Source organism: Oncorhynchus keta, chromosome 27 (assembly GCF_023373465.1).
Source record: "Oncorhynchus keta strain PuntledgeMale-10-30-2019 chromosome 27, Oket_V2, whole genome shotgun sequence".
Lineage (NCBI taxonomy): Eukaryota > Metazoa > Chordata > Actinopteri > Salmoniformes > Salmonidae > Oncorhynchus > Oncorhynchus keta.
The window spans coordinates 31,068,658-31,212,836 of NC_068447.1; the positions used below are offsets into that span (position 1 = coordinate 31,068,658).

At 42.2% G+C, this 144,179-nt stretch overlaps 3 protein-coding genes and 1 long non-coding RNA gene across 11 annotated transcripts; 3 read left to right on the forward strand and 1 right to left on the reverse strand.

The window, feature by feature from the left end:
- Positions 1-8,281: 8,281 nt before the first annotated feature.
- On the reverse strand, positions 8,282-54,268 carry cfap74 (cilia and flagella associated protein 74). 4 transcript variants are annotated; one of them, XM_052482156.1, is made up of 39 exons: positions 54,140-54,268; positions 53,819-53,926; positions 53,426-53,516; positions 52,949-53,098; positions 52,433-52,531; positions 51,987-52,091; positions 51,346-51,519; positions 50,649-50,759; positions 50,326-50,428; positions 49,640-49,797; positions 49,292-49,508; positions 48,862-49,011; positions 47,562-47,726; positions 47,321-47,439; positions 42,530-42,596; positions 42,344-42,433; positions 41,898-42,095; positions 41,540-41,675; positions 41,067-41,221; positions 38,606-38,728; positions 37,910-38,031; positions 30,038-30,166; positions 24,930-25,017; positions 21,462-21,635; positions 20,898-21,031; positions 20,515-20,791; positions 20,119-20,280; positions 19,642-19,802; positions 18,479-18,613; positions 18,177-18,289; positions 17,811-17,866; positions 16,783-16,902; positions 16,544-16,699; positions 16,177-16,318; positions 15,811-15,965; positions 14,545-14,677; positions 12,957-13,087; positions 12,248-12,382; positions 8,282-11,326 (listed from the first exon to the last, which is right to left on the reverse strand). In XM_052482156.1, the coding sequence occupies exons 2-39, from the start codon at positions 53,919-53,921 to the stop codon at positions 11,204-11,206; spliced, it is 5,160 nt and encodes a 1,719-aa protein (XP_052338116.1). In that variant the 5' UTR covers positions 53,922-53,926; positions 54,140-54,268; the 3' UTR covers positions 8,282-11,203. The 4 variants fall into 4 exon arrangements, with proteins under 4 accessions (XP_052338116.1, XP_052338115.1, XP_052338114.1 ...); XM_052482155.1 differs by having other exon boundaries at positions 48,862-49,008; positions 51,987-52,112; XM_052482154.1 differs by having other exon boundaries at positions 18,177-18,286; positions 51,987-52,112.
- On the forward strand, positions 53,658-71,728 carry gabrd (gamma-aminobutyric acid type A receptor subunit delta). 5 transcript variants are annotated; one of them, XM_035738573.2, is made up of 10 exons: positions 53,658-53,727; positions 53,843-53,911; positions 63,469-63,584; positions 65,001-65,068; positions 65,884-66,104; positions 66,441-66,523; positions 68,414-68,551; positions 69,012-69,167; positions 70,073-70,284; positions 70,571-71,728. In XM_035738573.2, the coding sequence occupies exons 3-10, from the start codon at positions 63,473-63,475 to the stop codon at positions 70,895-70,897; spliced, it is 1,317 nt and encodes a 438-aa protein (XP_035594466.1). In that variant the 5' UTR covers positions 53,658-53,727; positions 53,843-53,911; positions 63,469-63,472; the 3' UTR covers positions 70,898-71,728. The 5 variants fall into 5 exon arrangements, with proteins under 5 accessions (XP_035594466.1, XP_052338124.1, XP_035594465.1 ...); XM_052482164.1 differs by lacking the exon at positions 53,658-53,727 and having other exon boundaries at positions 53,768-53,911; XM_035738572.2 differs by lacking the exons at positions 53,658-53,727; positions 53,843-53,911 and adding an exon at positions 57,844-58,217.
- A 3,952-nt stretch (positions 71,729-75,680) lies between these two features.
- Positions 75,681-80,005, forward strand: LOC118360302 (transmembrane protein 26). The gene is made up of 4 exons (XM_052482583.1): positions 75,681-75,874; positions 77,430-77,577; positions 78,037-78,750; positions 79,997-80,005. Exons 1-4 carry the CDS (start codon positions 75,681-75,683, stop codon positions 80,003-80,005), a joined length of 1,065 nt encoding a protein of 354 aa, XP_052338543.1.
- A 523-nt stretch (positions 80,006-80,528) lies between these two features.
- LOC118359447 (uncharacterized) lies at positions 80,529-84,377 on the forward strand. The gene is made up of 3 exons (XR_004820666.1): positions 80,529-80,925; positions 81,020-81,202; positions 84,221-84,377. It is a non-coding gene; the product is annotated as an uncharacterized LOC118359447 (long non-coding RNA).
- The last annotated feature ends 59,802 nt before the right edge of the window (positions 84,378-144,179 follow it).

The window sequence follows — 144,179 nt, forward strand, 5'->3', positions numbered from 1 at the left end:
GTAATGAATAGGCAATCATGATAGATAATATACAGAGTTCACATACACTGTTGTTACTCTGTATATGTTAGAGTGTGAAAGCGTGTCCGTGTGTGAATGTGTGACGTCAATATGCGTATGTGTTTTGTGTGTGTATGTGTGTCAGTGTAAGTATGTGTGAGTAGAGCCCAGTGAGTGTGCATTGAGCCGGTGCAAGAGAGTCAGAAAAACATGAATACATAGGGGGGTCAATGCAAATAGTCAGGGCAGCTATTTGATTAACTGTTCAGCAGTCTTATGGCTCGGGGGTAGAAGCATTTTAGTCCTAGACTTGGCGCTCCGTTACTGCTTGCCGTGCGATAGCAGAGAGAACAGTCTATGACTTGGGTGGCTGGAATATTTGGCCATTTTTAGGGCCTTCCTCTGACTATGCCTAATTTAGAGGTCCTGGATGGCAGGGAGGTCGGCCCCAGTGATGTAATGGGCCGTACACGCTACCCTCTGTAGTGCCTTACGGTCAGATGCCAAGCAGTTGCCATACCAAGCAGTGATGCAGCCAGTCAAGATCTTCTCAATGGTGCAGCTGTAGAACCTTTTGAGGATCTGAGGGCCAATGCTAAATCTTTTCAGCCTCCTGAGGGGAAGCGGCATTATCGTGCCCTCTTCACGACTTTATTAGTGTGTTTGGACCATGATAGATCCTTAGGGATGTGGCCACTGGGTTGGTTCCCCTCCCCCTTGGGTTGTGCCGTGGCGGAGTTCTTTGTGGGCTATACTCGGCCTTGTCTCAGGATGGTAAGTTGGTGGTTGAAGATATCCCTCTAGTGGTGTGGGGGCTGTGCTTTGGCAAAGTGGGTGGGGTTATATCCTGCCTTTTTGGCCCTGTCCGGGGGTATCATCAGATGGGGCCACAGTGTCTCTTGACCCCTCCTGTCTCAGCCTCCAGTTTTTATGCTGCAGTAGTTTGTGTGTCGGGGTGCTAGGAGGGTTAATCTGTTATATCTTGAGTATTTCTCCTGTCTTTTCCGGTGTCCTGTGTGAATTTAAGTATGCTCTCTAATTCTCTTTTTCTCTCTTTCTTTCTCTCTCTCTCGGAGGACCTGAGCCCTAGGACCATGCCTCGTGACTACCTGGCATGATGACTCCTTGCTGTCCCCAGTCCATCTGGCTGTGCTGCTGCTCCAGTTTCAACTGTTCTGCCTGCGGCTATGGAACCCTGACCTGTTCACCGGACGTGCTACCTGTCCCAGACCTGCTGTTTTCAACTCTCTAGGGACAGCAGGAGCGGTAGAGATACTCTCAATGATCAGCTATGAAAAGCCAACTGACATTTACTCCTGAGGTGCTAACTTGTTGCACCCTCGACAACTACTGTGATTATTATTATTTGACCATGCTGGTCATTTATGAACATTTGAACATCTTGGCCATGTTCTGTTATAATCTCCACCCGGCACAGCCAGAAGAGGTCACCCCTCATAGCCTGGTTCCTCTCTAGGTTTCTTCCTAGGTTTTGGCCTTTCCAGGGAGTATTTCCTAGACACCGTGCTTCCACACCTGCATTTCTTGTTGTTTGGGTTTTTAGGCTGGGTTTCTGTACAGCACTTTGATATACCAGCTGATGTAAGAAGGGCTATATAAATACATTTGATTGATTGATTTGATGACACAGAGGAAGCTCACAAACCCGCTCCACTACAGCCCTGTCGATGTGAATGGGGGCCTGCTCGACCCTCCATTTTCTTTAGTCCACAATCAGCTCCTTTACCTTGCTGATGTTGAGGGAGAGGTTGTTGTCCTGGCACCACACTGCCAGGTCTCTGACCTCCTCCCTATAGGCCGTCTCATCTTCGTCAGTGATCAGGCGTACCCCCTTCTTGTCTTCTGCAAACTTAATGAAGGTGTTGGAGTCATGTGCAGCCACACAGTCGTGGGTGAACAGGTAGTACAGGAGGGGACTAAGCACGCACCCCTGAACGGCCCCTGTGCTGAGGGTCAGCGTGGCAGATGTGTTGTTGCCTACCCTCACCATATGGAGGCTGCCCGTCAGGAAGTCCAGGATCCAGTTGCAGAGGGAGGTGTTCAGTCCCAGGGTCCTTAGCTTAAGTATGAGCTTGGAGGGCACTATGGTGTTGAACGCTGAGCTGTAGTCAATGAACAGCATTCTCATGTAGGTGTTCCTTATGTCCAGTTGGGGCAGTGTGGGTTGCATAATTTGTGGATCTGTTGGGGTGGTATGAGAATTGGAGGGGGTCCAGGGTGTCTGTGTTGATGTGAGCCATGACCATTCTTTCAAAGCATTTCATGGATACAGATGTGAGTGCTAAAGGGATAGTCATTTAGACAGGTTACATTGGTGTTCTTTGGCACAGGGACCATGGTCGTCTGCTTGAAACATGTAGGTATTACAGACTGGGTCAGGGAGAGATTGAAAATGTCAGTGAATACACTTTCCAACTGGTCAGCGCATGCTCTGAGTATGCATCTGAGTAATCAGTCTGAATGTTAAACTGTTTAAAGATCTTACTCACATCGGCTATGGAGAGAGTGATTACACAGCTGTCCAGAACAGCTAGTAATCTCATGCATGGTTCTGTTTTGCGAGCCTCAAAACAAGAATAGAAGGCATTTACCTCATCTTGGGTCACTGGGTAGCTCGTGGCTGGGTTTCTGGTTCTAATCCGGGATAGTTTGTAAGCCCTGCCACATCTAACAAGGGTCAGAGCCTGTGTAGTAAGATTCGATCTTAGTCCTGTATTGACGCTTTGCCTGTTTGATGGTTCGTCAGAGGGCATAGCAGGATTTGTTATAAGTGTCCAGATTAGTTTCCTGCTCCTTGAAAGTGGCAGCTCTAGCCTTTATCTTAGTGAGGATGTTGCCTGTAATCCATGGCTTCTAGAGGTTTTTAGTTGCATAGGTGACCTACTGGTAGAAATGAGGTAAAACGGATTTCAGTTCTGCTGCATTAAAATCACTGCCACTAGGAGTGCCGACTCTTTGTGAATATTTTCTTGTTTGCTTCTGGCCCTATACAGCTTTTTGAGTGTGGTCTTAGTGCCAGCATTGTTTTGTGGTGGTAAATAGACAGCTTCGAAAAATATAGATGAAAACTCTCTTGGTAAATAATATAGTCTTATCATGAGGTTATCATGAGGTATTCTAACACAGGCGAGCAGAGCCTTGAAACTTCGCACATCAGCTGTTGCTCTGATGTTCAGAACCTCTTTTCGGTGATATGAAGAAGAAAAAACACAAAATAGCACAATGACACCTGCACACTGACCTCTCTACTATCACAGGGGCCACTAATGGTATTTACGGACATATTCAATCTCTCAATCAGTATATTGTCCCCACTTGCTTCAAAATATCCACAATTGTTCCTGTACCCAAGAAAGCAAAAATATCTGAACTAAATGACTATCTACCCATAGGACACTCTTCTTTCATCATGAAGTGCTTTGAGAGGCTAGTTAAGGATCATATCACCTCCACCAACACCCTAGATCCACTACAATTTGCATAACGCCCCAACAGATCCACAGATGACGCAACACCAGTGCCCTCCAAACTCATCACTAAGCTCAGGGCCCTGTGTCTGAACCCCTCCCTGTGCAACTGGGTCCTAGACTTCCTGACGGGCTGACCCCAAGTGATGAAGGTAGGCAACAACATCTCCGCCACGCTGATCCTCAACACAGGGGCCCCACAGAGGTGCGTGCTCAGTCTCCTACTGTACTCCCTGTTCACCCATGACTACGTGGCCACGCACGTCTCCAACTCAATCATCAAGTTTGCTGACGACAACAGTGGTAGGCCTGATTCCTAACAACGACGAGACCGCCTACAGGGAGAAGGTGAGAGCCCTGGCGGAGTGGTGCCAGGAAAATAACCTCTCTCTCAATGTCAACAAAACTAAGGAGCTGATCATGGCCTGTAGGAGACAGCAAAGAGAGCACGCCCCCATCCACATTGACAGGGATGCAGTGGAGAGAGTCAAAAGATTAAAGTTCGTCAGGGTGTACATCACTGAGGACCTCAAATGGTCCCATTGCACTGACAGCGTGGTGAAGCGCCTCTTCAACCTCAGGAGGCTGAAATTCGGATTGGCTCCTGGATCCATGGCCTGTTCCCCCCACTACCATCTACAAGGTAGAGACAGTACCGGTGTATCAAAGCTGGGACTGTGAGACTGAATAACATCTATCTACAGGTCATCAGACTGTTAAACAGTCACGACTAACCGGCCGCCGCCCAGTACCCTGCCCTAAAGTTCAGACACTGTCAATAGCCGTCCACCATCCGGTACTCTACCATGCACCTTAGCGTCTGCAGCCATATGTACATAGAGCCATTGAACAAGGGTCACTTTTATAATGTTTACATACTGTTTTATCCACTTTATATGTATATACTGTATTCTAGTCATGGCTTATCCTATATAACTACTGCTATACACACCTTTTCTATTCACATACTGTCTATACACACCATTCACAAATACAGTACTAGTCAAAAGTTTGGACACACCTACTCAGGGTTTTTCAGGGTTTTCCCTCATTTGTACTATTTTCTACATTGTAGAATAATAGTGAGACATCAAAACTATGAAATAACACATATGGAATCATGTAGTAACCAAAAAAGTGTGAGACAAATCACAATATATTTTATATTTGAGATTCTTCAAAGTAGCCACTCTTTGCCTTGATGACAGATTTGCACACTCTTGGCATTCTATCAACCAGCTTCATGAAGAATGCTTTTCCAACAGTCTTGAAGGAGTTCCCACATATGCTGAGCACCTTTGGCTGCTTTTCCTTCACTCTGCTGTCAAACTCATCCCAAACCATCTCAATTGGGTTGAGGTCAGGTGATTTTGGAAGTCAGGTCATCTGATGCATCACTCCATCACTCTCCTTCTTGGTCAAGTAGCCCTTACACAGCTTGGAGGTGTGTTTTGGGGGATTGTCCTGTTGAAAAACAAATGATAGTCCCACTAAGTGCAAATCGGATGGGATGGCATGTTGCTGCAGAATGCTGTGGTAGCCATGATGGATAAGTGTGCCTTGGATTTTAAATAAATCCCAGGCAGTGTAACCAGCAAAGCACCATTACACCACCTCCTCCATGCTTCACGGTGGGAACCACACATGTGGAGATCATCCGTTCACATACTCTGTGTCTTACAAAGACACAGCAGTTGGAACCAAAAATCTCAAATTTGGACTCAATCAGACCAAAAAACAGATTTCCAACCGGGCTAATGTCCATTGCTCATGTTTCTTGGCTCTTCTTTTTATTGGTGTCCCTTAGTAGTGGTTTCTTTGCAGAAATTCAACCATGAAGGCCTGATTCATGCAGTCTCCTCTGAACAGTTGATGTTGAGATGTGTCTGTTACTTGAACTCTGTGAAGCATTTATTAGGGCTGCAAATCTGAGGTGCAGTTAACTCTAATGAACTTATCCTCTGCAGCAGAGGTAACTCTTGGTCTTCCTTTCCTGTGGCAGTCCTCATGAGAGCCAGTTTCATTATAGTGCTTGATGGTTTTTGCAACTGCATTTGAAGAAACTTTCAAAGTTCTTGAAATGTTCCATATGACTGACCTTCATGTCTTAAAGTAGTGACGGACTGTCGTTTCTCTGTGCTTATTTGAGGTCTTGCCATAATATGGACTTGGTCTTTTACCAAATACGGCTATCTTCTGTATACCACCCCTTCCTTGCCACAACACAACTGATGGCTCAAAAAATTTAAGGAAAGAAATTCCACAAATGAACTTTTAAGGCATTCCTGTTAATTGAAATGAATTTCAGGTGACTACCTCATGAAGCTGGTTTAGAGAATGCCAAAAGTGTGCAAAGCTGTCATCAAGGCAAAGGGTGGCTACTTTGAAGAATCTCAAATATAAATATATTTGGATTTGTTTACCACTTTTTTGGTTACTACATGATTCCATATGTGTTATTTCATAGTTTCGATGTCTTTACTATTATTCTACAATGTAAAAAATAGTAAAAATAAAGAAAAACCCTGGAATGAGTAGGCGTCAACTTTTGACGGGTACTGTATATTTATATTCCGGACTCTGGTCCGCAAGCAACTGTCCTGCAATTCTATCCATTTTGCCATGGGGTTTTGTACTGTGTATTTATACTGGATTTTTGACATAGCTCACTGTAATATACTGCTGTACATATCATTCTTAGTATATCTTGTGTAAATTCAACTGGTGTATATACGTGTAGATTGCATTTGGGTTACTGTTACAGTGCTATTTGTGTTGTTAATTGGATTCGTTCCAACATTTGTTGATTATTTGTCTTTTTTTGGGGGGGGCCCTGGTTTGACATTATACTGCATTGTTAGGAACAAGTAACGTAAGGTGGGTGCAAAAAAAGTGCTTAACAAGGCTCTCCAACCCTGTTCCTGGAGAGCTACCTTCCTGTAGGTTTACCCTCCAACCCTAATCTAGCACACCTAATACTAGTAATTAGTTGGTTGATAAGCTGAACCAGGTTAGTTACAACTGGGGGTTGGAGTGAAAACCTACAGGATGGTAGCTCTCTAGGAACAGGGTTGGAGAGCCCTGTGCTATAACATCTGCAAAACTGTGTATGCGACCTATGAACTTTTGGTAATGTGACAAAATATCACTCAATGAGCTGCATTCCTCATGCTTGAAAAACTACAATATGTGCATTTTGCAATGATAGATGGGTAACAATAATGCCTCTATGATATACACATACTATTGTATTAGTCAATCTTTGGATTTACAAAAATCTATATGTGTGCGCATGTGTATGTATTGCAGACATTTGAATGGATACTTCTGTAAAAAAAAAAACACCTCGGAGTGTGTGTAGAGCAGGGGTAGGCAACCCTGTTCCTGAAGTCCTGTACTGCAGGATTTTGTTCGAACTAGTCACCCACCACACCGACCAACTGAGCTAATTGATCAGTTCAGTGATTGCCTAAACTTTACACACCTGGTCTTCCAGGTCGGTTAAATCAAAAACATGAAGTGCCTGTGGCACTCCAGGATCAGGGTTGCCTACCCCTGGTGTAAAGACTGCTATCTATAAAGCCAACACCTCTGAGTTAAGTTGGTGGCTGGTTTCATAGGGACCCATCTGCACAGCCCAGCCCCATTTCAGCTAGACCTGAGCGCTGGTGAGATTTAGTTGCCTTGGATACACTAGGTCTGCATTCATGTGTTGTGAAGCTAATGCCATGTGCCCCAGGGAACCTTTTCCAAGATTGTCAAAGGAAGGCTCAAGTCAGACAATAGGCTGTAAGAGAAAGCCCCAGTGTAATATCTATCCATTGTTTAGGAAAACACCAGTCTCAACATCAACAGTGAAGAGGCGACTCCAGGATGCTGTCCTTCTAGGCAGAGTTAAAAAGAAAAAGCGACATTTCTGGCCAATATAAGATTAAGATGGGCAAAAGAACACAGACATTGGACTGAGGAACTCTGCCTAGAAGGCCAGCATCCCGGAGTCGCCTCTTCACTGTTGATGTTGAGACTGGTGTTTTGCGGGTACTATTTAATGAAGCTGCCAGTTGAGGAATTGTGAGGCGTCTGTTTCTCAAACTAGACACTCTAATGTACTTGTCCTCTTGCTCAGTTTTGCACCGGGGCCTCCCACTCTTTCTATTCTGGTTAGCGCCAGTTTGCGCGGTTCTGTGAAGGAAGTAGTATAAAGTGTTGTATGAGCTCTTCAGTTTCTTGGCAATTTATTGCATGGAATAGCCTTAATTTCTAAGAACAAGAATAGACTGACGAGTTTCAGAAGAAAGTTCTTTGTTTCTGGCCCTTTTGAGCCTGTAATTGAACCCACAAATGCTGATGCTCCAGATACTCAACTAGTCTAAAGGCCAGTTTTATTGCTTCTTTAAATCAGCACGTTTCAGAATAATGGAGGCCAATTCCCTCTCTCACACACACAGTCTTGCACAGCTAACCTTGTGGGGACATACAATTCAGTCCCATTCAAATTCCTATTTTCCCTAACCCGTACTCTTAACCTAACCCTAGCTCCTAAACCCCCTAGAAATAGCATTTGACCTTGTCGGGACTAACAAAATGTCCCCAGTTGGTTTGTTTACTATTCTTGTGGGGATTCTGTTCCCCACAAGAATAATTCAACATGTCCACACCAACAAACCACCACCACCACACACATACACTAACTCTCACAACTCCACTGATCAGAGAAAACAAGTAGTATCATATGGTATTAGTGGAGATCAGACAACAAATCAGATTAGAAAAAGGCAAAATGGCAACACAAATATGATCTCATACATTTAATAAAACGGGTGACATTACATTAAACTAAGCTCATAATGACCTTGCTTTTTATAGCCAGGTTGGGATGCACTAATCCGATCTAGTGTAATCTGTTTCAATCTCTGATAAATGCTTACCACATGCATCTCTCTGAACGGATGGTTCCTATTGGCCCATCCATAGCATCAGCTATTCCTATAAAGAGCTTCACCACATGATTAAACTGAGCACTTCGTTCTCATTCTCCTTGTTTTGTTTTGTAGCTGCGCAGTCCAGGATGTAATGACAGAATGCATGTTAAATTGTAAATTCACGAATAGGAATATATCCTGATCATTACGTTTTCAAAGTCTTGTTATAAGTAACTTAGCAAATTTTTAAAATTCTTATATTACAATTGACATGGAATTATTATCAGAGATACACTGAGTATACAAAACATTAAGAACACCTGCTCTTTCCATGACATAGACTGATCAGGTGAAAGCTATGATCCCTTATTGATGTCACTTGTTAAATCCACTTAAATCTGTGTAGGTGAAGGGGAGGAGACAGGTTAAAGAAGGATTTTTAAGCCTTGAAACAATTGAGACATGGATTGAGTATGTGTGCCATTCAGAGGGTGAATGGACAAGACAAAATATTGAAATGCCTTTGAACGGGGTATAGTAGTAGATGCCAGGCTCAACACTGCTGGGTTTTTTAACACTCAACAGTTTCCCGTGTGTATCAAGAATGGTCCAACACCCGAAGGACATCCAGCCAACTTGACAACTGTGGGAAGCATTGGCGTCAACATGGGCCAGCATCCCTATGGAACGCTTTCGACACCTTGTATAGTCCATACCCTGACGAATTGAGGCTGTTCTGAGGGGGGGTGCAACTCAATATTAGGAAGGTGTTCCTAATGTTTGGTATACCCAGTGTATACACTATTCTAATTGAGTAGATATACTGGATCTTGTAACAGTGATGGAACTGATCAGAGAGTAGGCATACGTTGACAACAATACAGTATGTGACAGGCAGGGAGGGATGTGAACTTGCAGTGGTCTGGACTTATTCTCCAAATAAATTATACCCCATGCACTTTTTGACACTTACAGTTGAAGTCGGAACTTTACATACACCTTAGCCAAGTACATTTAAACTCAGTTTTTCACAATTCCTGACATTTAATCCTAGTAAAAACTCCCTGTCTTAGATCAGTTAGGATCACCACTTTATTTTAAGAATGTGAAATGTTAGAATAATAGTAGATAAAATTATTTCTTTCAGCTTTTATTTCTTTCATCACATTCCCAGTGGGTCAGAAGTTTACATACACTCAATTAGTATTTGGTAGCATTGCCTTTACATTGTTTAACTTGGGTCAAGCGTTTCAGGTAGCCTTCCACAAGCTTCCCACAATAAGTTGGGTGAATTTTGGCCCATTCCTCCTGACAGAGCTGGTGTAACTGAGTCAGGTTTGTAGGCCTCCTTGCTCACACACGCTTTTTCAGTTCTGCCCACAAATTTCTATAGGATTGAGGTCAGGGCTTTGTGATGGCCACTCCAATTCCTTGACTCTGTTTGTTGTCCTTAAGCCTATTTTCCACAACTTTGGAAGTATGCTTAGGGTCATTGTCCATTTGGAAGACCCATTTGTGACCAAGCTTTAACTTAACCTGACTGATGTCTTGAGATGTTGCTTCAATATATCCATGTAATTTCCCCTTCTCATGATTCCATCTATTTTGCGAAGTGCACCAGTCCCTCCTGCAGCAAAGCACCCCCACAACATGATGCTGCCACCCCAGTGCTTCGCGGTTCTTCGGCTTGCAAGCCTCCCCCTTTTTCCTACAAACATAACAATGGTCATTACGGCCAAACAGTTATATTTTTGTTTCATCAGACCAGAGGACATTTCTCCAAAAAGTACGATCTTTGTCCCCATGTGCAGTTGCAAACCGTAGTCTGACTTTTTTTATGGCGGTTTTGGAGCAGTGGCTTCTTCCTTGCTGAGCTGCCTTTCAGGTTGTCTATATAGGACTTGTTTTACTGTGGATATAGATACCTTTGTACCTGTTTCCTCCAGCATCTTCATAAGTTCCTTTGCTGTTTTTCTGGGATTGATTTGCACTTTTCACACCAAAGTATGTTAATCTCTAGGAGACAGAACGCGTCTTCCTAATGAGCATTATGACAGCTGCGTGGTCCCATGGTGTTTATACTTGCAAACTATTGTTTGTACAGATGAATATGGTACCTACCTTCAGGCATTTGGAAATTTTCCCAAGGATGAACCAGACTGAGGTCTTGGCTGATTTTCCAAGCTGTTTAAAGGCACAGTCAACTTAGTGTATGTAAACCTCTGACCCAATGGAATTGTGATACAGTGAATTTTTAAGTGAAATAATCTGTCTGTAAACAATTGTTGGAAAATGTACCTGTGTCATGCACAAGGTAGATGTCCTAACCGACTACCCAAACTTTAGTTTGTTAATTAACAACATTGGTGTATTCTGCCCCCTGGTGGTGAAACCAGCCTAGAACAGGGGCTATCGTCTAATTTGAGTTTGAGATAGTCCCCCAATAATGATCAAAGGCTGATTATGTGATTATGCCCATAGGTATTTATTGAAATGCATTGTTGTCAATGTTTTTAAATATTCTTTCCACAATATTTCTGCTTATAAAATAACCCATATCCATATAACTTGTCCACAAAGTGCCTTAAAAATTATGCTTTAAAACATTTCATATTATTTCCAATAAGTACCATGACAAGGGACATTTTGTCCACACTCGTATATTACACTGAAGTATTTAAACAATATTTAAACATATAACAATGAGTTAATTTTCCTCCAGTCCCATCTGAAGTGTTCTGTATCTTTGGATATTGGTTACTGTGTGAAGTGTTCTATATGTTTGCATATTGGTTAGTTTGTGTGTGAAGGGTCTTGACTAGCTCTGGAAGCCAAGGCCAGCAGGGTGACACTGTATACCTCTGTCTCGTCTCCTCTCAGGGTGAGGGGCGCACACACCTGCACCACCTCATTCGGCTAAAATCACACATACAGACACACGCACGCACGCACCGACACAGACACACACAATCAGAATTAAATCAACAATCAGTGGAGGATGTACAGTACATGTGCAAATACGAGGAAAATATATGTTTAGTAATGTAGAAAGCCACATGAAGGAACAGGAAGTGTAGTTTGTACGTTCTCTTCACACTGAGACTTTGTAATACATATGGACTCTTTTTTTGTATGCAGTTATGGCTTCACTTGATTTGCACATTTTCTTTGGTAACTGAAATATGTCAAAACAAAAACTACCATCCTATGCAGATCTAAGGGAGTGAAATAACTAAAACTATATTATACAGTTTTCCCTTCACGTGGAACCACCTGGGACGAATAACTTGACAGCTTGCTGTGTCTAGTACAGGGCTCTCCACCCTGGACGTGGAGCGCTACTGTACTGCATGTTTTCACTCCACCCCTAACCAAGCACACCTGATTCTAATAATTAGCTTTAACTACCCTGATTGATCATTTATCTGAATAGGTGGTGAACGTTACACCATAGTGCACAACAGAGCAGTGTTTCTCGGGGGACCACTAGAGTGTGCACATTTCTGTTATAACCCAGAGCTAACACACCTGATTCAACTAATCAAGGGCTTGGTGATGTGTTCATAAATTGAGTCTGATGTGGTATTGCTGCTGGGCTAGAACAAAAATGTGGCCACCTTGAGAAACACTGTGTTAAAGTACAGTTCATGGTATGGTTACACACTATTCTAGAAGAATTGAGAAATGAATGGCAATTAAATTCATGAACTGAAAAACTTTCAGCCACGTTTTACTTATGAGATTATTTTCAATAGATGAATTGAACTGAATTGACCCCAAAGCCCAACCCCATGTATACGGTGTATTCATGTTGAGGCTTTTAGACGGCAGTCGCACCTTAAGGCCACAAGGAGGAGTCCAGATCACAGTGATGGTGCGTCTGTGGCCGGCGTCCACCGTGCCCCTGGTCGGCTCCACGGTGAAGCCCCTCTGTTGCAGTGCCTGAAGCCCCTCCCAGCTGAACTCCACGTTCTGCACATGGACAGGAGAGGGCAAAGTTCGCAACATAGGTAAGGTCAACACAGGAGGAGAGGAAGGGGGAAGTCATGTGTTGTGGTCAAGTGGTCCGATTGTTTACTCTTCTCCCCTAACTGTGCAGTTGCTCACTCCATCTCATGGAATAAACAGCATGGGATCTTTTCAGAAATGTGGTGGAAACTAACTCCCTAGCCTATGCTTACACTAATTCACAGATTTTGAATCCATGAGAGAGAGAGTAAATAAGGGGGAGTGGTACACTGCAGCCAATGTTAGGATCTCCAAATGAATCTGAATTCATCCTAATGACATTATTTAAACTAGATTTCAAGCTGTTTTTAATTATGTTATTTCAACCAGATTTCAACCTGTTTTGTAATGACGGTATTTCAACCTGTTTGTAAGGCTGCTGCTGCTGGAACCAGTGAGCTAGCAGTGACCCTGGTCGTGGTCATGTGCGTGTTTACTTTATTTAAAGATAGGATGTTCTAACCAAAAGTCTCCAGAAGAAGTCTAACCCCTTGTTTTTTAATTGTAATCAACAACAACAGTATAAGTATTAGCCTACCTTTTTGGCCATAGGCTGTGTGGAGCAGATGCAGCCCACCTCCAGCTCTCTGACCGCTGGGCTCATGGCCCCCTCTCTGTAGACGCCTCTAAGGGTGAGCAGCACAGGGAGTGGGGGCTTCTCACAGTCTACTACACAAGGAGAAGAGAACAAGCAAAACAGGCTTACAGTCACAAATCAAAAATGGAATACATTTGTATTTGTCACATGCTTCGTAAACAACAGACTGTAGACTGACAGTGAAATGCTGTCGGTCCTTCTGTAGCACAGTTGGTAGAGCATGGCGCTTGTAACGCCAGGGTAGTGGGTTCGATTCCCGGGACCACCCATACGTAGAATGTATGCACACATGACTGTAAGTCGCTTTGGATAAAAGCGTCTGCTAAATGGCATATATTATTATTATTATATATTACTTACGTTTCCTTTCCAAAGATTAGTGACACGAGGAATAAATACCAGTGAATAACAAATAACAAGTAAAAATAACATGGCTATATACAAGGAGTACCAGTACGGAGTCGATGTGCAGGTACTTGAGATAGTTATGTACATATAAGGGGTAAAGTGACTAGGCAACAGGATAGATAATAGACAGGTAGCAGCAGCATATGTGGTGAGCGTGAAAGTGTGTGTGTGTGTCAGTATGTGAGTGAGTGGGTAGAGTCCATTATGTGTGCATAGAATCAGTGCAAGAGAGTTAGTGCCAAAAAGGTCAATGCAGGTAGTCTGGGTAGCCATTTGATTAACTATTTATCAGTCTTGTTTAGCAGTCTTATGGCTTGGGGGTAGAAGATGTTCAGGGTCCTGTTCGTTCCAGAACGTGTGGTAGCATTTCATGGCTATTGGTGAATGCTACGGGGAGATAGTAATTTAGACAGGTTACCTTGGCGTTCTTGGGCACGGGGACTATAGTAGTCTGCTTAAAACAAGTTAGTATTACAGACCGGGTCAGGGATAGGTTGAAAATGTCAGTGATAACACTGGCCAGCTGGTCAGCGCATGCACCAAGTATGCGTCCTTGTATTCCGTCTGGCCCCGCGGCCTTGTGAATGTTAACCTGTTTAAAGGTCTTACACACATTGGCTACGAAGAGCAGGATCACCCAGTAGTCTGGAACAGCTGGTGTTCTCATGCATGGTTTAGTGTTGCTTACCTAGAAGCAAGCATAGAAGGCATTTAGCTCGTCTAGTAGGCTTGCATTGCTGGGCAGCCAATGGCTGGGTTTCTCTTTGCAATCTGTGATAGCTTGCAAGCCCTGCCACATCTGTCGAGCGCCAAAGCCGGCATAGTAGGATTCGATCTTAGTCCTGTATTGACTCTTTGCCCATTTGATGGCTCGCCGGAGGGCATAGTAGGATTCCTTATATGCGTCTGGATTATTGTCCCGCTCCTTGAAAGCTACAGCTCTAGCCTTTAGTTCAGTGCAGATGTTGCCTGTAATCCATGGCTTCTGGTTGGGGTATGTCCATACGGTCACTGTGGGGACGATGTCATTGATGCACTTATTAATGAAGCCGGGGACTGGTGTAGTAAGGAGAAAGAGAGAGAGCACCAGAGAGAGAAAAAGAGCGCGAGAGAGGGATACCTGTGTGCTCAGAGTCCCCGGAGGCTGGCAGAGGGTGAACGGCATCCGTGGGCACTGCCAGTGGGTCTCCTCCACACAGGTACATGATGTGAGAGCGAGCTGCACCCTTCAGCACCATGACACACACTGTGCTCTAAGGGAAGGAGCGGCATGGTGTTAGAGCAGCTTATGTCCTCTACATACAATCTAAAATGACATAATAGTGGTCAGTTTATCTTTAAAAACACTTTACAGTCTGAGATGGTGATTCAAATCGGAAACATCCTGTGTCAGTAAATCTATCTAGTTCCACTGAACTCCTGCATTAGATACCTTCTCACTCAGTGCCAACCTAATATAACAGCCTTTATCAGGAAACTGGTTCATACATTGCTCTATATTCAGCTGTGTGTGTACGTGTGTGTGTGTGTGTGATGAGTGGCTTAGTAAAGTTTAATTTCTTTTTTAGGCCTCACTCTCACATTCACACTGACTGCATCATCTCTTAGGACCACCACTGGGTGGTGGTAAGGTTTCATTTGAACAACGCTAAATAAACATAAAAAAATAGGCAGAGGCTGCGGATCCGAAAGTGACTACTCCATCCCGTCCCCCTGGAAGCCTCTTCCACAGAACTGAAGTTCCGAATCACGCATGCGTTTCTTTACCTCTACTTTATGCAAACATTTTTGTAGTCACCCTCCCTTCACATTTCTCACTGTCATTCGTGAATGATAACTATTCAAGTACCGGTGAAACGTCCATGCAGCATCTGCATAACAACCATTTGATCTCAATCAGTTTAATGAGAATATGCATTTAGATCTTCTTGAGTTATAAAGTGTTGTTTCGAGGTAGACTAAAGTGTTGTTTTGAATTATGTACAGTGAATTTCATTTTAGAACAGATGGTGTTAAACTGTAGCATACCTTTGTTTTGTTTCATCCAAAGCACATATTTTGCCTAGTGGTGCGCGCTGTTGAGCTTTTGCAGCATGAGAGAAAAATATGACCATTCGCATAATCACCCTAAAATCTCATAAGAAATTAGGTGGTGTGTTTTGTTTCATTAAAAGGAGCACCATTTATTAATCAATGAAATTCGCCAGAGTAGCCAGTTGTCTGGGCAGTCGAACGAGTAGAGTAGAGATAGCGTTAAGTAGAGAATCATGCGCATTAGCTATAGTGCACCACTTTTGTAGTAGCACTATGTATGGAATATAGAGGCAGAAGGGTGCCATTTCAGGTGCAGCCACTATGTCAGGCGAGCTGGATGATTCTGTGGTACCTTGTTCATGAGCTCCACCTTCAGTATGTCCGAGTAGTGGAGGCTCTCGTGGTCTGGCAGGAAGGTCACAGTGATGTCCTGGCTCTTTCCTGGGGCGATGGTGCCCTCTATGGGCGTCACATTGAACACGCTCTGACCACTGTAGTTCTGGGTCCCTGGCCACGGGGAGGTAGAAGAAACCAATATTATTAATTCATTTAACAACAATGTTAGCTTCAGAAACAATTGAACATAATTAGATTTAATATAATGCTGCACCAGAAAACGCTAGATTTTTTAATTCAACAAATGATAGCAACAGCTCATGGTATTAGCCCTTAGTTCTCAGTGAGAGATGTGGACCTAGATCGGATGGACTGGTCTTACCCACAGTGGAGTGTGTCTGTTCCTCTGGGCCTGGGCTGAGGAGGGCAGGGAAAGCGTCTGCTCCACTCAGGGCTTTACACCCCAGCGACAGGCTGTGCAGCAGCACAGAGAAACGCACCGCCAGAGATGACGTGTTCTGCAGCTGAAGACAGAGGACACAACTTTCAATATCACAACTTCATTGACATGGTATTGGGTGCAGTACAGGCTAAGTAGCCTGCTGCTGTAGAAGTACACAAAGTAAGCTTAGTTCGAACCAGAATGACCCATAGGAAAAGATCCTCTCTCCTGTTTCTGTAGCTTGAGGCAGCTTGATCTACAAGTACACCCCCCTGGACAAGATACTAGTTGATGCTGGCTAACTGACCTTAAAGACCTGGGAGGCTCTCTCCTTCTCCAACATGTAGCCAAAGTCCATGAGGCCACCCTGGTGGGAGGAGGTGAGAAGAGGATCCACTCCCACCCCGCATAGCGTGATCTCCATGGTCATGTTTGGGCTGTGGATCTCCACAGTCTCGCGGTACTGTGAAAGTAGCCACAGCATCAGCTATAGGGAAGACAGCAACGTGTGTTTGTTTTCAGGTCCATTAAGTGCGATTGACCCACCCTTTTTCCCAGTGCGGGTGTGAAGGCCAGTAACAATGTGTGTGTGGCTCCAGGACCCAGCCGTCTCAGAGCATTTAGGAGAGAGAACGGACCACTCAGGTCCAGCACTGAGGACCTCAGCTTGGTAAGTGTTAAGGAAGAGTAGTCAGGTAACAGCAATATTTCAATCCTACCGTCAAAGGGACCTGTTCAGGAGGGTGCAATGGGTGAAAGATACGCTTGTGTGGGTGTTTTCTCAGATCAAGTGTAAAATGTAATTTTTTGCGTCATCCCCAAAGCCAATTTTAAAAAGTAATAGTTTGACTTACTATGACTGTCATATGTGGTTGTCGTAGCTACCTTAAGATGAATGCACTAACTGTAAATCACGCTGGATAAGAGCATCGGCTAAATTAATCAAATGTACATGTTCAAGTCACTATTGTCTTTCAAAGTTAGAAGACAATCAAACTTGCAATTATGCTATTTTTTCAACCAGTGGATCTGTGGAACAGATATGATTGTCAGCATGTAGACCAGGGAATCATGTCAGTTCTATTCATAACTTTTGTATCTGTTTCACCTCACTGAATAACCTCTGGTTTCTAGGTCTGATGTGTCTAGATTAGCCTTAAAGCTATACAATACTAGCTATATATAATGTGTGTATCAATGACACAAATAGGCCATGCGATGTTATTTATTTCTTAAATATAGGCTACATCGGCACCTTTCAACCAGCACATAGAGAAAGACTGAGGCTTCTTTTTTATTTCAATTAATCAACCACTTTATGTTGAAAACCAATTAAATAATGAATCAAGTGGATTGATGCATGCATCATACTCAGAATGTCAACATGTTATTAGAACTGAAATAGTTTTTTATTCTGAGCACCAGCATTTTTTGTCTTAGAAAAACAGGTGGTAGAAATTGTGCAGAGGTAAAGATTCATGAATAAACCCCACTGACTTTTCTCACATAACCACAGATCATCACACTCTGGCGATCTAGGTCGTTTGTGCATGTTGTGACCCAGAAAAGGATACCTCCAAGGATTCCTGAGAAATATTCTGAACAGTGAGCTTTTTGACCACTTTCTGTCCTAAGTGAACAAAAGAAACACAGAATTGACACAAGTATCAACATATTCACAGGCAAGGGAAAATAGGGAATAAACTTCCAATGTCAGAATCAGACCTGGGTTCAAATACTATTTGAAATCATTTCAAATAATTTATCTGTCCTTGATTGAAATCAAAATATTAATGAACCAATAGAATTGTCCCAAAACCACAAACTCTGTCCATTAGGCACTCTGTCCACTTGCTTAAGCAAACACTCAAAGTTTCAAAAGATTTCAAATAGTATTTGATTGCAGCTCTGGTCAGAAGAATACATTTGAATGGACTGACCCACAGCTACCTGGTGGTAGTTGATGGTGGTCTGGCCATTACTGGATGCGACCACCAGGGGGGGCCTAACAGCTGGGCAATGCAGCTCCAGGTACAGCGTGTTGAGGGGGCTGCTGGGACAGAGTTACAATAACAGAGGCAGTGGGAGAAACACTTCAACCTGTTCTCTCCACATTATCCCCACTAAATGAATGTGTGTAATTGATTCATGTAAATGAAAATGGGGGGCACAGACAAATGAATATAAGGTTGGCATTGTAAATAGGATCTACATGGGAGTTGTAGTGTGTATAGTATACTACCTGCAGGATGGCTGGGCCTGGGGGTCACTCTGCGGTGGCTCTCCGTCAGACACGAAGCAAGGGATGACGTATCGACTGTAGTGCTCAGGGAAGGAGTGCAGGAGGGAGGCCCTGCCTACAGCGTACTCCTCTGATCTGCGAACCAAACAACACAAACATCACTAACTATTGACCTAATCCTAAACCTATCTTGATTGCCTCCCGAGTGGCGCAGTGGTCTATGCCACTAGAGATTCTGGGTTCGAGTCCAGGCTCTGTCGCAGCCGGGCCGCGACCGGGAGACCCATGGGGCGGTGCACAATTGGCCCAGCGTTGTTAGGGGAAGGTTTGGCCGACAGGGATGTCCTTGTCCCATAGTGCACTAGCGACTCCTGTGGTGGGCCGGGCGCAGTGCACGCTGACACGGTCACCAGGTGTATTGTGTTTCCTCCGACACATTGGTGCGGCTGGCTTCCGGGGTAAAGTGGGCATTGTGTCAAGAAGCAGTGTGGCTTGGTTGGGTTGTGTTTCGGAGGATGCACGGCTCTCGACCTTGGCCTCTCCCAAGTCCGTACAGGAGTTGCAGCGATGAGACAAGACTAACTACCAATTGGATACCACGAAAACTGTGGAGAAAAAGGAGGGTTACAGTTTTTTTTTTTTTAAATAAACATATCTTGATTACATATTTCCTGACAAATCCCATTGACATAAATGCATAATTTGTGCAAAAATAAGTTGTCTTCGAATGTGCGTAGTTTAGGATTCCGCCCAATGCCTTTAACAGTCATTATTTCATAGAGAAGACAAAATACATTACTCACTAAACGCTAAAAAGTAAACGCACTAAACACAGTGCAAGGTCTGAAGCAGATGGTTAAATGTAATGATGTCAGCATGCAATTAACCTCTGCCTAAGTTACTTACGTTTTAACATAAAAAAGCTTTTAGGAGGAAGTTTACCTCAGAATTAAGTAAACATTTACGGTACATTTTTGATTTGTCACTGAAATATGTAAGGGATAATCAACGAGGGGCTATGCGTTCTATGGAAAATAATAATGTACGCTCTATAATGCCCTTCAAGCCAATCAGAAAAAAGTACTCAACAATGATGCCATTGTATAAAATGTATGTATGCATGGTATCTAAGTGATAGTTGTGGTGGTATAGATGAGCCATACCCTGACTGTATGTCGGCTGGGTTGGGGGCTCTGAAGGGGCTGTCTGTTTTGGGGCTGATGGACACTTTGCTGATCTTCTCCTTCAGGGCCTGCTTCGCCTGGGGCCGGGTGGGGGGTGGCTTCTTGCCTTTCTGGGGGGCCGTAGGGGCCTCCCTTTTACACTGAGTTAGCACACACATACAGTACACATGAACAATAATGTGCACATACGTACACACACACATGGTCAAAGTCAAACACATTGTATGGCAGCAAGACAACATTAAAAGGATAGTTTGGGATTTTTGATGTTTTACCATTTTTATGTCTTTGTGTGCAGTTTTAAGGAAGTTGCTATCTAACGTTAGCGCAATTGCTAACTAGCATTAGCGCAATGACTTCCAGTCTTTGTGCTATGCAGACAATACTGACCATGCAGACACATTCAACTTTTATTAGGAGGATGAAGTGACTCCAAGAACTGAAGCTGAAGCTTACCAGCCCCTCCTGCTCCCCTCCCTTCCTGTTCCCCTCAGCCTTGGTAACCCTCTCTAGCTCGTGGAGGCGCAGCTCTTCGGAGCGACACAGCAGCCGCACCGCTTCTTCCCTTATGGCCTGGTCACACAACCTGGGCCTGAATGTCACCTGCACCAGGCACCTCTGGGAACACAGTAACAAACCAGTCAATGACCTAATGACGTGACCAGTTAGGTTGTTATTGCAAAATAAAACGTGTTCTCAATGGTTAAATAAAAGGTAACATAAATAAACAATGCAGTCATCAGAACAGAGTATACACTGGAATGGAGTAGAATAGAGAAACTACATAATATGCTAGGCCTCATCACAAATTGTTCAAGTAAAGTGGAAGCACACTGCTTGTTGGTAGAGTACCTGTCCAGGTAAGACCTTGCCTGTCCTGGGGGTGAGGCTAATCTCTGAGTTTTCGGGGGGAGTGAAGGCGAACAGCCGGGGGCCCACCGGGGCAACAGGGTCCCGGCCAATGCGGGGCACGGGGTGTGTGAACTCGTTGAGGCTGGTGTGTGCGTTGACCACGTGCAGCACGGCTGTGGAACAGTCACCAACCGCCGTGGCTCCGAACTGGACCAGAGAGTGAGACAGCTCTAGCGGAGGGTGCACCCCGACTGCACGACATGACAGGGGGAAGTCTCTATAGCAACCATTGGGGAAAACACAAAAGTAATGCAGTGAAATATACTTGATAGCACTCTATTTTGTGACAGGATAAGGTGTAGGAAGGAACAAAACCTTGATACCTGTTAATTCCAGATTTGCAGTTGAGCTGAAAGCTGTACTCTCCTGCCTTCTTGGCGCTAAAGATCAAATCCACCTCCAAGGTTTCCAATGGGAGGAGAGTGCCGAAGCCGTCGTTGGGCTGGACCTGCACAAACTAGGAGGAGAAAAACACTGCTCAACTGCTCAGTGCTCAGGCGATTCAAACACGGTTTTGTCCTTAGTCCTGACTGACTGAAAGCAGAAAATCTCCATAGGGCCGGATTAGCTATTCAGGACAGGTTTAGGTGAGATCATGAAGGTCTAAAGCCACAGATATAACAGCAGAAACAGAGTCAAATACATAGAGATATAATTCATTCTAATTCAATTGTCAGATATCTCCTGCTGGAGAGTATAGCATAGGCCAAATTGGCATATCAGAGTAAAACCAGTCCAAATTAATAAACAGAAGTGTTTCCTACTGATGTTTTATGATGACGACTTCATTTAGCCAAGGTGGAATAGTGGATTATAGAGATGCAAACAGCAGGAAATTAGGTCAAAGGCCATAGGGATGCAGTCCGTCAGGCAGATGGAGGCCGTACCTGAGGTATGCTCAGAAAGCCAAAGTCCTGGGGCAGGAGGGTTAGGTTTGTGAGGTGCACGCTGGTCTTCACTGATTCGTAGATGGAGCAGTGGCCAAAGTCCACCTCTGTCCGGTCAAAGCACAGGTCAGAGGAGGTGATGACTGCATGGACCGTGAATGGAACAGGCCGGACCTGAAAGCCCAGTGAAAGAGTATTTCTGCCTTATTTCTGTTCTGTTTTGTAATATCCTATGCGGTCAATGTCTTTTATTTGCAAAAAAAACTCTTGATGTACGCAAAAATTGTGCATAACTCATATTTGGAACTTCAACTTCTATCTAGAGGTTCTTTACGATGCTTATTAATTTAAGCAGTCATGGGACCTAGAAATAGAATTATATGGGTATATATGTACAATACCAGTCAGAAGTTTTGACTCCTACTCATTCAAGTTTTTTTTTTACATTGTAGTGACAACATCAAAACTATGAAATAACACGTATGGAATCATCTAGTAACCAAAAAAAAGTGTAAAACAAATCAAAATATATTTTATATTATTCAAAGTAGCCACCCTTTGCACACTTTTGGCATTTTCTCAACCAGCTTCATGAGGTAGTCACCTGGAATGCATTTCAATGAACACGTGTGCATTGTTAAGTTAATTTGTGGAATGTCTTTCCTTCTTAATGCGTTTGAGCCAATCAGTTGTGTTGTGACAGGGTAGGGGTGGTATACAGAAGATAGCCAGCCCTATTTGGTAAAAGAACAAGTCCATATTATGGCAAGAACAGTTCAAATAAGCAAAGAGAAATGACAGCCCATCATTACTTTAAGACATGAAGGTCACTCAATCCAGAAAATGTCAAGAACTTTGAAAGTTTCTTCAAGTGCAGTCGCAAAAACCATCAAGCGCTATGATGAAACTGGCTCTCATGAGGACCGTCACAGGAAAGGAAGACCCAGAGTTACCTCTGCTGCAGAGAACAAGTTCAAAAGAGTTACCAGCCTCTGGTAACCAGCCTGCTTCAGAGTTCAACAGACACATCTCAACATCAACTGTTCAGAGGAGACTGAGTGAATCAGTCCCTCATGGTCAAATTGCTGCAAAGAAACCACTACTAAAGGACACCAATAAAAAGAAACACGAGTAATAGACATTAGACCGGTGGAAATCTATCCTTTGGTCTGATGAGTCCAAATTTGAGATTTTTGGTTCCAACCACCGTTTCTTTATGAGAAGCAGAGCAGGTGGTGCTTTGCTGGTGACAATGTCAGTGATTTATTATTCTACAATGTAGAAACTAGTAAAAATAAAGAAAAACCAAGGAATGAGTAGGTGTGTCCAAACTTTTGACAAGTACTGTATATGTTTCAATCCCAACTTGATTTAGCTAGCCTGGCACGATTAAAACAACAAAATAGTCCAAAAAGTGAAAACCCTGCCCACAAAGCCCACAGGGAAACCTAAATCAAGTGCACCTAAAGTAATAGTAATGGAGAATTATTATTTTTTTTGGACCCAGGTGGAACAATCTGTTGTCAAGAAAAAGGAGATGAGTGTGGACTACAGGAAAAGAAGGACCGAGCACGCCCCCATTCTTGTCGACAGGGCTGGAGTGGAGCAGGTTGAGAGCTTCAAGTTCCTTGGTGTCCACATTACCAACAAACTATCGTGGTCCAAACACACCAAGACAGTTGTGAAGAGACAAAGCCTATTCCTCTAATCTCTGTTTATTATCTATGCATAGTCACTTTAACTCTACATACATGTACACATTATCTCAATTACCTCGACTAACCGGTGCCCCCGCACATTAACTCTGTACAGATACCCCCTGTATGTAGCCTCGCAACTGTTATTTTACTGCTGCTCTTTAATTATTATTATTTATATTTTTACTGATCTATTTTTTACTTAACACTTATGTTTCTTAACTGCATTGTTGGTTAAGGACTTGTAAATAAGCATTTTATTGGTCTACTACACCTGTTGTATTCGGCGCATGTGACAAATACAATTTGATGTCCTGAGAGCAGCGTTCCTACCTATGTATTAATGTCCTCCTCAGCCGTATCTGGGTGCGGCAGCTTTCCTTGTTTACCCGTTCACGCTTTCAGCACCGGACAGAGAGGGCCTGGTGGCCAGAGAGGGAGGCCTGGAAGGAAGCCAGGGTTAAGGGTTCAAGAATGGGGGCACAGCTTTGGGTCTCTGCAGGAACATCCTGCTGGCCTGCTTTTGGCTCCGTGAAAACATACTGCCTCCAAATCCTCTACGCTCCTCCCAGGTATAGGGGTGTGGGTTTGGGAGGTGGGCGAAGGGGCATGGGGGGGCAGGGAGGGTAAGGTGATGATTTGGCTGAAGGAGTGTGACTGCTGGCCAGTTTGGGGGATTTGATGACTGGGTAACACAGCACAAATGCGGCACGAGTGTTGGGTTGGAGCCTGTTTTGTGTGTTGGATTTGAGTCTGCTGTTGAGTCTGTGTGTGTGTCTGTGTGTGTGTGTGTGTGTGTGTGTGTGTGTGTCTGTGTGTGTGTGTGTGTGAGTCTGTGTGTGTGTGTCTGTGTGTGTGGGTGTGTGTGTGTGTGTGTGTGTGTGTTTGTGTGTCTGTGTTTGCACGTCAAAAGGAATTTAACAATCCCTGATGTACTTACTTAATACTTCACTTGGATAACTATACATTGATAAAAAAACTTTTGACATAAATCAATAGGTGGTGGGATATCCAGAATAATCCCTGGAGCATCACGAATCAGTGCCTAAAACTGGAAGATAATCCCTTTATGATTTCCAGTTGTATTACCTGATCAGCAGTTTACGTGCCAAACACCCTGAATGTAACAGTTTCACAACTGAAAGCTGAATATAAATAATATCATTCTGTGAGATAAAATCTTTTTAATCTATTTTGAATCTATTTAAAAGAGCTCAAATGGAGTGGAAACAACACAAAAAACAAATAATCCAAATGATATTATGGAGACCTTTTCAGTAAAACAACGTGGAATAACCTTTATGCTTGGCTCATTAGCACTCATGGAACAGTGCAGGCCTTGGGGTGGTGGATCATTTTTAGCTTGCTACCATTAAAATGGGTTAATTTACAACCTTCAGTGCTTCTGCCCTTCATGGGGACCTGCAGAAGGTTTGCTACTTATGAATAAGTACTCAACGCTTCCCTGTGGATTGAGAGGGGCTGTTGTATTGTATGATACTTCATACTGTAGACTGCGTCCAGAATTCAATAGTCACATATTGACACTTTCCACAATGGTATCTCTCGAAGGCTGTTTGTGCAGTATTTCAGGAAAACTCATCTCCCAAATTGCTTCCTTCTGCATCCCTAGCTGTGTCCCCTTTGTGGACATTTTCAACTGATAGTATCAGTGTTAGTTGACTGATACAGATTGTTTACTTTTTGTGCACTTTGAAATAACACAATTGAATTCTTGCCTGTAAGTTTAGATCTTAACAGTGCAACAAACCTGATCAGCCACTTGCACTGTCAAGGGGACTTCCAGCACTCCTGTTTCACTGTCAAAAAACTTTTTTGCATCCTCGAACAAGGAACGTCTAGGGGGGACAGGGTAGTGGGTATAAGAATACAGGAAATCATTATACTGTACATTAACTCAGCAATATGACACCATCATGCACAGCGCGGGAACTTCCTGCTCATGAACAACCACAATCTGTCAAGGCTGCTACTATTGGGAAGAGCCAATGCTAGCAGTCTTGTTAGATTAGAATTTTGTTGTTGACTTCTGTAAGTCGCCCCACCGTGTATGTCATATTTCAGAGTTTACCTTCAAACATTACATCAGCAAATATGTCCCAGCCCTCAACAACTGGGAAAATTCTCAGTGCGAGGGATAGAGAGAGCCCATGGAGGAAAACCTTCAGCGTTTCACTGTAAACCAACACGACTATCCCCCGTTTAGATCTGTAGAACCACCAGGGAAGGCAAGAGAGCACGCCTCCACACTACTGTGGGCTGTAGCCATGGTGATGTTCGGCATAAGAACACATCAAAGAGGGCTTGCAGTCATACACAGAGCTTATGTAAAGCACTAGCTCAATCAATACCCTAGGTGGAGAGCTGCTCTCGTGAGAACTGCCACCTCTCTACTACTACGCAGCCAATACTTGATTAGCATGAAAACAACAGTCAGATGCCAATCCACAGTGGATCCACAGTGAGCAGCACAAACCCAGCCCACTCCTGACTCCTCTCTCTCCCTGTTTGGTAATGCTGGCTCTATGAAGGCATGAGAGCTAATGCTGCCAGTGTCAGAGGGTTTAAAGCAATTTAAGAGGGATTTCCAGATGTCAGAGGTTTTCCAAATGAATACAAAGCTCTGGAAGTGACGCCCAATGCTTCCAACAAATCTGTCAGAGCCTAGGGAAAAGGCGTGTTTCATAATTACGATCTTACAGCAAATCAGTGTTGTATTTCAACCAGCTTGGATGTACAGATGTTGGATCTTAAATTTACCAGTTTCTCACAGCAGGAAAATAATCCTGCAGCAACAGGAAATGTGAATTATAATGTTGAATTCTAATTAATGTACACATTTTTACGGGTTAAAACACATTTTTTGTTAGGGGAAATTAAGTCTGACATATTAAAGTGGAAATTCCAAACTTTAGAAGACTTTTTAAACCTTGAATACACTACACCTCTGCATTTCCTGCTGTGCAAGACATTTCCTGCAACACAAGGGGGATCAAATTATGATCCTTCATCTGTACTGTATGACATTTACAACAAAACAGAGAAGCGAACATGTCCCAATTGTATCTCAATCCCTCAATGACAGAAGGGGGAATTATTATTGGGAGTTGTTTGGAAGCCCTTGTGTTCTCTGCTAATAGAATCTCTGCTGGAGAGTCACTCTTGAACTAGCTTGGCAGGGTAGAGTGAAAAAGCCTGGCGGGATGTCGCCAGACCCATATGCTGCTGAGGGGAAATGTGCGGTTGGATGAGATTTTCAAGTTTTTGGCATCCCGCAATTTTACCTCATGCTGCACTCGGCAACCAGTTTATCCACCATTTCTCTCCTCCAAATCTTACCCAAATAACACTATGCACATGTAGTCTTCAACAAGATAATGAATTATAAGAGAACTTAAAAGGTAACTTCTAAAATAAAGGAAAGACCAACATAAAGTGTCTTAAAAGCGCGTTGGGCCACCGCGAGCCACCAGGACAGTTTCAATGCACCTCGGCATAAATTCTACAAGTGTCTGGAATGCCACTGGAAGGATTTGACGCATTCTTCCAACAGAATATCCATCATTTGGTGTTCTGTTGATGGTGGTGGAAAACGCAGTCTCAGGCACCACTCCAGAATCTCCCATAAGTGTTCAATTGTGTTGAGATCTGGTAACACACACACCCTTTAAAACCCCTATGCTCCTTTGAGACCCCTCTTTCAAAGTCACTGAGATCTCTTCTTCTTGCCATGGTAGCCAAAATAATGGGCAACTGGGCATTTTTAAACATGACCCCAAGCATGATGGGATGTTAATTGCTTAATTAACTCAGGAACCACATCTGTGTGGAAGCACCTGCTTTCAATATACCTTGTATCCCTCTTTCACTCAAGTGTTTCCTTTATTTTGGCAGTTACCTGTAGACCTACACAGGTATAGTTGTACCTGTGGTGCTTAGAAAGCAATGCTTGTGTATAAATCAATGACATTATTCATTATATTATCCTCACATAAGCAGTCAAAGACCAAGGTGGCATCTCAGCAAACATTTCATTGGCATCTGCCTGAGTCACAACACAAGTGGCAGAAAGATCCTGTTGGAGTCATTTTGTGTCACTGCTTAAAACTTGGAAAGTCTAAAACGCAATAAGCTGTGGACCACCTATAATCCTGACAGTGGAAGGCTCAGCAGACTGACACGAGAGTGAGAGTGTGAGCGAGCGAGAGAGAGAAAGTCAGAGATCCATCAGTCTCTGTCAGCGGAATACTGTCTAACTTTGGGACAACGTTCGTGCTATACAGTGGTTTAAACTTTAGGCTACCTGAGAAAAGGCAGCAGAGTATGTTTAAAAAAATATATCCCTATTCAAAATGGGCTCCTGCTTGGCTTTCACTTTCACATTAAACAGTGATTATGAACAAGGATTACAAAATGGATTTAAGAAGATTAGGGAATTTCTCATCATCACATTTAGAAAAAGGAGGAAAAACAGCCTTGACAACTGACATCCCCCCTCAAAAAATATTATTGAAAATATATATTTTTCCTTCCCTGTAACTCATGTACAGTAACATTTATGTATGTTAGTGATGTAGACCAGTAAATGATGCACTGCTTGGTGAAAGCAGCAGCTCTGTTAATTGTAATCTGGGTAAATCAAGAGTAATCTCCCTTTTACCAGCCTGAGCTGACTAGTTGACCGGACGAGCTGGGCAACATCTCCCACAGATTAGACCTAAAGCATTTATGATCCAGAACAGGTCCCTCCCTGTTCAATCAAATCTGCTGACCATGCCCATATTCACAAAGCTCATCACAGTAGTTGTGCTGATGTAGGATCAGATCCCCCCTGTTAATATGATCATTTTCATTATCTAGCTAAAAGGAAAAAACGATCGTAGTATATTGAGTACATAAAAAACTGGATTTAGCTATCAATATCTGCCCTAATACTATAAAAAAAGGATATTTATCCCCACAATGAACTGCTATAAGAGATGATCTACTGCTATGTATATTTTGGTCTGGATATGTACTTTAAAGACAAAGAGAGATGATAGAGAGAGACAAAGAAAGAGAGCGAGACAGACAAAGCGAGAAAGAGACATTTCTAGGACTGTGGAGGATTCCGAACTCTCTGTAGCCTGAGGGCGATCCATCCGTGGTTCAGGAGTGTACACTACATGTACACTCACAGTCAGAATCTATTGGAGAAGAGGCAGAGATAAACAGCCGTCTGAAGAATATGTAACAAATGACTTATCTAGCAGTAAGATGAAACAGCCCTGCCTGCCTTCCTGCCTTTGTGTGTGGTGAGGCCAAACTACGGAATCTTCTCACACGGAACCTACTGCCACGGTTCTAGCAGTACCAGAGCTGCCAGTTTGGATGTCGCATAGTCACGAACGGCTTAAGACAAAAGAAACACACACACACAGACGCATAGAATCTAGAAATAATACCGCAAATCAAAATTGGAGCTGATGCATCATACAACCCCCACCCACCAGTTGCAGACTGTTGCTGTGCTAGTCGTGACAGCCAGAGTATGTGCTTGAGAGAAGGTATGTTTTTGTTAACACCAGAGATCATGTGATATTTACCAAACATTTTGTACCCGGCTGGATTTCCTGTCTGCTGAGGCTCTCTTTAGGAGTTTAGAGCATGTTAAGGATTACAGTGTTCTCCAAGAGACCTCAGAATGGGGCTTTGTGTGTCGGCCCGGACTGTTATGTAACTAAGCACTGTACTGGATACGCAATCAGGTCTTCTACTGCTGGATGGGTGGATGGAGGAATAAGGTCAGAGAGAGAGAAAGTGAGAGAGAAAAACAGAGAAAGTAGGGGGGAGAGTGAGTGATCAGAGTGAAAAAGAGAGAGATGTTGAGAGACAGAAGGAGAGGAGGGGCATGCCTCCCGCCACAGCATGGCAGCAGTAATGCTCTCTCCCCTTAATCCTGGTTTTAAACCTCTCTCTGATTCACTAAGGCAGATTATTGTCATTTCCCACTTCCCCTCCAGCCCTCCGGAGTCGTGGCATCCGATATGCCATTAACTTTTGTCATGTAAAACCTCCCTCATCTTCCACTGTCATCAGTAGACCTGAAATCTTCTTAGCTATGAACATGCCAAAAAAACAAGGTAGGCGTGAACGCCCCCTCTCCGCAGCGTTCTCTACTCCTCTCATCCATGTACTGAAGGTCGTCTTCCCTGTTCCCCTGGTGCTCAAACTGCAGCTCAACTCAGCCTCACCGTCCTAAAAATAGCCCACCCATCCTTCCAGAAATTACCATGTCCTTCAAAGTCATTAAAAAACATTATCAGAAGCCTTCACGGCACTCCATTTCTGTGTTGGGAGCGATTTGCACTTCGCAGTGCGCTGTTTAATTGGTGAAGATGATGGAGGACATGTTTCATAATTGTAACTGCTGGCAGTGACAAGATTTTTTGGTCATTAGTGTTTCCATTAAACTGAAGTTCAATTCCATTACTTAAAGAAACCGGTCCACCACATAAAATTACCAGGTAAACTGCCTTCAGTTTCAGAATAAGAGAAACAGTAAAACAAAGATAAGGCAGGCTAAATTGAATCTGGTCTGAAATATTCACACCATGATTTTAGAGTACGGTAAAGCATTCTGAACATACATATATAAACCCTTCACATACAGTATAACACACTTTCAGCATGCTGTATGACAATCCAATCTATTATCATTGTATTAACTAGGCACCAAACGGAAGAAAACGGACAAACAGGGAGGGACGACCTAAAGTTGTCCAGTAAGAAATTCTTTCTGTTTTTCGTTGCAAAGCATTTTGCTAGATTTTGCTATTGTGTGTACTATGATTCTGGTGTTAGTATCTGTGTGGTAACCTGGGCAGGAACTTAAGCTTCGCGTTGAAGCTGGACCTGGCCTGGATGTAGCCGGTCTTAGGCAGGATCTCCATGTGGTTCCTCAGCTCCGGACACACCTTGAATGTCAGCCGAAGAGCTGTGCTCGCTCTGCAATACAACAGACAACAGCACTGTTTGGTTAGTTAGTTAGTTAGGGCTGCTAACTCAACGGAGAGCCTATTTAATAAGTTAGGGCGGTGTTATGTCTATTACACAACAGGTTTCACCAAGCTACTGCTCAAGATGGCATCCATCAGTTTGTGATTTGTTGTATAGATTTTACATGCTTCGACACTAAATTAAGAGGACACTCATGAAGCAAATTTAAAGGAGAGTGTACTTTACACAGACTCCCAGGATGTCCCCTTGTTACAATGTAGATATTTGACGAGGAAGTCGGAGAGGGGATCATGAGTGTGTGAGGGACATGAACACAAATTGTCTGGTAGGTACTGCTGCAATGTACTCATGTCCTCGTCTCCCAGCCGATAATTTAGGTGACCCAATTTCAGGGGGATCCAACAGATGGTTGTGTCGGTGGTGAGAATCCTCCCTCTGTAGCTGTGGTGATATAAATGGATCACTACCCAGGGAATTCTCCACGCACGGCCAACGACACACACACACACACACACACACACACACACACACACACACACACACACACACACACACACACACACACACACACACACACACACACACACACACACACACACACACACACACACACACACACACACACACACACACACACACGAGCTCCCCTCAACAGCTACACTCAATGACTCACGCTCGGTGGAAGCGCTGTGCAGTCAGTTTTTTCCATCACATCCAGTATACAGAAGTGAGACCACTGAATGGTGGAAGTGTTGAACCCCCAAAGAAATGGATTCAATAGAGGTGCCGATTGGGTGCGCTCATTCCTTTTCCCGACGCTTAAATTAAGTGATCCACTTTGAATAGGGGGTCAAACAGATGGCTCTTCTCCCGGAGGCAAGGACACTCAGGGGTGTCGGAGTGGCCGTCTTTACCTGAGCAAAACAACAACCTTTAAACTGCTGTCCCAGGAATTCAGAGACATATAATCAATTAAGGCCATTTGTTGGATATGAATTGGATAGGGCAGTCTAGTGAACTCATCATTTGCGGGTAAAAGCAGAGATCTCTACAGTGCCTTCAGAAAGCCTTCAGAAAGTATTCACACCCCTTGACCTTTTCCTCATTTTGTTGTGTTACAGCCTGAATTTAAAATGTATTACATTTAGATGTTTTGTTCAGTGGCCTACATAAAATACCCCATAATGTTAAAGTGGAATGATGTTTTTTGAATTGTTTTACAAATGAATTAAAAATCAAAAGCTAAAATGTCTTGAGTCAATAAGTATTCAACCCCTTTGTTATGGCATGCCTAAATAAGTTCAGGAGTATACATGTGCTTAACAAGTCACATAATAAGTTGCATGGACTCACTCTGTGTGCAATAATAGTGTCTAACATGATTTGTATGACTACCTCATCTCTGTACCCCACACATACAATTATCAATCTGTAAGCTCCCTCAGTCGAGCAGTGAAATTCAAACACAACATTTCACCACAAAGACCAGGGAGGTTTTCCAAAGCCTTGCAAAGAAGGGCACCTATTGGTGGAACAAAAAAAGCAGACATCGAATATGCCCTTGTGCATGGTTAAGTTATTAATTACACTTTTGGTGGTGTATTAATACATCCAGTCACTACAAAGATACAGGTGTAATTTCTAACTCAGTTGCCGGAGAGGAAGGAAACCGCTCATGGATTTCAACACGAGGCCAATGGTGACTTTAAAACAGTTACAGAGTTTAATGGCTGTAATAGGAGAAAACTGAGGATGGATCAACAACATTGTAGTTACTCTACAATACTAACCTAAATGACAGAGTGAAAAGAAGGAAGCCTGTACAGAATAAAAATATTCCAAAACATGCATCCTGTTTGCAAAAAGGCATTAAAGTAGAACTGCAAGAAAATGTGGCAAAGATGTCCTGAATACAAAGTGTTATGTTTGGGGTAAATCCAAAACAACACATAACTGAGTACCACTCTAATATTTGAAGCATGGTGGTGGCTGCATCATGTTATTGGTATGCTTGACATCGGCATGGACTAAGGAGTTTTTTTTAGGATAAAAATAAACAGAATAGAGCTAAGCAGAGGAAAAATCCCAAAGGAAAACCTGGTTCAGTCTGCTTTCAAACAGACACTGGGAGACAAATTAACTTTACAGCAGGACAACAACCTACAACATAAGGCCAAATATACACTGGAGTTGCTTAACAACACGACACTGAATGTTCCTGAGTGGCCTAGTTACAATTTTGACTGAAATCGGCCTCAGGCAGCCATAGACTAATTAGACACCCCACAAAACCCCAAGACAAAAAACACACCACAATAACCCATGTCACACCCTGGCCTGACCAAATAAATAAATAAAACACAAAATACTAAGACCAAGGCGTGACAGTGTGTAGATGGATGAGAGAAAAAAAATATTGAATTCAGGCTCTAACACAACAAAATGTGTAATTAATACTTTCTGAAGGCACTGCATGTACAGTGCATCCGGAAAGTGTTCAGATCCCTTCACCTTTTCTACATTTTGTTTATTATAATTTATTAACTTAATTGTTTTCCTCATCAATCGACACACAATACCCCGTAATGACAAAGTGAAAACAGGTTTTTAGATTTTTTGGGGCAAATTTGGCAAAAAAAACTAAGTATTCAGACCCTTTGCTATGAGACTCAAAATTGAGCGCTGGTGCATCCTGTTTCCATTGATAATCCTTGAGATGTTTCTACAACTTTATTGGAGTCCACCTGTGATATATTCAATTGATTGGACATGATTTGGAAAGGCACACATCTGTCTATATAAGATCCCACAGTTGACAGTCACAGCAAAAACCAAGCCATGAGGTCGAAGGAATTGTCCGTAGAGCTCCGAGACAGGATTGTGTCGTGTCACAGATCTGGGGAAAGGTACCAAAGAATTTCTGCAGTATTAAAGGTCCCCAAGAACACAGTGGCCTCCATAATTCTTAAATGGAAGAAGTTTGGAACCACCAAGACACTGACTAGAGCTGGCCGCCCAGACAAACTAAGCAATCGAGGGAGAAGGGCCTTGGTCAGGGAGGTGACCCAAGAACCCAATGGTCACTCTGACAGAGCTCTAGAGTTCCTCTGTGGAGATGGGAGAACCTTCCAGAAGGATAACCATCTCTGCAGCACTCCACCAATCAGGCCTTTATGGTGGAATGGCCAGATGAAAGCCACTCCTCAGTAAAAAGGCACATGACAGCCCATTTGGACTTTTCCAAAAGGCACCTAAAGGACTCTCAGACCATGAGAAACAAGAGTCTCTGGAAGCCAAACGTCACATCTGGAACTAACCAGGCACCGCTCATCACCTGGCCAATACCATCCCTACGGTGAAGCATGGTAGTGGCAGCATCATGCAGCGGGGATGTTTTTCAGCGACAGGGACTGGGAGACTAGTCAGGATGGAGGGAAAGATGAACGGAGCAAAGTACAGAGAGATCTTGATGGAAACCTGCTCCAGAGCGCTCAGGACCTTGCAGGAGTGGCTTTGGCACAAGTCTCTGAATATCCTTGAGTGCCCAGCAAGAGCCCGAACTTGAACCCGATCGAACATCTCTGAAGTGAACCTGAAAATAGCTGTGCAGTGACCCTCACCATCCAACTTGACAGAGCTTAAGAGGATCTTCAGCGAAGAATGGGAGAAGCTCCCCAAATACAGGTGTGCCAAGCTCGTAGTTTCATATCCAAGAAGACTCGAGGTTGTAATCGCTGCCAAAGGTGCTTCAACAAAGTACAGGGTCTGAGAGAGTAAAGGGTCTGAATACTTATGTAAATATGATTTTTCACTGTCTAAAAACCTGTTTTGATTTGTCATTATGTGTAGATTGATGAGGAGGAAAAAAACAATCAATTTTAGAATAAGGCTGTAATGTAACAAAATGTGAAGTGAAGGGGTCTGAATACTTTCCCGAATGCACTGTATACTGAACAAAAATATAAACGCAACATGCAACAACTTCAATGATTTAACTGCGTTACAGTTCGTATAAGGAAATCAGTCAATTGAAATACATAGATTTGGGCCTAAATGATGTATTTCACATGACTGGGCAGGGGTGCAGCCATGTGTGGGTCTGGGAGGGCACCCACTGGGGAGCCAGGCCACAAAAGGACTTTATTACAGACAGAAATTTTCCTCAACTTCATCAGTTGTCCGGGTGGTTGGTCTAAAGATGATCCTGCAGGTTAAGGAGCCAGATGTGGAGGTCCTGGGCTGGCGTGGATACACGTGTGAGGCCGGTTGGACGTACTGCCAAATTATCTAAAACAATGTTGAAGGCGGCTTATGTTAGAGAAATGAACATTCAATTCTCTGGCAACAGTTCTGGTGAACATTCCTGCAGTCAGTATGCCAATTGCAAGCTCCCTCAAAATTTGTCACACAATGCCACAGATGTTCCAAAACTGCACATTTTAGAGTGGCCTTTTATCATCCCTAGCACAAGGTGCACCTGTGTAATGATCATGCTGTTTAATCAACTTCTTGATATGCCACACCTGTCAGGTAGATGGATTATCCTGGCAAAAGGAAACATTTTCACTAACAAGGATTTAAACAAATTTGAGCACAATTTGAGAGAAATATGCTTTTGTGCATATGGAAGAATTCTGGGATATTTGATTTCAGCTCATGAAACATGGGAGCAACACGTTACATGTTGCGTTTATATTTTTGTTCAGTACTATGACTCTGGGTAAAAATATGACTGGTTACTTACTGTATGTTCTCTAATCATGACGAAAGACTCTCCATAGAACTAACATTGTAGCTCTCTAACGTTCAACAGTCATACTTCATGTTCTCCTGCAGTGCCAATGCTTTCCACCGGTTATGGTTTTGAACTGACACCCATCGTTCATCACTGGATAAGAGCGTGATCTAATGATTATCAAAAGGGTATTACACGGGTATTATATTCTAATACGCTTGACCAGATAGGGTTTAGTGATAAGGCCTATGGCTGGTGGAGGTTTAATGCTTTCAGTTATACTAGTTAAAATCCTAAGCCCCATATATCCAGGAGGCTTATAGCTGTGGAGCTGATAGACTTCCTTACACTGTCATCTGGTCATCTAACTAGTCATCTGACTGACTAGTGCGCTCACACCCATTGCATGCTTAGTGCCCTTGATGGGGGAAGGTTTAGTCAAAGACAGTACAGTTAGAAGATGGGCTAAAACTGCTTCTCCAATAGAAATCCCTGATCACACCTGTAGGCGTTGGCTAGCTAAGCACATTTGCAGAAAAAGTTATTGATCTAAATGTCATCTCGCGCCAAATTGTCCATGTGCAGGCCATCAAATTAAACCACACCTTTGATATAAAGTCGTTTTTGACAAAAATGACAACATCTCAGTTTGTCATTTTCACAAGGTTGGAGTAATTGCATTTTCAACTACTCAAGACATTGGCTCGAATCTATGTCGTGCCTTTAGATTTTGATTAAATTAACAACTAAGGAAGAATTTTTCCCTTCTCTCATTGACTCCTCAAACCCCAAACCGTGGCCTGGTCTGCTTGGTCTGTTTCGCAAGTGTTCCTGGAAGTCTTGCAATGTTCCGCCTCTGGGTTTAGAAACTGTGGTTTAGTGCTAGAGTTGCTCATGGATAGACTGGGTATCAGTCTGGTTGTGCCATTATGCCACTCCTCGTCATGCCAAACATATAGCCTGGGACAAGGCTAGCCCATAACAATAATAATTCTTAACATTCATGACTTGTTAAGGCTAAGGCCTCTACTAATATACGTCACTAGTCAAGGTGCCCATGGCTATACTGTAGCGGTGCCACTTTCCATCCCCTGCACGTCCAGATGGCACACTTGGTAAAAACCCACGTGGCCCAAGGCCTGATGGGATACTCAACACCTCAGAGGGAGTCTGAGTAATTACCCCACCACCACCAACACCACAGCGATGTCTCACCTCTCCTGGCAACGTCAAAAGATAAACCCCAAATCAACCAACTCAGGAGACTACTGGAGAAATGCCTAGGCACCCGTTCCTTTATGCTCTATTTTTAGGAATCTTCCATTCAAAAGCGAGGCAACGGAGAGAACAACTATTGTTTCTGTAGGAAGAGGAGCGGCGTCAGAAACAAAAGACATTAATCAACTCAGCCTCATTCCTCGGGGTGAGAGGAGGACGGTTGTGCATACAGGACGTATTGTTATAAATAAGTGAGGGAAGAAAGAGGGCAGGAGGTGGTTTTAGGAAAAGCAGATTGTCGTCTGCTTTGTCATCTTCTTTGACTCCCCAGCAGGTGTCAGTGGAAATGGTTTTAAATGTTTGGCTTCGATTTGACTGGGTGTAGGCGATGAAACTTGCTGTCACATGAAATATGCTAAAAGTGGATAAATCATTGACTCAAAAGCCAAGTTGACATTTTGTGTGATGCTGGTTGGTGCTGCTCTCACTGTTTCCCCCAAATATGTCAACTGCTTTATACAACCATAACTATAAAGCAGTTCTATGTACAACACAGTATATTATTTTATACCATTGGTAAAAGAGCAAACATAACATTGTATGATGCTAGTTGATGTCTATTTTTGGGGACTTTTGGGGGGGGTTAAAAAGCTGCCGTTCTCGGCGTCACTGTCGCGGTCATTGTCACATGCATTTGTGTGCTCCAGCTTCCAGATGGCAGCTGCCACAAATCCCTTCTCGCACTGTGACGTGTGACAAAAAGATGTACGTGTGGAGTGACATGCCTGTAAACGTTATGGCCTGCAGCACTTTCTTAACTCCTCGGCATAATGTATAACATTCATAATCAAAAAGGATTTGCTATTGCTCAATCCCACCTAAAGAAGAGGGGATTGAGATCTTAAATGGCACCTTATCCGGGGTCCTTGGACCCCATTCGATACAGTAGTCCCAGGGTTTGGTGGGTGTAAGTGAAGTCTAATACATTTCCCTGCTTTTGGTCGTGTTATTAAATATTATGAACGGTATATTCAAAATTGTCCCCATTTGCTGAGTTATATCTCAGAAAAGCTTGAGTAAGCTGTCCATGTGATTGCAAGGTATTTTCTTGAGCAGTTTTTCTGTAAAAACAGAATTTAGCACATGCTAAATGGGACGGTGTTAGACTAGCACTCAGAATATGCAACAGCAGCTAGAAACAAGTTATATAAACGTGTCAAGTATAAACAGCAAGAAAAGTGCTATTACACTGCATTTGTTTTTTAAGAATGTGTTGTCTTCTAGAGGGGGATATAGGTATGGAGGGAGACAGGCATGGAGGGACACAGAGAGGAAGTGTCACGAACGTTGTTGTAATGATGGTCGGACCAAAGTGCAGTGTGGTATGGTTCCATCATCTTTTATTAGAAGTGAAACACACAGAAAACCATAAAGCGCAAAGTGAAACGTGAAGCTAATATAGTGCTCGCAGGCAACTATACATAGACACGATCCCACAAAGCACAATGGGGAAACAATAAAATAACAATAAACAACTGCCTCTGATTGGGAACCATACCAGGCCAACATAGAACTAGACAACCTAGATAGGAACACCCCGACCAAACCAAAATAGAGAGTAAAAAAGGCTCTCTATGGTCAGAGCGTGACAGGAAGGGTAGAGGTGGGATTTGTAACCCAGTTGGCAGCACTACCACTAGATCAGACTCCTGCCCGATCCAAGGTCTACTGTACATCACGTAAATTAATTACCGTCTCTACCCAATTGACGGACTCACCTGCTTTGGACCACGATACTGTCTTGATAGAGGCGATCGAACATGCAGATCTTCAGGACAATGCTTGGCTGGGCCACCCACACAGGCACGCACACAGCCATCCCTCGGACCCCAATGGATATCTGTAAATAGACAAGGTCCCTGTCAATCAAAACTAGTGCTTGGATGATTCCGGGATATGCCAGAAGGACATTAATCTCATTAGCCTTCACACATTATATATTATTATAAACTGGGTGGTTCGAGCCCTGAATGGGCCTGATTGGCTGAAAGTCGTGATATATCAGACATTATACCATGGGTATGACAAAACGTATATTTTTACAGCTCTAATTACGTTGGCTTCCAGTTTACAATAGAAATAAGGCGCCTCGGGGGTTGGTGATATATGGCCAACATACCACGGCAAGGGCTGTGTCTGAGCACTCCGCGTTGCGCATAACAGCCCTTAGCCGTGGTATATTGGCCATATACCACACTCTCTCGGGCCTCATTGCTTAATTATATAGTATATTGTAAATATTGAGTAAATATAATTTTATTGACTACATCGCTCCTATCACACATTCTCATGAGAGGAAAGCTGTTTTTGTCATACATAAGTTAACGCCTGGCTATTGGCTTTGGCTGAATAGACTTTTGCTGTAGTTTTAGTTCACTCAGGTAATGATGATGACATCATGAGTAAAATCTTACTGGTTCACAGGTTGGGTCGGAGAACTTGATGTGGAAGTCCAACTTAGCCTCCCCTGGTACGGTGGGTGTGAATACAATCTCCAACTTGACACTTTCAAACGGGCCCACCTCCCCCTCTCTGACCTAGGCATGGGAGGAAGTCTTGAGGGAACATGTCACAACAAGTCACATCATCAAAGGCAGGATCAGCGGTATTCATTAGTGCATAGCGTAGCAAAACATTCTGCAACGGAAAACATTTTGCAATGAAAACTAGTTTCATATTGGACAAATTCAGGTAGGTCCCTCCCCATTTTGGCCCATTTGCTTCTGTTTGGTTCCCAGTGAATACACTCCAGGTGAAATCTTTTTAGGGCTGATTTTAATATAGTACCCTACATCTCATGATAGCGATACAGATGTAAAACTTCTGTCATATAAAATCTAACTACAGTCAATGCTGGGTGTCATCCTCTGCACCATAACACAGGGATTTCAATAATAAGTTGTGGAAAGAAGAACACTTCAGTGTGGCACCTCACTCCAGGAAAGTTTCAATTCTCTGGGAGCACAATGTGTGTAAATGCGTAAAATGGTGGACACACACACACGAAAGGAAACGGGAGAAGCAATGCACCATTACCCCCAAGCCAGGAGTAATGAGCCCAGAATGAGCCAACAACTAGACAGGTAGAGACCGCAGGACACATGACATTAGTGCACAAACCCACCATGGAGAGAGACAGAGAGAGATGACAGACTATCACTACAGAACTAGTGTGGATGTGTGTGTGTGTGTGTGTGCTGTAATTTTTTATGCATTTGGTCATGTCTGATAATTCACAATTTTACGCATTCACACACAAAGACCAAGGCAGAGATCTATCAATACAGAACTATACAGAGAAGTGGGGATGAAGAAAAGTTGTATCATATTAACAACAAAGGGCCCGATTTACATAGCAGCTCTTATTTTCAGTTACTTACGTTCTTAACCTACAGTTGAAGTTGGAAGTTTACATACACCTTAGCCAAATATATTTAAACTATTTTTCACAATTCCTGACATTTAATCCTAGTATAAATTCCCTGTCTTAGGTCAGTTAGGATCATCACTTTATTTTCTGACATTCTGTTAAATGTCATTCTGTTAAATGTCAGAACAACAGTAGAAAGCTTTTATTTCTTTCATCACATTCCCAGTGGGTCAGAAGTTTACATACACTCAATTAGTATTTGGTAGCATTGTCTTTACATTGTTTAACTTGGGTAGCCTTCCACAAGCTTCCCACAATAAGTTGGGTGAATTTTGGCCCATTCCTCCTGACAGAGCTGGTGTAATTGAGTCAGGTTTGTAGGCCTCTTTGCTCGCACACGCCTTTTCAGTTCTGCCCACAAATATTCTATGGGATTGAGGTCAGGGCTTTGTGATGGCTACTTCAATACCTTGACTTTGTTCTCCGTAAGCCATTTTGCCACTTAGGAAAGTATGCTTGGGGTCATTGCCCATTTGGAAGACCCATTTGCGACCAAGCTTTAACTTCCTGACTGATGTCTTGAGATGTTGCTTCAATGTATCCACATAATTTTCCCTTCTCATGATGCCATCTATTTTGTGAAGTGAACCAGTCCCTCCTGCAGCAAAAGCACCCCTACAACATGATGCTGCCACCCCAGTGCTTCACAGTTGGGATGGTGTTCTTCAGCTTGCACGCCTCCTACTTTTTCCTCCAAACATAACGATGGTCATTATGGCCAAACAGTTCTATTTTTGTTTCATCAGACCAGAGGACATTTCTCCAAAAAGTACGATCTTTGTCCGCATGTGCAGTTGCAAACTGTAGTCTAGCTTTGGAGCAGTGGTTTCTTCCTTACTGAGCGGCCTTTCAGGTTATGTCGATATAGGCCTGAACGCGTCTCCTTCCTGAGCGGTATGATGGCTGCGTGGTCCCGTGGTGTTTATACTTGCATACTATTGTTTGTACAGATGAACGTGGAACCTTCAGGCATTTAGAAATTGCTCCCAAAAATGAACCAGACTTGTGGAGGTCTACAATTATTTTTCTGAGGTCTTGGCTGATTTCTTTTGACTTTCTCATGATGTCAAGCAAAGAGGCACTAAGTTTGAAGGTAGGCCTTGAAATACATCCAGGGGTACACCTCCAATTGACTCAAATGATGTAAATTAGCCTATCAGAAGCTTTTAGAGCCATGACATCATTTTCTGCAATTTTCCAAGCTGTTTAAAGGCACAGTCAACTTAGTTATGTAAACTGTGAGTGGTTGAACAAGGAGTTTTAATGACTCCAACCTAAGTGTATGTAAACTTCCAACTTCAACTGTATGAACTAAAAATTGGACTAAACTTTTGTTCTTCATTCAACATTCCAGTCTCTTCTACAAAGAACTGGTGTTGTACCGTAGTAATTATTTTCCAGTGTTGATATAGCAACACTATAGCAGTTACTCAAAGGTGCTGTACCTCTCCGATGGTGATGTCACTGCTGCTGTCTGAGGGCTCTTCCGTGCTGGCCTTGAGGGCCGGGCCTCCCTCCTGCTGCTCTGAGGCCAGGCTGCGTCTTCCTGAGGCAGCCTCCACACCCCCCAGGGTCTCTGACACAGCAGGTGTCTGGGCCCCTAATACCACACACACACACACACACACACACACACACACACACACACACACACACACACACACACACACACACACACACACACACACACACACACACACACACACACACACACACACACACACACACAAACACGCATCCACACACACCCACTCGCCAATATTTGCCATTGAAACCTTCCTTCCTCCTTTCCTGGAGGTGATCACTGATCTGACAAACATTACTGACGACTGATAACATGAGCTTTGATATAATTATCAAAGCATCTATTAATCAGATTTTAAAAAACATGCTGAGTAGAGATGTGTGCATCATTTACCTGATTGTTTGGAGTCTGAGACTAGCAAGGGTTCCTGACTCTTCCTCTCTGATTTGAGTTCTCCTGAGTCCCGTGATGCAGGGCTCTCCTGGCTGTCAGAGGCTGCTGCTATTGAAGTGCTCCTTTCCTGTGAAAGCTACACACACAAACACTTACAAAACCCCTATACCACTGTCCAGCACTGGTCAGAGCTGTGTCTATTGTATATATTCAAATTACAATGGACGCCGCTAACAAGACAACTGAACACAGGAATCAATTGCTCATGGTAAAAAAGTTTATATTAATGTAATGTTTCTATAAACCTGATATGGAACAGAGACATGTATGTGACTGGGATCAAGGGTCAGGGTCTCACCTCGGTGCTGGCGGAGGAGGCCTCAGACAAGGCATGAGCCTGGGCTTGGAGCTGGGACTGCGCTAGGCTAGGGCAGGGGGAGGAGACCAGGGTAAAGCATGTCCCCAGGGCCCCCTTGTTGGTCAGGGTGATAGCCCGGGAAATGGTCTGGCCCACCACGTGGGTACCAAAGACAATGAGGTCGATGTCCACAGACAGCTAGGAGTCATGAGACACAATGAAAAGGTGCATAAGTACTAAGAAAGCACATGGATGAGGTACACAGTATTTGAGAGGGTACATTTGTAGAGATGAATATCCCAAGATTGTAAATGCAATACTATACATAAGGAATAGAAGAATTGAGGGCCGTGTGCAGCCATTTTAGGAAATATGCAGATGACGGCAGGTAGTAGGATATTAAGATAAATGGGCACTCCTCAGACGAGGTCCTTCTTAGTACTTACATCACATTTCTTAATGGTACATCTGATGGGCACAGAGAAGGGGCCAGCTGCTGACACAAACTGGACCTCTCCCTTCAAATCCTTATTCATCTAGAAGGACATCAATGGTGATAATATGATAGGAAGGTAAATAACTCTTGGAGACAGATGGGTATGCTTGCCTGTCTGTTTGTCTGACTGACTCACCATTGGTTGAAAAATGACCTGCATGTCACAGGCCATCCCAGCTGATATTGGACCAGGAGGCTCAAAGCTGAAACGGAAGATACAACCTAATTCAAACGAATGCATCTCACACACAGTGGGATATACAGTGCATTCGGAAAGTATTCAGACTCCTTGGCTTTTTCCACATTTTGTTTCGTTACAGACTTATTCTAAAATGATTATATTGTTTTTTTCCCCTCATCAATCTACACATAATACCCCATAATGACAAATCAAAAACAGGTTTTTAGACAGTGAAACATCACGTTTACATAAGTATTCAGACCCTTTACTAAGTACAATCTCCCCCGATTGCTCAGTTTGGCCGGGCGGCCAGCTCTAGGAAGAGTCTTGGGGGTTCCAAACTTCTTCCATTTAAGAATGATGGAGGCCACGGTGTTCATGGGGGCCTTCAATGCTGCAGACATTTTATGGTACCCTTCCCCAGAAGGGCGGCAGGTAGCCTAGTGTTTAGAGTGTTGGGCTCGTAACCGAAAGGTTGCTAGATCGAATTCCCGAGCTGACAAGGTAAAAATCTGTCGTTCAGCCCCTGAACAAGGCAGTCATTGTAAATAAGAATTTGATCTTAACTGACTTGCCTACTAGTTAAATAAAAATCTGTGTCTCGACACAATCCTGTCTCGGAGCTCTACGGACAATTTCTTCGACCTCATGACTTGGTTTTTGCCCTGATATGCACTGTCAACAGTGGGACCTTATATAGTGTGTGTGCCTTTCCAAATCATGTCCAATCAATTTAATTTACCAATCAAGTTGTAGAAACACCTTAAGGATGATCAATGGAAACAGGATGCACCCGATCTCAATTTCGAGTCTCATAGCAAAGTTTTTTTTATTTGTAATATATTTCTAAAAACCTGTTTTCACTTTATCTTTATGGGTCATTGTGTGAACATTGACGAGGGAAAAAAATATTTCAGTGAATTTAGAATAAGGCTGTAATGTAACAAAATATGGAAAAAGTCAAGGGGTCTGAATACTTTCCGAATGCACTGTAAAAGAACAGTTTACAAGAAAACATTTTATGATCTGCACCAGCCATTCATACTGCAGACAGACATTTCAAAGCCATTGAGACAACACAGCATGATATTCTCCATACTCAGTGGAATTATATTGCAGATCCATTTACACAACGGTTGTGAAAATTTGGCCAGATCATGTTAAACATTATGGATGCATTTGAGGCAGATTGAAATGGCAACACAGTGTGTGTGTGTGCGTGCGCTAATTGCTATGTTCCACGTGCTAAGTTCTGTGTAAAAAGCAAACAAGTAAAACAAGTTCAAAATGAATAACAGCAACATTCTACAAAAAAAGCATCCAGAACTATTTCAATACTAAAGGATGTTGTGTCTGCCGGGAAAAGAAAAGGAATATAATTGAAAACAGGGGGTCAAAAGTTGACATTAAGCTGTTATTCAGATATATGATCAGCACAACATAACAGGAGCAAAGGTTAGCATTCAATTCTTAAAGCTACTGATGTAAGAAACAGTATTCAGACATTCCTAATCAATTAGGAAACATATGTCTGATATTGTATAGCCTACTAGCGCATACTGATGACCACATTTTAAAAAATGATCGAGGAAAAAGCCAGTATCCCAAATGTACAATTGCAACATGGGTATCTGTTGACACATGCCAGACAGAGCCAAGAGATTGCCCTGGAGCACTCCAAATGTTCCAGCCTCCAAAAGATATAAAAGGCTACCCAATCGATACGGTGGAGCCAAAAGGCCGCAGGAGAATTTCACAAAATTCAATAGATAAACAATGAGTTGGAAAAAACAACCATAAGCACAACAGTAAAGGAGACTGTAGAGCACAAGCTGGGAATCAGTATCAAACTATTGTGTGATTATGGCTTAATGATTCCAATTATTAGACAGTATATTGCTCTCATGTCACTTAGACTTGAGCTGAAACCCATTTTGAGTCTGACACAACCAGGCTCAACCAATTTGACTAGACTAGTTTTGGAGTGACCTCTTTTTCCAATGACAAGGGAGTGTTTTTGATCTGGACAGTCCTCTGGCAGAGAGGCTAGGAGAGGTGGGCTGAAATGCTCCCTGGATCCCATTCCTTACCCCTCTCCAAATAGGACATACTGTAGATCAGGGTTCCCCAATACGTGGTCCTCTGGGGATTTTATTTGGTTTTCTAACAAATATATTTGTATTATTATTATTTATGTTGTTGTTGGACATAAAAGACTGTAACATCACCAGGAAATCAACTCAAAATTATATTAATTTTCGAAATTTGATCTGATTTTGGGCCTGTCAATCACACCTATACATACCCTATATTATGTCTTAATTTACATACTTACATCAAAATCCATTAAAATACTAGTGAGAGAAATCACATGTCATATCATGCTATTTCAAATAGATAGAAATCAGATTGACTTTCAGTAGTTCCAAAGACAGTCGACAGTAGCCTGCTGTGCCCTGGAAATGAATGAAAGAGGCCAAAATGGGCACGCTCACAGAACACAACCAACATCTGTTGTCTCAATAAGAGGAGTCACACTTTAACAAAGTATGTACTATCTACTGTATCTACCTTTACCAGGGTTCCCCAATAGGAGGCCCGCGGGCCAAATTCGGCCGGGAGTGATTTTATTTTTGGGGATATACATTTATTTTTTTGATGTTGGACATAAAATACTGTAAAATCACTAGGAAATCAGCTCAAAGTGATAATTTAGGAAATCTGTTCCCAAGTATTCCCACATGTAAATAGAGAGGCATATGTGATCGTATCCCAATGTAATCAAGGTTTGTCAAATACTATATCTGTTTGGGATTATTGCAGTCAATTTGCAGTGTGCAAATTATTTATAACTGTTCCGTCCCCGACCATCCACTCAAGGAAAATTCGATCCCACGGCTGAATGTAATTGGGGACCCATGACCTACGATATTTGACAGTCTGCTTTCTAAATGCCATATGAAGGCATGGAGGGAGGCAGTCTTTCTAGGTTCAAAATAAATGTTTTCAAAGAAAAAAGAGAACAGTTCACTAGGGATTGAGTGTTGAGTGAGACTATGTTGAAGACATGTGGTGAACAGTACAGCAAATCAGGCCATATTTACAGTTAGACTAAAAATATATGGCAGGAGCCCATAGGTACAGTATGACTGCCTGGCATATACATTATCAAACCCTCCTGGGTGACACCGATCCTATAACAAATCAATTAGCACTAGGTAGTTCATCAACATTGTTAACACCAAAACATGCCTGATGGCTACATATGGTGCTGTGCCAAAACATGAGTCCTGTCACATTAACCAGAAGCGAGGAGCCATATGACAGATTCTGAGTCAGGTGTCCATTTTGGAACACTCTGGCTTAGTCTTAGGCATTAAAAGCACTGAACGATGTAAGTAAGCCAAATTGTTTATTAAAAAAAAATGTTTAAGCTGTAAAAGTGCTGCATTTTAATGTGTATAACGCCTCAGTAACGTTTGGCAGAGCCTGGGCAGACCACCTAGCAGAGTCCCAGCAGTAAGGCTAAGACATGGCAGAGAGAATCAGCCCTGGCACACACACAGCTATGCTGGGGGGGAAGAGAGTTGGGGAGCCATTTTTAGAATTTCAGGGGGCGTCGAAAGAACGATGGACGGGCAGCGTGTAAAAATCAGAGCATGTTCTTGGTTAACGTTTGTCTACCGCTGAGCAAATGTTGATTTCAGATACTTAAGCCCTGAACATAATGGTCATTTAAGGCCTTTTAAATAACATTTTAAAAGAATAATCCTCCAAAACAAAATACTAAAATCCACATTACAGATGACATAACAGTCCCCAATTTATTTTTATCAATCACAACAACCATATTGCTTGCATTATAGTACATTATAGCAATCCATCCCCATTTTCACCAGAAAATCTATTGGGTACAGATCTTTCGGGTACTTAAAACAACATTCCATTAAGGCATTCAAATCTACCTTTTCAAAAGTGATACTACAGCGTACTATATACCCAATGAAGGATCCTCCTCCTCTGGGTCACAGTACTGGTGGATGATAGGCTGTGGCACTGGCACCTCAGAGTAATGGGTGAGCTGAGCTGAACGGCTCACTGAGAAGTAGAGTGTGTGTGTGTGTGTGTGTGTGTGTGTGTGTGTGTGTGTGTGTGTGTGTGTGTGTGTGTGTGTGTGTGTGTGTGTGTGTGTGGAGTCGATGTGTGCAGACAGGTCCTGCCAAGGCTCCAACCAACCCAACCACGAGACACTGACTGAGCTCTGAGCAAGCAGCAGCCTGGGAGGACGAGGTCTTAGTTCACTCACCGAGGCAGAAAGAGCAGAGGCCCACGTAACTGCATAAAGTCAGAGTTATCTCACTATCTCTCTGGAAAGGGATAGAGTGAGTGGTGTGGGACCCATGTGTAACACTCATCCCTCCTTTGTTTTGTGGGTGGGAGGGATGGAGGCTCAGGACAAAGAAACGCATTACCAAAACTGAGCTAGTGTGTAGGCTTTGCGAGGGGGTGGATGCTCGAGGAGAAGTTGTGCGGACCCAACCAAACATCTAGGATCAAATTACCCAACCTTAAATTGTTCTTTTGAAGGATTGTAAAACAATTTGACCCTAGAGCCATACATTAACTGTTCCCTGTTATTCTGAGCATACGAGAAATGAGTAACAGGTTTTGATCGCTTAGCAAGACAGTTGTTTTCCACTTCTGTTCCAATTCAACCTACCATGGAACTGAGGCTATAACGCTCACCTTATAGAAATGAAATCCATCAGATCCATGGTGACACCAAGTAACTTGCAATAATTGGTTGTGTAGCTGACATTAGTCAAGGTGACCTTCTTCTTGTACACCTGTCCCACATCAAAATCCTGCAACAGTATTTGGATTTGTGAAATACGTGCATGTCATTTTGTCTGAAATGACTGCACAGTATGAAATAACTGCATGTTCTGCAATACAATAAATAGTTACACAATGCAGAACAATGTACCTTGAAGAGGATGATTTCTGGCTTGCTGATGAAAGGTGAGCCTTTAAATTCCTTCCCCTGTATAACTCTTTTACCAGCCACTGGAGGTTTCCCCACCGGCAGCAAAGACATATCTCGTCTCTCTGCTCGCGTCTGTAATGATTTAGCATCTTCATTTGGAGTGCTCTGGAAAATCAGGGGGGAAATGAACACCAATTCAGGTCATATTTCAAAGTTGAAAAATATCTATATATTGATATACTACAGCTTGAATTTTAAACAAACAGATATAACATTTTGGCATATTTTTCTTTCAAAGCCATATTGGCACAAGAGGGCATGGCCAATGCAACCAACACCATGCCATGGAACAAATGAAATAAACAATATGTTAACAATTATTTAGAGGCAGCAGCTCTAAATTCACAAGTACACAACAGTAGATAAACTCTACAAACAAAACATTAATAGTGTATGATTGTATTTAGTAGTTGCATAATATGTAGTGTACTGTAGAGACTGTAGTTATTGTATACCAGTGGAGACCATTCTGAATTCTCATAGACAGGCCATTCATGTCCTGCTCAGTTAATCAAGGCATGCAAGGCAGCATCCAGACACAAACAAGACAAGACATCAGCCTTTGAGGGAAAGCGCAAATGTAATATGAATTTAGGAAAATTGCAGTGATTTCAGTCTCACCCTCAAGAGTTAAGGAGCTGAGTAATTTTGGCCTATGGTCCTTTTCTCATTACAACTCAGCTCCCAATCCAAACCCAACCCAATGTGTCGTGATGTTATGAGGACATCATTTGCAGAAGTGCATGTGAAAAGTAAAAACCTTTCCGCATGACTTCTCGCACACAGGACTATCTGGCCTGAATGACTGTCATGTTCCGTTGGAGGCTTCCAAGGCACCAGCAAATGAGAAGTGATGTCTGTCGCCATGGATCTCAAGAGTGGGAGAGAGGCAGTAGAGGCAACCCACTGCTGCTGGCTGGGGAGTATTAGAGCAGTTCTAAAGTCGTCCGTTGTCCTGTTCTATAGAATGTGACCGAGAGGTACCAGTCCCAGTTTAACATTTATTTCTCACTTACTATTTCATAATTCTCAATTGTCAATTGTGTTTCCAGATTTACCACAAGCATGTATAAGGCTTGATTGACTACACTATAAAACAAATGACTTATGTTTACTATACTTATGGATATACATTTATTTTGAGATGGAACACAAAAAGGAAATAGAGTTGAGTATCATGTCTAATCTCAATATGATTGTATTTGTGAGTTGATGATGATGTGTGTCATTAAAATGGTACCTGGTGAACTTGACGTGTCTGGTCCCAGAGGCCAGTGAACTCAGGCTGCGCCAGGCTGTCAGTGAGGCCCTGCTCCTCCTCCAGGTCCCTGCTCTCCTCCTGGTCAGAAAGCTCTGATGAAGAGCTGCTGTCACTAAACACTGTGTCCTGCTGGGAAGGAATGTGAGGGGATGTGTGGATGCTCATGGTCGAAAACAGACACATCAAGCTGTCACAACGTGCCTTCAGAGTGAGATGTGCAAAACTCTCTGCCCACATACATACGCACATGCACACGCATACACACACGAAGAGAGGGTATTAGGTACCCTATTACTGCTGTGAAAAATAGCCAACTATTTATGGAGTTTTCATGTCATGTGTACCAATTTGTTTTATTTGACTCTTGTTTCAGCAGTCTAAATTCTTCATCTGTGATATTTCCACTCACTCGTTTTCTTTCCTCTTCCTTTGTTTTTGCCGGCTGTGGATCAAGGCTCTGAAGGAGCTTCTCTGGAGATCTCTCCTGCCCTGCCAACCTCTCCAACCTCTGGGTGGGAGGGAACAGGAGAGCATGGTGCCTCTTACGTCTCTCTAACAACTCCTCTTCCAGCAGTAACTTGGAGACAATTTCCACCCGTTTGGATTTCTGCTTCTCCTGAAATTCTCTGAAAAATGACAACAACAACAAGCCATTGTGAGCAAAATAGGATCATATTTCTCCTTGGCGTGTTATTGTGAGAAGAAAACACCCACTCGTTGAGTGGGAGAGAGAAGTAGATTGATCAGAAGAACACACTCTTTCTTTCGGTGGAATTCCTGGAGCTTTTTCTGTTGGTACATGTACTTGGTGCTGTTGATACCCTGTGTCTGTAGGGACTCTCTCAGCTGTCTCTCCTCCTCCTCTTGTCTCCAAGCCTGGGCTCTGGCCCTCGTCTGTTGGGCTCGCAGGCTCTCCTGGAAACAACACAAATGTAGAGCGAACAAGGTCAAGGAGGGATGACACTTTCCCTTCGTTCCTGAGGACAAAACACAAACTAGGCTTTCAGTAAGAATAATACTGACGCTTCTTTAAGCAGGGAATATACTGTGTGATTTGAGAACAATGATGCAATGATTGTAGTAATCAATTAGAAATTAAATTCTGCAGTGAGGGCTTCATCACACTGTGTTCACTCCACTAATACAGTAGCAATTGGTCAAGATTATTAAACTACTAAATCGTACAAAGAGGTCCAAAATGTATTCCCAGCTTAATACAGTAAATCAGAACAAATGTCCGTCCATTAGAAGGCAGAAGTAATTGTGTCACCTTGTGTTCATGACAATGTGACGATGCCCATTGCTATTTTCCATTATACTGGACCCTCAGAAACACGAGCTAGGAGCTGAGGACCAGCGCTATTATCTTAACTCTACTCAATGCTTAAACAATAGCCTCGGGCCGTTTCATGTTCAACCTGAAAAAAAGTGTCCACTGCTTACTTGGGTGCATGCAATGTTGGCCTTCAATGACAGGACTGCCTGCATCCTTTTCTGCCTCAGCCCTCGACTCTGCTGCTCGTTCTCTGCCTCTTCCCGATGCATCCTGGACACAAAAGGGACGTAGCGATCACTCAAGAGTGAAGGAGGGTGCATACATTCATTTGATATGATGTTAATTATAAACTTCTACGGGATATCTGGTTATCAACTCTCTTACGAGTTCATAGCTAAGTTCAATACATTCTATATGCTCATTTTATAGGTTACCTGTTGATAGGTTGAACACAGCTGTTACCTGTTGATAGGTTGAACACAGCCGTTACCTGTTGATAGTCTCTTTTAGATACAGCGCTGCTTTCTGGCGGCTAGCCTGCGCCAGCTCTGTGGTCCTCTGATAGTCAGTCTCCTCTTCCTTCTGTGTGGCCGCCTGCCTCCTGTTAACAGACAGACAACATCACGTTCAAACGGAAGGAATCTTTACGAATGACAAATGAATTATCTCAGTAACATTAGACTAGGCTACTGTGTAGCATTTTTTTGTATGTCTATACAGTTAGATTAACCTGGGTCATGACAATATTATGGAAATTTTTTATCATAACTACCATGCATGGCACTCTGTATGTAGTCTTTTGTGACAGACATAACGATTAAAATGTAAACGTGATATCTTGTATTGGTATTTATTATGGATCCCATTAGCAGCTACTCTTACTGGTGTCCAGCAAAAATTAAGGCAGTAATACACATTATAATAAAGAAAATGTATGCATTAAAATACATTTTACAACATTTTCACAATACATTAACTGTGTGCCCTCTGGCCACTACTCTAGTACAACACACAATCCAGGTGTACGAGTGTGTATGTTATGTATGTTTGTATGTGTGTGTTTGTACAACGTTTCTGGGTGTCGAGATGACTTTGTATGTGACATTAGTATTGTCTAGTTTGTGTGCAATAAAGTTATGTTGCTCACAAAAAAACAAACAAAAATCAAAAGGAGTGAGCTGCTTTACGCTTTGAGGCACTGTGTCTGGAGCTGCAGGCTCTGGGTGGAGGTGTACTCCTTCTGCAGCCTGGCCTCCCCTCTCTGGGCCTGCAGTGCCTGGTAGGCCTGCTCCTCCTCCTGCACCTCCACACGGAGGAGGGAGAAACGACCCATTTCCACCTCCACCTGACACATTTCCAGTCTGCAGAGAAAGGGGGAGTGGGAATGGAGAGGAAGGGGAGGGGAGAAAGGGGAGAGAGAAAGGGTGAATGGGGAGGGAGGGAGAGGAGAGCAGAGCAGAGAGCGAGAAAGAGGGGGGGGCAGGGAAGGTCAAGGATGAGAGTGGTGCTAAAGCTAGTAGTCAATGTGCAGCACTATGAAATTCCAGCTGGGAACTGAAGAACTCAAGTCTGCAAGGAAAATGGTTTGTTCTAATGGGAGCTTGTGGCAATTGAATCAAATTGCTCTTGAAAAAGCATATTGGATGCAACAATAAACATCTGTTTGAAGAAAGAAATATAATTGCAAGTAGCAGAAGTATTGTAGCTATTTGCCCAACTGGAATAGCACTCAAAGGGTGAATATCTCTTTAGGATAGATAAACTTGGCAGTCACTTTGAAGCCATGTAATGGGGCCTAAATCATGCTGCTGCAGTAGTGCAGACTCACTCATGTTCCCTCAGAGTGGTGGCCACATGTGACTCCAGCTCCTCCTCTTGCTGTAATTCCTGACACAGGCGCTTGTGCTGGGCTCGGAGGCGAAACACGGCCGCACTGCATGAAAACAAATGGGCGCTAAGAGACATTGTATCTGTTACCTAAGTGTTGTATAGAAGAAGATCATTATCATCTAATTGTTTTATTTGGATCAAGTCAAAAACAATCCCATTAACATGGGGATAAAGAGGTCATCTGCTGGGGCCATAAATATCAAGCGTCTCAGAGTAGAAGTGCTGACTTAGGACCAGTTTTGCATTTTAGATCACAATTAATAAGATTACATGGACAGGGGGAGGGGATCTGATCCTAGATCATCACTCCTACTCTTAGTCACTTGATACAGTACATACGCCCCCTGACCTGGCTATATCTGGGTTTGCTTTGTTTGTGCCTACCTGTTGTCATCCTCTTTCTGTTGCTCTATCTCCTCTTCCACTCGAGCTCTCTGCCTCTCCAGCTCAGAAATATGCAGACGGCAAACTTTGAGCTCCTCTCTGGAAACCAAGAAGTAAAGGCAAAACACTGCACTAAATCTACAACAAACTACAATGTGAAAAGCTCTCATTATGACAGTCACAAGAACATTCAGAGACTGTTAGCAAGCTCATTGGGTGCTTAATGGCTTTCTGTAACACAAAACAACAAATGTAGACACATTATCGGAAATGCTTCCTCTTTGGCTGAAATTATTTTTCTTTTAATAGTCAAATCAATGAATAACAGAAACGGTCCCTTGGTTTAGGGCAGGACTAAAAAGGGGGCATTGGAATGTCTTTGGGCAGAACAAATCTTTGATTTGTGTTAAGGTGGCATACAAAGGTCTGATCCTTGCCAAACACAGGCCATGTCCCAAATTAAACTCTATTTCCTTTATAGTGCACTACAAAAGTATTTTGGATGCAAACACAGACCTGGCTTTCAGCACGTTGTGCTCCTTCTGTCGGTGGAAGCAGTCCAGCTGGTCCAGGTTTCTTCTCAGCTTGAACATCCGTGCTGTCTCAGCATAACTCTTCTTTCCACTATGTCCGCCATCCTCCCCAAGGTCGTCATCATTATCCGCACTTTACAGATTAAAGAGACATTGGCTAAGGTTTGGTGAATGGTCAAGAATGGATCATTATTAATAACATGGAGTAATCTAACAATATAAAGCACACCACTATTAATGTAAAATAATTTCTTGATAATCCTTCATCTCATTCCCAGACACTTGCGCAATAGTCTTGGAATGAGTTTAGATAATCCTAGATAAAATATTATTATAAGTAAAAAGTTTATCATAAGCCAAAAGCGGTATGTTGTATAATAAAGTGGAATATTTAAAGCCGAATTAAAACAGATTTTTCAATTATCAAATCATCTGTCCTCAAAGCAGCAGAGACACCCACCAGTTAGTAGCATCTAACTCTAAAGACAACTCTGCTGCATCCGTTGGTTGTGCTGGGTCCTCTCTGAAGGTCTCCGCTCTTGTGCCGTCATCTGAATTTGTGGGAATACAACTTTATAATGGCTACCTAGCTAGGCCACCGTATGTTTGCATTTGCATGCATTTGTGATTAAGGCCCTACAAGACACATACAGAACAACAAATGTTAGACCCTGATGAAGTCAGCTTGTCTGTCGAAACGTTGGATATTGGGTTATTCAATTATTGCATCTGAGCTCCTAGAGTGTGAGGCTCTCCTTAAATGTAAGTGTTCTACTCCGCTAGCCAGCACCACGCCTAACAGGTGTGCGTTTCTTTCGCGTCCAAAACAAATGTTAGACCTAGAGTTAGCTACCTCCTGTTTCCTCATCTTTCCAAGTGTCGTCTGGAGGATATTCAGAATGAAAGGATGAGATGGAGACTTCCTCTGAAGGACTATCCCTGGCAGGTACGTCCATAAGACCTAAATTGAACAACATTGGTCAACAGAAATAACTTGAAATGACAAAGAGCTCCCAGACCTATGAAACATGTTCAGGTAGATAGGCGTTTGCAACAGCCAACCCCGCTAGCTAGCATTGTACAAACTAACTTGCTAGCGAGCTAACCTGAGTTGAACAAGTAGTGTGCATGTGGCTACTTTAAAATGTTATCTTATCTTGATTGACTGTGTTACCTGGAGATCTTTCTGCAACTTCGAAGTCGCTAAATGTGTAACTTGCAGGCTAGCTACTGTCTTCTCTTGTTTGAACCGTCAAGCCACTGAACAGCCAGCTACTCAACATGTGTGTTAGTAGTGTTTCCATGGACACCAGAGAGGGGCGGAAGCTATACCGTGAGATGTGTGTGTGGGTTCTTCTCCCCATTTCCCTTTTTTCAAGCCCATGTGATGCAATATGAATTTGCTTTCATCAGAGGAAAGGTACAGTAGCTAGTGTGTTAGACTGTCCATATCCTCTATCTGGTATTCTCTCCCTCTCCCTCTTCTCCCCTCATCTTCCCCCAGGAGAGTGGGAGAGCAACACTACAGTAGATCGGTGGGTGAGTGACAGAGACAACTAGAAGAAAGGCTTCTGAGTCATTAAACATGGCCATTTTTCTGTAAATCAGCAGATCCATTAGTTATAAATACAGGTAAATGCCAAAATAAAGGAAACACTTGGGTAAATAAAGAATACAAACTTGGGTAAGTGTACCTATTAAGCCGACCAATCTAAGTTGAGATATTCCCAATGTATATACAGCCCTAATTTTCATAGGAAAAGTGGAGATCAAATTAAAGATTGATATCTCATGTGAAGTTTTATGACTTTACTTACACCATTTTTTAAAAATGTGAGCTAAAAAATATTTGATAAAATATGTGAGAAGTCTGGCCTGGGCTTAGCTGGGTACCAAATGTTCCCTTTAAGCCCATGGGTGTTCCAAATAAGCCCACCTCTTAAATAATCAACTTTAATTCATTTCCATATGTAAAAACTTACAAACGGACATTTCTTATGTAAACTTAAATTATAATAATCTCCCCTAAAGTTATTAAAATAAATGTATCATTACTATTCATCATGTAAGTAGCATTCATAACAGGGGGTGTCCAATCATATCCACAGAGATCAATTTGGGCCCAGGCTTTTGTTCTTGCCAACCAATACACACCTGGTTCAACTAACAATAAACTTCAATCAAGACTTGATTAGTTGAATCAGGTGTGTTACTGCTTGGTTAGAACACAAACCTGCACCCGGATCAGCCTTCAGTGGATAAGATGCCATACATAAACAACTTTTAATTAATTATCTGAAAGCTGGTTCACATTTGCTGTACTCCTATTCTTGTTAATTAGTTAAACGTGTCTTCCTGAAGCCTGTCTGAAGACTGTTTCAAATCTCCCTCTCTACTGTATTACAAAGGTACATGTAGTGAAAAAAAATGGAAACACCTGGATGAATGCGGGACAACAATATGACAATTGCCCGGCCCTAACTGCACGAGAATTGTCCAATAGTCACCTTCTTGTCCCTCATTTGTTTAATACTTGTAGGTCTTTTATTCCTTCAACCCTGATCTTAGTCTCCTCTCTCTGCATCAATGACTACCTGTCCACTCCAAACGTCTTGGAGAGAGTACAAAGGCTTTTAATTGTTCCTAATTGTTTTTAATCTTGGTAAAGGCACCATGGATAGATGCATAATATGCATAGCTGTAGTTTTTGAGTATTTTAATCAACTTACATCTGATGAAAAAAAAACATTTTATGCTCAGATTTATTGAATATTATGGATATCAACAAACAATCCCCATGTGTTTCAATGCAAATTGGGCTTAATTGGAATTGGAACAGAAATTATTTATGGTAAAAAAAAAAGCAGAATAGCAAAGTTTATTAGGAAACCAATGGTCTGGGGTATAAATGTACACAATATATTACAATATTATACAAAGTTAGTATTGATAATATTGAACAATATTTATTCCATTTGCTACTGTACCCCTTAAAGGTAGACTCAGCTAATTGACTTTGCAACGAGCAGCGAGATATTGAGATGAGCGAGTATCTACACATGTGCATGGGTTTGCTTCACACTGTTCACAGCATGGTAGCCAGAGTAGCAAAAGAGCAGAGGAGTTGAGCCTCGCACTTCAATGATCTTAGTTGTTGTGGAAATTAACCCACTATGCTGTTTATTTTCTGCATCTACCTCATAAGGCTGAGTCTACTTTTCAATAAATATCCTAATTCCAAGTTACTTGCCCTCTACGGAGAGGTGCATTACTAGGATTTTGAATTTTCTTTGTGTATCTTTGTTTAAAAGAATGAATAATGAAATTCATGTTATTGAAACATATGATGTTTATGTTACCATTGTAATAATACAACTGTATAATTTAAGTAGACTGTACTTGGGACTTGTATTGAAATAAGTAGGCGAACATACAAGTATAATAGCTAGGATGCTTATGAGCATATTATGTGAGTGTATTGTCAACAATTTCATGAGTGTCTTGACATTGACATCCAAATGCCTGCCTACAAAAATGTACTACACCCCGCAGTTAAGAGTTAACTTGAGGGAGAGTATAGCCTGAGTCATAAAATCAACTTATATAATTTTGACCTACATGCAATCCACCTCAATCATGACTTCTTTGGGCAGCTCTGAGCGGCTTATGCAAGATCATTATTTGAATTTCATCTTTAGGTTTAATGGACTGTGAATCATTGGTGTGAGACTCTTCACCCATTTTGTTTTTAAATGCATTGATTATCTAAATTTAACTGACTAAACGTGTTAGTTAGAAGATTGCCTTCTGTGTCATAGGACCTTGACCAAAACAAAAAGGGAGGCTGAGGCGTTAAATTCTGATGTAAATGTTCACTCACTGAAGAATTTATTATGTTACTTTTGAAAGATTATAATGAACATCTTACATGTATTTTTTCTGGACTGATAAAAATCAACACCAGCTCAGCAGAATTTTTGTTCAGGGTTTGAAGTGCAAGCTGGAAGAAAAAGAAAGATAACATCTTGGGGTTTATGTAGATTTGGTAGCCTATGCAGGAAGCCATTTTTAGTCTGTATAGGCATACAAACAATTTCTACAATGCAATAACTCCTGATTTTGATCCTAATCTATGTCACTATGCACAAAGGCCCAAAAGAAACAGATTTGCTGACACATGAGGGAAAAGGCAAGGCATGTGACCTTAGAGGGGCAAAGCAGACCCTTTACAAGAGTAGATTATGCCACCAGGAGAGGAGCGAGAGAGAATATCCATCCAATCTACTGTATTGTGTAGCATACTGTAGGCCTATAGCTTAATAGTAAGTGTTGCAACAATCCATGTTGAAAATCCTCAGGGAAGCAAACAGTGTTTTTATTTCTGAATCACTTCCTGCTTCCCTTGGGTGGAGCAAATGAAACCAGGGCAGGTGCATTGTTATGAAAATACTTTCGTCACAAAATGGGGGAAATGTGATATCTGAAAATGTAATTGTTTATTTACCACACATTATTTACTACATAAAAATGTTAGCATAAAAATACATAACTTTTTTTAGCCTACATAATAAAGGTATATGTTGAATAGACTGGAGTGCACATACTTGGTTCTTACCACATAGTAAAAACAGATTTCTAAAGGCATTTTCTAGGCCAAAATATGAGTACAGTGACTATTGTTGGATGCGTAATATTAATGAATATATTGTTAGTTTTGATTGAACAAAACGAATAGGCTTGTGCAGATGACAATAATACTGAAAGTTTATAAAATCGATTATATCTGTTGTATATTTTTCTTGCCTCGAGTTTACAGTGGAGACGCGTTTTCATGCGTGGACGATTTAATCTGACGTTGCTCAGCGAGCAGGCAACGCAGTGAGAGACAGTTTAGTGTGGTCCTCTCTCTCGAGCAAGTGCTGCAAAGGGGGAGCGCAAGAGTACGCTCCAGTTAACTAGACTGCTGTTGTCGTCTGAGCAAAGAGTTGACTCCGTGCGTTCTGTACGCTGGGCTGGGACAGGGACAAGAAGAGGCGCGCGTGTGTGAGCAGATCATGAGTCATCACAACAGTTTACTTAATCATGATCTTCCTCCACATTATGGGACCGTAGGAACACAGTTTGTGCGATCCCCTTCGGTTATTTGATCGTTTCTTGTTGTGGGAACTTTGGCCAGCTGTCTAAATGGACATGATAACTTTCATGTTGGCGAGCCTTGCCCTCCTGAATATCAGGGACAACATTTTCACCAGGTAAGATAACCCTATTATAGGCTACGGCTCTTTTGACTAGGGTTACGGAGGAGACTTTCCCAGAAGCTTCACTAAGGATTTAATAGAATTTTGTTATTTTGGAATAGCCTATATTATTAAATTAGGGACATTTTTTTTTAAATAATAGCCTTCTTTGCCCTTATTTTGTAGGTCAGCTGTTGCTATGTTCTGATTTATCCTAACATATATAGCCTACTGACCGTTTAGATGACTCTCAAAGCTTTTAGGCAATTTCTGTAAGTGTTTTCAGATTTTGAATTATATTTACAACACAATAAGCACATTGAGGCTATAACATATGTTTCTGATGTAGCCTAGATAATGTTTTGATGGAAACTAATTCCTAACCTACCTTTTTTTTATTTGTCCAATTTGCGTGAAATGAGCTGATCACAAATTAATTCTAAAACCTGATGACTTCTCTGCAATAGCAGAGGAATAGCCTACTCAATGCCCACGTACTGTGTGTAGCATTTGAGCAGTGAGTTACAGCTTAAGTGCTGTGGGGCCCATCATCAACATAGACACCCATGCTGATCATACGTTCATAGTAAAGATAACGAGATAGAGGCAATCGGAAGTGGATATGTGGTAAATAATGTTACATTCTATCATGTGTGACATATTTGTGTACAATGTCACACCATAACTTAAAATTCGTTGTTACTAGTAATGAGATGATTATAACAACAGCATGTTGTTACGTAGTCATTTTATAATTGATTTTTCATAGCATTGTAATGAAATTGAGTGGTCTTTGTTACAACACAAGTGGAATGAGGAACACCTCCACAGGGTTATTGTAATAGTCCGTATACATCCATTTTTGCAAGTTGCCTCTTGACATCAGAATGACACACATCCTGGTAGTGTCATTGCAACAGTCTCTAAACTTTAAACCGTTGAGGTATGTTCAGTTACACAAGTGTTGCAAACTGTCCCAGTTCAAAAGGTTGTACAAGGTTGTGAATCCTGGTAGCGTCCTGCCACTCCTGACAACACATACCAGCAGAGGGTGTAATTGTTATTAGAATGTGATCTTTCGCAGGTTTTTCTGAGATGTGTGTGTCAAATTGAAGATATATTATCCTCGCTTCGTGAACTTGATGCATTAGCATTTTTATTTGCCACTATACGATCCCCCACATTTTAATTTGTGAGTGTTTTGGAGTAGCAATCTGACAGTGCCTTATCTCTCATTTCCAAAAATGTTAGAAACAAAATTCAAAACATTTTCTTGAACATGGCTACTTGACGATGTGTTTAAAAAATAATAATAATTTAAAGTCAGAATCGGGTCTGGCATAATATTTCAACTTTGGTGTCAGTCACAGCTGTCCTTAAATGGATTCAGGTGACATGCACCATACCCTTGGTTGTGATAATCCTTAGAAGTTACTCCTCTTCTGGATAAATCCTCTTCAATGTAAAGCTGCATATACACGTCATTGAAAATAAGAATTTGTTCTTATCTGACTTGCCTTGTTAAAATAAAGGTTAAAAAAAATTGGTCTAAAGACCAATTAGAGGAAAACGATTGGAATAGGCTACCTGTGTTAACACAGCCTATTGAGGGCAAATGTTTAAATGACAGACAGTTTTCACTGCAATGTGATCTCACTTTTTTTGTGACATTTTTGTCATTGAAAAATATTTAACATTTAGGATTAATGTTTCATATAGTGTGTCCTGTAGTGCAGTTTATTTTACTCACACAAGTCCTAGACCTAGTACAATTTAAGCCTTTTATTTCTATTTTTTTTAAAACTTTATTTAAATAGGCAAGTCAGTTAAGAACAACTTCTTATTTACAATGACGGCCTAGGAACAGTTGGTTAACTGCCTTGTTCAGGGGCAGACCGACAGATCTTTACCTTGTCAGCTCGGGGAGCCCAACGCTCTAACCACTAGGCTACCTGCCGCCCCATTATTAAATATCTGCATTTAAAAGAAAACTGGTGGTTGTTGCAGTACTACTGGAAGTAGTCCAGAAATGCAAAGTTGAAAGCGGTTCAAAGAAAAACATCACAAATATTCAAATGTGAGAATTAATTCATTCTTGTTGGTTTACTGGAGTAGCAGTGGAATAGTTAGTGACCTTTTGCCTTGTCTTGGCAGTCTCTTATGCCCTACTGGAAGACATGGTGGCACCATAGGCTACATACCCTTAGTATGTCCTTAATAGATGCTCCATATGTGCAAATCAGGCAGATGCTATCGCTGAGGGGTCCAGATATGCTCTAGCCAAATGGCTGCGGGATCAGCAGTGGAACAAAGCACAGTTACACTACATTGGGTTTGTGGTGGAAAGGCCACAGTACTTAGAGAGAGCTTTCAGCTTAGAGAAGCTATAGAATGAATTTGGCTAATCAAGGTTGGAAATGACAGAGCTTGAATGTGCCATATCTATGCAATGCCACCATTTCATGTCTGTACAGTTTCTCTAATGATTGGCATTCAAAAGGTTGCAGATTTAATTAGCCAACTTTACATGCTGTCAACATTCAGGATTTACAACATAAACAAAAAATGCAAGGATGACTAGTGCAAATCTCCCTCTCTGTTCTCAGGTACAAATTGATGTCATTGTATGAAGCAAATTAAGCTTGTTACTGCTGGGGCTACATTACAAGGATTTTATATTTCTATCCGAGGCAAGAAAGTCTGTTTCTTTTGTGTTTAGTCTTCTTCACCTCAGCTCTCAGTGGCTGTATCTGAAATGGCACCCTATTCTCTTTCTTGTGCACTAACAATGTCAAAAAGTAGTGCACTATATTATAGGGAATAGGCTGCCATTTCGGACATACACAGTTTGTTATAGCTGGTAAACAGATGGTTAGCGAAGCAGGGCCTCGGGAGATCCTGCTAATGAACTGAAATTAAAGACTAAGAGGAACAACATCGACGGGAAATTGACTTTGAACTGTTTGAACAGAGAGTGGAGGGGTGAGAGAGCGGGCCTTGCACGTTTACAGAAACCCCCTCGAGACTAATCAAATGCTCAGTTCCATTAGCATTTCATGACATCACATTTCCTTTGCTGAGGGCATAATGTAGCCTGTGGTGTGGTGCTATACACTGCACTGAAGTTACTATAGGTAGACCTACAAGAGGAAGTCAGTATGTAGCCATTAGCCGAGACAGCAACACTTTAAACAGGTTCCATCACTTTATCAGTTAGGTTATTAAGTTAGAACAACGAGTTGTCAAAGAGGAAGGCCACAAATGGAGGCACCTATGGGATATTCCAATATCAATAGCATACCAGTTAGAATGAAGAAATGTATTGGGCATGACCTCTAAATAAGTGGTATACTACTGTGGATATTGGACTTAGTCAGGCTGTTTTTATTTTTGCTCATTTGCCTATATCTTTACAGGACCAACAAAACCAAAATCCGGAGTATTGTAACAAACTTTGTTAAACTCTTTGGATTTTGTTTAGGTGGCATATGTTTTGCACAGTCACATTTCTATTTGACCTCACAGGTTCAGCACATTGGGAGTTTCTGAAGATATGATTTCAATCACTTTCTAACTGCACCCCTTTTTGATTTGAACAAAACCTTCCATACATGTTTGCCCATGGTAGAAGTGGTCAGAAAGTTACTTTTTGGACCTGAATGCCAAAACATTCAGGAGATAGAAATGCTCAAAGTTGACCCATTTTTGCATACCCCACTCTACCATGAGACATCCATGTGTTCATCACTGAAAAAGATAAACGGTTGAGTTTGATATAATGTGAAAGCTTACAAACAGGGATGTCAAAAAAATGGTCCTTTTTTAAAAAGTTTTAATGTAAATTATTCAAGAGTATATTGTGTCTCAACTGTGTCACAACCGATGACGGGCACAACACAAACATCTCAGATCATGTAAAATAGCTACAGCATTTATGAAAAATTGCACAAAAGAATTTGCTAAAAAAATATGCAAAATTAGTGAACTTAGAGGTGCTCAATCTGAACGTTTTGGCATTCAGGTCCAAAAAGTTACTTTCTGACCACTTCCATCATTGGCAAATATGTATGGAAGGCTTCGTTCAAATCAAAAGGGGTGCTGTCAGAAATGGATTGAAATCATATGGAACGACTCAACAGCTACCTCTGAATATAGAAGCTGCTAATTAGGCTAGTGATAGACTACATCTGTCGATCACATGGAGACAGTTCATTTGATGTATTAATTCAGTCAATGTTCTCATCTATTTATGTCATAGGATGTGATTAAAACCCCAGAATACAAGCGCAAAAAAACAGTCCATGGTTTTAAAAGACAAAATTTAAAAAATGTCTGGTACATTTTAGGAGTATGTTTTAGCTACTACGTAACGACTATAAACAAAGGGGTAACATGTCAAAAGGGCTTTATTCGTTTGAATATTGTCCGGGGAAACACCTCGCATGTCCTGAGTGCTGTCTGTCCTCTTACGATACTCTCTCTTGTCCCTTTTGAAACCAGTGGTCTGTTCAGGAGGGTGCAATGTTACTAAACTTTATTCAACTAGACATGCATTTAGAACATATCACTATGATTGTCAGTCAGGTAGAATAAGGAATTTCTATCTGCAGCGGTTTGAACATTTTACATCACTAAATACAACACATAGTAAGTTAGATCAGAGTCAGAGTAAGACAATTGGCCCTTTGTCTCATCCAAGAGTCCACAGAGTGAGCCCTCATAGTAGCTAACACTGCCTTCTGGTGGTCAGTTTCTGTGTGCACTGTGTCCAGTCAGAAGCAGCACATATAAGATTGGGGTCAGGAGTGCTGATCTATTATCAGTTTAGCCTTTATATTATAATTCATAATATTTCATAGACAAGACGAGATTACATAGATAGGGAATGATCCCAGATCTGCACTACTACTCTGAGACGCTTAATGAGTATGTGTCTTGAAGCTGAGAACACAAGTCAAGGGTTTATGAACTGCAACTTAGCCCAGAAATGTGTGGAATATAAAGCTCTCAAGTGAGATAGTTTTGTCCATTATTCCAAAATCCCTAATGGATAATAGGCACTTTGTAATAATGTATTACTGTAATAAGTTTGCTCTTTTCTTTCATATCCTCGAAGGAGAATTGCATGCCCACCGATCTTGATCGCAAATCTATGTTCAACATGAAAATGCTAATACTGTCTTTGCCTCCCTAGCTTTCTTCCTTCAGGGCTTCTCTAGTGCTGTGGATGCAGAGTGCTCAAGTGTGCTGTGTTTGTTCCCTATAGGGCCATGCTGAGTGACATTGGGGACTATATAGGTTCAGACATACAAATTTCCTGGTTGCCTAATCTGGATGAGTTAATGAAGGGCTATGCGCGAAATTTTCGCCCTGGGATAGGAGGTGAGTATGAGATCTACTGCTCGTGGCATTGGGTTGCATTTCACCCCCTCACATTTACAGTCATTCTTAGCATAGCAAGAACCAGGTATATAGGACCTAAGCGTTTTGAAAATCACACTCAAATTATTTTGACTCCTCTCAAAATCAATCATATTAAATTCCCCTGCCCCCATTTTGTCATTTTTAGATCCTATTTGAAATAAATATTTACCCCTATGTAAATAAGAGGTTTGAATCTATTAAAAGCATTTGTGTTTGAACGTGACGCAAAAGATTACAAACTAAAGCAATTAAGCGTTGGAATGAGTTTGCAGAAGGGATTATTTAAATGATGCTTTGGAAATGGAAGACGTGCGTAGTGTTGCGAGAGAAAAGAAAGGAGCGTTGCTGGAGAATGCCTGCCAAATGTGAAACATCCAATGTCCACAGCATTAGATTTCTCAACCTCACAGCTTAACTCAGCTAAGCAGAGGTGAAAAAACTTTGTCGATATAAGAATCACCACAATGTCAGGCCTTGTGAACCAGCAACAAGGCCACTACACACCTGTAGCTCAACATTATGCTCAACAATGATCAATAGTCCCACTCTCTCCTTACTTCCTCTCATAAATAAGATGAGATAACATCTCCCTCATATATTATTTAAGTGCTTAGACAGCTACCATAAAGCCCTACTGATGGGCTATTTAAGGCCATTGAAGAATCATGCACATCAGTTGGTGCAGTCTTACTCTGTCTATTCAATTCTCATCCCTTCACCATTTCAAATTAGAAGGAAAGTGGTGCTATGATAGGTGTCTAGAATCTAAACAAAGAAGTGTAACACTGAGCCTCTCCCAAAGGGTCACTAGTCAAAATGAGCTAGGTTTTAGTGACAGGCTAAGGGATTATGGATTACAATTAGTTTTAAAATCCTCCAAAATGAGTTTCATTGACTTTGACTGTCCTCCCACTTGTCAATGCTGATGCCTGCTATCTCTATGGTGGGTAGGATAATGGCTATAGAATACAATTTGACGTAAATGGTTATGGGATAAGTGCTGAATGGTGGAGAATGGTAATGTATGATTCCTTAATGTTTGGAATAAATAGCCTTTCAGTTCTGCTTCGGTGATCCTGATCTCCCTCCCTTTAGATTTCCTTCAAGTGTCCAGGATCTCAGCAGCACAAATCATGCTTATCATCGAGCAAACTACAAAAGAATGCTAGCTATGTATGCGCTTCTAAATACAACACCACTGCACAAGCCCATGAGACCCCCAATGTCATGTGTATGAATGTACATAGTGCTATGTCACTTCCAGTAGAGAAATGTTAAGTGGGGTGGCCATGGATCCTTATCTAGGGGTGTCTTTGGGGTGGAGGGAGGGAGGGAGGGAGCGATTGTTTTCTTTTCTCACTTCTTTTCCCACAGGCCCACCCGTGAATGTTGCCATGGCTATTGAAGTAGCCAGTATTGACCACATCTCTGAAGCCAACATGGTAATGTATAAATTCACCTGCAGGCCTTTATACAAAATGGTTGCCATATTTCACTGCTACTGTTCTGTTGCAGTAAAACTAAATGTGAAACTACCACTTATTTGTCATCCACATCAGCCAATAGGGATTCAGACAGAGCATGCATCTTATGAAAAGTATCCTTCCTTCCTCCCTTGAGGTATTCAACAGATTGAACCAGGTTGGATTGGTGAAAAGCAATAGTCTTGTAACCTATATTTCTCTTAACTAATAGCGTTCAGATCAGTGATTACCCTAGGGAAACTATTAAAGGAGACATTTGAAAGGTATTGAAACAGGCCTTCATTCATCTCCTATTCTCCTAGCTACAGTACTGCCCTATGTCTCAACGTGATCCACCACTCAGTCTCGTACCAGAGTTGGCAATGCCCTTGGCTCAGCTTTGTCCCTGTCTGTGTCTGTGTCTGTGTCTGTGTCTGTGTCTGTGTCTCTGTCTGTCTGTCTGTCTGTCTGTCTGTCTGTCTGTCTGTCTGTCTGTCTGTCTGTCTGTCTGTCTGTCTGTCTGTCTGTCTGTCTGTCTGTCTGTCTGTCTGTCTGTCTGTCTGTCTGTCTGTCTGTCTGTCTGTCTGTCTGTCTGTCTGTCTGTCTGTCTGTCTGTCTGTCTGTCTGTCTGTCTGTCTGTCTGTCTGTCTGTCTGTCTGTCTGTCTGTCTGTCTGTCTGTCTGTCTGTCTGTCTGTCTGTCTGTCTGTCTGTCTGTCTGTCTGTCTGTCTGTGCATGTGTCTGCGCGTATGTGTATGCCTACTCTTGTTGTTACCGTGTGTGACTGCTTGGCAGGAGTACACCATGACCATTTTCCTGCGTCAGAGCTGGCGGGATGACCGCCTGTCCTACAACCACACCAACAAGACCCTGGGGCTGGATAGCCGCTTCGTGGATAAACTCTGGCTGCCAGACACCTTCATTGTCAACGCCAAGTCCGCCTGGTTCCATGACGTCACCGTGGAGAACAAGCTGATTCGCCTGCAGCCTGATGGGGTCATCCTTTACAGCAGCCGGTGAGAAGTGGGAGAGTGGGGAGGAGAGAGGAATGAGGGGAATGGGGAGGAGAGATGTGGATATAATGTGTGAGGAGTAGGAGCTTAGATCGAGTAGGAAAGAAGGAGGAGAAGGAGGAAAGGAGTAGGAGAGATGGACGGCATGGGAGGAGGGAGAAAAGAAAAGGGTGTGGGCTGGAGAGACCCTTTAACGATTGATTTGCTGTGGCCTGAAGTTAAGGCTATATAATGCCTAATGATAATGTCAAAGTGAGAATGACTAGGGCCTACCGTTACGGGTCAAGTTACTATTGTGGTTGAAGTGAGTGTTTACTAAATGACTTGTTCTCGTCTCAGGATCACCTCGACTGTGGCGTGTGACATGGACCTGACCAAATACCCCATGGATGAGCAGGAGTGTATGCTGGACTTAGAAAGCTGTGGGTTGACTTATATTACTTACATAGACTTGTATCTCTTTATATGATCTCAATACCGGTAGTCTGTCATGCTCCCTACCACTCTTAATGGACCATTACGATCACATACTTGTGATCATTGTTGAGTGGTCCCTGCAGCGTACCGTCGCAAATATGTGACTGGAACAGTAGCAACAGAACGTATGATGCAACAAATGCGTCTAAAGAGCATTGTTGTCTGAAAAGCATCTAAACAATGTGTTGTACCGATGGGTAATAAAGGTCCACACAACTTTATTCCTCCTGTAAAAGATAAATGCAAACTTCCTTATCCAAACATCACACGGAACACATCCATCGCCAAACTCTTTCCATAACAGCTAGACTTGTTTACGATGTACCACATCTCTGGTGAGCACTAACGGATAAATGTAATATTGTTTAGAAAAGAGATGCGTGTCAGCTAAGCTAACAGCAGCTAAATTCTATATAATGGCAGCCATGTATGTTTATGTTAACTCCTTAATCCTAGAATGCCATTCACTATAGAACGCAAATGAACAAAGTCAAAGCTAAGATTTAGATGCACTATTGTAAGTGGCTGTTCCACTCGATGTCATAAGGTGAATGCACCAATTTGTAAGTCGCTCTGGATAAGAGCGTCTGCTAAATGACTTAAATGTAATGTAAATGTAAAAAGATGGCTGAGCCCATTGCCTGAAAAATATGAACTTAGTTTGGCCACTTTTAAGCATATTACACATATTTGATGTACTTGTTACAGTGTATACAATAACCGGAGCACATTATTTGACAAGTTGTTTACCGTTTTTGACAGATCACAAAGCAAATCAAATGTTATCACCCCAAATACAAGCCTACTGTCTAGCTTCATGATTTGGCCTCGTATTTTTACGAGTTCCCTGTTGTCTTAAAAGTTGTTAGAAAATAAAAGTTGTTAGAAAATGATTTGAAATTGACAAGTTGAAACATAGCCTATAGATAATTAGCAGGCAGCATGCCTTGGTTTGAGGGCAGCGTGGGTTAACTGTCCTGTGAGTGCATTCTGACATCACAGCATAAAAAAACTCAGGCTGGTGTGACCTTTAGAGATATTTGGAACTCAACAAGTGAAAAGGTTAATGGATGTCTCTCAATAGGCTACAGCAGGGGTGTCAAACATACAAATCATCCCGCTAGGGGTCTAATCCAGGCCGTGGGTGGTTGGAGTTTTTCACTTTTTTAGAATTTTTTGTTAGAATAGTTTTATTTTGGGCGGGGGGTGGGAGACTCAAATCGAAACGGTGTAGATATGATAATGGACCTACATTCGTACAGTTTCTTGACTGTCCATCTGGCTAATAATCACCAAAATAAAGCTAGACAGTCAGGGAGAATTGTAAATTCCCAAAACGATGGATAGAGGATCACCGAGGAAATATAACCCATTTTCAGTACGGCCCTCCAGAAGGTCGATTGCGGCCCCCGGGTCAAAGTGAGTTCCCCTGCTTTACAACATGACTATTGATTTCCCAATTCAAAGTAAAGGTGGTTTTATTTTCTTCCTGGTACAGTAGTTCATTGATCAATTCATCTCATTGATTGGACAGATAAATCCCACACCTGAAAGTCTCTTATTAAACTTAAGGGATCAACCTGCCGGCTCTACTGAGAATACAGAAGAGGGCAGGAAAACACTTTAGACTACTCCCAGTGTCTGTAGAGCTGCATGTAGGCCATAATATAAAGGGAAATTGTGTACCACGAGTACCAGAAGCAAGGCTAGGGTCAACGCCTTACACATACATTTAATATTCCAATGATGCTCCATTGTTGTTGGGACGAATATTGGTTGACTGCTTGTTTGTTGACTGTTTGTTTGTTGACTGCTTGTTTGTTTGACTGTTCCAGATGGCTACTCCTCAGAGGACATTGTGTACCACTGGTCTGAGAGTCAGATACACATCCATGGACTGGACAAACTGGAGCTCTCCCAGTTCACCATCATCGACTACAAATTTGTCACGGAGACGCTGAACTTCAAATCCGGTGAGCTTCCCCCACGTATCCTCATTTCGCTATCACCATGGTTACTCTACTTAACAGCCAGTGGGATGTTCATGAAATTTCTCTTCATTTCTATACAGAGCACTTCTTTCACTTCTTTCACCTCTTTCACTGTACACAACTCTCCATTTTGAGTCATGCTTTTGAACGTTGTCTTACCATGCCTCTTGTGTAAGAGAGACCCTAGGTCTTTTTAACTAATATGTTTTGAACTCAGACACCTCTGTGGGCATGTTCTATGCACAGACAGAATGGCTCATGTTATTCAGAGAGGATTCCTCTAAAGATGTATTCCTTCTTGGGACATTTTCCTTGTAATTTGCTCTTTGGGGTCTTGGTTGGGTTACTGTAGGACTTTGTGACAATTGTTAATATAAAAAGCGCTTTATAAATCATTTTGACTGATTGAAAAGCTAATGCTGGTCTACTTTTTCACGCCAAGCCGGACGTTTCCCGCGGCTCAGCCTTCGCTTCCAGCTGAGACGTAACCGAGGCGTCTACATCATTCAGTCCTACATGCCCTCCATCCTATTGGTTGCCATGTCCTGGGTGTCCTTCTGGATCAGCCAAACAGCAGTCCCGGCTCGGGTATCCCTGGGTTAGTATCATGTTAAGAGTATTCTGTTAGTGATATTGGGGGCGTAGTCTGCAATCTAGTCGCCCTGGAATGCGGCTATTAGCTTGCTGTGAGTATGTTAGTAGAGAAATGACAGGGAAAACACAGATTCAATGAGACAGCAAGAATTCAAAGTGAACTGAATGTGTCTACTTGTACATTGACCTAGAATTTGAAGAAAATAAAGTGCATTATCATTGAGAAGTATATTCATAGTTATGTGATATGCATGATGACAAATTCTATTTGATTAATGAAAAAGGTGAAACCCTCATCACAGTTCAAGTTGTAGATTATTATCTTAGGTTGTTTGTGTTGTGTAAACCAAAAACAATCCTTAATAAATATAAAATAAATAGAGGAAGAAAATGTTTTCCATCTTAAAGGTGCAATCAGCAGTTGCTACATCAGTTTTTGGACTTATAAAATAATAATATGTACCAATTGATTATTGAATAATATAACTTATACATGCCTCATGAGCTTAGTTCAACTGTCGTACCCCATCAGAACCCGAAATAAAAAGTTTGTTTCACGCCAATGTTTGTGAACAATGTAAATGTAAACAAACACTCTATGGCCTCAAAACATGGTTAAAACTATACTTTTGATATCATAGATGGTCAGTCCTTGCATCCATAGCACTGTCTATGTCATTTTTCCAGGCCTGTACCTCAGCTTTTTACTGAAATAGGGAGGGGATTACAATGATTATTTCTACTGCTGATTGCTGCTTTAAACAAGATATCATTTTTTTCACATTCACTTTTAATTTATTTCACTTTCACTTTTTTTATTTAACTTTATTTCACATCAACGATTGAGTGTGGACCTTCCTCTTTTCTATTCAAAACAAATATGTAATTTCCATATATATTTTGGTAAAGGGATCACCACTGTGCTCACCATGACGACTCTGATGGTGAGCGCCCGCTCATCTCTCCCTCGAGCCTCGGCCATCAAAGCGCTGGATGTCTACTTCTGGATCTGCTATGTGTTTGTGTTCGCCGCGCTCATAGAGTATGCCTTCGCTCACTACAATGCCGACTACAGGCTCAAAGAGAAGGCCAAGAGCAAGGCCAACAAGATGAGCTCCGAGGTAAGAAGGGAGGACAAAACTTGCCCAACTGTGGTGTTCCCCAAGGTTTAGTGGTAGGCCCGTTCCTCATTTGACCCATTTATACTACAACATTCATTCAATGTTCACATAGTGTTCAAGGGACATTGGGTTGACACAATAGGTGCAAACAATGTGAGTAGGAACCTACAAGCACTTGCATTTTGAACTTGCACAATTTCCTTTGGGTTCCTTTGGTGTGAGGTAAAGATACTTCACAAAGGAATTGACTGCTGTAGCCTTTCTCTATCTCTCTCTGCTTCTCCAGTCAGTCGTAAAGAATGGGAAACAGGCCATGGTGCTCTTCTCCCTGTCCGTGGCTGGAATGAACCAGGGCCTGATGGTGTCCAGCCGCCGTCCGCAGCGCTCCGGCGCCGAGACCGCCGAGGAGGAGGACGTGGAGCCCAGGAGGGTGCGGGGGACCACAGCGTCAGAGGAGAGAGAAGAGGATAAGAAGTGCTGTAGTTGTTGTTCCAAGTGCTGTTGCGCTTGCAAGCCCCTCCAAGCTGACACCATAGATGTCTACGCCAGGGCTGTGTTCCCCGCCACCTTCGCCATTGTCAATGTGATCTACTGGGTGGCGTACACCATGTGAGTTGGGAGGACTAATGATGGACAGGCACCACCAAGGACGGGAGTACTGTACATAGAGGAAAATCATGCCGCTTTGAATCCTGGGACTTATATAGGGGCACCGATGTAAACAAGGCTTCCTTAAGAAGAACTGGATTTACGTATAATATGGTGAAGTAGGGACCTGGTAAATAGCAGATAAAGTACAGTGAATGGACGAACAAAATCAGATCAGGTATATGGATATGTTCTGAAGTACAAGTTATGTACAAGGGAGCCTTGAGGGGTATTCGATGTCTTATCCTCAGTGAGGCTCACTGTATGATAGTCCAGCTGCTGACTTTTATCTCCAAAAACCTTCACTCGCCACCCAAACTCTACTGCTGCAATCCCCTTAGAAACTGATTGCTGCCCACTAAGCCATATCAATGGACTGACGTTCAGCTATGTCCTTTTACTGTACATGTATGAACTCTGCTCACACCAGCAACATACACAGCACACTAATGTGTCATTGCTGAAAACTAATGTGCACAACAATTGTTGTTCGCTTAACTCACAAACACATCTCATGTGATGGACTAACTGTTGAAAACAAAAACATGTCCAGACTTCATGATGATAAGATGTGGTGTAGTCTATTTTGCTGCAGGGCTTATTCTCCCCACCGCCCCTCTTCCCCTCCACCATCCCACTGCCTTCCCCCACTCCTCTTTTTTCTCCTATAATTCCTCCACCCGTTTTTCCTCTCCAGTTTGATTTGGGCTTCAGAGCATCTTATCTCCTCCTGCCAGGTCTTCCTGTTTCCTGTTTCCTGATTATTATTATTATTATTAAAGGACTTCCTCCACTACCTGTGTATCTCCACACTGGAAAGGTTCACTTTGGAGTTTTAATGCTTCGGCTTAAAGTTTTGGAACAGTTGTTTCTCATGATTGTCTCTAGAATATCTGCCTTATTCTCGAAAATCCAAATGTCCAAATAGCCTCATTGCAGGCGTTATGGATTCACTAAGAGCATCAAGAAGCTTCCACGTCTATTTTTTTTTAGCTACAATACATTTCATATTCAGTGATCCCCTTTATGAAATCAACTCAAGTTTGAGGAATAGACTAATTTGAGGCATGGTGAATAATTTAATCCGATATCCAGATTATGCACTTTGAAATATGTGCAGTATTTATAATTCAGATGATCTCAGGCAGCATGTCCCTTTGTGTATGTAACAGTAGAACTGGAACCTCATGGGGGTTTAACATACTGGTTATAAAATAATGAACACTGTGGTCCCCTAGAAGTCATTGCAGAATCAGGTGTGCATGATGTACATGTATATACATGATGAAGTAAATACTAAGTTGCATCTCTAACCAGGAATACGATAGTGGTTTATTTGCAGTACGGTTATTACTGCTTATGACCTGTTATTACTGCTTACTAGTACTTCTACTGGTTGTTGTCTGTATGGTTAGAAAGTACCATACAAACTATTGTAACCTCCTAGCTATATTCCCTTAGTGATCAAATCAAATTACATTTATTTATAAAGCCCTTTTTACATCAGCAGATAAATAAAGTGCTTATATAGAAACCCAGCCTATAAACCTAAACCACAAGCAATGCTGATGTACAAGCATGGTGGCTAGGAAAAACTCCCTAGAAAGGCAGGAGCCTCGGAGGAAACCTAGAGACGAACCAGGCTCTGATATCTCGGGAGTCTGTTTTTGGTCCACGTTTTCTCTGTGTGGAGGCTGGCTGGGGGGCGTGAGTAAGGCTGTTATCAGGCCCAGCAGTGCTGAACCGACCAGGGGCCACCCCTGGGTGGGAAAGGGCAGGGCTGGGTGCCCATGGCAGGCTGTCTCCTCCAGTGTAGATAACTTTGTTCTGGGCTCAGAGAGATGACATCATGAAGGATGGCAATGAAGATGTCGGTGCAGAGATGGGAAGTGTTATCTGCTGCCCTTCACTAACAATACCATCTAGTGGGGACACACACACACACACACACACACACACACACACACACACACACACACACACACACACACACACACACACACACACACACACACACACACACACACACACACACACACACACACACACTAGGCCTTACATAGTATTTACGATTGGTGCTCCAGGCCAGAACTCATGGTGAACTGCAGATCCATTTTCTCCCAGATGTTGTCAATAAAAAGTTATTCCATAAGACAATTCCAAGAGCTGTTTACCCAGTGTCATTCTGCCAAATTAAGATATCTAATAATATTGGATGAATGATACTGCAACACTCATGAAGGTGTTATGACAGGTTTTATAAAGATGTTAGGAATGCCCCATTTTGAAGTCAAATGTTACCCAGAGATTTAGTGATCTCTTATCTCCTGTGCCGACTCATCCAGAGATTTAGTGATCTCTTATCTCCCGTGCCGACTCATCCAGAGATTTAGTGATCTCTTATCTCCTGTGCCGACTCATCCAGAGATTTAGTGATCTCTTATCTCCTGTGCCGACTCATCCAGTGAGGCTACCTATGTCAGACATGGTCTGTGTTGGGAGCCAGGGGGGGTGGTGGTGGTGTGTGTATTTAGGGTGGGAGGTGTTTAAAAAGCAGACACAGTGGCACAACTTAGCCATGTCATATAGAAGTGAGGGACTGCACACTATAGGCGTGTATCTACACACGAAAACAAAAGCCTCTTAGACTTGAAGAAATATTGGAGCTACATTTAAACCACTCTCAAGAAAGATTTCATTTCATCTGGACTTTTCACTCTGTAAGTATGACCATATAGAGTATACATGTATATTGTATGAAGAAAATAGACTGACAACACATTTTGATCATCACAATAATAGTTTTGTAGTTTTTGTACAAAAGTTAGACGTTTAGTTAGTTAGCTACTTATAGTTTAGTTAGTTAGTTATTTAAGTATTCTAAGTATTATAGTTGCTTTAGTACTCAAAAGATGCAACAATTGACTTGCATTGATATTCAGTGACGAGCACATTTTCAGTTTGAATTGAACCAGTTGAGCTGACAGCCGTTTTGTACTGTTTCGCTATGATTTTACTCATCAATCTAGCAAGAGGGCAATATTTTATTAATGTAGTAGTGTTCACTCCCCCTTTAGAAAGCGTTGACCTTTGGCTTTCACCTGGAATTGTTTATTTATGTCTGAGGAAAAAAAACACTTGTCAACCCATATGATTTACTACACAATAAAAGTATAATAAAACATATACAAATATGATGGTCTGAATGAATAAGCCTTTTCATACTTTATAATACACTGTACATATATAATCCATTTTAGGAACATCTACCCAAATATTTCACCTTCTTTATTACTTTACCAAACATATCATGACATTAGTGATAGTCAAAATTATTTGTGAATGTTTAAATCAACATTTGGGCCATTTAAACAGTGTGCGTCTCTCCTATAGGGGAGAAGGACTATGTAAAGGGCTCGATTTTGTAGTTCTTAGCACATGCAATTTATCTGCCTCTGATGTAAAACAAATGTTTGACTTTCACACAATTACTTTACTTCTTTTAGGTTTAAAGAAGTGTGTAGATCACATTTTTTATCGTAGAGCTGTGAAAGTTATGTATTTAGATCTGCCTGCTTGAGATAAATTCAGTGATTGTTTTGCCATGTCTGTGCAGTGAAGCAGTCGAGCTGGATAAATGTTTTTCTACGGACCGCCCCTTTGACATAACGTTGCTGTGAAGTGATATAAATGGATGTAATGATGCAGCCGGCCACCATAGGGAGGCAAATACATGTTTATTCGACAGAGGATGTTGACATGGTCCTAGGGAAGGTCTGAATGGTTGTCTTCTGACTAATAAAACGGTGGGAAATCAATAAAATAAGTTATGTAAACATATACATCTTTTTTTAAAGTAATTTTAGTGCCCGATTTCGGGGACTGTCAGCTTAAGAGGTTTTAACCAGCTGAAATTGTAACCAACAGTAGATGTGACAAACATGGACAGTGCATTGGCCAGGGACCACTCCTTGTCATCACGATCATACAGCAGATGATCCTAAATGATCCAATATAAAATTATTCACCTTAAAAACATGATTTTTTTTTTATGTCTCCATGCAGTCCTTTGAAGTTGACTGGCGGAGATCAGTTGACAGTTTTGTAATACACACTCACTTATCGCTCTCAAAGTCACACTTTGGCTCCTCGCACAGTTCTTAATCAGTGTTGGCTTGTTTCATCCTACAGACTAGTATCTGGCTGACCTAGATCAGCTATGGAGGCTACTCATTGTCTAATGCCAATTCAACTGTTTGGTTTGGTCACAGATGGGCTAATACTGAATGTATGGGTTGATAAAGCTATTAGCCATACAGTATGGTATGGTAACCTAATTCATCAAGAGTCAGTCCGAGCTGACTTGGTTAAAGTGCGATGATGACTCAAATATAAGAGGCTTTTAGACTCAGTTCTTTGCAAAAATGTTTAAAAAAATATTCGTACTATTATATCTGCCACTGACACTCACTAACCTCCTGGGTGATACCACACATACTGTCGTAGAGCACTGGTGAGGTTCCAGATAGAACAGCTCTAGGATGAGGTTACCTCCTTCATTGTCTGGCTCCATCTGTTTATGTTTTAGCCAACTCCTCTGACTATTCATGTATGACATGACAATAATAATCGGACACCTCATTTGATCCTAACCTTAACCATTAGGGCCAAACTGACCTTAGGTCAGTGTCTTAACGGACACTTCATCCTCCTCAACTGGGGCTTGTGGGACTCCTCTCTCAGACAGGATGTGTCGCATCATCAACTTCCTGCTGGCTCTGCTGAGCCGTTTCCTGTTTGCTGTGCATGGGGTGGTGACCGTGTGGCGTGTGGTCGCCGTCAAAGGGGAGCCCCTCTATTGGCTGCTGCTGATGGGCGTGGCTCTGCTGGGGGTGGAGATGGCAGTCACCATCAAGTGTACCCGCAATGCAGAGTGGAAATGGTAACGTCTATATAACATCTATAGCCTTACAGTGCCTTCTACAGCAATGACACAAAGCTAATAATGATAATCATTACCTATCATACACAATTAAGTCTTATAATGACTGCATTAAAATGCATTATTCCTGTTGGCAAAGAAAAGTATTAGCCAAACTGTTTCTGGTACCAATGTTATGTAAGAATGAACACATATGAATTTGCCAGTGCTTCCTCCTTTTGCCCTGTATAAAGCCATAAGGCAGTAACTTGTCCCGCTAACATCAGCCACTCATACTACACTTACTTCCAATTCATATACACACTCACATCATCAACTTATTTAGAAACCCTCTGCTCCATTATAGTGCATGATCTCGATAAAGCGTCCTCCTCAATCTATTCTCCATAATTTTCACAGTGCACACACGCACACCCACATGCACACACCCACACGCACACCCACACGCACACCCACACCCACACACACACCCACACCCACACACACAATACACAATGTAAGACTTACAGTGGCACATCCATTTTTGCACAATCTTTATTATCTATTCCTGTCTCGGAAGTCGTAGCCCAAGTGGAAAACCTAATGAAAAACAATCAAACAGCCCCAGGGTTACACAGCAATTGTAATAATGATTAACCACACAAATGAACTCATTAATTTCATGCAAGGGAAAAAAAAATCCTCTCCTGTTCATGTTGCGATAAATGGAAATGTTAGATAGAAAGACATTAGCAAATAAACCCGTTGGCCTGGCTGTCTTCACAGTCTACATAGCTCTGCCTGTTGTTGTTTTTACAGGGGTGGAATTGGGATTGAAGGGTTGTAGTTGTCTCCACATGAGCCTTTTTCTATTGGGATATTGACCTCACCACTGTACTGGTGGAACTCTTTTACGAGGTGGTGAGCTGTAGCTATAGTGAGCCACTTATTGTATGCATCCAAAATATCTTTCCCCTCTCTCTCTCTCTCTCTCTCTATGTATAGCTCTCCATCTCTATGTATACAGTATATCTCCCTAAAAATATGACATGTCCTTCAACAACACTCTAACTATCTCGCTTGCTGGATTAACTGTCATTTTCCATGAAAAGCCAGTCTATTTATGCGACTCTTACTCCTTTTCAAACCGTCGTCTCCTGTATGGCTCAGGGCCCTGAACTGACTGAACATAAACACTGGATGACCTCTGCTCCACACCCTTCAAAGGGATGACAGGAAATTATGCCATTGCCGATTCTAACTCAACAGGGGAATGATTCCTCCATCGATCCTAATGATACTGCAGAAGCCAGCCTTCATATTTCCTCCATGTGCGGAGGGGCATGCTGAGACGATAACTTACTCCAGGCCCCTCTCTCCCTCTCACTTTGAAGTTCTTTCCTCATGGAGAAGGCTTTGCACTGTCAAGTGGGATTTGCATACATGATGAGAATAATTGGCCGTCTGAAATGGGACACTTCTGTAAGGCTTACTTCTTATACTGACTGGCCAAAAGAAACGTGTGTGTGTTGCTAAAAATAGCTTCCCCCTTCCCTCCTCGTCGCTTTGCTTTTAGGTTCTCCCCCATGGTTTTCCTCTACCTCAGTACCGTCATCCCCTCCATTTGGTTCCTGGAGCTCAGCCTGCTGCAGTACAAGCTCCCTGTCAACATCTCCTCTGGACCCGAGCTAGAAGAGCTGCTGGCTCACATCCCCATCTCAGCAGTAGGTATCACACTACAATCCCTCCCCACAGCAATAATTAACTGATACCTGATCACAGATAAGATGTGAATCTCTAGGGAATAATACATTATAAGGGAGGACGAGGGAAATGGAATTGACACATTGATTGAGATGTGATTGATTGAGAAGTCTGGATTAGACTCACTTGAAGATACTCTCAGATATTTCTGTGATGATAATTTTGGGGCTATTTCTATTTTATGGGATTTTTTGGGTGGAAATTTTTGCCTCATGGCTACTTTTGAAGTTTGGGGAAGGAATTTATTTGAATCTTGGAGCACAAGATAATGACAATTGAGTCAGGATAAATTCCCTCTTCAAGGCTCTAATGTGTACATTTTATCTTCTGGTTAAGGAGCATTTTTAAAGATACATAGTAACTTTCTTAGAAGACAAAGTATCATCTCATTTCATTGTGTGTTGTGTTGACTGACGCAGGACATCTTGCAGCTGGACCCAGAGAACTGGGCGGCAGGGCTGGAGCAGACCATGCTCATCGTACTGGTGCTGGGCCGCTGGCTTATGCCCAAAGGAGACATGTCCCGCGACCAGCTCTCCCAGCTCCTCATGGTCTACGTGGGCCTGGGCGCTGACATCCTGGACATCTTTGACACCTTCAAGGAGCCCGAGGTCAAGACCAACCGGGCCGTTATCATTATGGGCCTTGCCCTCTTTTCCTGGGCCCTCATGCAGTTCCCCTTGGTTCTGACCCAGACCAGTCCCCCCAAGGCCCATCTCCAGCCCTGTTTGTCCCAGCCCGGCTTCCCTCAGGAGGGAAGCGTGGCTGTAGTGGAGGGACTGCCTGGAGCTCCCCCCTCCTGCTATACACCGTGCTGCTCCAGTGAAGTGTGGAGTCTGCTGTTGACTGTGGGGCTCCAGGACGGGCCATTCCTCATCTACCGCCTCTACCTCATGATCAGGGAGAACGTTCTCAACCAGCTAATGATCTTCTTCACCTGTAAAAACATCCTTGTCGTCCTGCTGGAGTTCTACAGGATCTTTGTGGTGCAGTGTGAGCAGCAGGGGGAGGGCTGCCTAGGGGGGCTGGAGAGGTGTGCAATGCCCTGGTGCCAACAAGCCCAGGAGGAGGAGGTGGAGGGAAGACGACAGGATAGTGGAGAACAGAACTGCCAGAGAGAGGAGGGGAGGGAGGTGGTGGAGGGGGATGGGGAGAGGGAGGGGGAGGGGAAGCGGGAGGGTAGCGGGGAAGGGGAGGAGGATGAGGGAGGAAAGGAAAGTGGAGAACAGAGCTGCCAGACAGAGGTGGAGGTGGAGGGGGAGAGACAAAGAATCAGATCAGAGGGGTTGCCAGGTGTAGAGCCTACGATGCCATGATACATGACTCGACCCTTAGGCAGAATCTCCTTCACACACCAAGAGCCTGCCAACTCTATAACCTCCAGTTAAAAAGTATATTATGAATAGACTCTGGTCTCTGGAGGCCAAGGAGTAGGGTAGTAGACACTGAGCAAGTGGAGTCCCTGAAAATGTTATCATATATATTATGTAATTCCCATGATAAATCTATGATAAGAGAGGGAGAGAGATGTACTTTCCATGAACACTATCACGCGACATACAACCAAGATGACTACAACCCAAGTCACATCTGTGAATCTCTCTGTGACTCTCTTCATATAGTACAAAATGCGATGTGTATTATAGGTAACTAACTAATGCAGTGTTTCCCAAACTCGGTCCTGGGGTCCCCGCTGGCTGCATATTTTGTTTTCTGCCTTAGCACTACACAGCTGATTCAAATAATCAACGCTTGATTATGAGTTGATTATTTGAATCAGCTGTGTAGTGTTAGGGCAGGAAACAAAATGTGCACCCAGGGGGACCCCAGGACCGAGTTTGGGAAACCCTAAAGTAACATGCATTACTTAGCTAACACCAGATCAGTCCGTAGCAATGTATTATTGTGCCTTTGATTTTGTGTATTCTTAGGAAACATCTGATTTTGTATGTCTTATTTGGAAATGTTATCATTTTGTAACATTATACATTGAGACATAGCTTAGTGTGATCTTTTGGTTTGGATCGTAATGAGGATGATGATGTTGATTGTGGTGACGGTAATGATTTGAGAGATCTGTGTCTGTTTTGAAAATCGACATTGTTTCAGAAAATGCTTTTAAGCTTTCTCTATTGAAAAATACATGAAAAAAAGCTCTTGGTTGGTTGTCCTTTCATTTTCTACCATGTGATGGCAGTGTTACCAAGTCAAACAAACCACAGCTCAGCTGTTTATCAAATTAAAAGATACATACCAATGAGACAGAGCATTCCAAGCACAACGTTCCCTTCAAAGTAACACGATTCACAATATTAACAATATTCACAGTGGTGGTGTACTTGACCATTTCCATTATTTGACATGCTCTCCCTTCCACAGATCTTATGATGAGATTGGACTGTGTCATTAAGCAATTCAAATGTTAATGCCGTTAATAGTTTGCTTGAGCACCCCCCTCTCTGATATATTGGATTTGGTGATGTGCCTATTATATAGTTACTTTTACAGTAGGATTAACTTGGGGCCATTGTCAGACATTACAGCTTTTGGATTCATCTGCGGAAATGTGTAGTTTATAACACAGTTTCGGGAAGAGAGCTTTAAGTTTCAGAGGACACATTTAATCCACAGCATGAACTCCATATATGGACACTGTCTTCCGTATTGGAATGCAGCCTTAGAGCAGGAACTCTATATATGGTCCCAGACACCTATATTGGAATGTGACTTATTAGCAAGGAACTCCATATGGACATAGAGCTGTGACCATGCCAATCTGTTCACCCACATCCAATCTTCATTAGCCACAAGCCTTCTTCACTCACCTGAATACCCTTGCTTAATCAATCACCCTCATAGTATTTAAACGGCATCCATCTTCACTCCTTTGTACAGCGTCGGGATAGGAAAGAGGAAGGAAGATGGTGGACGAACAAGAAGAGGAATATTGGGACAGGTACACAGAAACATGGATTTCTGAGGAGGAATGGAAGTGTAAGAAGAGGTCGAAGTGAATGATGAAACCAGAGGGTGGAGTTGAATTTGAGGAAGATGGCGAAAAAAATTGAGATGGTGTCAAAGAAGATTGATGTCAAGTGCAAACAGAGTGAGCCGTGCACCAGACGGAGTTCTGGAGGTGAAATGGAATTGAACGGGGGCAAGTTAAGTGAGGTGGAAGGTGTGGTGAAGAGTTCGGAGCCCGATCCTGACATCGATGGACATGATAAAGAAGAGGCTGGTCCAGTAGGAGTGACATTTTTGGGGAAACTGGATCCTTTCCTTTTGGCAAATCCATTTGTGGTTTCAGGGTGGGTGAGAAAGCAGTTGGGTGCTGTTGAATCAGTGAAAGTAACCTGTAGTGGACTTTGATATATGATATTTGTTTGTTTCTTCTGCCCATAGGGAGTGGGCGCTCCGTGTCATGCAACTTGGGTCAAGATCTGTTTCTTGCTTTGCTCTTAGGAATCGGGCACGATTTGTAAGGAGTCATTTCTGGGGTAGCGTTAAGTGTGGAGGTGGAGCAATTGAAGTTGAAAATTCCTGGTGTTTGAGACGCCCGCTGTTTGGTTCGACGTAGACCCAGTGGTGAGTGTGGTGAAACAGAGGAGTCACTGTCAGTCCTTTTGAGTTTTTACCTGACAAAATCTTGGTAGGATATGTCAGTTATCCTGTTAGAGTTTTTGTACCGAATCCACTGTGCTGTTTCAGGTGCAACGTTTATGGTCATGTTGCAGCAGTATGGAGGAGGGAGATTGAAATATGTGGGAAGTGTGCAGGAGGGCATGGGACAGAGGATTGTGTAGTTTCAGTTGATAAAATTATGTGTTAACTGTAGGGGTACCAATGTTGCTCTGAAGACAGTTTGAGGTGGCCAGAGTCAGGGTACTGCAGAGGGTGTTGTACAGTATGTTTAGGCAGTGAAGAAATTAGAGGAGGATGTGTCAAAGGTGAGTGATCTGGAGAGGATCCCTGTGAGTAGTAGATCTGAACCAGCACAGAGTGATTGGCCAACGAGTGATATATCCTTCAGCAAGGTTTGATTCTTAGTGTTCATACTTAGCAATCACATAAAACACATCTCATCCTGTGTTCTTGGAATCTGGCAGCTGCAGAGAAGTATTTGGGTATATGAGTTTTGACATCAGAAGAATTACAGGGCGTGTTGAGTCGTGGTGTCCCTTCCTAATAGGTCGTTGGGATGGTACAGGAGCAGAGGGTCAAAGTAGTGGAATGGGGTAGTGTGTTTTTAATGTGTAGGGTTAATTGGAAGTTTTTTTAAATGAATATTATTAGATTTTTTTTTTTTGTATCATAAATGTAACGTGATTGACGACACGCTACCGCGCAGTAGGTGGAGGCATGCACAAACAAAATGTGCTTAACAGGCCGTACTGCAAGTTTGTTCACAACTCACCTTGCCGGGAGGCCAGTCATCATCTCCGATGCCGAACTCGTGAAAGTGATATTATTATAATAATTATTTTGATTTACACATATAAAGCTAAATGCTGAATTGTTGTGTACATAGACTGAAATAATCCAACAACAGTACTCAAAGGAAAACAACGAAATATTTGGGATGTGGCTACTCCTGGGGCTTGGGTGAGGATCTTGCAGGTGGCAGCTCACTTCGCTCTGCTGGGCTCAATTCACACAGTCTCAACTGTCAACGGTCTCTCTGCTCTCAAGGAATGATGAATCGTTCTCATAAAAGGAAACAAAATGAAACCCAGCAAAAACGATGTAAAACAACTTGTATGGCAATCCTTGAAACTCCTAAATGTCTTTCTCATTCTATGAGAACCAAGCCTTTGCATTGACACCAAATCTAACTCCTTATCAACCTAGCCTCAGGGCAATTTGGATAATATGTAATGTTACGTTACAAATTAAATTGCATTTGTACAATATCATATGAATTGGAGGACGTATAGTAGCAGAACACCATAGCAGTGGCGGTCAGTGCCATTTAAGATGAGGGAGGACGTTTATGTTTTAATGAGCATGGCCTTATTTCTATTACAGCATATTGGATGACTGTCATTAATTTTTTACATTCACACAGTTCACTGTAACAGCGATAGGTTTAGGCTACTACATGATACTCAAATTTTCCCTATACCCATCATGAGTTTGCTACAACCTAACCTATGAATGAAAGTTTACAACGTAGGTGCACACAGGTGGAGAGGAACATTTTGAGGTGACAGACAGTGACACATGTACAGACATTGACACATTCAACACTGTCTTGCACACTCTTGCCAACATTTGCAAAGGAGAGTTTCTATGGGACAAATTCAGGTATGTTTATCCCCATTTCGTTCCATTTGCTTCTGTTTAAGAAACATTTTTAACATAATCGACAGAATGAATACACCAATGATCACGCGTAAACACAATTCACTTTCATAGCAGCCACATTGTATTCCTTCTCGCATCTATGCGCTCTCCTCCTCTCACCTTTTCCATTCGCTTGTGGACTTCAATCCACAACACATCAGCTGTATGTGAACAGGCAAAAACAACTTTCCAAGCCAAACCATATCATAAGTGCTACACACAGCCAACATCGTTGTTACTATATTAGTTAAAGTAACTCCATAGTCAACATAACTAATAGAACTAACGCGTATGCATTAGTAAACCCACTACAATCATGCAGTAATGTTACAGTGTACAGTCAGTAAGCAGTTTAGCACTAACACTGGCGGCCCCTGGTGGCAATACATTTGTAAAACCAAAAGCTTACCTTGACTTGGAAGAGTTCCAGTGTTATGTTGGATAGTCATAGCCAGCTAGCTAACATAGCCTCCCTCTGTTTTTCGCAGGGTGTTTGAGTAGGCTAAACTAGCTAGCTGCATTTGCTAGCTAAGTAAGTGAAACTGAAAGTGAAACAAAAATGACTCTTCATCTCTCTCTTGCTTGTCCTTCATTTAGGAAGAAATACATTTGTTCAAAACTGTTCAACTATTGTCTTTCTCTCTCTTTGAGTCAACTACATTTTATGAATTACAGTGCTAGCTAGCTGCAACTTATGCTTTCAGCACTAGATTAATTCTCTGATCCTTTGATTGGGTGGACAACAAATCAGATCATGCGGCAAGAGCTCTGATAGGTTGGAGGATGTCCTCCGGAAGTTGTCATAATTACTGCGTAAGTCTATGGAAGGGGGTGAGATTGTATTGTTTTGTATTGTATTGAAGTCAATGTACAGTGCCTTCCGAAAGTATTCAGACCCCTTGAATCTTTCCACATTTTGTTATGTTACAGCCTTATTCTACAAAGTGAAAACAGGTTTTTAGAATTTTTTGCAAATAAAAAACAGATATACCTTATTTACACAAGGTTTGACTATTTGGAAATTTGGTTACCATGATGACATAATCTTGTGGTTGAAATTTTACCCTCACAACAACAGATTACTTTTTTCCCACGTAGATTCGACGTCACAATACGTTGATAAATTATGTTGAAACAACATTCATTTAACCAGTTTGTGCCCTGCGAGCTGTCTCTTTCTGTCCATCTCTCGGTCTCTCTCTCATTACCCCTCTCCTTGTCTGCCTCTCTCTCTATCTTGTTATCTTTCCACCGATTCAGGCAGCTTACTGGAACCAAAACACTGCCTTCTAGTGCAGGCAGAGGATGTTGCTCTCCTCCGCTGTACTTGACGGCCAACAGACACAGAGGGCTGTAATAGGAGTGAATTGAACTCAAATCCCTTGTTAAGAACACCTGCTGCTCATCTCCTGCCACTGTTTTACAGCACTTTAAGATTTAAACACGAGAAAGGGCTTCAAGGGGCTACATATATTTGGTCACCAATTTGAACCATGTCAGTATAAGCGACCTGACCACATTTAACAGACATAGGCTTTGGGAAGTATTAAATTGAGATTTTTTTTGTCACTGGCCTACAATACCGTCAAAGTGGAATTATGTTTTTTTAAAACATTTTTACAAATTAATAAAAAATGAAAAGCTGAGTCAATAAGTCAATAAGTCTTGAGTCAATAAGAATTCAACCCCTTTGTTATGGCATACCTAAAGTGAAAACATGTTCTTAGAAATGTTTGCAGATATATTGAAAATTAAATACAGAAATATCTCATTTACATAAGTATTTACACCCCTGAGTCAATACATGTTAGAATCACATTTGGCAGCAATTACAGATGGGTGTCTAATATTTGCCCATTGTTCTTTTAAAAATTCTTCAAGCTCTGTCAAGTTGATTGTTGATCATTGCTAGACAGCCATTTTCAAGTCTTGCTATAGATTTTCAAGCCGATTTAAGTCAAACCTGTAACTAGGCCACTCAGGAGCATTCCATGCCATCTTGGTAAGCAACTCTACCAGTGGAGGCTCCTGAGAGGAGGAAGGAGAGGACCATCCTTCTCAGTGAATTTCCTTTTTTTTTTTTGTAAAACATTGAAAAAGTTTTCCTTTTTAGATAAAACTATCCTAAATATATTTCCATGCCACCAAATAATTGGTGTAGCTGGAGAACAGCTTGGTACAGTGCCTTCGGAAAGTATTCAGACCCCTTGACTTTTTCAACATTTTGTGAGGTTACGTCCTTATTCTATAATTGATTAAAATAAATAAATTCTTGGTCACCTCCCTGTCCATGGCCCTTCTCCCGATTGCTCAGTTTGGCCGGGGGGGCATCTCTAGGAAGAGTCTTGGTGGTTCCAAACTTCTTCCATTTAAGAATGAAGGAGACCACTGTGTTCTTGGACCTTCAATACTGCAGACATTTTTTGGTACCCTTCCACAGATCTGTGCCTCGACACAATCCTGTCTCGGAGCTCCATGGACAATTCCTTTGAACTCATGGCTTGGTTTTTGCTCTGACATACACTGTCAACGGTGGGACCTTATATAGACAGGTGTGTGCCTTTCCAAATCATGTCCAATCAATTGAATTTACCACAGGTGGATTCCAATCAAGTTGTAGAAACATCTCAAGGATGATCAATGGAAACAGGATGCACCTGAGCTTAATTTCGAGTCTCATAGCAAAGGGTCTGAATACTTATGTAAAACATGTTGGTCAGATCTTCAATGTTATAGCCACTATCAGAGAAAAACAACAACAAACATTTTTGATGTTGTATTGCCACATTCACCAGCTATGATATTTGTCACTGACTATGAGCAATGTGCTATCGTGAGAATGATTGTTGAGAGATCTCCACTTAAAAATGAAATACGTTCACTGTACCTATTGAAGTCATTCCAAAGGTTAGGTTTAACAGAGCAAATTAAATATGACCATACTTTACCACTCATATATCATCAATGATGCTACTTTATTTAGGCCTATATAGCATTTGCAAAGTCATCAAGAGCTATAAACACTTATCTCCCTCACTAGCTTTAAGCACCAGCTGTCAGAGCAGCTCACAGATTACTGCACCTGTACATAGCCCACCTATAATTTAGCCCAAACAACTACCTCTTTCCCTACTGTATTTATTTATTTTATTTATTTATTTATTTTGCTCCTTTGCACCCCATTATTTTTATTTCTACTTTGCACATTCTTCCACTGCAAATCTACCATTCCAGTGTTTTACTTGCTATATTGTATTTACTTTGCCACCATGGCCTTTTTTTGCCTTTACCTCCCTTATCTCACCTCATTTGGTCATTTCGTATATATACTTGTTTCTACTGTATTATTGACTATGTTTGTTTTACTCCATGTGTAACTCTGTGTCGTTGTATGTGTCGAACTGCTATGCTTTATCTTGTCCAGGTCTCAATTGTAAATGAGAACTTGTTCTCAACTTGCCTACCTGGTTAAATAAAGGTGAAATAAAATAAAAAATAAAAATATTGTTTCAATATAACCCAGAATTCAACTAAACCTAGATAATACAATAGGCCAAGGGTTTGAATTCAAATGTAAGGATATTTATTAACATTGAATTGTGTTTGGTAGTCAACGCAACCAAACACAATTCCAGTTTGTCTACAAATTAATCATTGATATCTAGGATTCACGTCTTCACCTCAACCAAAAATCTATGTTAAAGTGCATTTCAAGTTTTATTTTATGATCTATTTAACTTAGATTTTTGGCTGAGATGGAGATGTGAATCCAACATATACATGTCCATAGTCCATCTGTAAATAGCCCACCCAATTTACCTACCTTATTTACTTTTCTGCTCTTTTGCACACCAGTATCTCTACTTGCACATAATCAACTGATCATTTATCAGTCCAGTGTTAATCTGCTAAATTGTAATTATTCGCCTACCTCCTCATGCCTTTTGCTCACAATGTATATAGACTCTTTTTTTCCCTACTGTGTTATTGACTTGTTTATTGCTTACTCCATGTGTAACTCTGTGTTGTTGTCTGTTCACACTGCTATGCTTTATCTTGGCCAGGTCGCAGTTGTAAATGAGAACTTGTTCTCAACTAGCCTACCTGGTTAAATAAAGGTGAAATAAAAAGTAAAAAATAAAATATGAATTATTCATTTGTAGACAAAATGGAATTAAAGCCAGACTAAGTCAGTGGAACTATCCGAGCAGATGGAACTATCCAAGCAGAATATAATTCTCATTCATTGATATTTGGATGCATTGTCAACCGAACACAACTCAATATTAATTCATAGTAAATAGCCTAAAGTTAACTAATGCAACATTCAACCTTAAAATTAGTATCACATCCATGGCCACATTTTGAGGTTAGTGAAACTATACATTTCTTCTTATGTAATCATAAAAAGCCTGCATGTTCAAGATAGCATACATAGGTCATCGCAGGTCTGTGGAGATTTTCACAATTGCTCTAATAATCTGTGCAGAATTTCGAACGGAATTGCTCATTTGCACCTTGCACTTTTAATGTATTCTCAACTTCCATCCAGGTCATTTGGTTCTGCTATTAGATGAAGCACAGTGATGAAAAAAATATCTGACAACATTTCTGACATTGTCTTCCATTAGAATTTGCTTATGCTTTTAGATGGTTGAAAGAATAGTGATAACATATTGGAAATTCAACAAACTTTTGTCTGTCTTTTTGAGTGTGTAAATATAGGTTGTAATCTCATTGATCGGCGCTTGATAAACCCAATTATCCACATTGAAATGATGTGGTGTGCCCAGTGGGAGGAGGGAGAGATGGACTGGAAACCAGATAGCCTCTAGAGGAACAGTTAGAGAGCTGTATTCTCTGTGTTTCTACTTTATGTCACATTGGTTTCAATTATCCATGTAGGACCAACTTTCACTTGAGAGATACAGATACTGTATCTTAATTTGAGCCAATTTCACACAGCAGGAAAATAATCCTGCAGCAACAGGAAATGTGCATATCTATGATGGATTATAACTAATGGACATTTGTTATAGGGGTTGATACATTTTTCATTAGTGCAAATCAAGTCTGACATTTTTAAGTGTAAATTACAAACTTAAGATGCCTTTTTAAACCTTGAATACACTACAAGGTCGCATTTCTTGCCGTGCAGGGAAATTCCTGCAACAACTGGATGATCAAATTAAGATACGTCTGTACAAATAAAGAACAAACCGTACAGAGAAGTCAGCTCTGCTCCAAATGCAGCTCTCAATTAAATGTCAGATACAGATTGGCCAATATGTCAACCCACTCTCCTGACTGTCAAAGGAATCAGGCGACAAGCTAATGTGCGATGAACTTCTTTAAGTCTAACGGGCTTCTTCTTATGCACCTATATGTATTTGTATGAGAGGGAGCGTGATCAAGGCAGACAATGGCATGATGAAAGACCTGCTTGCCTGAGAAGAGTCCATTTCCTCCACAGATTAGCTGCATGCTTTAACAAGATTGTGTGGGCACATGGGAGGATGGGACTGCCAGCTGATCGCTGTTCGTTAAACCATGGGCTGCCCTAGATAGATAGAGAGAGAGAGAGAGAGAGAGAGAGAGAGAGAGAGAGTGAGGAGAAAAGAGACAACTGCAAGACAGTGTGCATGGGAAAATGAAATCAGCCCTCTACCTCTCAAACCAAGGGCTTTTTCTTCACATGAACAACCACAGACAGACAGAGACAGACGGAGATTCGCACGCACGCACGCACACACGCAGGCACACGAGCACTTACACACACACACACACACACACACACACACACACACACACACACACACACACACACACACACACACACACACACACACACACACACACACACACACACACACACACACACACACACACACACACACACACACACACACACACACACACACATACTCCCTCAAACAAAACAGGTGCTAAAACATCACTTGCCGAGATTTCCTCTCTCGTCTCAAAGAATCATGAAGGGGCAAACATGCAACCGTGTGCATATTAATCAGTTGGAAACCCTATAGCTAAACATTCCATCTCCAGGAAAGAGAGGAGAGAACGATGGCAAACTTCAAATGAACTTGAGAACTTCTGCCTACTGGCATACTTTTACTACAGCATCATCCACTCGAGTTGGCAGGATAATTAGCTACATTTTATTGGTAGTCGATTGAGGATGTCAGCTTGTCCTCCAGCATGCTGGTTACCTACCTCGGCAAGGAAAATTATGTTGAAGAGAACACGAGAGGACTGTGAAGGTTCCGGGGTGAAGTTTCCTGAAGGTACAGATCTAGGATCAGCTTCCCCTCCTCTAATCCTAACCTTAACCATTAGTGAGGAAAATACAAAATTGGCCCAAAATCAGCGTCTAGTGGCAACTTCACCCAGTGCAGGGCCGTACATAGACATTGAGGTTGGAACTGGGAAGGTCAAATTTACCCCCTCAACCATTTTACAATTTTAACATGCAAAACAAATATATATAACAGTATATATATAAAGTACAAAGCTCAATCATTTGCGATGAACCTATGACATTTTCTGCTTTGACAGTAGCTCTCGTGAGACCTTGTCTTGCACCCACTTCTGGACTTTTGCCCGACCCACCTGAACTGTGCCCTGTGCTTCCTTGTTGTTGAATGGTCATTTAAATCAATATGCATATTTATTTGTGAAAAATATAACTTAGAATTGTCTTATAATTGTGAAATAAGAGGTAGAAAGCACAGCTTTTGAATAGAAAAATAAATTGGGTTGGCGGCACTCTAGGGCACCACTGACACCTCCCTGTGTACACGTGCCCAAGGCTGAGTCATAGCGGTTGTGTGTTCTACATGCGTGGGCCCAAAGGATTATCAACGTTATTAAGATGAATAACATGGGTCAAAATCCAGACATTTGTTATGAAATATGTAATACTCCTTTATGCAGTCACTGAGCATTGGCTATAGACAGGCTTAAGAATACATTAATAAATACATTAATTATATTTTATACATAACAATGGGTTCACTATGGCTAACAAAAGGAGTAATTACATCTAAAATATTAATGCTTTACTAATAAGGATTCTCATCATTTAGTGATAATGGTTATATAGTAATTAAACCTCATTAACATAAATTGTACAGTAATATATGCTATGAGCTACCAACTCTACCATATACTACCTCACATGTAATTCAATGATTCAGTTGTCCATGGCTTTTACTATCGTACCCACAGACTAGACAAGAGCATGCACTGACTTAATAAGTCAAGATAAAACAGTCTTATTCAACCCTTATAGCACTAACACTCTGATTCACTGTATTACCTCTTATACAATGTCATTGTTGAATACTAGTTTCTGATTGGCTTGAAGGGCATTCTAGAGTGTGCATTATTTCCCTATAATGCACAGTATATCAGCACGCTAGAATTCATCAGATTTAGTTCATTCTTACATGTTCTATGTTTGAGTTGCTTTTGAAAACATTATTGGAATTGTTGAATTCAATTTTCATAATAGCAAGCTAAGACTCATGGTTTGGTTAGCTAAACTAGCAAGTCTGTTTGTTTGGTTACAAAAGGCATGAAAGAACACTGAAGATACGCAGCTCAAAAAGCTCCCCTATTGATTTTGTTTAAGGACAATACATTTATCCTACAGAAAGTATTCACACCCCTTGACCTTTTCCACATTTGTTGTTTTACAGCGTGAATTTAAAATTAATTTTTTAAAAGTTCAATGGCCGACCTCATATTTTGTAAATGGAATTATGTTTTCTTTCAACAAATCGATTAAAAATTAAAAGCTGAAATTTCTTGAGTCAATAAGTATTCAACTCCGTTGTTATGGCAAGACAAAATAAGTTCAGGAGTAAAAATTAGCTCTCCCATTATAAGTTTAATGGACTCACTCTGTGTGCAATAATAGTGTTTAACATGATTTTTGAATGACCACCTCATCTCTGTACCCCACACGTAAAATTATCTCAATCGAGCAGTGAATTTCAAACACAGATTCAACCACAAAGACCAAAGAAGGGTAGCTATTGGTAGATGGGTAAAAATAATTTAATATCCCTTTGAGCATGGTGTATCGATACACCCAGTCACTACAAAGATACAGGTGTCCGTCCTAACTCAGTTGCCGGAGAAGAAGGAAACCGCTCATGGATGTCACCATGAGGCCAATGGTAACTTTAAAATGGTTACAAAGTTTAATGGCTGCGATTGGAGAAAACTGAGGACGGATCAACTATATTGTAGTTACCACACAATACTAAGCTAATTGACAGAGTGAAAAGAAGGAAGCCTGTACAGAATACAAATATTACAAAATGAACATCCCTTTATCCAACAAAGCACTAAATAATACTGCAAAAAATGTGGCAAAGCAATTCACCTTTTGTTCTGAATACAAAGTATTTAGTTTGAGGCAAATCCAATACAACACATTACTGAGTACCACTCTCCATATTTTCAAGCATAGTGGTGGCTGCATCATGTTATGGGTATGCTTGTAATCATTTTCAGGATAACAAAGAAATGGAATGCCGCTAAGTAAAGGCAAAATCCCAGAGGAAAACCTTGTTCAGTCTGCTTTCCAAAAGACACTGGGAGATGAATATACCTTTCAGTGGGAAAATTACCTAAAACTCAAGGACAAATCTACATTGGAGTTGCTTACCAAGAAGACAGTGAATGTTTCTGAGTGGCCGAGTTACAGATTTGACTTAAATCTACGTGACAATCTATGGCAAGACCTGAAAATGGTTGTCCAGCAATGATCAACAACCAATTTGACAGAGCTTGAAGAATTCTTGAAAAGAATAATGAGCAAATGTTGCAAAATACCGATGTGGAAAGCTCTTAGAGATTTACTCAGAAAGAATCACAGCTGTACTTTCTGCCAAAGGTGCTTCTACAATGTATTCACAGGGGTGTGAATACTTTTATAAATGAGATATTTCTGTATTTCATTTTCAATACATTTGCAAAGAATTCTAAAAACATCCATTTTGAATTCAGGCTGTAACACAAAATAAATTGAAAGAAGTCATGTGGTATGAATACTTTCTGAATGCACTGTAGACTAGCCTACAACACCACAATCAAATTAATAATTGCATTATTGTTTTCAAGTGAGTACAATTGAGTATAATTCTACTCTAGGCTGTAAAGTGCAGTGAAAATATCATTTGAATAATGGCGCAAAAGCCTTGTGTGGTGGAAATTCTAACCAAGTGAGAGAGACTTTGTTATTTCTTTCTGGTGATCGCTGAGAGCCCAATGAGCAGGTTTGGGTTACAGCTCTTTTTTGCAAAGTATATCCTCCTGAATGTTCATGACAAACAACAGATGTGTGTAATTATACAAAGGTACATTGTGCTATCAAGCAACAGACAGCAATATTTACACTGCGTCAGGTTTCTCCAGGTCATTTACTGCTTGTTTATGCAGGGCTATCTTCTCAGTTTTGCACTCCTTAACACACAGATACTAATGCAACAAGTCCAGTGTTCATCTGCATGTGAGAGAGAAACTGGAGGGAGGGTTCACCTGGCCATGGCAGAGAGGCCAGCATTTCAGACACAAATCATTCAATGGAATGCTGTAGGTTCTGTAGGTTCTATCACCAACCCATCATATATCAATTGCTAGCGCCAAACCCCAGAGCCCCAACTCAGTCTCACAGACACAGATGAGAGAGTACTGAGAAACCTTATTCGATGCATAAACAGTTTTATAACATAATCTTGTAGTTTTTTTTACCATTCCTGTTATTTGAATGTTTCATTCCATTTGGATCAGTTGTGGGTCTACCGTTGACAGATTATAGAAGGGCACAGTAGCAGGCCAGTCTGGCTGTATTTTTACTTCTGATACTGATTCGCTGTCTGTTGCCGATCATCATTCTCTTAAGTTGTCCTAAGGCCACATAGGCCTATGCTCCCAGCAGGCCCAGTTATTCAGGAAAGTTTAACACGTGTTCTGCCTCCTTTCCGATCTGAGCAGCTATTCCTCGACCAAGAACGTATCGCTTCAATATAGCCTAAATATTTAAATGTAACTTTTAAAATGAATAAACTTTTGTTTGGAATAAACATGGACGCTGATTGTCAACAAAGCCTCATGACAGAAATATGATGTAATGTTTTCAAACTACCGGTAGTTTCTTTGAGAAGATATATAAAGCGATGTGTCCAAGTACCAGGACATTTAAGCCAAAAACCTGGTTGTCTCTGCATGGTGGCTAACAATTGGCCGCAAGTGGATCTTCCAACAAGACATTAACCCCAATCACTCATCAAAATCCACAAAGAAATTGTAAATTGAACGCAAAATCAGTCTCTGGACTTGAACCCCATTTTAAACGTGGTTTAATTTGAAGAGGGTAGTCATTAAGAGCAGACAAAGGATATCAATGATCTGGAAACATTCTGTACAGAGGAATGGTCTCCAACGTGTTCTCCAATCTCATAAAACAAGTTAGAAACAGACTCAGTGTCATTATTCTTGCAATCGGAAGGTGCAGGGGTGCCAATACTGTAATCTTTTTTCACATTTTTGTATTACTTGTTAAACAAAATCCCTTTCTCTGAGCAATTATATTAGTATAAATTAATATAATTTCCAAAATCTTTTAAGCATACAACATAGATCAGCATTTGTATTTGTTTATTTTATACAGTCTTTTTTGCTCTTTATCAAGGGTGCCAATAATTATGGACCTGACCGTAGGTATGTTAGTACCTTTTGGCTCTCCAGAACCAGAATGGAAAAACACTTCCCAGCTAACACATGTTGCTTCCCAGAACATTCAGGGAAAGTTATAATGTCAAATGACCAAAGAATAACAAATCAGGAACGTTATTACAAACATCTGTGTTACCTGGGTGAACTAGACGAGAGCATCAACTTCCCATGACTTGGTCACTGGAACTTGTTTGTTTCAACTATGTCTTCTTTGCATATTCTAATTTGTCAATGAAAGGTATTTCTCAAACAAGGCTAGTAACGGAGCTTGCCAGGTCTTGTGTAAAACAAACATCACACACAAGTCACACACAAACCAATCAAAGCAAATTTCATCCTGTCGAGGTTTGTTTGGTAGCGAGAGACTGATTTCACCCATGTCAATACTGCTTTATTACGGAAAGAGTACCTGTGATAACGGATCAGCAACCATTACGCCCAAATACACTGCTCAAAAAAATAAAGGGAACACTAAAATAACACATCCTAGATCTGAATGAATGAAATATTCTTATTAAATACTTTTTTCTTTACAAAGTTGAATGTGCTGACAACAAAATCACACAAAATCATCTGTGAACAGCACAGGGCACCAGTGGCTAATTTGCCAATCTTGGTGTTCTCTGGCAAATGCCAAACGTCCTGCACGGTGTTGGGCTGTAAACCCACCCCCACCTGTGGACGTCGGGCCCTCATACCACCCTCATGGAGTCTGTTTCTGACCGTTTGAGCACACATGCACATTTGTGGCCTGCTGGAGGTCATTTTGCAGGGCTCTGGCAGTGCTCCTCCTGCTCCTCCTTGCACAAAGGCGGAGGTAGTGGTCCTGCTGCTGGGTTGTTGCCCTCCTACGGCCTCCTCCACGTCTCCTGATGTACTGGCCTGTCTCCTGGTAGAGCTGCACTACCTGAGCCACTTGTGTGGGTTGTAGAGTCCGTCTCATGCTACCACTAGAGTGAAAGCACCGCCAGCATTCAAAAGTGACCAAAACATCAGCCAGGAAGCATAGGAACTGAGAAGTGGTCTGTGGTTATCACCTGCAGAACCACTCCTTTATTGGGAGTGTCTTGCTAATTGCCTATAATTTCCACCTTTTGTCTATTCCATTTGCACAACAGCATGTGAAATTTATTGTCAATCAGTGTCAATCAGCTTCCTCAGTGGACAGTTTGATTTCACAGAAGTGTGATTGACTTGGAGTTACATTGTGTTGTTTAAGTGTTCCCTTTATTTTTTTGAGCAGTGTATGATGTCACAGCTCTGGTGTCATTCGATCGCTCAAATATAACTACATAAACTAATATTTCAGGCTCTACTCGGAGTAGAGTGCAGGGTTGGAAACATAAAAGTGATTAAAAAAATATCCTTTAGATATGCCACAATTAATAATTTAAAACCTCAGCTTCACTCGTCAGAAAGAGTGATGCTTGAAATTCTTTGAACAAGCTGTGGAGGAAGTGAATAAATACATAAATTGTGTGTTTGTGCACCATGCGAGCAAGAAAATCACCAAATTGAAATTACACAGAGAGGATGAAAGGGGGAAGTAATTTGAACACAAACCATGAACTCTCAGAAAGCTTTTTAACTCTTAAATAGTATTAAAAAAAACACCTAACTGTAGCACTTCTCAAATCACTGATCGCATGAACCAGCTTTAGAAACAGAACCACCTCAGGCACCAACTAACCTGTAAAGCAAATAGCATGTTTGCACTTCACATGCCTATAGACAGTTTATCTGCTGGCTATTGGTATTTAGAAGTTGCCTATATGAAGCCACATTTTGCTTATCACTTCAATGGAATACATTCTGAGTGCCACTGCATGTTGTGCCACTGCATGTTGTGCCACTGCATGTTGTGCCACTGCATGTTGTGCCACTGCATGTTGTGCCCCTGCATGTTGTGCCACTGCATGTTGTGCCACTGCATGTTGTGCCACTGCATGTTGTGCCCCTGCATGTTCTGCCACTGCATGTTGTGCCCCTGCATGTTGTGCCACTGCATGTTGTGCCACTGCATGTTGTGCCACTGCATGTTGTGCCACTGCATGTTGTGCCACTGCATGTTGTGCCCCTGCATGTTGTGCCCCTGCATGTTGTGCCACTGCATGTTGTGCCCCTGCATGTTGTGCCACTGCATGTTATGCCACTGCATGTTGTGCCCCTGCATGTTGTGCCCCTGCATGTTGTGCCACTGTTTGCATTCAGCTTCGGCACATACCGTTTTAAAATGTTTCGACTTTTCTTTTACAGTTCTGCATCCATTCCACTCTACTTCACTAAAAAACATAATGGAACATTGCAATGCTTGAAAGGGACTCTCTAACCCTCTTGATGACAAATTGAGAATGCTTCAGCGCTCAAAGGATGAAACATGCCTGGAAAAGACTTCAATTGAACGTCACACCAATGAAAGTCATCAGTGGAGGTGTCAGGTGTTTACCACACTGTAGGTAATGCAGTTTCACTGAGAGACTATAGCTGCATCCCAGATGTCACCCTATTTCCCATAGGGCTCTGGTCAAAAGTAGTGCACTATATTAGGAATAGGGTACCATAAATTGTTTACATTTGAGTCATTTAGCAGACGTTCTTATCCAGACACCACCTGATGTCACAGGAAGGCCATAAAGATCATCAAGGACAACAACCATCCGAGCCACTGCCTGTTCACCCCGCTATCATTCAGAAGGCGAGGTCAGTACAGGTGCATCAAAGCTGGGACCGAGAGACTGAAAAACAGCTTCTATCTCAAGGCCATCAGACTGTTAAACAGCCACCACTAACATTGAGTGGCTGCTGCCAACACACTGACTCAACTCCAGCCACTTTAATAATGGGAATTGATGGGAAATTATGTAAAATATATCACTAGCCACTTTAACAATGCTACCTAATATGTTTACATACCCCACATTATTCATCTCATATGTATACGTATATAATGTACTCTATATCATCTACTGCATCTTTATGTAGTATATGTATCACTGGCCACTTTAACTATGCCACTTTGTTTACATACTCGTCTCATATGTATATACTGTACTCAATACCATCTACTGTATCTTGCCAATGCTTCTCTGTACCATCACTCATTCATACATCTTTATGTACATATTATTTATCCCTTTACACTTGTGTCTATAACATAGTAGTTTTGGAATTGTTAGCTAGATTACTCGTTGGTTATTACTGCGTTGTCGGAACTAGAAGCACCAGCATTTCGCTACACTCGCATTAACATCTGCTAACCATGTGTATGTGACAAATAAAATTTGATTTGATTTGATTTGATTTTGATTTAGAGTGCATTACAGGGGCAATTAGGGTTAAGTGCCCTGCTCTAGGGCACATCAACAGATTTTTAATCTAGTCAGCTCGTGGGTTACTGGCCCATTGCTCTTAAACTCTAGGCTACCAAATAATATGGGAGTGACTTCGGATTGTAGTCTAATGTAAAGAGATGAATCACGAGTATGGGAGAAGTTGTGAACTTGCTGAGTTAACATCTATTCTGATGAATGTGACTTCTGACAAAGGAACATGTAATAAGAGCTCTGTATTGTGCTCTCGGGCAGAGAGAGAGAGGGAGAGAAAGAGAGACAGATACAGTATATACATATACATTTCTTTCCACAGGGCCAGGGGGTGAGACATGGATGCAGTTTAAGCCCCACCCTCCTCAACATTTATATCAACAAATTGGCGAGGGCAATAGAACAGTCTGCAGCACCCGGCCTCATCCTACTAGAATCTGAAGTCAAATGTCTACTGTATGCTGATGATCTGGTGCTTCTGTCCCCAACTAAGGAGGACCTACAGCAGCACCTAGATCTTCTGCATAGATTATGTCAGTTCTGGACACTGACAGTCAATCTCAGTAAGCCAAAAATTATGGTTTTCCAAAAAAGGTTTACTTGCCAGGACCATGAATACAAATTACATCTAGTCACTGTTGCCCTAGAGCACACAAAAAACTATACATTCCTCTGACAAAACATCAGCACTATAGGTAACTTCCACAAAGCAGTAAACGATCTGAGAGACAAGGCAACAAGGGCCTTCTTTCTACGCTATCAAAAGGAACATAACATTTGAAATACCAATTAGGATCTGGCTAAAAATACTGGAATCAGTTATAGAACCCATTGCCCTTTATGGTTGTGAGGCCTGGGGTCCGCTCACCAACCAAGAATTCACTAAATGGGATAAACACCAAATTGAGACTATGCATGCAGAATTATTAAAAAATATCCTCAATGTACAACGTAAAACACCAAGAGCAGAATTAGGCTGATACCCGCTAATTATAAAATCCAGAAAATAGCTGATAAATTCTATAACCACCTAAAAGGAAGCGATTCCTTAAACCTTCCATAACAAACACATCACCTACAGAGAAATTAACCTGGAGAAGAGCCACCCAAGCAAGCTGGCTGTCACGACTCCTACCGAAGGTGGCTCCCCTTCCTGTTCGGGTGGCACTCGGCGGTCGTCGTCACCGGCCTACTAGCTGCCACTGATCCCTTTTCCCCTTTCTGTTTATTGGTTTCGCCTGTTTTGTGTGTAGGCTGATTAGTCGGGCTATGTTAGCCAGTAGGCCCGCCTGCTCTTTGTGCGGGATTGTTTTGTGTTGCTACTGTGCACCTTTGAGGTTGACGTGTTTTCGTTCGTGGGCTTTTCTCCGGACTGTATGTGTGGGGCATTTGTTTTGTGTGCACCCTGTGTTTCGTGGGGTGGCTTATGTTTGCTGTGTGTGCAATTAAAGCACTACCCTGTACTCTCTGCTTCCTGCGCCTGACTTCGCACAGAGCATTACACTGGTCCTTGGGGCTCTGTTCACAAACCCAAACAGACCCCACAGAGCCCCAAGACAGCAACACAATTAGACCAAAACAAATCATGAGAAAACAAAAAGATAATTACTTGACACATTGGAAAGAATTTTTAAAAACCCAGAGAAAACTAGAATGCTATTTGGCCTCATAACAGAGAGTACACAGTGGCTGAATACCTGACCACTGTGATTGACCCAAAATTAAAGAAATGTTTGACTATGTACAGACTCAGTAAGCATAGCCTTGCTATTGAGAGAAGAGAAGACAGGCTATGTGCACACTGCCCACAAAATGAGGTGGAGACTGAGCTGCACTTCCTAACCTCTTGCAAAATGTATGATCATAGAGACATATTTCCCTCAGATTACACAGACCCACAAAGAAATCGAAAACAAATCCAATTTTGATAAACTCCCATAAACTCCCTGTTCATTTAGGGAAGCTGCGAATTTTCGCAGCTTTTTGTTAAAAATCGCGCAACATTTCAAAGTCCTGCTACTCATGTTTGGAATATAGTATATGCAAATGATAAGCATGTGTGTATAGAAAACACTCTGAAGTCTCTAAAACTGGTTAAATCGTGTCTGTGGCTATAACACAACGTGTTTAGCAGTAAAAATCCCTCAAAAAACTGTTCTCCAAAAACACAAAAAATATATTACTCCGCCAGTCAATGTATTGTTCAAGACGAATGCAAATACATGAAGCAGTAATGTAAACGCCTACAGCTTCCACACGATATCGTCAGTGCTGGCATTTTGAGCAGACTTAATCCTTGGTTCTATTACGTTTGACCCTTTCCTGTTTCAGTCTGTCAACAGGAAGTTTTTAAAATGTGAAAGATGGCCGTTGATTTCCAGACTAGCTGCTATCGAATACAGATCGCCCCGTGATGAATTGTATAGCTAATTAACGTTTATTAATACCTAAAGTTGGTTTAGAAAAGTAGTTTGAAGTGTTTTGTAAAAGTATATAGGCACCTTTTGTCATTTTAAAAAGTGAAGTTGCGTCTTGTAAAAGGGAATATTCCTGGATCAGACCGGTCTTCAGAAAATGACATTTTGGCTATACAATGACGGATTTAATCGGGAAAAAGACCCAAGTGTGATGTTAACGCAAAATCTGTCGTTAGGTGACGTTGCAGTATTTTGGGGGTAGATGCTATCAGATAATAGCTTCTCATGCTTTCGCCCGAAAAGCATTTTACAAATCTGACTTGGTGGATAGATTCACAACGAGTGTAGCTTTAATTCACTACCTTGAATGTGCATTTTAATGAAAGTTTAATGACAGTTTGAGTTTTATCAAAAACTATAGCTGGCGCTCTGAAACTCCGCTGAGTGATGTTCCTGCCAGGGAACTGTATTCTGCTACTTCCTTAAGAAGTTAACATGATGCCGGAGGGGAGGGCTGCCTTTTTATCCGCTCTCAACCAACCATGCTATTTTGTTTGTTTTTTTGCGTTGTTCGTAACTTGTTTTTTACATGATGTTGCTGCTACCGTACCTATTGAGGATCAGGACAAGTGGCAAATCTGCCCTTGCCTTCCATCCTGCTCGCTAACGTTCAATCACTGGAAAATAAATGGGACAAACTGAAAGCACGTATATCCTACCAACAGGACATTAAAAGCTGTAATATCTAATATTTCACAGAGTAGTGGCTGAATGATGACATTAAGAACATACAACTGGCGGGCTATACACTATCGGCAGGAAAGAACAGCAGCCTCTTGGTTTTTCCTGCTTGAGGTAGAGTATCTCATGATAAGCTGTAGACCACACTATCTACCTAGAGAGTTTTCATCTGTATTTTTCATAGCTGTCTACATACCACCACAGACAGAGGCTGGCACTCAATGAGCTGTATTCCACTATGAGCAAACAGGAAAACGTTCATCCAGAGGTGGAGCTCCTAGTGGCCTGGGACTTTAATACAGAGAAATTTAAATCAGTTTGACCTCATTTCTAATTACTAGCACGTTAAATGTGCAACCAGAGGAAAAAACATTCTATACCACATTTAATCCACACACAGAGACGCGTACAAAGCTCTCCCTCACCCTCTTTTGGTAAGTCTGACCATAACACCATCCTCCTGATTCCTGCTTACAAGCAAAAATCAAAGGAGGAAGCACTAGTGACTAGATGAAGCAGATGCTAAACTACAGAAGGCCAGCATCCCGGAGTCGCCTCTTCATTGTTGACGTTGAGACTGGTGTTTTGCAGGTACTATTTAATGAAGCTGCCAGTTGAGGACTGTTTCTCAAACTAGACTCTCTAATGTACTTGTCCTGTTGCTCAGTTGTGCACTGGGGCCTCCCACTCCTCTTTCTATTCTGGTTAGGGCCAGTTTGTGCTGTTCTGTGAAGGGAGTAGTACACAGCGTTGTACAAGATCTTCAGTTTCTTGGCAATTTCTCGCATGGAATACCCTTAATTTCTTAGAACAAGAATAGACTGACAAGTTTAATGAGAAAGTTGTGGACATTTTTAACCTGTAATTGAACCCACAAATGCTGACGCTCCAGATACTCCAGATAGTCTAAATAAGTTGTATTGCTTCTTTAATCAGAACAACAGTTTTCAGCTGTGCTACCATAATTGCAAAAGGGTTTTCCAATGATCAATTGGTATCTTAAAATGATAAACTTGGATTAGCTAACACAACGTGCCATTTGAACACAGGAGTGATGGTTGCTGATAATGGGCCTCTGTACGCCTATGTAGATATTCCATAAACAAATCAGCCGTTTCCAGCTACAGTAGTCATTTACAACATTAACAATGTCAACACTGTATTTCTGATCAATTTGATGTTATTTTAATGGACAAAAAAGTATATTTTCTTTAAAAAACAAGGACATTTCTAAGTGACCCCAAACCTTTGAACAGTAGTGTATGTGAGAATGCTATTCATTGACTACAGCTCAGCGTTCAACACCATCGTGTTCAACACCACCCTCAAAGCTCATCACTAAGCTTAGGACCCTGGGACTAAACACCTCCCCTGCAACTGGATCCTGAACTTGCTGACAGGCCGCCCCCAGGTAGTAAGGGTGGTTTCAACAGGCTTTTTCGTTGCGACATCGCCAAAGATCCATCTGCTGGCCAAGGCCCGCGAGCTTTCTGAAACGCTGTGTCTCCAGCTCACCCAGCGCACTAGAGCTCCTGTAGCATACTCCTGGGCTACAATTACCCGGGCCCACGACCGGTCTGTCGATGTCACCGCAAGAAGAGGAATAAACAGACTCACCCCATCGCGACGTCCCCCAAAGGTTAGCTCTCTAGCCCTCGCTATCTCCCTGCTTGCTAATTCGGCCTGCTAACGGCTAGCTTGTCTAGCCCGGGCCTACGAACTGTTAGCTTGTTAGCACAGGCCTGCTAACCATCTGGCTCACCGCATCCCAAACACTCTGAACCCATTTACTTTCTATCTCTCTTTGATTTTTATTTTGTTTATACCTTCCGGAAACCTGCCTCACCCACTGTGATACGGAATCGCTATCACCTTTAATTTTTATTTTATTTTTATGACACACTCAAGAACCTCCAGACGCTAAACAGCTAACTAGCTACAAACTATTTAGTCATTGTTAGTTGTTTTTTTTAAAACCTGGATAACACTCGCCAGCCCAGCTTCCCTGCCCATCCACCGCTGCCCCCTGGACACTGATCTCTTGGCTACATAGCTGACGCACGCTGGACTGTCCATTAATCACGGTACTCCATTCTGCTTGTTTGTTTTATCTGTCGGCCCAGTTGCCTAGTCAACGCCATTTTACCTGCTGTTTGTTGTGCTAGCTGATTAGCCTCGCCTACTGTTTTTAGCTAGCTTTCCCAATTCAACACCTGTGATTACTGTATGCCTCGCTGTATGTCTCTCCCAAATGTCAATATGCCTTGTATACTGTTGTTCAGGTTAGTTATCATTGTTTTAGTTCACAATGGAGCCCCTAGATCCACTCTGCATACCCCTGTTACCTCCTTTGTCCCACCCCCCACACATGCGGTGACCTCACCCATTACAACCAGCATGTCCAGAGATACAACCTCTCTCATCATCACCCAGTGCCTGGGCTTACCTCCGCTGTACCCGCACCCCACCATACCCCTGTCTGCGCATTATGCCCTGAATATATTCTACCATGCCCAGAAACCTGCTCCTCTTATCCTCTGCCCCCAACGCTCTAGGCGACCAGTTTTGATAGCCTTTAGCCGCACCCTCATACTACTCCTTCTCTGTTCCGCGGGTGATGTGGAGGTAAACCCAGGCCCTGCATGTCCCCAGGTACCCTCATTTGTTGACTTCTGTGATCGAAAAGTCTTGGTTTTATGCATGTCAACATCAGAAGCCTCCTCCCTAAGTTTGTTTTACTCACTGCTTTAGCACACTCTGCTAACCCTGATGTCCTTGCCGTGTCTGAATCCTGGCTCAGGAAGGCCACCAAAAATTCAGAGATTTCCATACCCAACTATAACATCTTCCGTCAAGATAGAACTGCCAAAGGGGGCGGAGTCGCAGTCTACTGCAGAGATAGCCTGCAAAGTAATGTCATACTTTCCAGGTCCATACCCAAACAGTTTGAACTACTAATTTTGAAAATTACTCTCTCCAGAAACAAGTCTCTCACTGTTGCCGCCTGCTACCGACCCCCGTCAGCTCCCAGCTGTGCCCTGGACACCATTTGTGAATTGATCGCCCCCCCATCTAGCTTCAGAGTTTGTTCTGTTAGGTGACCTAAACTGGGATATGCTTAACACCCCGGCAGTCCTACAATCTAACCTAGATGCCCTCAATCTCACGCAAATCATCAAGGAACCCACCAGGTACAACCCTAACTCTGTAAACAAGGGCACGCTCATAGACGTCATCCTGACCAACTGGCCCTCCAAATATACCTCCGCTGTCTTCAACCAGGATCTCAGCGATCACTGCCTCATCGCCTGTATCCGCCACGGAGCCGCAGTCAAACGACCACCCCTCATCACTGTCAAACGCTCCCTAAAACACTTCTGTGAGCAGGCCTTTCTAATCGACCTGGCCCGTGTATCCTGGAAGGACATTGACCTCATCCCGTCAGTTGAGGATGCCTGGTCATTCTTTAAAAGTAACTTCCTCACCATTTTGGATAAGCATGCTCCGTTCAAAAAATGCAGAACCAAGAACAGATACAGCCCTTGGTTCACTCCAGACCTGACTGCCCTCGACCAGCACAAAAACATCCTGTGGCGGACTGCAATAGCATCGAATAGCCCCGTGATATGCAACTGTTCAGGGAAGTCAGGAACCAATACACGCAGTCAGTCAGGAAAGCTAAGGCCAGCTTCTTCAGGCAGAAGTTTGCATCCTGTAGCTCCAACTCCAAAAAGTTCTGGGACACTGTGAAGTCCATGGAGAACAAGAGCACCTCCTCCCAGCTGCCCACTGCACTGAGGCTAGGAAACACGGTCTCCACCGATAAATCCATGATTATCGAAAACTTCAATAAGCACTTCTCAACGGCTGGCCATGCCTTCCGCCTGGCTACTCCAACCTCGGCCAACAGCTCCGCCCCCCGTAGTTCCTCACCCAAGCCTCTCCAGGTTCTCCTTTACCCAAATCCAGATAGCAGATGTTCTGAAAGAGCTGCAAAACCTGGACCCGTACAAATCAGCTGGGCTTGACAATCTGGACCCGCTATTTCTGAAACTATCTGCCGCCATTGTCGCAACCCCTATTACCAGCCTGTTCAACCTCTCTTTCATATCGTCTGAGATCCCCAAGGATTGAAAGCTGCCGCAGTCATCCCCCTCTTCAAAGGGGGAGACACCCTGGACCCAAACTGCTATAGACCTATATCCATCCTGCCCTGCCTATCTAAGGTCTTCGAAAGCCAAGTCAACAAACAGGTCACTGACCATCTCGAATCCCACCGTACCTTCTCCGCTGTGCAATCTGGTTTCCGAGCCGGTCACGGGTGCACCTCAGCCACACTCAAGGTACTAAATGATATCATAACCGCCATCGATAAAAGACAGTACTGTGCAGCCGTCTTCATCGACCTCGCCAAGGCTTTCGACTCTGTCAATCACCAAATTCTTATCGGCAGACTCAACAGCCTCGGTTTTTTGGATGACTGCCTTGCCTGGTTCACCAATTACTTTGCAGACAGAGTTCAGTGTGTCAAATCAGAGGGCATGCTGTCCGGTCCTCTGGCAGTCCCTATGGGGGTGCCACAGGGTTCAATTCTCGGGCCGACTCTTTTCTCTGTATATATCAATGATGTTGCTCTTGCTGCGGGCGATTCCCTGATCCACCTCTACGCAGACGACACCATTCTATATACTTTCGGCCCGTCATTGGACACTGTGCTATCAAACCTCCAAACGAGCTTCAATGCCATACAGCACTCCTTCCGTGGCCTCCAACTGCTCTTAAACGCGAGTAAAACCAAATGCATGCTTTTCAACCGATCGCTGCCTGCACCCGCATGCCCGACTAGCATCACCACCCTGGATGGTTCCAACCTTGAATATGTGGACATCTATAAGTACCTAGGTGTCTGGCTAGACTGCAAACTCTCCTTCCAGACTCACATCAAACATCTCCAATCAAAAATCAAATCCAGAGTCGGCTTTCTATTCCGCAACAAAGCCTCCTTCACTCACGCTGCCAAGCTTACCCTAGTAAAACTGACTATCCTACCGATCCTCGACTTCGGCGATGTCATCTACAAAATGGCTTCCAAAACTCTACTCAGCAAACTGGATGCAGTCTATCACAGTGCCATCCGTTTTGTCACTAAAGCACCTTATACCACCCACCACTGCGACTTGTATGCTCTAGTCGGCTGGCCCTCACTACATATTCGTCGCCAGACCCACTGGCTCCAGGTCATTTACAAGTCCATGCTAGGTAAAGCTCCGCCTTATCTCAGTTCACTGGTCACGATGGCAACACCCATCCGTAGCACGCGCTCCAGCAGGTGTATCTCACTGATCATCCCTAAAGCCAACACCTCATTTGGCCGCCTTTCGTTCCAGTACTCTGCTGCCTGTGACTGGAACGAATTGCAAAAATCGCTGAAGTTGGAGACTTTTATCTCCCTCACCAACTTCAAACATCAGCTATCCGAGCAGCTAACCGATCGCTGCAGCTGTACATAGTCTATAGGTAAATAGCTCACCCTTTTTCACCTACCTCATTCCCATACTGTTTTTATACTGTTTTTATTTATTTACTTTTCTGCTCTTTTGCACACCAATATCTCTACCTGTACATGCCCATCTGATCATTTATCACTCCAGTGTTAATCTGCAAAATTGTATTATTCGCCTACCTCCTCATGCCTTTTGCACACATTGTATATAGACTGCCCATTTTTTTCTACTGTGTTATTGACTTGCTAATTGTTTACTCCATGTGTAACTCTGTGTTGTCTGTTCACACTGCTATGCTTTATCTTGGCCAGGTCGCAGTTGCAAATGAGAACTTGTTCTCAACTAGCCTACCTGGTTAAATAAAGGTGAAATAAAAAAAATAAAAAAGGGTAGGTAACAACACATCCGCCATGCTGATTCTCAATTTCTCAAACTTCAGGGTTGCGTGCTCCGTGCCCTCCTGTATTCCCTGTTCACTCGTGACTGCACGGCCAGGCACGACTCCAACACCACCATTAAGTTAGTTGATGACACAACAGTGTAGGTCTGATCACCAACGACGATGAGACAGCCTATAGGGAGGAGGTCAGAGAACAGACCGTGTGGTGCAAGGACAACAACCTCTCCCTCAATGGAGATGATTGTGGACTACAGGAAAAGGAGGACCGAGTATGCCCCCATTCTCATCGACGGGGATGTAGTAGAACAGGTTGAGAGCTTCACGTTCCTTGGTGTCCACAACACCAACAAACTAACATGGTCCAAGCACGCAAAAATAGTCGTGAAGAGGACACGACAAAACCTATTCCCATTCAGGATTTGGCATGGGTCCTCAGATCCTCAAAATATTGTAAAGCTGCACCATCGAGAGCCTTCTGACAGGTTGCGTCACTGCCTGGTATGGCAACTGCTCGGCCTTGGACCGCAAGGCATTACAGAGGATAGTGCGTACGGCCCAGTACATCAACGGACCAAGCTTCCTGTCATCCAGGACCTCTATACCAGGCGGTGTCAGGGGAAAGCCCTAAAAATGATCAAAGTCTCCAGCCAGCGGTACCAGAGCGCCAAGTCTAGGTCATAGAGGCTTCTAAACAGCTTCTACTCCAAAGCCATAAGACTCATGAACAGCTAATCAAATGGCTACCCAGACTATTTGCACTGCCCCCCTTCTGTCCTGCTGCTACTCTAGGTTATTATCTATGCATAGTTACTTTAATATGCACATGTTACTTCAATTACCTCGACACCGGTACCCCCTGTATATAGCCCCGCTATTGTTATTTACTGCTGCTCTAATTATGTTTTGTTCTTATCTCTTATCTTTTTTTTGTATTTTCTTAGAACTGCATTGTTGGTTAAGGGCTTGTAAGTAAGCATTTTACTGTAAGATCTACACCTGTAGTATTCTGCTCCATCAGGAATCAAGGTAAGACCCAGATGCAGACTGTCAAAGTAACAATGTTTATTGTAGCAACAGGGGCAGGCAAAGACAGGTCAAGGCAGGCAGGGGTCGATAATCCAGGGTAAGGCAACGGTACAGGACTGCAGGCAGACTCAGGGTTAGGGACAGGCAGAGTACAGTAATCCTGAGGTGGAGCAAAGGTACAGGATGGCAAGCAGGCTCAGGGACAGGCAGACAGGTCAGGTGGGTGGGTACAGGGTCAGGACAGGGCAAAGGTCAAAAACAAGGAGGACGAGAACGAAAGGAAAAGGATAGGAGCTGACAGCAAAAACGCTGGTAAGCTTGATCAAACAAGCCGAACTGGCAACAAACAGACAGAGAAAACAGGTATAAATACACAGGGGATCATTTGGAAGATGGGCGACACCTGGAGGGGGTTGGAGACAAGCACAAGGGCAGATGAAACAGATCAGGGCGTGACAGTACCCCCCCGCCCCCTCTAGGGACCCCACCTGGCATTCCACCTGGACGGATACCTGGGAGACTGGGATGCAGATGGTGAAAGTCGGCAATGAGGGCCAGGTCCAAGATGTCTTTAGCGGGAACCCAGCACCTCTCCTTTGTCCCATAACCCTCCCAGTCAACCAGATACTGGAAACCCCTGCCCTGTGGTTGAACCCTCAGGAGGTCTCACTTTGTACGCTGGCTGGCCATCGATGACACGGGGGAGGGATGGGCCTAGAAACAGAAGACAAAGGGCAGTCAGACATGGTTTTGACTAATGGTAGGAAAAATACAGAGGGTACAGGGCAACAGAGGATGAACAGCAGAGGGGCTAATGATCTTGGAGCAGGGGGGACAGGTCTCGGCTTCCAGGGATGTAGACGCGGCCCTATAGCTACGTGCCAGCGCCTCAGGCTTAACCTTCTTGGATACCGGTCGGTGCTGCGGAAGCGAAGTAGCCCAGGCCTTACTGAACCCCTCCTGGAGGTCCTGGTACTCTGTGGAGCTGGCGGAGAGGTCCGGGGCAATTTCCAAGCCCAGGAAGATGTCCCAGGGCAGGCAGAGCTGACTTCAGGCAATGAGTGTGTCAGGACGGGCTCCAGCCCACGATGGCACCAGTAGCCCAGTCAATGGAGGGATTGTGACGATGGAGCCAAGAGAATCCCAATACCGCGGGAACCTGCAGAGACTCAACCAGCAGGAATTGGATAGTTTCACTGTGGTTCCCCAACACTCACTGTGGTTCTCCAACACATCAGCCTATAGAGCACCCGTCCAGCGCTCTAACACCCATGGGAATGGAGAGGGGTGGAGTGGGGATGCCCAGCTCGGACGCCAGGTTAACGTCCATGAGACTCACATCGGCCACCAGTGCACTCACTTCAACAACTGAGCTAGCTCTCTTGAAGGGACAGGTAGACACAAAATGACCGGCAGAACTGCAATACAGACAACTCTGGGTCTCAAGTCTGCGTACACGTTCGGCTAGACATTCTAGCCCTGGGAAGAGGTGAATCGTCAGTCTCCGGAGGCTCTTGAAGGGACTTGGGTAAGCTTGGATCCTCTCGGGGACGTAGACGCCGGGGACTTCCGGATTTCATCAGCTGCAAGGTGGGAACCCTGAGTGAGCGATTGGGACTGCAGTCGGACCTTTTCTCCCTCCTACGAGAGAGCAAGAGAGAGAGAGAGAGAGAGAGCCTGCCCTGTGTGTGTAGTCCAGTGTGTGTGTGTGTGTGTGTGTGTGTGTGTGTGTGTGTGTGTGTGTGTGTGTGTGTGTGTGTGTGTGTGTGTGTGTGTGTGTGTGTGTGTGTGTGTGTGTGTGTGTGTGTGTGGATGTATCATAGCAGCTGTTTAGCTCTACAGTGGGTAGTTCTACAGCTGTGTGTGCGTCAAGTTGGGTGAAAAAAAGACTAAATGCCTTTACGTTGATTACTTCATCACATTGATATTTTGGGTTGAAATGACATGGAAACAAAGTTGATTGAACTAGTCTTTGCCCAGTGATAAGTTTCTCTCTAATTGGTAACAGTTGGTGGTAGGAGACAGTCTGTGTGCTTCATCTCCAGGTTGAGTTTTCCAATATAATGGCAATATTGAGACTTCCCATTTTCATCCACAAAGGAACTACGTTACTATAAGCCTCCCAGCCTCATATCACTACATCCTCTCTCTTTTTTCAGGCATGTTGTACTGTATTTGTTTGTATTCGTGTTTTGAACTTTTTGTAGTCTTTCTTTATCCTGTTAGTCCACTAGGGGCATTATTTCATTTTTGGATAAAAAGACGTGCCCATTTTAAGCGCAATATTTTGTCACGAAAAGATGCTCGACTATGCTTGGAATTGATAGTTTTGGAAAGAAGACACTCTGACGTTTCCAGAACCGCAAAGATTTTCACTGTGAGTGCCGTTGAACAAAAGCTTCAGGCAAAACCAAGATGTTTGAGCGCCCAGGAAATGAACAGGATTTCTGAAGCTACGTTTTCCATGATCGCCTTATATGGCTGTGAATGCGACAGGAATGAACGGACACTTTCTATCGTTTCCCCAAGGTGTCTGCAGCATTGTGACGTATTTGTAGGCATATCATTGGAAGATTGACCATAAGAGACTACAATTGCCAAGTGTCCCGCACGGTGTCTGCGTGGAAATTGGTGCGCAAAAGTCAGCTACCAGTATTTTTCCATCCGAATCAGAGAAGAATGCAGGCTTCCAGGGACGGCATTTCAATGAAGAGATATATGACAAAACACCTTGAGGATTGATTCAAACAACGTTTTCCATGTTTCAGTCGATATTATGGAGTTAATTCGGAAAAAAGTTTGACGTGTAGGTGACTGAATTTTCGGTTAGTTTCGGTAGCCAAATGCATAGTAACAAAACGGAACGTTGTGTCCTACACAAGAATCTTTCAGGAAAAACTGGACATCTGCTATGTAACTGAGAGTCTCCTCATTGAAACATCTGAAGTTCTTCAAATGTAAATTATTTTATTTGATCCCTTTGCTGGTTTTTGTGAATATGTTGCGTGCTAAATGCTAACGCTAAATGCTAAGCTAGCTATCACCACTCTTACACAAATTATTGATTTTCTCTGGTTCTAAAGCATATTTTGAAAATCTGAGACGACAGGATTGTTAAGAAAAGGATAAGCTTGAGAGCAGGCATATTTATTTCATTTCATTTGCGATTTTTAGAAATCGCTAACATTGCGTTATGGTAATGAGCTTGAGGCTGTAGTAACGCGACCGCATGCGGGATGGGGCGGACTATGAGGTTATTACTTGTTTTGAAAGTCACTCTTCTGAAGGGTGACTTTCTCTTCATACTATTAGCCAACATATGAATTAATGTTTGTGACTGGTGTGGATGTGATTTGTTTTGTAAATCAAATCAAGCTCTCTTTACTTAGCATGGATTCTCCCAGGTGTGGATGTGGTTTGGATTTCCTGATTCAAATGGTCTGGCTGATTGGACAATGTGATAAGTGCATTCTCTTGAGACAATGATTTGCAAAGTAATCATGCAAAACTGTTAGTGAAGTGTTGTTGCTATAGGGTTGGTGGATTCCATCATACATCAATATTAACCTGTTGGTTTTGTGTATCAAATCAGTCATTGGACATGCATATAATTGGCTCTAACTGACTGGGAGTGATAAAATGTGCCACAGAGCCTTATCATAATTGTAACTGGGCCGTGAAGTACATTTCACTCTAGATAGCAAGCGTTTTAACATTTTGACTACCCTGCCTTTGCAAACTTGACGTCCCAATAAATTTGCTTAATTTAGCCCACTATTTGACCCAGTTTAAAGGAGCTTAGCACCCACAACAAAAGAAGGGCAGAGCGAATGTTTTGAATAAGGAACTCCGTCCAACTAGAACGCAGCGGTAACTTTTGATTGACTTAATTCCCCTTCATTTCAAGATCATCTCTGGGCGGTTCACAAAGCTGGGGGACTGGCAGCCTCTAACAACACTGCAGAGTGAGGAATGAGGCAGCCATGTCACATTGGATCCATATCAGAGCGGCTCTCGCTCCCTGTTCCCCACGAGCCACCTCCCCTTAATAGGCAGAATAAATGAGGTGTCAGTCAGGACGATGGTAGTCAGAGCTCCAGCCGCAGACACATCCCTCTGTCTCCTATCTCGGTGTGTCTTGTGAGAGAAGAGCTGTCTTGTCGTGGTTCTGGGATTCACTTCACTCTTTGCATTGTAGGAGCAACAACAGATCCACTTTGGTTTGTCCCACGCTGGATGTCTCTGGTTCTACTCCAACAGAGAAAGAAACAGAGAGAGAGACAGAGAGAGCGAGAGGGAAAAAGAAGAAGACAGAATGAGATAGTGAGAGAGAGACAAAAAGAAAGAAAGAGAGAGGAAGAGAAAAGTGTTATCTGTGTGCTGCACTCTCAGGCCTGTCAGAGGCATTGCCATTGAACTCTGGTCTTTACGCTCTTTCCCCCTCCCCCTCTTTCTCCAGGGCTGTCTGCATGGAGACACAGCTATCTCTTCCAGGGTCTGTGGAACGTACAACTCCTCTGGGAAAAGGGTTCCAGGAAAGAGATGTCCACGAGAGTGTAAGGACTTACAGGAAACTCCCTGAGGATGAATGTTTTTCCTAGTAGTCGAACATGCTGACCAGACCGCATATGCATGTGAGTCTGCGTGCACTATCACCCCCCACACGAGACATGATCAGGACACGCAGGTCGAAAAGCATTAAACATTTATGGCAATTTAGCTAGATAGCTTGCTGTTGCTAGCTAATTTGTACTGGGATCTTAACATTGGGTTGTTATTTTACCTGAAAGGTCTTCTACTCCTACAATTAATCCACAGATAAAACTTTAAACTGAATTTGTTTCTAGTCATCCCTCCTCCTTCCATCAGGCTTCTTCTTCTTCTTTGGACTGTATATGACTTTAATATACTTTTAGGTATATTACCACAGTGTGGACCTCAGTTCATCTTTCGAACACACACGTGGGTATATGCTCCTAAAACCAATGAGGAGATGGAAGAGGAAGGACTTGCAGGCGTCGTGTGTCACAAGTCCACAAGTTCTATTTTAGCGTCTGGCTAAGCAAACGCTCGCTGAAACGCGCAAGCAGTGTGGGTCCAATGATTGAATAACATGTATGTGTACATTTATTTTAGCAACGCGACGCACACGCGACGTGTCCGGTCTGGACAGCATGTAAGATTACTTCCTTAACTTCCCTTTCCTTCATTAGCACTGATCTTTTGAGGATTTTAAATCGAGGAAAGGATGATTTACAATATTGTGACAACAAATCACTTCCATTCACATTAGTGGAGATTAAGGAAATTAGACGAGGAAAGGAAGTCATTCAATAGAATGGGGACATGCCCGTGACCTCGTCTCAAATGTACGCATTGACAAGAGGAACCACCAGCTCCTCCTAATAGTGGGCAGAGAAGAGTATACTTCGACAGGAGGAAAGGATAATGATGAATGTGGTTATAAAACCAGTGGCCGACTTCCACACTTTCAGTGGATCGGATACCAAGGGAGCAGACGAGCTCACTGGAGCGATGAGAAACTAGGTGATGTGAAAAGCATGTTGGAAACAAATCTCTCATCAAACATTGATGTCTCTCCTCGCTCAACAAATCCTGCCTCTCCAAATCAGGCCTCAAAAGCTGCCCTACACGTGGCAATCACCTCTAAATGTATGATGTTTCTGAAGTGGTGTTCATCTCTTCATTATATGACATTTCCTCAGTGACAGTAGAGGTCTAGGATGCCTTTTGATTTTAAAGGTGTAACATGAATAATGCACAGCATTACATCCCACTGGGAAAACCTGGCTGAATCAACATTGTTACCACGTCATTTCCACAATAACAATTCACGTGATGGCGTTGAATCAACGTGGAAAACAGATTGGATTTGCAAAAAGTCATCAATGTAAGGGCATTTTGTATTATTATCCAATGTTTAACCTAAATCCAATGACATGGTCAATTTTTTGTTGTTGATTTCACATTGAATGAAAGTTATTTGACAACTCAATCGTATGTAAATCAAAACTAGACGTTGAAAGGATGTCTGTGCCCAGTGGGATAATAATAAATTGTATAATCAACCGTAACTAACCCAGTTTCCTGCACGGCACCTTGTGTGGCTCTTATTTTTTTGATGTCGCTACATCTTACGGCGTAACTGTATGGCACCATAATGCTGTCTTGAAACCCGCCAAAACTCTTGGTCCAATCACTCACTTTGTCATGGAATTAACCTGTAACATCATGTTCGTGTCTGAAGTTTGATGCCTTTACATCAAATGAATGACAAAACTCCCTGTGTGAAGACTTATGCACTGTGTACGCACTACAAAATACTCTATACATTAAATTCTATAGCTGCTTGTTACTGATAGTTCAGCAGTGGGTTTTCCTATTCTCTTCTGTTAAAAACAGATTCAATTAACTGGAATGCTACTGTTAGTCTTGATGAACTCCTTTTTCCTTTCCTTCCATGGTGACTATTGATTGAACATCTGAGTGAGCCAAAACAAACACCACCAACGATAATGATTTATCCGTTTGTTCTGCATTTGTATGAATGTTTCCCTCCTTTTACATCTTCTCTTCTCCCTCTATCCCTAAGGCGTGAGCGGAAAAAAAAACATTATTTGTTCAAAACAAAAGCTCAGCAAAAATGATCCTGTTATTGATCAAGCAATATGTCAGTTATGCTCATGGACAAATATGTTACCACCTCCTACAAGGAAATATGTGCATGTGTAGTCAAACACAAGTATTCCATTAGATTATGGCCCTGCTATACAACTATATTCTAATCTAAATATCCCTATGAATATATGCATGTACACTTATAAACTGTACTAAAATGTGTGGACAGAAATGTACAACAAATGGGGCCATGATGCAACTCAAAGTGCTTGAGCAAAGTGCATTGACTGTCCCTGGGGTTAGTGTCCATATTGGATTCCCCTGGGCCAGTGCTGACAGTGACAGATGGAAGCTGAACCAGGATCAGCTGAGGGCTGAAGAGGGGATGGACCCTTCTGCATGGCATACTGCATACATATTGCTCAACGTCAACAAAACGAAGGAGCTGATCGTGGACTTCAGGAGAGTGCAGAGGGAGCACGCCCCCATCCACATAGATGAGACTGCAGTGGAAAAGATGAAAAGCTTCAAGTTCCTCTGCGTACATATCACTGAAATGGTCCACCCACACAGACAGTGTGCTGAAGAAGGCGCATCAGCGCGTCTTCAACCTCAGGAGGCTGAAGAAATTTGGCTTGCCCCCTAAGACCTTAACAAACTTTTACAGATGCACCATTGAGAGCATCCTATCGGGCTGTATCACCGCCTGGTATGGCAACTGCACTGCTCACAACCGCATGGCCCCCTGGAATGTGCCCAACGCATCACTGGGGGCACACTGCCTGCTCTTCAGGACACCTACAGCACCCGATGTCACAGGAAGGCCAAACATATCATCAAGGACATCAACAACTCGAGCCACAGCCTGTTCACCCCGGTGAAGGCGAGGTCAGTACAGGTGCATCAAAGCTGGGACCGAGAGACTGACAAACAGCTTCTATCTCAAGGCCATCAGAATGTTAAATAGCCATCATTAGATGGCCTCCACCCAGTACCCTGCCCTAAATTTAGTCACGGTCACTAGACAGCTACCATCCGGTTTCTCAACCCTGCACCTTAGAGGCTGCTTCCCTATGTACATAGACATGGAATCACTTGTCACTTTAATAATGTTTACATACTGTTTTATTAATTTCCCATGTACAGTGCCGTCAAAGTATTCCGTTTTTCCACGTTTTATTAGTTTACAGCCTTATTCTGAAATGGATTAAATAGTTTGTTTCAATCTACACAGAATACCTCATAATGACAAGGCAAAAACAGTTTTTTAGACACCTTATTTACATAAGTAATCAGTCCCTTTGCTATGAGACTCGAAATTGAGCTCGGGTGAGAATCCTTGAGATGTTTCTACAACTTGATTGGAGTACACCTGTGGTAAATACAATTGATTGGACATGATTTGGAAAGTCACACACCTGTCTATATAAGGTCCCACAATTGTTAGTGCATGTCAGAGCAAAAACCAAGCCATGAGGTAAAAGGAATTGTCCGTAGAGCTCTGAGACAGGATTGTGTCAAGGCACAGATCTGGGGAAGGGTACCAAAACATGTATGCAGTTGAAGATCCCCAAGAACACAATGGCCTCCATCCTTCATTCCATCCTCCATTCCATCCTCCATCCTCCATCCTTTATTTAACCGGGTAGACAAGTTGAGAACCAGTTCTCATTTACAATTGCGACCTGGCCAAGATAAAGCAAAGCAATTCGACACATACAACAACACAGAGTTAACATACAGTCAATAATACAATAGAAATATAAGTCTATATACAATGTGAGCAAATGAGGTGAGATAAGGGAGGTAAAGGCAACAAAAAAAGGCCATGGTGGCGAAGTAAATACAATATAGCAAGTAAAACACTGGAAAGGTAGATTTGCAGTGGAAGAATGTGCAAAGTAGAAATAGAAATAATGTGGTGCAAAGGAGCAAAATAAATAAATAAATAAATACAGTTGGGGAAGAGGTAGTTGTTTGGGCTAAATTATAGATGGGCTATGTACAGGTGCAGTAATCTGTGAGCTGCTCTGACAGCTGGTGCTTAAAGCTAGTGAGGGAGATAAGTGTTTCCAGTTTCAGAGATTTTTGTAGTTCGTTTCAGTCATTGGCAGCCAAAGAGGAATTGGTTTTGGGGGTGACCAGAGAGATATACCTGCTGGAGCTCGTGCAATGGTGACAAGCGAGCTGAGATAAGGGGAGACTTTACCTAGCAGAGTCTTGTAGATGACCTGGAGCCAGTGGGTTTGGCGACAAGTATGAACCGAGGGCTAGCCAACGAGAGTGTACAGGTCGCAGTGGTGGGTAGTATATGGGGCTTTGGTGACAAAACGGATGGCACTGTGATAGACTGCATCCAATTTATTGAGTAGGGTATTGGAGGCTATTTTGTAAATTACATCGCCAAAGTTGAGGATCTGTAGGATGGTCAATTTTACGAGGGTATGTTTGGCAGCATGAGTGAAGGATGCTTTGTTGCGAAATAGGAAGCCAATTCTAGATTTAACTTTGGATTGGAGATGTTTAATGTGAGTCTGGAAGGAGAGTTTACAGTCTAACCAGACACCAGACACTTGATGAAAACCTGCTCCAGCGCGCTCAGGACATCAGACTGGGGTGAAGCGTCACCTTCCAACAGGACAGCGATCCTAAGCACACAGCCAAGACAATTCAGGAGTGGCTTTGGGACATGTCTCTGAATGACCTTGAGTGGCCCAGCCAGAGCCCGGACTTGAACCCGATGGAACATCTCTGGAGAGACCTGAAAAAAGCTGTCCAGCAACGCTCTGCATCCAACCTGACAGAAATTGAGAGGATTTGCAGAGAAGAATGGGAGAAACTCCCCAAATACAGGTGCGCCAAGCTTGTAGCGTCATACCCAAGAATACTCGAGGCTGTAATCACTTCCAAAGGTGCTTCAGCAAAGTACTGAGTAAAGTGTCTGAAAACGTATGTAAATGTGATTTTCCAATTTTAGAATAAGGCTGTAACCTAACAAAAATGTGGAAAAGGTATACTTGAATACTTTCCTATGGGACTGTATATACTGTATTCTACTCCGACATTGCTTGTCCTAATATTTATATATTTCCTAATTCCATTATTTTACTTTGAGATTTGTGTGTATTGTTGTGAATTGTTAGATACTACTGCACTGTTGCAGCTAGGAACACAAACATTTTGCTACAGCCTCAATAATATCAGCTAGATACAGTGGGGCAAAAAAGTATTTAGAATGAATGGGGCCATGTATCGTGAGATTTTGAGTGAAAACCTCCTTCCATCAGCAAGGGCATTGAAGATGAAACTTGGCTGGGTCTTTCAGCATGACAATGATCCCAAACACACCGCCCGGGCAACGAAGGAGTGGCTTCGTAGGAAGCATTTCAAGGTCCTGGAGTGGCCTAGCCAGTCTCCAGATCTCAACCCCATAAAAAATCTTTGGAGGGAGTTGAAAGTCCGTGTTGCCCAGCAACAGCCCCAAAACATCACTGCTCTAGAGGAGATCTGCATGGAGGAATGGGCCAAAATACCAGCAACAGTCTGTGAAAACCTTGTGAAGACTTACAGAAAAAGTTTGACCTCTGTCATTGCCAACAAAGGGTATATAACAAAGTATTGAGATAATCTTTTGTTATTGACCAAATACTTATTTTCCACCATAATTTGCTAATAAATTCATTTAAAATCCTACAATGTGATTTTCTGGATTTTTTTTCTCATTTTGTCTGTCATAGTTGAAGTGTACCTATGATGAAAATTACAGGCCTCTCTCATCTTTTTAAGTGGGAGAACTTGCACAATTGGTGGCTGACTAAATATTTTTTTTCCCACACTCTATGTGTATGTGACCAATACAATTTGATTTGATTTAAATACTGCACAAATTAAATCAGTGCCCCCCCAATAAACCCTTCCCAAAAACACATGTAAATATTGAACTGTAAATTGTGCCTTCCTCTATTGTACTTACAGTATGTTAAAATGCTTATTCTATTCTACTGAGCCATTTACTTTATGTTCCTGTTCTTATCTTTTATTATTTCTTATTGTTGTTGCATTGTCGAGAAGGAAACTGCAAGTAAGCATTTCGTTGTGTATCCTCTATCTAGCTGTACGTCTTGGACAACTTGGAACTACTTCTTCAGTACCTCTCACAGTTCCTTCATTTTTCTGACTTCCATTTTTGGCAAGCTCACACAGGAGGAATGTTGGAGAATCTGCCTTCAAAGGATTATTTTGCCTCATACCTGTGCCAAGGTACTTCAAAGTGAATCTATCAATTATAATTTGGGAGCATATACTAATTTTACTTAATCAGTGCAGCAGTACAGCAGTACCTCAACTGGTTAAAAGTAAACCGTATTTAACCACTTTCATGTCATGCTAAGAAATCGGTACAAATAGCACTTGAGTCTGCACAACCATTAGCGTGTCATTTTGGTTTATTTGAGATTTTCTCTTATCTGCCAATAGAAATGGAAATCAGCTCCTACAGTAAATCCATGCATGGAAGTGCTTTGAGAGGTGTGTAGAAGTAGGTTGCATTCAATCAAAAGCAGTATCTAGGTTTCAGGGACAATTCCAAAATAATATTCTTGCACCAGAGAGAGAAAGCATGGTTAAATATCAATATGCAGCGCAGTTTATTTTTGTTTCAGACTGTAAGACTGTTTCAGACTGTTTTGATAAGTATATTCCAACCTTTCTTGCAGCACTATTGAGACTGGTGTTAATGGCTTTGATGGTTGCTGGGTTTGGTTAGGCAAATTAGCTTGAAGTTTAACATTTTTGTTGTACTTTAGAATAGCTCATTGATGGTGAATCTTTGTGCAAAACAGTTATTGATATCCCAAGATCAGAGTCAGAACTGGAAATTTTACAAATTGGACTGAGTACCTAGGAAAAACACAATTGTAACCTTTTGGGCAAAAAAAACTTCTACAAGCAACAGAAGTTTTCCTGCACCCTTTCATTACATAGAAAGATACGCATACACTACGCATTCGTATTATTACATTGAGACGTGAACATCTGTGAAGTGGAAAGGCCCTTTATGTTGTTGTACTGTATGCCTCATAGTAGGGATGCTCCAGCAATCTACTAAACAGAGACTCTGGGGGCATCATGGCGAAATAACCAACATCCTAATGTGTAAAAAATGTGTTTATTATCTGAATCAAGCCTCTTCCCCTCACCATTAACCCACTTCTTTAAATAGATCTGCTCCATTCACTCTCTCAAGTGTTCCAAAGAGAAAAATTGCTTCTGGCTGCCTGTGTCCTACATAATGTAATTATGTAAACCAAAAGCTAAAAAATTCCTGCACACCACATACAATTGATAGTTGACAATTGAAATTGAAACTAATTGAAAATGCAGATCTGAGAGCAGCTGAAGTGTATGGCGAGGATGCTGTTGGTGTTATTTGCTGTGGAAATGTAAGGATTCAGTGGTAATACTTTGTGTCTTATTCTTGAAAGGAAAGATAATTTTTCTGAAATGTAGGGATGTAAAAGTGACTGGAGATGCAAGTTTTGTTTCAAAAATATTTCTTAGGGGCAAATGTGCTTGGTGAAATTTGATTGTATCTGATTAATTGATAACGTTCCTTCACTCACTTCCTGAACATAATGTTTTCCTCTTATCTTACCAAAACAGAAAAATACATGTTTCATCACCGATAGCAAAACCAATTTGACAACTCAATATTTATAATATCTCAAACAGTCCAATGTTCTATCGTGACATTACATGAGTTTGTCACGATCGTCATGAGTAAGACCCAATTCGCAGCGGGGTATGCATACATTCTCCTTTTAATGAATGAAACACTTAACAAAACAACAAAACCAACGCACGAAACGTGAAGCTATACAAATTAGTGCAGACAGGCAACTAAACATAGTCAAGATCCCACAACACAAATGAGGAAAATGGCAACCTGAATATGATCCCCAATCAGAGACAACGATAAACGGCTGTCTCTGATTGGGAACCATATCAGCCCAACATAGACATACAAAAACCCTAAACATACAAAATCCCTAGAAATACAAAAACTAGAGTACCCACCCTAGTCACTCCCTGACCTAACCAAAATATATAGAAAAACAGAGATATCTAAGGTCAGGGCGTGACAGAGTTGCTCAGTAGTCATTTTCTCGGTCAGGGCGTGACAGTACCCCCCCCCCAAAGGTGCGGACTCCCGGCCGCAAACCTGAACCTATAGGGTGGAGGGGGGGGTCCGGGTGGGAATCTACCCTCGGTGGCGGCTTCGGGTCTGGACTCAGTCCCCCCTCCTTAAGCTAATCGCTCCGCTTTTGTGGAACTGGACCGTGGATCATCGCCGGAGGCTCTAGACTGCAGCTCATCGCTAGAGGCCCCGGACTGGGGACTGTCGCTGGAGACCCCTGACTGGGGACCGTCGCTGGAGACCCCGGACTACGGACCGTCGCTGGAGGCTCCGGACTGGGGACCGTCGCTGGAGGCTCCGGACTGAGGACCGTCGCTGGAGGCTCCGGACTGGGGACCGTCGCTGGAGGCTCCGGACTGGGGACCGTCGCTGGAGGCTACGGACTGGGGACCGTCACTGGAGGCTCCGAACTGTGGACCGTCGCTGGAGGTTCCGGACTGTGGACCGTCGTTGGAGGTTCCGGACTGGAAACTGTCGCCGGAAGCTCTGGACTGGGAACTGTCGCCAGAAGCTCTGGATTGGGAACTGTCGCCGGAAGCTCTGGACTGTGGAGGTGCACTGGAGGTCTGATGCGTGGGACCGGTACAGGTGGCACCGGGCTGATGACACGCACCTCAGGGCGAGTGCGGGGAAGAGGCACAGGACGTACTGGACTGTGGATGCACACTAGAGACCTGATGCGTGGGACCGGTACAGGGGGCACCGGGCTGATGACACACACCTTAGGGCGAGTGCGGGGAGAGGCACAGGACATACTGGACTGTGGAGGCGCACTGGAGACCTGGAGCGTAGAGCTGGCATAATGCGTCCTTGCTGGATGCTCACTTTAGCTCGATACATGCGGGGAGCTGGCACAGGACGCACTGGGCTGTGAAGGTGTACTGGCGATACAGTACATAGAGCCGGCGCAGGATATCCTGGTCCGAAGAGGTGTACTGGAGACCAGGAGCGCTGAGCCGGCACAACCAGTCCTGGCTGGATGCCCACTCTAGCGCGGCAAATGCGGGGGTGGGCACCACTGCATAACACTGTGCCTGACCAGTCACACGCTCCCCACGGTAAGCACGAGGAGTTGGCTCAGGTCTGAACCCTACCTCTGCCAATCTCCCCGTGTGCCACCCCCAAATGTTTTATTGGAGCTGCCTTTCGGGCTTCCCTGCTAGCCGTGTCCCCTCGTATCGTTGCTGTTCCTCTTTGGCTGCCTCCGCCGGCATCCATGGCAGGGTCTTGTCCCCTGCCATTACCTCCTCCCAGGTCCAGGATGTCCTCCACTCACTTTTCTCCCGGGCCCGGGATCCCTGCTTCTCTTCAACACGCTACTTGGTCCATTGGTGGTGGGATCTTCCTGATCGTGGTATGACTGAGACCAAGGCGCAGCGGGGTATGCATACATTCTCCTTTTAATGAATGAAACACTTAACAAAACAACAAAACCAATGCACGAAACGTGAAGCTATACAAATTAGTGCAGACAGGCAACTAAACATAGTCAAGATCCCATGACACAAATGAGGAAAATGGCAACCTGAATATGATCCCCAATCAGAGACAACGATAAACGGCTGTCTCTGATTGGGAACAATATCAGGCCAACATAGACATACAAAAACCACTAGACATACAAAAGCCCTAGACATACAAACACTAGAGTACCCACCCTAGTCACACCCTGACCTAACCAAAATATATAGAAAAACAGAGATATCTATGGTCAGGGCGTGACAGAGTTGCTCAGTAGTCATTTTCTCTTCCAAGAAAGTAAAATGAAGCAAGGTGTCACACCCTGACCATAGTTTGCTTTGCATGTTTCTATGTTTTGTTTGGTCAGGGTGTGATCTGAGTGGGCATTCTATGTTGTGTGTCTAGTTTGTCTGTTTCTGTGTTTGGCCTGATATGGTTCTCAATCAGAGGCAGGTGTTAGTCATTGTGTCTGATTGGGAACCATATTTAGCCTGTTTGGTGTTGGGTTTTGTGGGTGATTGTTCCTGTCTTTGTGTCTGTTGCACCAGATAGGGCTGGTTTGGTTTTTCACGTTTCTTATTTTGTATTATACATTGTTCAAGTTATCATCTTTATTAAAGATGTATAAAAATAACCACGCTGCGTTTTGGTCCGCCTGTCCTTCAACAGAAGACAGCCGTGACACAAGGACTGTCCTTATTTAAAGGGATACTTCGGGACTATGGGAATGAGGCCCTTTATCTTCTTCCCCAGAGTCAGATGAACTTATTTGATACCATTTTTAGCACAATGACTATGGGTATCTAATAGCATTCATTGTGCTAACACTTGTTAGCATTGGCTTGCAAAACTACCTCTAACTTCCTTCAAACTAGACACAGAGACATAAAAATAGTATCCACAAGATCCTCTGACTTTGGAGTAGTAGATAAAGGGCCTTATTGCCAAAATCTCTAACAATTCCTTTAAGACAAAACAGAGAAACTGACACATTTTGTTTGACATTTTACTTTAATTCATCAGCATATTGAAAATGATTCTTTCCTTCGTAAACACTTTTATACCACGTTCATATAGATTTCACACAGCTCACTAGTTTTAACGCTTCCTATCAAGTGGCATTACTAGATTGGAGTCAATCCAGAATAATATCCCAGTTTAACAACCCGTCCTCCTATTCATTGTGTAGTATGCATACGTCAATAATGAGTATGGACCATGTCTTCCTCCACTGGGATGCTTGTATCGGTCATTTTTCTACTACTTGTGTCATTGTCTGGCCAGCTCAGTTAATGGGACGTGGACCCCACTCAGTCACTGTCTTAGTCCCCTCTCCTCGCGTCCCTGGAAAGTCCACCCTCGCCGCCGACCATGGCCTAGTAGTACTCACCCAGAACCCCACTGGACTGAGGAGCAGATCGGGACTGAAGGACAGCTCGGGACTGAGGCAGCTCGGGACTGAGGGGAAGCTCGGGAGTGAGAGAAAGCTCGGGAGTGAGAGAAAGCTCGGGAGTGAGGGGAAGCTCGGGAGTGAGAGAAAGCTCGGGAGTGAGAGAAAGCTCGGGAGTGAGAGAAAGCTCGGGAGTGAGAGAAAGCTCGGGAGTGAGAGAAAGCTCGGGAGTGACAGGTAGATAGATCTACCAGATCCTGGGTGGCTGGCAGATCTGGCGGATCCTGGCTGACTGGCAGTTCTGGCAGGTCTGGAAGAGTCCGGTTGACTGGCAGATCTGGAAGATTCTGGTTGACTGGCAGATCTGGAAGAGTCATGCTGACTGGTGGTTCTGACTGCTCCACGCTGACTGGCGGCTCTGGCTGCTCCATGTAGGCTGACAGCTCTGGCGTCTTCTTACAGACTAGCAGCTCTGGCGGCTGCGTGCAGACTGACAGCTCCTTACAGACTGACAGCTCCTTGCAGACTGACAGCTCCTTGCAGACTGGCAGCTCCTTGCAGACTGGCAGCTCCTTGCAGACTGGCAGCTCCTTGCAGACTGGTAGCTCCTTGCAGACTGGCAGCTCCTTACAGACTGGCAGCTCCTTGCAGACTGACAGTTCTGGCTGCTTCATGCAGACTGACAGCTCTGGCTGCTTCATGCAGACTGACAGCTCTGACTGCTCCATGCAGGCTGGCAGCTCTGGCTGCTACATGCTGACTGACAGCTCTGGCTGCTTCATGCAGACTGACAGCTCTGACTGCTCCATGCAGACTGACAGCTCTGACTGCTCCATGCAGACTGACAGCTCTGACTGCTCCATGCAGGCTGGCAGCTCTGGCTGCTCCATGCAGGCTGGCAGCACCTTGCAGACTGGCAGCGCCTTGCAGACTGGCAGCTCCTTGCAGACTGGCAGCTCTGGCTGGTTCATGCAGACTGACAGCTCTGGCTGCTTCATGTAGACAGGAGACTCCAGCAGCGCTGTAGAGGAAAAAGGCTCTAGCTGCGCTGAACAGGCGGGAGACTCCGGAGAGGCGAGGCGCACTGTAGGCCTGATGCGTGGTGCTGGTACTGGTGGTACTGGACCGAGGACACGCACAGGAAGCCTGGTGCGGGGAGCTGCTACCGGAGGGCTGGTGTGTGGAGGTGGCACAGGATGGGCTAGACCGTGAAGGCGTACTGGGGATCTTGAGAGTAGGGCTGGCAGAGGACGTGCAAGGCTAGGGATGTGCACAGGAGGCCTGATGCGTGAGGCTGGCACCAACTTCACCAGCCGACTAACACGCACCTCAGGACGAGTATGGAGCACTGACCCAGGTGCCATCAAATCCCGACACCCGTTCCGTCGGGCGAATTCCATGCAAAAAGCACCAACACAGCATCTCCCTCATTTTTCTCTCCTCCAATTTCCCCATTAACTCCTTCACAGTCTCTGCTTCGCTCACCTCCAACACCGGCTCTGGTCTCCTCCTTGGCTCCTCACGATAAACAGGGAGAGCTGGCTCAGGTCTGACTCCTGACTCTGCCACACTCTCCCTGAGCCCCCCCCAATACATTTTTGGGGCTGACTATCAGGCTTCCATCCGCTACGCCGTGCTGCCTCCTCATACCTGCGCCTCTCAGCTTTCCCCGCCTCCAGTTCTTCCTTGGGGCGGCGATATTCTCCAGGCTGAGCCCAGGGTCCTTTACCGTCCAGTTCGTCCTCCCATGTCCATTTCTCCAGGTGGTGCAGCCTCTCCCACTGCAGCTGCTGCTGCTCCTGCTGCTGCTGCCTCTGTTGCCTCTCCTGTGGCTCCTGCCTGTTGACACGCTGCTTGGTCCGTGATTCTGTAACGGTTTTCTAGGTGTGGTGAAGGAGAGTCGGACCAAAATGCGGCGTGGCTATTGAGATTCATGTTTAATAAAAACAAAGTAAACACGAATCAATACAAAAAAACAATAAGCGTAATGAAAACCGAAACAGCCTAAACTGGTGCAAACTAACACTAGACAGTTACAAAGACACTAAGGACAATCACCCACGACAAACTCAAAGAATATGGCTGCCTAAATATGGTTCCCAATCAGAGACAACAATAAACACCTGCCTCTGATTGAGAACCACTCCAGACAGCCATAGACTTTGCTAGATCACCCCACTAGCTACAATCCCAATATATACACACCAAAACCCCAAAACAAAACACACCACAATACAAAAACCACATGCCACACCTTGGCCTGACCCAATACATAAAGATAAACACAAAATACTTCGACCAGGGCGTGACACTCAAGGACTATCAATGGAAACAGGATGCACCTGAGCTCAATTTTATGTCTCATAGCAAAGGGTCTGAATACTTATTTAAATAAAGTATTTCTAATAATCTGTTTTTGCTTTGTCATTGTGGGGTATTGTGTGTGGGTACATTTTGAAAAAGTAAAGGGGTCTGAATACTTTCCAAATGCACTTTAACTCAGTATTTGTATTATATATTTTATACAGTATTTTTTGCTCATATTTATCAAGGGTGCCACTAATTATGGGCCTTACTGTATATGCAATATATACATAACCCAAACAAAGTACATTGCTCTGCATCGTAAATAACTACTCATTATTAGTTGTAGATCAATCAGTGAGTGAGCACAATTGATGCTCTAGAACACGGCTAAGATTCTCTGACCAGAGGCTCACAATAGGTAACGGAAGTGTGGCTGCTTTCCCCAGCTGGATAAATGCATCTTCTCTAGGAAACCAAAATGTAACTGTGGTAGTGGTTAGTTCCAAATGTTCAATTTGTGCTAAAATTCGCAGTGCACTGTTTATATCACCATATAAACTGATTTTTACAAGGAGGTGTTTTACTTGGGGAGCAAAGTTAAATTAATTTTGTTCTCGGTAAAGGCCCAGAAACAACAATTGTCTCAGACAGCTGAAAAGGATAAATAGGGTCAATTCTGAGTCAGCTTTACACCTGCATTTGTTTGAGTTTGTTTTTTTTCACTGCTTTGTAATTTGTTACAGTATCTTATCTATTCTCTCTGCTTCACTAGGGAATTCATAGTATGAAAATGGCTTATCAGAGAAGCGTATTTGCCACAAACAAGTTATGACATGGTATTATATGCACTAGGCTTAACTATGACTTACTATGACTTAATCCCCTCTCAGCCATATATTATCATTCTGATCAATCAGTTTACTAATATGTGAGTTTCTTTGCAAATCCTTGAAATTGTGCATACCGCAAACATGTTTAGTAGTATATTGTTACTATGCAGTACTTGTAATTACAGTATTTTAACACATGAATACACCGGTTTAGGGGCAGCTTTAGCTGGAATTGTGGGAATTGTATCCAATTTCTCAAGTCATTGTAGCTTACCCTTGGGTCAGTTAAGAACCAGTCTTAGATCACATTCACAGACAGAAACTTCAGCTGTAAAAAAGTAAATTGGCTATGAATTGAAAGCTGTAATTAAATATGGGTACATTAGAGCTACTTTTATATTACTTTGTTCTTTATACTGCTGGACAGTTTTCAATAGAAAACAAATAACAACATTATTTTTAGTTTTGGAATTCAGTCAGGGTCTCAACTTACTGTAGAGAGTTAAAATAGTAGAATACACAAGGTGCAACTTTGAAAGGTGGTTCTGCATTAGCAGTTTTTCGAATATGTCAGCCACTCAATTAGCCCGTCATTTTTTTTTTTTTTTTTTTGATAGGTAAAGTCTAGTGGCCAGCTATCTAAACTTGTAGTGGGGTGGCAGGTAGCCTAGTGGTTAGCGCGTTGGGCCAGTAACTGAAGGGTTGCTAGATCGAATCCTCGAGCTGACAAGGTAAAAATCTATCGTTCTGCCCCTGAACAAGGCAGTTAACCCACTGTTCCTAGGCCGTCATTGTAAATAAGAATTTGTTCTTGACTGACTTGCCTAGTTAAATAAAGGTTTAAAAAAATCATGGTTGAATTACTGACCGGGGGGGACCCCATTGATTTTGTTAGTCACTCTCACTCAAATATCATATATAAAACTGGAAACATTTCTCTCCACCCTATGGAATAATTTGTAGAATTGCAGGAAATTAGCGGTAAAACTAATTTTGCTCTCCGCCCCATGGGAAATTAGTAGAATTGCATGAAATTGGTCATAAAATTACAAAATCTTCTCTCCGCCCCATGGCAGAATGTGCAGAATTTCAGAAAACTTGCTTTAAAACTCAAACATTTTCTCTATCTCCAACGGCATAATGTGTAGAATAGCAGGAAAATAATTGTACAACTTCACATTTTTCTCTCCCCAATCAAGAGGGGGGCCACTGAAATATTTTGCTGATTTAAATTTTTTTGTGGCCCCCAACCCTATCAAAGTTGCCCATCCCTGGGCTAGCATTTGTCAGAGGTGTCTAGACAGTTTTGTTTTTGTGTTGTCATAATAACATTGGAGGCTACTTATAGACACAGAATAGTTAATATAAAAAAGTCCTCTTGCAGTTATACTGTAGCTCGCTGTCCTTACAAATGTACCTTAGGTTTGTTAATTTTACACACTCAAGTCAAAATAAGATCCTTAAATAGATCCTTAAATAGATCCCGTAAGAAAATATATATAATTTCGACAGCAACATGTGTATCCCTACCAAATGGTGATTGAGTGTGCACAATTGATCACAGCCAATTACCGTCTGACCCATTTGATTTCATCAGCTGGCAGAAGTGTCTCAGGCGGATCAATCTCAAACAATTGAGGCTGCAGATGACAAATTACGCACATTTTTCACAGTTACATTGTTGTCATTTAGCAGACGCTCTTTTCCAGAGCGACTTACCGTTAATGCATTCATCTTAAGATAGCTAGGTGGGACAAACAAATATCACAGTCATAGTAAATACATTTTTCCTCTAAAGTAGCTATCAGCAAAGTCAGAGTTAGTAAAGGGTAATGTTAGTTCTTACGATAGTCATTTTAATTTGATTTACATTTTTTGCATTTTACGGGGGTTCTTTCTAGAGGGCAGGCTGGGCTCATGGATAGTAGCCCAACAAAGCATGGGAGACAAGGTAACCAGAGTCAATTAAGCACAACTGACAGTACTAATGAGATACTCTCCTTCCCCTATAAAAGAGAGAATGGAACCAGCAGAGAGGGAGAAAACTATCTCTGGAAGATGGCCACCGAGAGAGAGAAGCTGTGCTGAAAGAACCACGAAGATGGTGACAAACCCGTGATTTATGTTTGTTGTAGTTTAAAGATTATCCTATTGTGTTCTTGTTTCATCTGGAGAAGAAGATGTGTGTTTTTTTCCTTGGAAGATTTTTCATTGATTATGTTAGAATGTTTTTGTTGACAAAATACCCTCAATAGAGAACTGTGTTCAATCAAGAAAACCTACTCCTGACTCGTTTATTCCACCTTCCCGCTTTAGAGTGACGCCTAATTACTTGGTACACTCACATGTATTAAAGATACTTTAATAGACAATGACTCAAGTAAAAGTCACCCAGTACATTTCTACTTGAGTAAAAGTCTAAAAGTATTTGGTTTAAAATCTACTTAAGTATCAAAAGTAAAACAATTAATAATTTCAAATTCCTTTTTTAAGCAAACCAGATGGTACCATTTTTATTTATTTATGGAAAGCCACAGGCACACACATAATTTACAAACGAAGCATGTGTGTTTAGTGAGTCTGACAGATCAGAGGCAGTAGGGATGACCAGGGATGTTCGGTTGATATAAGTGTGTGAATTTTATAAGTGTGTGAATTTGACTATTTTCCTGACCTGCTAAGCATTCAAAATATAACGAGCACTTTTGGGTGTGCGATCCAGGAGCACGGGTACAGGACATCAATAAGCTGCTGCTAAACATTTTAAACCTGCATCAGGAAATTGAGTCTATCATAGTTCTTGTGGAATTCAATGACATTATGAAAGGCAGCTCGGAACAGCTGAAGATGGATTTTAAAGAACTGATTGGGTCATTGCTTGACACCAACAAACACCCCATAATATCTGGCCCTGTGCCCTCCCTAAATCGTGGCATTGAACGTTTCAGCAGACTTTTAGCCCTTCATAACTGGCTAGGAGACTATTACAGCTCTGTGGGTGTGACATTTATTGACCATTTTGATACCTTCTGGAAACAAAGCTTGTTTTATAAGGAGGATGGGATCCACCAAAATCATTTGGGTTCCCGGATCCTTTAAAAAGCATTATAATGCTGCGTTGAGACAATGATTTATCAATGACCCAAGCCTAGCTCAGTTAATCCCTACCATTGTGTCGCTAAATTGTCATTATGCTTCAGCAAATGTACATTATCCCAGGGGCATTGGAATACACAATGTAAATAGCCTAATTTATGTCCCTCTAAATTCCCTGAATGCCTCTGCTGATCCTACAGCTATTGTGTGCAGTAATCATGTACCAATGAACCAGAGTTATACTGTTAGCACTAAGGCGGTGTGCCCTAGTAGGAAGTCCACTATGTGCAGCTCACCCTGCACTAGTCTAAATAACATGAGCATGTCTACTTCTGCTAGGCTTCCCAGTAAAACAATGAAAACAATCAAGCATTCCAGAAAAGTGATAAATATAGCCCACGTTAACATATGTAGCTGAAGAAACAAGGTTCATGAAATCAATCATTTGCTAGTAACAGATTACATAAATATTCTGACAATCTCTGAAACTCACTCAGATAATACCTTTGATGATACAGTGGTAGCAATACATGGTTATAACATCTACCGAATATACATACATGCCAAAGGTGGAGGTGTTGCCATTTATATTTAGAACCACATTCATGTAAAGCATAGAGAGAATACTGTTGAAGTAGTATGCCTACAGGTTCATCTGCCTCACCTAAAGCCTATTCTGGTGGGAAGCTATAGACCACCAAGTGCTAACAGTCAGTATCTAGATAACATGTGTGAAATGATTGATAATATATGTGATATTAACAGAGAGGTATATTTTCTGGGTGATTTAAATATTGACTGGCTTTCATCAAGCTGCCCATTCAACAAAAAGCTTCAAAGCTGTAACTAGTGCCTGCAACCTGGTTCAGGTTATCAGTCAACCTACCAGGGGAGTTACAAAGAGCATAGGAATGAAATCATCAACATCAATTGATCACATCTTTACTAATGCTGCAGAAATTTGCTTTAAAGCAGTATCCAAATCCATCAGATGTAGTGATCACAATACATTAGCCATATCTAGGAAAACCAAAGCTCCAGAGGCTGAGCTTAATATAATGTATAAGTTTTGTAGTGATTCATATGTTGTTGATGTAAAGAATATTTGTTGGTCTGTGTTGTGAATTGAGGAGCAACCAGACGCTGCACTTCACATATTTATGAAATTGATTATTCCAGTTACTAATAAGCATACACCCATTAAGGAAATGACTGTAAAAACTGTTAAATCCTCGTGGATTGATGAGGAATTTAACAATTGTATGGTTGAGAGGGATGAGGCAAAGGGCATGGTAAGGAAGTCTTGCTGCACAACGGATTGGCAAACACACTGCAAATTGATAAATGATGAAACAATGCTATGAAACAAAGATAAATTACATAAAGAATGATAGTAAAAGCTTTGGAGCACCTTAAATTAAATTTTGGGCAAAAAGGAAAACTCAGCTTCCTCATTCATTGAATCAGATTGCTCATTCATTACAAAAACCATTGATATTGCCAATTACTTTAATTATTTTTTCATTGGCAAGATTAGCAAACTTAGGCACGACATGCCAGTCACCAATGCTGACACTACACATCCAAGTATAACTGATCAAATTATGAAAGACAAGCGTTATAATTTTGAATTCCGTCAAGTGAGTTTGTAAGAAATTAACAAATTCTTGTTGTCTATCAACAATGACAAGCCACCAGGGCCTGATAACTTGGATGGAAATTTACTGAGGATAATAACGGACGGTATCGCCACTCCTATTTGTCATATCTTCAATCTAAGCCAAGCAGAAAGTGTGTGCCCTAATTCCGCTACCGAAGAATAGTAAAGCTCCCTTTACTGGCTCAAATAGCTGACCAATCAGCATGTTACCAACCCTTGGATACAATGCTATGTTACAGTAAACAAATTGACAACTGAATTTCAGCACGCGTATAGGGAAGGACATTCAGCAAGCACAGCACTTACAAAAAAAACGATGATTGGCTGAGAGAAATTGATGATAAAATGATTGTGGGAGCTGTTTTGTTAGACTTCAGTGCACTTTTGACATTATCGATCATAGTCTGCTGATGGAAAAACATATGTGTTATGGCTTTACACCCCTTGCTATATTGAGGATAAAGAGTTACCTGTCAAACAGAACACATAGGGTGCTTTTTAATGGAAGCACCAACATAATCCAGGTCAAATCAGGAATTCTCCAGGGCAGCTGTCTAGGCCCCTTACTTATTTCAATATTTACTAATGACATGCCACTGCCCTTGAGCAAAGCCAATGTGTCTATGTATGCGGATGACTCAACACTATAGCAAGTGAAATCACTGCAACACTAAACAAAGAGCTGCAGTTAGTTTCAAAATGTGTGGCAAGGAATAAGTTAGTCCTAAATATTTCAAAAACTAAAAGCATTTGATTTGGGACAAATAAATCTTGTAATACATGTGGAAATTCAGCAAGTTGAGGTGACTAAACTGCTTGGAGTAACCCTTAATTGTAAACTGTCATAGTCAAAACATGTTGATACAACAGTAGCTAAGATGGGGAGGAGTCTGGCCATAATAAAGTGCTGCTCTGCCATTTTAACAACACTATCAACAAGACAGATCCTACAGGTTCTAGTTTTGTTGCACCTGGACTACTGTTCAGTCATGTGGTCAGGTGCCACAAAGAGGGACCTTGAAAGATTACAATTGGCTCAGAACAGGGCAGCATGACTGTCCCTTAAATGTACCCCGAGAGTTAACATGAATAATACGCATGTAAATCTCTCATGGCTCAAAGTGGAGGAGAGATTGACTTCATCACTACTTGTTTTTGTACGAAGTGTTGACATGCTGAATGCACCGAGGTGTCTGTTTAAACTACTGTACTGGCACACAGCTCAGACACCCACGCATACCCCACAAGACATGTCACCAAAGGGCTCTTCACAATCCCCAAGTCAAGAACAGACTATGGGAGACGCACAGTACTACATAGAGCCATGGCTACATCGAACTCTATTCCACATCAGGTAAATGATGCAAGCAGTAGAATCAGATTCAAAAAGATAAAAAAGACACCTTTATGGAACAGCGGGCTCTATGAAGAGACACACACACACAGGCACAGACACACATACACATGATAAGACACACACTCTATACACAAGTACACATGGATGTTGTAACACACTAAATGTATTGGGTAAAGTGTTATGAAATGTAATGTCATGTAATATGTTTCATTGTGTATATAACTGCCTTAATGTTGCTGAACCCCAGCAAGATATTGGGGATCCTTAAAAAATACAAATACATATACTAATATTAATTGCTTGCAGAGCTGAACAGCACACCTCACGGTACTAATTGCTGATTGCCTAGGAGAGCAGAAACCACTCCCCCTCCAATACAGCCACTGATTACCAAAACAACAACAGTCACAAATCACCCTGCCCCTTAATCCTGGTTGTGTCACCAATCATCTGCAAATTATGAGCAGTCAGCAGTTCACATACCAAGTAGGCTCCTAGGAAAACAGTAGAAGAAGTAGAAGGCCCTTGCTAGCAAAAAGACAGTACTAGACAACAACAGAAAAATACAAAAATTATACTTATCACTCCTAGAGATATCAAGAGTCCTCAAGCTAAAGAATGAAGCATAATGAAGATACTTAACAATGACAAGAAAATACAGCTTGTCTGGTAAATTATATATTTCCCACATGACCTCACCTTTCCGTTAGATGTACTTTATTCGTTTTCCAAGCCCAAATGAGCCTCATTAGATGACTCTGTCTAATTTGGACATACAGTATATTTGAAGACTCCAGCGTTTACCACAGTGCTGTGAGAAATAAAATGCCATTAATCAATCTGCTTCGTTTCAGACAGTTGAAAACAAAGCCATGGCATCTAATGAAGCTGTGTTTTTTTTTATCTGGTTGGTTACGCGTAAATGGTGTCCATTTCTAACAGGATTGGCATGTGTTGATTGAGTAATCTTTCTGTGCTGTTGATTGATATAGAAGCTATTTGAGCGTTAAAAAGCGCTTTTGAGAAAACCTTTCTAGAGGTTGTCTAGAGTCAAACCTCATTAAGTTTGTTTTGTCAACATGCTGGTATGAGTGAAAGGCTTCCTTTTTTAAAAACCTAATTAGTCATCTGAACACAGTTTAGATTTCCTGGTGTTTAGAATATTGCCGTCAGACAAAACATTTTCCCGCAATTATGGGGAAGCGCTCATGCACAGTCTTAATTGACGCTTCTGCAGCAAGGCATTAAAAGCCCACTGTAGAGAATAGTCATATTTTCAATCTGAACATCAACCCTCTGAGTTTACCCAAAATGTGGAAGAACCATTTTTGTCTGGAAATCATTGTTTTTGTGGAAATATTTTTTATTTTGGCCTGAAATTCAAATGATAGGATGTTGCTTTACCAATAGGTTGAGTGGCTATGGTTTCGCTGGCTGAAACAAATCCTACATTTCCATTCTCATGCTGAATAAGGAATACTCATACCGGAATAAGGAAATCAAACTATCGCTGGCCAGCACTTTTAGTGCTCTGGTAGCCTTATTCGTAGACAAGAAGAAACATGGATGTAGTCTACAGGATGAGGGAGAAATGCTTCTAACTGTAGAAATCCTCAGTAGTCCAGGAGGACCATGGTGTGCTTTAAATATATTATGACTAAATTCACACGGGACACATTTAGTGTGGTGTATTGAGTTGAACATGCCATTTTGGTTTTTCAGAGAACTACACTTTATAAAAATATTCTCTCCTCTTGGGTTTTCAGGCCGCCATGAATTTTTACAACATTGATGTCATTTTCCTAAGTGATTTCAGCCCATTGCCATAAAACATTTATATACAGCCCCATCGAAACTGCTGTTACATAGACCTCATATATTTGTATTACTGCTTGGTGGATTGTTTGAAATAGTTCTGAGTGTTAAATCATTTATTTCCTTTTCTGCATCAAAAGTTTGCTGTATTTGTGGGCAATTCCACGGTATTGGAATTACGCCGAGATGCCAAACAAAAAACATTGCTTTCTAACTTTATCAAACCATACAACTCTATGCACAATGACTACTTTGAATGATTTACATAGTAAAACAACTATAATAATGTATTGGGAAACCGTGCTGATTCAGTTTGGTACCAAACATTGTATCTGCACAGTTCTTCCTGTAAAAAATATTTTAGTAACATCTCCAGTGGAGTTTTTTTTATTTGTCTTGTTTTTTTTTTTTGGTATACATTTTAAGAGACAAATCTGATATTCAGTGTAATTCCGTTACCATGGAATTGCACATTAGCAGAGCGATCTAATATTTTAATACATGAAATAAATAAAAATACAACTTGAATATCAGAAAGTCTTGACAGTAATTTATACAATTAACTCAGCTGACGACTGGCTTTGTGCACTTCTTAAAACACATTACCTCCACATGTGTCAAAAGCTCAAATAAGGTACCCTTTTCAAAACATTGTTTTTAATCAAAGTTCAAGACTTTGTGGTTTTTGAAAAGGCTATAGGTCTACTTTAAAAGGAGAACTTGAAGACATAAGAACTGAAGATCTTGATATCATCTATCATAACTTTTGTCTCTGTCTTGATCATCTGTCTTTGTTTACTCAAACATTTATACCAAAAATCTACCTCTCAACACTTTTTACAACAAAAGAGTCAACTGTTTTTTTAAATACTCAATTTATCTCAAATTACAGTGGTTATTCTGCAGATACCTGTTTGGTTTTGTTTTGTAATTTTGTTTCATTTAGACTGTATTCCGTCTATTCAATTGATTATTTTGCTGAACGACATTGTGGGAATGATAGGTAACTGTGAGAGGAGAAGAATGTCATGATGGAATGAAAAGGTGAACCTTCAATGAACCCTCACTATGAAGGACAGACACCACTGATGTCACGATAAACAAGAAGAACTTGAACAAATGGGAGAGAGAAGCAATGAAAAGAGAAGCAAACAGGAGAATGCAAGGAGGTTCTGATGAGAGAAAAAATAAAGGAACCTTTGAGTACAGAAAATGAGAGAAGGAACCAAGGGCATATATGGGAGGTCAAGAGAGAAAGAAAGCATCAATAGATTGAGTGAAGAAGAGATGGGAGCAAGTTCTTCAACCCCTTATGTAACCTCTAATGCACTGAAACTATTGACTGATTGAGAACGGCTGTATTGACTTTGATCTGAATTGAGTAACTTTCATTGTCAATTTTGCCCAGGCTGCAAGCTCAGCGTGTCAATTCACCCCCAGCCCTTTGGCGGAAAGGATATGAGCTCCCTCCTTGAGTTGATGATCTGCTTGGAGACGGAGACTGGATGAAGATGCATGTTTTCTCCAGCCTTTCTCGCCCACACACACAAATGCGCACATGCATGCAAGCACATACACACACACACACACACACACACACACACACACACACACACACACACACGTTAAAATGGGCTCTGTCATCCACCAGCCTTTTGAGATGCCATGTGAAGCGGAGCCTTTCTTAGTTCTCCCTTGTGTTCTCTAGCTAAAGAGCTTTGGCTACTGGGAGAAGTGTAAGGATAAAGTTAATTAAAAATGCAGAAGAACATCAGCACACACTTCCCTCAGAGCGAGACCACTCTCACGCTCTCTTCTGGTATGTAATGTAAAAATGTTTTTTTTTTCTCCTCCGATTTCTCCACTGCAGTCATTTTTAGGGCAATTTGTTCTTACATGGGTTGAGCACATGTACAATTGTGTTGATGGAGCAGTTGAATGGAGCAAGGGAGCAGTTGAAGAGGACAACACACCACACACTAAAGTGCCATATACTTTTCCAACGAATAAAAAATTATACTTGTCCATATTTGTAAAACTAATTAGGGTTCTCTTATTTCCTTCAGGGGTGCTCAATACAATATTTAATTAAAATGTATAAACATGTATGGTAACTTTTCAATACACATAATGTGAAGGATCTTCTCATGCATGCCTAGTGTTATGTAACCGAAATGCATAACACCTTGTGATGTGTTCGGGATATAACTTTGTACATTATTTCATCAAATTGGATAAGATAGTAGTAATAAATGACTTACAGTTAGATCATAGAGTGATGTGTCATCTTCTACCTAGGATTATTAATCTGGACTAGCTGTGCTATGTTTGCTTTCCTCTTCCTGTCATCATTTTTCTATACCATGATAGCCTGATATACAGGAACTCCATACACACATCCAGGAGTAGAGAGTGCCTAGGTGCTACACTATCCCAATCTAATCCTGATGGGTTTAGTCTTTTTCTTCTGGATGTAAGCCTCACAAACCACAAAATCAGACTTCATTGCTAGGCAACTAGTCTTTGCACAGAGGGGGAGAGAGACACAAGGCTGTGTTCTTTTTGTTGTTGGAGATCTGCTGGTGGGAGTAGCACAGCCCAACCAAAAGAGGACAAATGATACAGAAATGAAAGAAAACTGATACTAGTAATTTAATCAGGTCTCTCAACGACTACTATACAACGGTCGATTTGACCAGAGTCATGTATGACTCGTTCTTATAAACTCCTGGCCCTAATACATTTACCATTCCTCTCCAGATTTCTTCTACCAGAATATCAACTGGTCTCACACTGTGAGATGTTGATTATTACCATACTGTAAATGTACTGGGCAGAGTACAGAGAGAGAGGATGAGCAGGGAAGGGAGCTCAGGAGAATGGAAATGATGAGGTAATCATTCACCCTGATCTGAATAAATAACGCCTCATTAAGCCATTGGAGACTGCAGCACGAAGGAGAGACATCCATAGCTCAGCATGGATTGGCCCTTCCACTTACACCGAGTCAGGGGCTTCACTGTCAACACGCCACGCTGCTTCTCTCTCACAGACCCACCGCTCGCTCAGCCCATATCACGGCTAATTTGTACGCATCCATTAGACTGAGATGACTGATCTGAGATGCGTGGGAGTTCTTCAATGGTTCAGATCTGCTTGTTAATTGACTTGTGGGTGGAATTGCGAGGTCTTCGCCAGTCCGGGATAGGTACACTGTGTGACTGTTTGCTGCCTGCACACGATACAGTTAGCGAACATTGGTGATTTTCCATTAATTTGAAGTTATGTCATGTTCAAGGCAAGTCTGGTAAGTGCACAATTAATAAGTTCCAACTATTTGAGTGCAGTGCAGTTCACCACCAACCCAAATTGAAATATAGTTTTCGTGTTGCGAATACACAGTCATTCAAAACAGTCCCAAGCCATTGCATATATCCCAAGTCTAAGTTAAAGCATATAGTATGTATAAGCTTGAGTGGATTGAACACTCCTCAGTGGTCAAAAGTCTATAGCCTACTCTCCTACTCTCATCAGCTGTCAGCAGTTTCCTTTAATTTCCCCCTGGACAGTGCACTACAATGCAATACAGTACATGAGCGAAACCACATAAACAATGAGGACGTGCATTCCTTTATTACCCAGAGTAAACACAATAATACCAGGACATGGTATTTTGTATCGGTCCATTCGGTTTTTAAAGTTCGATAGGTTGGTTCTCCAGCTGCAGATCTCTGATGAGGAGGAGGAGTGGGAATTGTTTCATGGAGTGGAATCCTGTGGTTTTGTTTTTATTCCCAGGGTGCACTTGTCCGAGCGGACTGAAGAGCACTCCGGCTCAAAAAGCGCCCAATCTCTCCTCACACTAAGTGGATGTGACAGGTAGCCATGGAAAACGCAAAATGGACACCGCACTGAAATTAAGGACATGAATACCAGTGTCACTGATAGCTTTCTTTCATTCGACACGGGATCACAATTGGAAAACAACCAACCGGAAAGAAAGGAATAGCAAAGGGTTTGATGTGTCTTATGTATTGCTGTTAAGCTTAACCTTCAAAGTCACATCACAAGATGATGGGAAATAAATTAAATGAGTTGAAAGAAAATGCTATTCCATGATATTAGAGGCATTCATCTTTGATGAAGGAGAAAAAGGTTTCTTTTTGAGTGACATAGCAAGCAGGTCCAAAAAGGGTGTGAGGGATACTGCCTTTTAAATATTACCAAAGATACATTATTGTCCTGGTTCCTTTATTGACCTACTAATCCTGTTTAGGACCATTGCTACAAATTTTGGTTGTAATTAATTAAGAGAGAGAAAATGTGACCCCAACAGGAGAATTGTTGTACATGGCAACAAAGCAAAGCAGACTGAACTTGTTTTGAAATAAAATGAGCGTATGGTCAGGGGAGAGCACACCAAACAACATATCAAAACTAAAAACATACAAATTACCCATGTGAAGGAGGGCACCTGTAGGGGGGCACCTGTAGGAGGGCACCTGTAGGGGGGCACCTGTAGGAGGGCACCTGTAGGGGGGCACCTGTAGGAGGGCACCTGTAGGGGGGCACCTGTAGGGGGCACCTGTGCAAGTGCCTGGACTGTGGCTACAGCCAAAGACCTCCAACATAATCAAATCTTTGCCAACAATGTTGTTGAATACCAAGCTATTTGATCTTGGGTTTCTGCCACTGTAGAGGAAAGTTGTGGAAAGCAAGCATGATTCTCAGGGGAAAGGTCATCCATTGGACACACAGTGAGCTGTCCACGAAAACAAGGTTTTTCTGTTTCACAAAACAGACATAAGAGTCCCTTTCCATTGAACACACCAAGTCATTTCAACATGGATAATTGGGTCATTTTTGCATGAAGAAGTGGACCAAAGCACAGCGTGGTAAGTGTTCATGACATTTTAATAGAACTGACCACTGAATAACAAGAATAACAAACACAGGTTGGAAAAGGCTACCTAAGTATGGTTCTCAATCAGAGACAACGATAGACAGCTGCCTCTAATTGAGAACCACACCCAGCCAAACACACAGAAATAGAAAACATAGAATGCCCACCCCAACTCACGCCCTGACCAAACCAAAATAGGGACATAAAAAGGATCTCTAAGGTCAGGGCGTGACAAAGACGTTGATCAATGAGATTACAATCTATATTCACCCACTCAAAAAGACAGCCAAAACTTAGTTGAATTTCCAATGTGTTATTACTATGCTTTCAACCATCTAAAAGCACAAACAAATTCCAATGGAAAAACAATGTCTGATTTTTGGTAAAGTTGTCACCCAAATGTCTATCACTGTGCTTTCAACCATTTAAAAGCACAGCAAAGTTCAAACAGGAATACAATGTCAGATTTGTTGTTTATTTATACAACAGATGAATGTTTTATATCATTGTGCTTCATCTAAATGCAGAACCAAATGACCTGATTTGCCTTAAAAGTACATGGTGCAAGTGATCATTGCCGCTAGAGATTTTTCACAGATTATTACACCAATTGTGAAGATCTCCACAGACTTGTGTGTAACGGTTTTCTAGGTGTGAAGGAGAGTCGGACCAAAACGCAGCGTGTAGATTGCGATCCATGTTTAATCAACAAACGTAAACACGAATGAACACAAACACTACAAAACAACAAACGTAACGAAAACCAAAACAGCCTAAACTGGTGCAAACTGACACTGGACAGTTACAAGGACACTAAGGACAATCACCCACGACAAACTCAAAAAATATGACTGCCTAAATATGGTTCCCAATCAGAGACAACGATAAACACCTGCCTCTGATTGAGAACCACTCCAGACAGCCATAGACTTTGCTAGATCACCCCACTAGCTACAATCCCAATACATACACACCAAAACCCCAAGACAAAACACACCACAATACAAAAACCCCATGCCACACCCTGGCCTGACCCAATACATGAAGATAAACACAAAATACTTCGACCGGGGCGTGACATTGTGACGACCAATGAATGCTATCATGTACATGTACTCTTGTATAGTTACAGTCACCTCAGAATGTGACCATTGATGTGTTACTAATTTTAAGGTTGAATGTTACATTAGTTTGTAAGATAAGTCTTAACTTTAGGCTATTTACTGTATTAGAAATGTAATATTGAATGCAGCCAAATATAAACATTTAAAATAGATGTGCTTTGATAGTTCTTCCTGAGCAACTGGCTTAATCCCATTCTTTAACTGGTTGAGTTGGAGACATGAATCCAACATATCATTTGTTAACTTGTCGACAAGTTAATAGGATATTTATTGTATTTAAAGGGGATTTATCTTCTTTTTGGATAGTTCCATCTGTGCCACTGACTTAGTCTGGTTTAATTCCAGTTCTTCTACAAATTAATAATTAATATGTTGGATTCACGTTTACATCTCAACCAAAAAAATCCAGTTTAAAGAAACTTATTAAATCAAATGAAAGCAAACTTCAAATGCACTTTAAATAACGTTTGATTTGAGTTAATCCTATTCTTTCACTTTGGAATGACTTTAATAGTAACAGTGAATATGTTTTGTTTTTAAGTGGAGCTCTCTCAACAATAATTTTCACGTTAGGACATTTGTAATCGTAAGTGACAAATATCATAGCTATGCAGGGCTGGGCTTGGTTAAATGGGCTTGGATGGGAAACCAAAGGATAGACCAAAGGGTAGATCCATTCTCCAGTAGAAGGTGCTGCCCAGCCTATAGATGTTTTTCTGATAGTGGATATAACATTGAAGATCTGATGTTGTTTAAAAGCAACAAATTCAACATAAAACTGAAACAATATAAGCACAATATGTAAAGTGTTGTTCCCATGTTTCATGAGCTGAAATAAAAGATCCCAGAAATTTTCCATATGCAGAAAAAGCTTATTTCTCTCAAATTTTGTGCACAAATTTGAACATTTGATTAAATCTGATGAAGCAGCATGGTCATTACACAGGTGCACCTTGTGCTGGGGGAAATAAAAGGCCACTCTAATATGTACAGTTTTGTCATGCAACACAATGCCACAGATGTCTCAAGTTTTGAGGGAGCTGCAATTGGCATGCTGACTGCAGGACTGTCCACCAGAGCTGTTTCCAGATTTTATGTTAATTTCTCAACCATAAACTGACTCCAACGTCGTTTTAGAGAATTTGGCAGTACGTCCAACCTGCTTCACAGTAGCAGACCACATGTAACCCGGAACCTTCACATCAAGCATCTTCACCTGCGGGACTGTCAGAGGGTGGAGGGCAGGTTGCTGAGGAGTATTTATGTCTGTAATAAATCCCTTTTGTGAGGAAAAATGAATTCTGGTTGGCTGGGCCTGGCTCCCAAGTTGGTGGGCCAATGCCCTCCTAGGCCCGCCGATGGCTGTGCCTCTGCCCAGTCATGTGAAATCGATAGATTAGGGCCTAATTTATTTATTTAAATTGACTGATTTCCTTATATGACCTGTAACTCAGCAAAATCTTTTAAATTGTTGCATGTTGCATTTATATTTATTTCAGTATATTTTATACAAGGTTTGTCTATGTTGAAATTTGGTTACCCTGATGACATAATCCTGTGTGTCATGAATCCCGCCGAAGATGGTGCCTCTTCCTGTTCGGCGGCGCTCGGCGGTCGTCGTCGCCGGACTACTAGCTGCCACCGATCACCTTTTCTGTTTCATTTAGTTTTGTCTGATTATTTGCACCTGTTTCTTGTTTAGGTTTAGGTTTTGGGCTATTTAAACCCGGTAGGCCCGCCGGCTTTTGTGTGGGCTTGTTTTCTGTTATTTGATGTGTGTGATTTCTGTGGAAGTATTTTGTTCTCGGACCGTTTAGTCCTGTTGTTTTGGACTGGGTCTTATTGCGCCCGTGTGTGTGGCGTAGACCGACACTGTTGTTTTGGGAATAAACATTCCACAAATCAACTACCCTTCTCCCTGCGCCTGACTCCTCCACCCACTACTTCTAGAAGTATATGGCACCCGCAAAACGAGTTGATTACTTTTTTCAAATCCACATAGATTCCACATCACAATACATTGACAAATTAGGTTGAAACATCTTAGATTCAACCAGTTTGTGCCCAGTGGATTTCTTATACACAGTGGTACCTACCAAATACGTGTCTGTAACATTCAGATACTAATTTGATAACTACTTTGATGGCTAAATCATCATCAAAAAAGACAAAAACAAAGACCTTAACTAGAATCAACTAAAAGTAGAAACATTTAACTACAGTTAAAAAAATAAATGACAGTGAGTAATTGTGCATCAGCAGTATGAGAGGCTAAGTGCAGCACTCTTTAATGTCATCTAATCACCATGTCTGATAAAAGGGGTTAGGAGACACGCATGGTTCGACGAGGCAGGAAAGGTCACATTGAGGCACAGAACATGTGACTGTGCATATAATTCCAAATACATCCATTTGTCTCTTTGGTTGACGGAGAAATATTCACATTCTGTACGTGAATCCTCTTTCACACACTGTTGCCTTCTTTTGACAAGCGACCTCAATGGCACAAAACACCCTTTCAAGTAGTTATGCCTCTCTCGTGATACACAGCGTTCACTCTCAAAGTTCTGCTCTCCAGAAGGCTAGAAATGTTATCTCCAACGGCTTCTGCAATTTGCCCTAATGGTTTTACATACCTCATTCCCTGAAACAGTCACTTTGATTTACCTGAGCTGTGCAGGAAGCTGCGGGGACATTGAAATTCTGCCGGATGGGTCCCATGAACAACAGCCATAAATAATCCAGAGGGTGTGTTCAACAAATAAATGGCTTTTTTCTTGAGTGCCATCCCTCCTCTGAGGTGCGTAATGTGACTGGAGGCTGGATGGGCCCTGGTGGTGCCATCCTTCCCCATCACAGTTCATTCTCATGTTCACTTATTGTGGCTTGTTCGCATTTATTATATAGCTCATTGAGGTCTATTCTCCTCTATACCAGCTCAGAACATAATGGTTTCCTCTAAGAGCACGTAGACGTCTCCCCCAGAAACATATGGCTGCTGTATGCTCCTTTACAACAGCACATCGGTCTATTCTCCTCTACAACAGCTGATAGAGGTATTTTATCATTGACTGTAGCAGTTCCTAGAGATCCATGGTAATAAGCGCAGTGGAAGTTTAGTAAGATTAGAACAGTCCCATGTCCCCCTAAAATGTTTAATTATTTGTGTTTTTAGATTTGTACTGAGACCTAACATGGCCTAGCTGGCTGACTCATTTCTTTATTCAACATTTATTTATGCTAGTTCTTCTCATTGAGATTAAATCTCTATTTCAAGAGAGATCAGTTTAGTGGTCATGATGTCATCTTGACAGGACAATGATTCTCAAGATGATCTCTCCACCAACCTTACCACTCAGTGTTAATATTTCAAAACCTTTTCCAAAGACATGCAAGTGGGTAATTCTGTTGGAGCTAACTTTGTTGTTCACGGAGGGGAGAAAAATAAAAAAGGAGAAGAAAAACACAATCAGCAGCCCTGAATGAAACCTTGTGATGAATCCATCTGCTCAGATGGAAAAACCATGTCCTATTCAGAATGTCTTTATTAATATGTAAAGCCCATGTGAAAGCACGATCAGTCACTAGTCACTCTAGGGGATAGAGAACACCTCGTCGGAAGGCTTTAGCGCAAGAGATGCTGGAAAGCTACTCCTGTTCTGTTTGGGTTTTAGCTGGAGGGTGAGAAGCAGATATAACCTGTTATCTGCTGGCACTGCTGTTATTTATTCCCTTGTTTAATTCCCACCCTCCCACTCACTGTGCTCACTGAGGATATAGGGCCCAGAACGCACAGCCCAAAATGGAGCCCAGGCACTACCTGTCTACACTGGTGGCTGGTAGGGATGATTGGGTAACGAAATGTAGTGGTTCGCAAACTCTTTGGGGGCATGACCCATCTAACGGCCCAGGCATTTCCTCTAGTGATCAAACTACCTGACTCTCAGTCACTTTCAATGGAAGGAGAACACAAAAAGAGACAATCAACAAGTTAACGGTTGTCGACTATTTGAGCAGAGAGTCCCAAATGTATGCAAATTAGAAGTGATGCAACACTACTGGATAGGCTAGGATGCCATCTTGCATGCCTTTGCTGTCTCTGAGATTCCTTGTTATTTTGCAGCTTTGGTGAAACCACGACATAATCCCTCCAGAATAAATTTGGACCCCAGAGAAAGATAACGTTTGTAGCCCGTAGGCCATTCTTAAAATGTCACCTATTATAATTTGTCCACAAACTACCAATGGGTCCCAAACCACCCTTTT

Bases quoted from the DNA above. Each gene is read 5' to 3' on its own strand.
- gabrd (XM_035738572.2), top strand. From the start codon at position 58,150: ATGGACATGATAACTTTCATGTTGGCGAGCCTTGCCCTCCTGAATATC. The intron at 65,069-65,883 runs GTAATGTATAAA...ACTGCTTGGCAG, and splicing joins ACATCTCTGAAGCCAACATG to GAGTACACCATGACCATTTT. The intron at 68,552-69,011 runs GTGAGCTTCCCC...TTTCACGCCAAG, and splicing joins GACGCTGAACTTCAAATCCG to CCGGACGTTTCCCGCGGCTC.
- cfap74 (XM_052482153.1), bottom strand. From the start codon at position 53,921: ATGGACGTACCTGCCAGGGATAGTCCTTCAGAGGAAGTCTCCATCTCA. The intron at 53,099-53,425 runs GTGGGTGTCTCT...TAATCTGTAAAG, and splicing joins GAGTTAGATGCTACTAACTG to TGCGGATAATGATGACGACC. The intron at 12,383-12,956 runs GTAGGCTAATAC...GTCCATGTGCAG, and splicing joins CACAGCCTATGGCCAAAAAG to AACGTGGAGTTCAGCTGGGA.
- LOC118360302 (XM_052482583.1), top strand. From the start codon at position 75,681: ATGTGTCGCATCATCAACTTCCTGCTGGCTCTGCTGAGCCGTTTCCTG. The intron at 75,875-77,429 runs GTAACGTCTATA...CTTTGCTTTTAG, and splicing joins CGCAATGCAGAGTGGAAATG to GTTCTCCCCCATGGTTTTCC. The intron at 77,578-78,036 runs GTAGGTATCACA...TGACTGACGCAG, and splicing joins CTCACATCCCCATCTCAGCA to GACATCTTGCAGCTGGACCC.